The 144179-nt window shown below is 35.9% G+C and overlaps 1 protein-coding gene across 18 annotated transcripts; it reads left to right on the top strand.

Moving 5' to 3' along the window:
* Nucleotides 1–31064: 31064 nt before the first annotated feature.
* Nucleotides 31065–131079, top strand: ANO5 (anoctamin 5). Of its 18 annotated transcripts, none has more exons than XM_074012606.1 (23): nt 31065–31091; nt 42951–42997; nt 56459–56509; nt 58814–58867; nt 63382–63423; nt 66294–66407; nt 71122–71190; nt 72460–72744; nt 75809–75922; nt 79185–79300; nt 91905–92039; nt 92409–92514; nt 92619–92679; nt 97050–97201; nt 99342–99416; nt 101190–101412; nt 104071–104240; nt 104889–104986; nt 111999–112129; nt 120557–120762; nt 122312–122490; nt 123835–123940; nt 127304–131079. In XM_074012606.1, exons 5-23 carry the CDS (start codon nt 63421–63423, stop codon nt 127523–127525), a joined length of 2565 nt encoding a protein of 854 aa, XP_073868707.1. In that variant the 5' UTR covers nt 31065–31091; nt 42951–42997; nt 56459–56509; nt 58814–58867; nt 63382–63420; the 3' UTR covers nt 127526–131079. The 18 variants fall into 18 exon arrangements, with proteins under 18 accessions (XP_073868707.1, XP_073868700.1, XP_005578443.3 ...); XM_074012599.1 differs by lacking the exon at nt 58814–58867 and having other exon boundaries at nt 31065–32281; nt 56462–56509; nt 127304–127548; nt 129696–131079; XM_005578386.5 differs by lacking the exon at nt 58814–58867 and having other exon boundaries at nt 31065–32281; nt 127304–127548; nt 129696–131079.
* Nucleotides 131080–144179: the final 13100 nt, after the last annotated feature.

The raw sequence follows: 144179 nt of genomic DNA, 5'->3' as shown, positions 1-144179 counted from the left end.
TTTAAAATATTGACATCTCAAAGGAGTGGAGAAAGAATTTAGGATTATAAATATTCTAAAGTAAATAATCCAAGAAAAGAGAGGTGATGGTCTTAATGTAGATAATAAATATGTCCAATGGTTAGTCAACCTGAGGGATATTTTAGGCCTTATTGGTCAGAAGCCATTCTTTTGCATATATACAGGTATACGTGAAGAAACCATGGTAATAACGTCAGAAAGGCTAACTGCTGAACAGAAATAACATAGGTTCACTCCAGAAAGACAGCTGCTATATTGGAAAAGTATTTGACAGTTGTCATAGGAGCTGGGTAAAGCCTTGTACTTAGATTTGAAAAATGAACACAACTTTCCAAGAATGCAGAAATTTTGTGGAAGCTCTGTTATGCTGGGTTTTCCATGCTGACACCCTCCTCACCCTTCCACTCTTCATCAGAATGAATTTGTTCCATATTCCATTTGCTGTATCTGACAAATCAATTTTTGCCAGGATAATAATAAAAGGTACACTAAGAATCACAAGATGATTGACTATTTTAAAGCAACTAGTAGTCTGCTATTTAGTACCTTAAATATTGTAGTTGCTAAAATAAATGAAGCCTTAGGCACATTTCCTAACAAGGAACAGTGACTGTCCACTTCTACAATGCTGCATTTTATCAATTTATAAAATATACTTTGTTGATTTACCTTAAATGCTGTCTGCTTTACTTGGTATCCATTCTTAAAAAAACTGAGTGAACGTAAAAGCTATACTCAGTGCTTAGATCTATCTAGGAGTCTTCCTTTCAAGTAATAAAAGCAATAATACTTATATTGCTTTATATATTTTCATATAGCATACTCATATGTACTTATATGAATATATAGAACTTCATAGATTGAAGTTGCTTCTGTAGCTACCAATTCATTTCATCCTCACAACAATCCTTGAAGAATTATTACCCCAATTTTACAAAAGAGTTAAGTGAAGTTCACTGATGACAGTGGCCCAAGTCTTATGCCTAGCAAATGTCAGAGCTACTAACAGAAAAACAAGAGAAGTTGTTTATGGTGTTGGCTTCCAGAGGACTCCATCTTAACAGGGACTCCTTTGCCAACTTTGAAATAAGGAGTTTAGACCAACTGAGGTTCATGTCTCTTTCAGCTCTGAGTTTGTGGTTTTGCTTTGGTGGTTTTTATAATTACAACTTCAACTCTTTGTTCATATGATACCTTGCATGGTAATATATTTGCATTATTAAAAAGCTTTCTGAAGTCCAAGTTGTTTTTTAAAAGAAAAACTCAACTTTCATGTTCTACTTTTGTAAAAGAAACAGGCTAGATGAAAATATATCTAAGATATTTTTCAGTTCTATTAATTTATAAAGTGTTTGTTGAACTTTTTGTTTTTCTCATCTCTTTCTGCTTTATGCTTATCAATATTTTTGCATTTTTATGTAAAGTCATTAAGAAATCTGTCTGCATTCGCTAAACACACATGCACAAATAACTTCAGAGGCTCAGAATCCACCAGCCTGAGTCCACCAACTAGCAATGAGCCAGAGATTTGCTCTTCTGCTTTTACTGGACAAGAGATTTAAATATAACCAATTCTAGAATATTACAGGGTTCCCTTCCCAACCACAAGTAACATTTCATTCATTTCACTGAACATTTATTTTCTATCCAAGGACTCAAACGAAACCACATTTAAGAAGATGCTCTATGACAATGGTTGTACTTACACTGTGTGTACTCTGAAGAACTTGGCAAAGTTTCTGCATGCTTGCCTTAAGAATGGGATTGGGGGTGGCATTATAAAACTAGAGTAATTGCTCAAAATCTAAACCTTCCCCTCATCTAAATTATGTAGCTACCCAACCCTAAATTTAAACACAAAATTTATAGGCTGGGCACCAAGTGGCTCACGGCTGTAATCCCAGCACTTTGGGAGGTCAAGGAGGGTGGATCACTTGAGGTTAGGAGTTCAAAACAAGCCTGGCCAACATGGCGAAAAACCATCCCTACTAAAAATACCAAAAAAAAAAAAAAATTAGCGGGGAGACGTGGCAGGCGACTATAATACCAGCTACTCGGGAGGCAGTGGTTGCAGTGAGCCAAGATCATCCCACTGCACTCCAGCCTGGGTGACAGAGTGAGATTTGTCTCAAAAAAAAAAAAAAAAAAAAAAACCCAAACAAACAAACAAAAAACCCATAAAATTTATAGTATGTAGTTAAAGAAATAAGGCAAAAAGGAGAGAAGACACTCTACCATTCAGTTGATTTTGTGTACTGTAGGTTAAGCAAGCTCTGAAAAAGGCAAGGATGGTGCATAAAGGCCTTCTATCTCCTGCAATCCTCTTCCAGCCCTGCTCTCATTGTCTTCAGCTTCTGCTTAGCTGCCAAGTGCCAGTGTTCCCTCAACTTACACCTATCCACAACCTCTCCACCCAATAACATACTTCCCCCAGCCAGCCAACCCATGCTGGTTTATCTCTTACTTTTTAATTGTCACTCCCTACCATAATTGTCTCCTCTTTTTCTAAACCCAGGAACATTCCCATTTCTTACCTATGTAAGAAATTCTTGTAATTAAATTCTGTAAATAATAAGTATATGATTTACCTGATGTAAGGCTAAGAGCCAGGTTTTGGAACTAGGCAAACTGCTCTGCTACTTATTGTGTGACATTAAGTAAATCACTTAACCTCTCTGAGTCTTACTTTCTTTATCTGTAACATGGAGATAATATTACCGTCTTCACTGGATTTTGTGAGCACGTAGTTTCTGCCCTGAAAATATAGTCGTCGTTGTTGTTGTCACTTTAAAAAAGAAAATTGTTCGGGAAATTAACTCATTTTTTTCCTTTTTAACAGTAGTTTGAAGTTACATGATCTTCTGGTAAAAACAAACAAACAAAAAAATACTACACTGGACTGGGAGATCTCAGACCTAGTCCCTGCCCCGTTTCCTCATTGTATAGCAGAGGGCACTAGAGACACATTGTAGAAGAAGGATTTTCCTTTCCGGTTCTGATGAGCTGGCTCAGAAGCCCTCTGCAGCCCACACAACTTTTCCCATGCCCAGCTGTTTCAGTGAACTGTTTCTCTAGTGCCTGCTTCCCCAGAGTCGAGTTCCTGCAGCAGACAGGTATCAGCAGCACCCAATAGGCAGCAGCTTCCCCTGTCATCCCCTCACTCAGGCAATTTTGTATTGCAATGCCTCAGGCGAGACAACTTCTGTGAACAACTTTTTCCAGTCTCTAGAGTGTAGATTTTCTGTAAGTTTCAGAGGGCAGATTTCCAGAGGTTTCCACTGGTGAGGTGCCACAGCAATTTCTCTGCTATCCAGTGAGCCACAGCAGAGCATTCTCCCAAAAGATCTGGGTCTCAGCCCAGGAACTGGGAGTGGATCTTCCTTGGCTGCTCTATTCCAGCCTATCTCAGCCTGGGAGGTACTGGCTGCTCTTTACATTTGCTACTCCCGTATTCCTTAGAATTCTCTTTACTTCTTAAGAACCAAACCCTTATTGTGCCAATCCCTTCTTATAGTTAATAATTCTTTAAGTTTTTCCCATTCAAATTACTGTGTAATTTTTGTCTTCTGATTGGACATTGACTGATACACAGCTCTAAGATTTTGAGACTCAGAAATACTGTTATTTCCAGGATGCTATTGTTAGGAATGAGATTTTTTTTTTTTTAACATAGAGTTTTGCTCTTATTGCCCAAGCTGGAGTGCAATGGCGTGATCTTTGCTCACTGCAACCTCCACATACCGGGTTCAAGCAATTCTCCTGCCTCAGCCTCCCAAGTACTTGTGATTGTAGGCACGCACCACTACGCCCAGCTAATTTTGTATTTTTAGTAGATATGGGGTTTCACTATGTTGTTCAGGATGGTCTCGAACTCCTGATCTCAGGTGATCCACCCACTTCAGCCTCCCAAAGTGTTGGGATTACAAGTGTGAGCCACTGCTCCCAGCCTACAAACAAGATCTTGTAATTTCACTGCTAAGCCTCTCTAAGGAGCATTGTTTTGGGGGTGAGACGTCAGAAGAAAGTAACAAGGCTTTTGGAATGGCAGAACCACATGTGAAAGACACAAAAACCTTCACTTCGAATACAAAACAGATATGCATAGAGCCCAAAGTCATCTAAATAACCAAGAGGGACATTCAAAAGTTTTGATTTGGTTTTGTACCACTTGGAGTTAGCCAGACTGCAAAGTGAAGGTCACAGTCCTCTAGACTGCCAAGGCTGCTCAAGACTTTTGACACAGACAAGTTTGGGAGGCTCCCAGAATCATTCTTGGGCTCAATAATTTGCTAGAAAGACTCACAGAACTCACTGAAAGTTATTATACTCAAGGTCACATTTATTAAAAGGAAAATATACAAATTAGAATCAGACAAAGGAAGACACACAAGGCAGAGTCTTGGAAGGATCGAAACAAACATGGAGCATCTAGTCATCCTTTCCCCAAGGAGTCAGGGATAGACAGGGTTACCTCCTCCTGGCCACAAGCTATGGCACTACACATGGGTGTTGCCAACCAGGGAAGCTCAATTGAGGTTTGATGTCCAAAATTTTTATTAGGGTCCATTACTTAGGCAAAATTGATTGAATCACACTCCCTGAAGGTTAAACTGAGATCACATGATCAAAAGGGCTTACCATGAGCCACCTTTATAGCATAAACTATTAGGGGATCCAGCTCAAATAACAAAGACACTCCTATCAATAAGGAAATTTCAAAGGTTCCAAGGTTACCTCCCAGGAACCTAAGACAAAGGCCAGATCTCTTTATGACCTGGCTAAACTCCTTGCTACTCATGTACCAAATACATTGAAGAGCTGAAGCAAAAGAAGCTATAGTATTATTACCCTAAAGGTAGATTTTCTTGAAAACAAATGTAGTTGTTTCTATAGCCAGTCTCATTGGAAGGATAATAGATTGGATATAAAAAAGGAGAAGCAGCAGTCAAAAATGTCATAGGGTTTTCCTTTTCTTCTATCTTCTTTTCAACTTTTATTCTAGGTTTGGGGTACATATGCAGGTTTGTTATATATGTAAAGTGTACCCTATCCGTTTTTAATTATTTTTTCAACCTTGGGACCCCAGGTTTTATGTACTGGCATGTAAAGCTGATTTGGAAGTGAAATTTGTCAAATTAATTCCCTGTTTTCTTTCTTTTATATAACATCATTTTCATCTCTGTATACTTTCATGCTTCATCTCATTATAGATTTGCCTCTATAACCATTCTGAAAGCACAAAGAAATTATTCCATGCCTCTTTTCTCTCTCCCCAACTCCAGAAAGAGTTAGTACATCAAAACATCACTATCCCACCAGAATCTGTGGTCATGTGGTCTCTCATGTTCTCTTTCTTCTTGTTCTAAATAGTTTCATGTGTTCAATGATTAGATCACTGTTTTACATGTGTATGTATTCAATTACATTAGCAGTGATCCAGGGCATGTCAAAATGTTATTATATATAGTGAATGGGCAGGACACTATACAGGCTGTCTGAAATAGATGTAAAATGTTATTTCCATGGCTACTTTCTTATTGTATTTGGTCCAGTTAAATTGTATGTGGTAAAAAGCAAAATAAAATAAAAGTGAGGAAAGCAGATTGGATACACTATAAACGCATGGAAACCAACCCTGATATAATTGCAACACTGCTAGTTCATCCTTCTACATTTATATGGTGAACTCATTTTCTTCTATTACTTCACTTATTACTCTATCGTCAAGTCTTAACTCTCCATTTTATTCTTAAAATTAGGGAGATGATGTCACCATTTACCTTACAGGGAAAATACAAACATTACATATACATGCACACACACAAATACATCTTTTCCCTGCCAAGAAATACTCAAATTTGCCATACATACATAACTAATTTAACAGTATTTCTCCCTGGTTAAAGTAAAGTGTATCTTCTTTCTATTTAAGGGCAATGCTTTCCTACATGCTTTCAGATACATCACCTTTACTTTCTCCAGAAAACTGGATTGTTGATTAACATTCTTATTCCTCTTCCTTCTCATATATTGCAACATCTCTGTGGATTCTTCATTGGTGTTTAAACATACCCAAGTTTCTCCCAATTAAATGTAAGAGTCCTTCCCTCAATACTACATCCTATACTAGTTAGCAGACTATCTCTCTTCTCACCTTTAAGGGTAAACTTCTATAAAGAAATATTTCAACTCACTTCTAACTCATTCCTCAAACTACTCCAGCCTGGAGTTTTGCCTCCATCATGCTACTGAACCATGTCTCACGAAGATCACCCAAAACCTCCTGGTACTAAATCTGTTACTGGTGGAAGGTATCTGAGTTATCAGTGGCAAATCCGTATGAGTCTGCAGCAACTTCAATTCTTGCCCCCTCCGAATAAAGAATTCAACTGAGAGTCACAAAGCAAAAGAAGAGACCAAGGCGAGTTTCAGAGCAGGAGTGGACATTTCCTTTAAAAGGTTTTAAAACAGGAAAGAAAGGAGGCCTATCACCTGAGGTCAACACAGCGAAACCTCATCTCTACTAAAAATACAAAAATTTGCTGGGCGTGGTGGCAGGCACCTGTAATCCCAGTTACTCAGGAGGCTGACGCAGGAGAATCGCTTGAACCTGGGAGGCAGAAGTTGCAGTGAGCTGAGATTGTGCCACTGCACTCCAGCCTGGGCGACAACAACAGGAACGAGACTTCCCTCTAATAATAAATAAATAAATACATACATACATAAAGCAAAGTACACTTAGAAGAGACCAAAGCGGGCACCAAGGTCAAGTGTGGTGTTCAACTTTGATCCTAGATCTTTATAGGCTGTCACCTTTCCCATTATTCTTCTTTTAAGGTGGGCTGCCCATATGCGCAGTGCCCTGCTAACCCTTGGAAGGTGAGCATACGCAATGTGTTTAGGAAGTTGTATGTATGCCCATCTGACTCTTTCTTCTGTTTTCCGGTGGTGTGTCCCCAGAAGATTGTACTCCAGCATTTTGTCTCTTAACGTGCATGCCCAGGAATTTGCTTCTCCCTGGCGTCTGCATTCAATGAAACACTTTAGTGCAACAGGTTTAGATCATCAGGAAATGGCCTCTCCCTGGTACCGGCTTCCAATTTATCACTTTTAGAGAAGCAATGTGACCATTGCCAAACCATCATCCAGTATTTCTAGTGGGTGGCGGGGAGAGAACTCTTCTGCTCTATCCATGCCTGTCTAACTACCGGTAACAAATCCAGTGAATAATTTTGGTTCTTATCTTGCTTAAGTTCACAGCACTCTTCGACTCTTCTGACCACCCTTTCCTTCTTGAAACACTTTCTTCTCCAAGATCCCAGGATATCATAGTTTCTTGATTTAGTAACAGCTCTGCCTACTTGCTTTGAACTTTTTGGCCTTCTTTGCTTAGCCATTTAATGTGGAAGCTCCTAAAAGTTCTATTAAGACTCTACTGTACTGTCACTTTGCACTTTGTCTGTAGGAACCATCATCTATGCTTATATCTTCAATGCTATTGAAACATAAATGACTCCAAAATCTATATCTTTTCAGCTGAGATAGATCCTCTCTATTTCAAGTATGAATTTGTAAACCAGCTTGACAATTTGTCTCAAAAGTTCTCCAAAAGTAATATAGCCAAACCACACTCATGACCCTCCTTCTTTCACCAAAATTTTACCCTTCTTGGAATGGGCCACATCTTATGCATTGAATAAGACAGAAATCTAGGGTTTATCCTTAATATCTCCCCCTCTCCTACATCTTCTATCCAATCGATGCTCAAGTTAAACAGTTTTATCCCTTAAAAATGTCTTAAAGACACCTATTTTTTAAAATCTCCACTGACACATTTCAGTCTAAGACTAATATCTCTACAAAACAATAGAAGTAGTCTCCTCACATGTGTTACTGTATTCATGTTTATACATCTTCTTACCCATGCCAAACCAATGCATTCACTATCCTATAGCCAGAGTGATTTGATTACATCACCTCTGCTTAAAATATTTTGGTAGTATTACTCTTCAGCTACAGATTTTTCCACTTCTTTTAGACTACAGATCAAAATCCTTGAGTAGCTTACAAGACGGTTTGTCCTGGCCCCTATTCATCTAATTCTCCACCAGCCTCCATCCCTTGCTTGTTTTGTTTTAGCCACATTAATCATATGTCAATTAATAAAAATGCCATGCTGCTTCTTGCCCCGTGTTCTGCATAAAATATTCCTACTTCCTAACTCTACCCCGGTAACTGGTAATTTATCTTTAGATTCCACTTCATTCATCACCTCCCCTAGGAAGATTTCCTGATACTTCCATATAGATCAAATCTTCCAATCATGTGTTCTCATAGTAACACATCTCTTCTCCATTATGTGTATCACTTTGATAATGTTATAAATATTTATGCAATCATTTAGTTAATCTCCACTCTAGGACTATACACATAAGGACAAGGAGTATATCTATTTATTGCACTCCTGGAACTTAGCATAACACCTGATTATCATTAAGTATTTGTTAAGCACATGAGTAAGTGAAAAAAAAATTGCTAGTTTTTGAAATATAAAATAACTTATAGATAGCAGAGTTTATGCATGTGAGGGTAAATTTCAACAACTAATGGGAAGAGAATTTTTTTTGAATTTCTCTTTTACTGCTCTTATTTCTCAAAACACATTCCTCAAGAAACTGAGGAGTCTCAGAGGTGACCCAGGGGTCAACTAGGGATTAGACAAGAGGCGATGTTAAATGGCAGGGACCAAAACAATCCCAAACTCCCAGGTCCACTTTAGCCAGATTATTTTTGATGTCGCCTGTGTTATGCAGTAGAATTCCATGCACTGTTTTGTTTGAATAAGTGTATACTCCATCTGTGCCACCTCAAAAAGATTTGGAAGTTACTGAACTAGCCAATTTCAGTGTACAGATGAGAAAGCTGAAGCTCATATTAAGCAAGTGAAATAAGCCAAAGCTGCAGAGTTGGTTAATATCAAATCTTTATATTACATGGAAAAAATAAAAAATCCTCAAGAATGAGAAAATCCCCTGGAAAGAATATAGTACTGTTCTGATAACAAAGAAAAAATCGCTCCTTTATGTCTCCTCCTTTCTCTTCTTTGCTAGTTCCCCTTCTCTCATGCTGATTTTATTCTCACAATATTTGCTAAAGTATCATGAAATGAACTTCACAGGATCAATGTGAATATTTCATTTTCTGACTTTGTAAAGGGCGGTCACTCTGGTAACTAGGTTTCCCAAGCACTTTTCATTCTTCATGTGCCAGATAGAAACCCTATGTATATATTTGAAAGCTGAAATTCTCACAAAATAACGAATTGACTGGCACTCATTTTTATTTTTGAAGTAAATTTGAAAATACTTAAGCATTTCCTCAATCTTTATAGATACAATTCATTTATAGCAAGGAATCCTAAATAAACAGAAAACGGATTGGAAGCAAAATGTATTGTCATCCTTTCTTTGTAAACACTAGAGGGCACTAAATACTGAAGAAAAAGCTATTTTTCAAGGCATACACAAATAATACCTCACTAGAGGTACTACAAAAATTAAAATAATATACTATATATACTCTTGAGTCTCTCCCTAGGTAGAATATATACACTACTTCAAGATAGGGGAATGCATGTTTACTGTAATCTAGAAAAACATATTAGGAGAATATAATGAAAATCAACCAGAAAATGAGCTATTGTTCAGGAATTTTAAAGCGATGTAAAATCTGTATCGAAATCACGTATATCATTGCTTCCCTCTCTCTCTATCCTTGTTTCCCCCATTCTCTTTCTCCCTCCTTTCTTTCTTATCATCTCTATCCTTATCCCTTTATTTCCATATCCTTCTTCAGCTATAGCTCTAGCTTTATCACTTGATTATATATGTGATAATTTTATATGTAACATAAAATTTACATAAATAATTTTAAAATTTAAGACAATTATTTAAAACTCTAATATCCCAATATAAACATACTTTACACATGTAGCAGAATCACTAGTGGCATATATGTATATAATGTATATACCATATATGTATAAAATGTATACACTGTATACATATATAATTTTGAGCTATAGTAGCAATCAAGCAATGAAATATAGGACAAAAACAAAATTATAATATGCAATGCTGGTAAGTAGATAGCAAAATAGGCCCTCTCATATACTAATGGTATGAGTATTAAACTGATTAAAAAAAAAAACTCAGAAAGCAATGTGGAAACATGTGTGGATAGGTAGGTAAGTAGGTGGTTGGGTGGGTAGGTAGCTATGTAGCTAGCTAGCTAGCTACTAGATAGATAATAGATTTTTAAACTTGAAAATTTGTATCTCTTTAAAACTTACTTAAGAAAATAAAGAGGCATGTAAAATATAAATATACAGAGAAATGTGCCAGAGCAATAGCATAGTGAAAAAAAATGAAAATAAGCTTAATGCTCTACAGAATAAAGAACAGTCTGTAATCCCAGCACTTTGGGAAGCCAAGGCAGGCCGATCACCTGAGGTCAGGAGTTCAAGACCAGCCTGGCCAACATGGCGAAACTCCGTCTCTACTAAAAATACAAAAATTAGCCGGGCATGTTGGTGCGCGCCCAGCTTCTCGAGAGGCTGAGGCAGGAGAATCACTTGAACCCGGGAGGTGGAGGTTGCAGTGAGCTAGACCACACCACTGCACTCTAGCCTGGGCAACAGAGTTAGACTCCATCTGAAAAAAAAAAAAAAAAGTCTATTATCTTTATAGCCATAAATTATATTATGCTTTCATTAAAATTCAGGTCTTCAAAAATTAAAAAATGCCAGTATAACATTATGATGTTAAGTTTGACAAACAAAAAATAGAATGTATACAAGTATGTTCTCAATGTTTAAAAAAATCTATGCCTTTATTAATAGTAGTTAGATTCATGTTGTAAAATTATAGATGCTTTTAATTTTCTTTTAAAATTGTTCATATTTTCTAAATTTTCTAAAATGGGCAACACACCAATTTTATAGTTAGAGAAAAAAATTAACTTCTATTTCAAAAAAAGTATAAGTTCCCCTCAAAATATAAATACAGTTAAAAACAATTTTTATTAGCCTAAGTTTAAAGAGCTGGAATTTTTCAGGTTAGAAGATATATTGTTATCTATCTAAAGAGCCATCAATATACATATGTGAGTGATGAACAATAGTATCCATTTTGCTATATACTTACCTGCATTGAATGATACGATTTTAATTTTGTTTTATATTACATTGCTTACTTTTAAAATTGAAGTTTTTTTTTTTTTTTATAATTTTCTGGCCATTAGTAATTCTACTACTGCCATGAATTTTGTTATTGTTTAATTTATACTTCATATTCAAATTTCACCTCTATACCAATAAATTCCTTTATATAATTTTTTTCTTCAATCAAGAAACCAACTTAGTGTTACATATTGGATTTACTTTACATATCTTCTTAATTTCTAGTCTATAGGCTTTCTTAATCTCTAGTGACGTTGACTTTTTTTTTTTTTTTGAAGAATACAAGCCAGTATTCTATAGACTTTGTCTCAAAAATTTGTATTTGTTTTCCTGTAATTCAGTTCAAGCTATACATTTTTGTCTGGAATAAAAATGACATAATGTTTCTCTTCAGTAGATCACATCAGATGTCTAATCTACAGTGATTAATAACTAATTTCTGGGAAGATGCTTTGTGATTATGTATATACTTTTTAATCACAATTTGCACTGTAGTTTTATCATCCTTTGATGATTCATGACAGAATCAATTCTTTTCCAGGTTAAAAGATATACTGCTATGATAATCACAAGCTGGTGATTTTCTAACATCATTATTCCTCTTCATTTAATTGTTAGCCTTCTGTTATTTTTTAAATTTTCCGTTCTCCCTCAATCCTTCATTTATATTTTTATTATTGGTATGGGTACATGGACTCTTCTTTTAGGCAATGAGTTGTCATCCATTACTCTCATTATTTATTTTGGTATTCTAATCTTCTTTCCAGATTTGACCACTGAGAACCATTTTGGGTTAGCCCCATTGTACTTTTGACATGCCCTATTATTGTTATTATTATTATTATTACTAGTATTTTGACTACATCCTTATTTTGTGGCACCATAAATTGTTCCAGGCTCATCTTGTGTATCTCTTTTCTCTGGAAGACCCTGGAAAATTCCAGTCCAACACTACTGGGTTCTTTGTAGCCTTCCTCTATTCTGTATTTGTATCTCCTTTGTCTAAGAGTGAAAATTCTAGCTACATCAATGTCTTTACTCGTTCACTCAATCTCACAATACACAGAGAAATAGTTTCAGAATCAGTACACACATACTACTGTGAAATACAAACCCATCAGGCAAATAAAAAATAATTTATAATAATTAAAAGATAATTATTATAAAAATAATTTATAACTTATACATACAGTTATTTTATTTGTAGAATAAACATGCATATCAAAGTACAATGTTAAGAGCTATTTAGTTTAAAATATATTTTTAAAAGTTATTTTGTTAGTCCTTCCCTTTAGCGTGATTAGATGTTATTCAGAAAAGTTTTTTACGACAATAATTATATTTAGTTAAATTTAACTTACTTAAAGAAGTCATATTGGAGGTCCTTACAAAATGCATTATAAACTACTAATTAGCGTATTTCAATTTTGTTCCAAATTAGAAATATTTTTGTTTACTTGGTTTTTCGCACTTAATTTTTTCAGAGAATAAAAAGCATCATATAACCCAAAGTACAAAATAAATATCCCTGAGTCTATACTGATATAAATAAATGACTGAATAAATAAATCAAGAACCAAAGACAAGTTTCATATGCAAAATAATTCCAATAGTTGATGTAGTTACTTTGTCTTCAAGGATGTGAGGGCGTAACTACCTTAAGTGAGTAAGCTATGCATTGTGACTTCCTTCCAAATAATACAATATAAAAAGGAGGTTAAAAAACCATAACTTTATAGTAAAGAAATCTACAAAACACTACTTCAACCAGGTGATTAAGATAAACATCAGTAGTAATAAGTCACATTGAGAGTATTTACCCTTGATATGATGTGATAAAAATAACACTTTACCCTGTCGTCTTCTTCCCCAAAATATATCGCCCCAGTCTAATCATGAGAAAAATGTTAGGCACATCTCAATTGAGTGACAATCTACATAAAACCTGACTAGCGCTCCTCAAAACTGTCTAGGCCATCAAAAAATAAGGAAAATCAGGGACACTGTCACAGCCTGTAGGAGCATGAGACAAAACAAACTAAATGCAATGTGGTATCCTGGATGGGATCTTAGAACAGAAATAGGACGCTGGGTGAAAAGTAAAAAAAATCTGAATAAAGTGTGAACTTTAGGTAATGGTAATGTATCAGTTTGGGTTCATTAATTTTAACAAATTTACTATATAATTTAAAATGTCAATAATAGGGGAAATTCTCAGGAGGTTGAGGTGGGAGAATCACTAGAGTTCAAGGGTGTAAGTCCAGGCTGAGCAAAATAGTGAGACACTAAAATAAATAAATAGTAATAAGAAATTAGTTGTTGGGTATAAAGGAACTCTAATATTTTTGCAATTTTTCTGTAACTCTACAACTATTCTAAAATAAAAATTTCATTTTAAAAATCAATGCAAAATGTTCAAAATATGGAAAATGAATGGACAGAAAAGAAATAATCTTTTCCACCATTCCTACATTAATACTTATTTTATAAAGTTTTAATAATATTTTTGGCATATTTCTCTCTCTTCAAGCTTATTGAGGCAAAGAAGTAATTATTGAACCGTTAATGAGATTAAAATGTATATCCTGCATTTGAGAAATGCTGAGGACCACTAACTGATTTTTGCCTGAGAATGCCAATGTAGTCTATGGCAACAAAGTAAAAGGGGATGCATTGGGATAGACCTGAACTTTCAGACTTCACTGGAGCAAGAGGATGGGAGAGATTTTTCATTAACCAGACATGAAACATGCAGGAACAAAAGGCAGTGTTGGGTCATCCATGGTCCTGACCAATAAAGCTCTCTAGAAGGGCAGGGGGTTCTGACCTGCAAGGAGTTGGATAAAGGGTAGGGAAATAAGCCATAAGTAACCAATTGGAATAAGGGTACATCCACTCAGGTTAAGGATAATGCTGGAGAGAAGTGCTCATCAATGGTGATCACTAGGGTTCCATTTGCATTTGCTGAAGATGGAGAACAAAAAGATATCCGGCCTAGTTATAACATATCTTGCCTTTTCTCACCTCCACTTTCATTCTTCTGTCCTTTGCCTCTAGAAGGTCAGAAACATCACTTAGTATGTGGGTTAGGAGAAGGACAGAGATGAAGAGTTCAAACATTCCCTTCCCTGAAGGCAGGCAGCTGCCATCTACAGGAAGGTGGAGAAAAATCTTAACTTTCAATAAATATTGAATTACTTTATTAATATCTGAAAATGGGTGCATCCTAATTACTGAATTGAAACAATGTTTTGTAAATTTAAATGAGCTTTAAACTCTCTGAAAGTCTGACAATTTTTGGACTTTCCAAATATCATTCAGGATCCGGAAATTTTTACCTCCACTAAATAGATGTTTAAGAGATATTGGACGACTAATATGAATTAGTGTTTATATTGTGCTAAAAACCATGTTTGTTCATTTTACTGAGTATGTGACCATTATGGGCTGACTTGTGTTCCCCTCTCCCCAAATTTATATGTTGAACGCTTCATTCCCAAGTGTCTCAAAATGTTTGGAGATAGGGCTTTTATGGAGGTAATTAAGTTTAAATAAGGTCATAAGGATTAGGTTCTAATCACATAGGCCTGGTGTCCTTGTAAGAAGAGGAAATTTGGACACATAAAGAGATACCAGGGATGCGAGCACACAGAGGAAAGTGAAGACAGCAAAGAGGTGGCCACCTGCTAGTGAAGGAGAGAGGCCTTAGGAAAAACAAACGTGCTAAGCTTTTGATCTTGGACTTCTATCTCCAGAACTGTGAGACAATAAATTTCTGTTGTTTGAGCCACCCAGTCAGCGGTATTTTGTTATAGTAGCCCTAGCGAACGAATAAATAGCACCTATGTATATTTTATGTGTGTCTTAGGCCATTTGTACTGCTATAACAAAATACCTGAGACTGAATGTTGCGGGAAGTCAGGGACCCCGAACGGAGGGACTGGCTGAAGCCGCGGCAGAAGAACATAAATTGTGAAGATTTCATGGACATTTATTAGTTCCCCAAATTAATACTTTTATAATTTCTTACACCTGTCTTTACTGTAATCTCTGAACATAAATTGTGAAGATTTCATGGACACTTATCACTTTCCCAGTGAATATCCTTGTGATTTCCTATGCCTGTCTTTACTTTAATCTCTTAATCCCGTCATCTTCTTTGTAAGCTGAGGAGGATGAATGTCGCCTCAGGACCCTGTGATTGTATAAACTGCACCAATAGTTTGTAGAGCATATGTGTTTGAACAATATGAAATCTGTGCATCTTAAAAAAAGAACAGTATAACAGCGATGTTCAGGGAACAAGAGAGGTAACTTTGAACTGGCCGCTGGTGAGCCGGATGGAACAGAGATGTATTACTCCCTCTTTCATTTTTTTAAAGGGTTGAGAAATAAAGGGAAAGAGCACAAGAGAGAGAAATTTAAAGCTGGGTGTCGGGGCAGACATCACATGTCGGCAGGATCCGTGATGTTCCCTGAGCCGTAAAACCAGCAAGTTTTCATTAGCGATTTTCAAAAGGGGAGGGAGTGTACGAATAGGGTGTGGGTCACAGAGATCACATACTTCACAAGGTGATGAAATATAACAAAGCAAATGGAGGCAGAGCGAGATCACAGGACCACCGGAAGAAATGAAATTAAAATTGCTGATGAAGTTTCAGGCATGCATTGTCATTGATAACATCTTATCAGGAAACAGGGCTTGAGAGCAGATAACCTGTCTGACCACAATTTATTAGGTGGGAATTTTCCTCCACCTAATAAGCCTGGGAGCACTATAGGAGATCGGGGCTTATTTCATCCCTTTGGCTTCAACCATAAAAGATACCTTAAAAAGGGGCCATCTATAAGCCTACCTTCAGGGCGCATTCTCTTTCTCAGGGATGTTCTTGCTGAGAAAAAGAATTCAGAGATATTTCTCCTATTTATTTATGAAAGAGGAGAAATACAGCTCTGTTCCTTCCGGCTCACCAGTGGCCAGTTCAAAGTTACCTCTCTTGTTCCCTGAACATCACTGTTATCCTGTTCTTTTTTTAAGATGCCCAGATTTCATATTGTTCAAACACACATGCTCTACAAACTATTTGTGCAGTTTATACAATCACATGGTCCTGAGGCGACATTCATCCTCCTCAGCTTACAAAGAAGATGACGGGATTAAGAGATTAAAGTAAAGACAGGCATAGGAAATCACAAGGATATTCATTGGGAAAGTGATAAGTGTCCATGAAATCTTCACAATTTATGTTCAGAGATTACAGTAAAGACAGGTGTAAGAAATTATAAAAGTATTAATTTGGGGAACTAATAAATGTCCATGAAATCTTCACAATTTATGTTCTTCTGCTGCGGCTTCAGCCAGTCCCTCCATTTGGGGTCCCTGACTTCCCACAACTGAGTAATTTATAAAGAACAAAAATTTATTTTTCACAATTCTGGAGGCTGGGAAAGCCAACGTTAAATTGCTGGTAAATTCAGCATCTAGCGAGGGCCCATTCCTTATAGATGGCACTGTCTAGATGTCCTTACATGGAAGAAATGCAAAACAGACCAAACTCCCTTGCCAAGCTCTTTGATAAAGACACTAACCCATGCATGAGGGCAGAATCCTCATGGCCTAATCACCTCCTAAAGACTCCACCTCTTAAAACTGTTGCACTGAGGATTAAGTTTCAACATGAGCTTTGGAAGGGACACAAACATTTAAACCATAGCAACATATCACACTGAATTCCACAACATGCTCCTGTTCTCTTTCTGACCTTGAATTCATTCCTTTAACTTAATTCACTGTCCTTTTTCTCTGCTATTGTTCTTGGTTTCTTTCCTTAGTTACAGTTGGCATCCCTTCTCTTTGGCATCCCTTCTCTTTCGGCAGGACTCCTTTTATCCTCTACAGGTACAAACGACTAAATCTAAGAAGGTGTTAGGAACTCTCCTGATACCTGTTTCATGGGGATAATGCAATCACCAGATTCCATTCTTTTCCTTCTCAACCCAAATCCTGTGGCTAAAGCCCAGAAGCTATACCTTATAAACTTCTCATAAACTAATATCCCTCCAAGCCAAGAAGTGGACTTCCCCTAGGCATAAGAGATAGTGACAAGTCACACGAAAGCTGGAGTACAAGTTCAAAGCCTTTGGAGGCTCATGAGCACAATAGGACTGGCCTTGGGGAGGAGGCATTTATCTCTGACAACTTTACATTTGCTCTATGCCCACAATCCTGTCTTCATAATTTAGCAGTGCTATAACAGATTACCTGAGGCTGGGTAATTTATTTATTTTTTTTCAGAAGTTGATTTGGCTCACAATTCTGGTGGCTAGAAAGTCCAAGAGCACGGCACAGGCATCTGCTCAGTTTCTGGTGAGGGTCTCGTGCTGCTTCAACTCATGGCAGAAAAGCAGAAAGGAAAGTGGGTGTGTACAAAGAGGGACCAAAGAGTGGAGAAATTGTGCTTTACAACGCACTGTGGTGAGAATAAATCTAGTCTCAAGAAAGCAAGAACTCACTCACTCCTGAGACACAGAGACATCATTCATCTACTCATGAGGGATCTACTAGCACAAACCAAAAGCCTCGCACTAGGCCCTACCTTCCAACACTGCTGCACTGGCAATTCAACTTCAACGTGAATTTTGGCAGGGACAAAACACATCCATACCATAGCAAATTATTTTCTTTTTTAAAAAAATTTTTCCTTATGCAGTGAATACATTTCCTGGAGGGGAGCTATTTGTGGGTAGATAATATTTCTCCCTCTTTCCAAGAGTTCGCTTTATATAAATTGCTATACATAGGGCTTTTGCTTTGGCTGGAGAAACAATTATTTTATTTTATCTTTTTGTAAGAGGTGCCAAGGCAATGGAAGAGATGAGGAGAGTACAGGCAATGGGACCATGTTTGCTGCCACAAAGCCCCTTAGATTGTGTGAGAGATACTAGGGGAGAGAGGAGTTAGGGCCAGAGCATGACAGAACCTCTCACATGAGGGACTTAGTGAAAGTCTAAGAACTGGCACTGCTGCTTTGAGCCTCAGTTGCCAGAAAGCTGAGGGGAGAATCATTCTCCTCCCTTCCTTTCAATACCATGCTTTGGCCTCCAGGGACATCAGCAGCTTCAGCTTGACTGGATGTGTACATCATCACAAGTATATGGAGATTCATTCCCTTCCAGCTGTTGGATTATGAAGTGGGAGAGCTGAGCAAGTTGCAGCAGGGCCTAGATGCTGGCTGAAGCTGAACAAACAGAATACGTTTCGATAGTGTTTTATAATCTTTGAGGCATTAAATGATAAGAGGAGACACTTTCCTGGGAGAAGGGATGTGGGGGTACATAGGAAAGACTGAGTGAAAACAATGTTAAGGGGAAACTTATTTACAGGGACCTCCAACTCCAGGATGATGTCACCCCGAGATCCTTAACTTGGTTATATATGATAAAGATCCTATTTTCAAATTAGGTCACATTCACAGGTCCCAGGGAGTAGGACATGGACATATGTTTTCGAGGAGACACTATTCAAGCCACTAAATCCCCCTGTGGAAATGTTACTTCCTTTGAGAATCACTATATTTTCTGTAGTGTATATTATCTAAACTTTAGTATTATTCTGGAAAAAATATATTTACTTGAATTTCATTTTTCAAAGTACATTCTCTCTTTACCCACTCCCCATTCCTATGAGGTAAGAAGCCTCAAAATGCCTGCCAACTGCTCTGTGTTCCCCTGCCTACTTACCAAGTTAGGCAGCTCCATGCAATTCATTATTCAGGCCACGACTGAGTGAACCATTTGCCTTTCTTCCTAGGTATTATCTAGACAACATTTTCCAGTTTCCTGGGCAGTTTGGTGTGGCCATGAGACTGAACTACCCAAAGGGATGTGAGAAGTGGTGCTTATCACTTCCAGTTAGCCCATCAAACCCTTCCTTAAGATCATACACTCTCCTCTCTCCCCACAGTCCCCAGTCCCCAACCCACCTCATACAGTTTGGTTGTGTCCCCGTTCCCAAATCTCATCTTGAATTGTAGTTCCTACAATCCTCATCTGTCCTGGGAGACCCAGTGGGAGGTAATTGAATCATGGAGGTGATTACCTCCAGGCTGTTCTCCTGAGAGTCAGTGAGTTCGCACAAGATCTGATGGTTTTATAAAAGACTTTCCTCTGCCTTCACTCTGTACTTCTTGCTGCTGCCATGTGATGAAGGATGTCTTTGCTTTCCCTTCTGCCTTGATTGTAAGTTTCGTGAGGCCTCCCAAGCCATGCTGAACTGTGAGTCAATTAAACCTCTTTCCTTTATAAATTACCCTGTCTCGAGTATGTCTTTATTAGCAGTGTGAGAACAGACTAATACACCACCCCAGCCTAAATTTCTACCTTCAGGGCAAACATGAAAACCTTGTGTTGGTGATAGTAAATTTTTCATCAATCTGGGTCCCCAAGAGATTGAGTAAAATAGAACTCCCCAACACTGATCAGGAATACCATTTGGGAATTTAATGGAGTAAGAAATACACTTTTCTTCCACTCAGTATTAAATGACCAAGATTTTGAGGATTATCTGTCAAAGAAGTCAATATTCTCTTAACACAAGTAACTAAGGTGATGCACAATCTATTCAGTTAGATCTTTTCCAATTAGGAAAGTTGAAATCCAGAGATACAAAATGGGGGTAGAGTGTTCCACGAAAATTTCGAGTAAAATTTAACATTTCAAAGAGATCCATTAGACACTGTGTAAAAGGGCCCTTTCCTCTCTTCCTCTCCTGCCATTTACACTTTACTATGTTCCTCACACTGGTCCCTTTCGTGGACTTAAACATATCATGCCCATCCCTACCTCAGGACTTTTGCATGCACTACATTCTCTACCTAGATTACTTTTCTTCAATTCTTTGTAAGATTGGCTTTTTATCATTCAAGCTTCAGCTTAAACATAATCTTCCCAGAGAAGCCTTCCTAAATATCCCAGTGTAAACTCTATGTAATCACATTCATGTACCCAACCCAATAATTTTCCATATTACTGTGATATATTGTTCCTATAACTTTTTGAAATGATCATTTTAATTTTTTTTACCTGTTTATTTTCTCTCCCTAGGCACTAAAAAAGAAGTTACTTTAGAATAAAGACTTTATTTGCCTTGTTCACTGTTGTATCCCCAGAGCCAAGAACAATGCCAAGCAACAGTGAAGATGCTCAGGGATATTTAGTGAATGAATTAGTGAGGAGAGAAAAGGGAAATAAAAAGAAAAATGGCAGACACTCAAAAAGATCACTTGTTAAAAACTTACAATAAATTTTCATCAGTTAAGTTTAGAGTATATTGTTTTCTTGTACTATAAAAAGATTTTATACTATACTATACCATACTGAACTCTTAGAGAATAATATTCTTTCAAATCATTTGTCTACATTTGTAATGTACTTTCCATAGTAACTAGCACATTTTGCAAAGAAAAGTAGTCAATTCTGAATGAAGATACCAGAAGATGCTTGAGAAAAAGAAGGTTTCACAGTCTGAGAACAGAGAATAGACAATTAGCTGTTTTTGGTTGCAGCAACACAGGGGGACTTAGGAAAAGACTATCAGGGCTCAAAGATTCAATGTTTAATAAGAGGGCCAGGCTTGAGAGAGAGACAGGAATCAAAGCAGTGACAATGCGCCCAAAAACAGAAAGCACAAAAACTATCTCTTGGCAGAAATAGTCTAGCCAGGACCCCCTACTATCCTCAATATTGCTGCTGGCATTGTGACATGATTGAGCATGGCTCCTGTTAGATCCCATCTACCACCATGATGAATTAATTCTGATCTTTTATTTCTGTATCATTTGCTCAATTTCAAAGAGCTAAATGAGAACATTTAATTGGCAAACTCTAGGTCATGTGACCGATTCCCCTCAGCTGCTGGCTCATTAGCTTCTATGTTAGATGGTAGGGGAGCACCCTCAACTGAAAAAAAAAAAATCTGAAAAACTCTGCTTACCAAAATACCAAGGCATAAGTGGGCAGTGGGATGTTCCCAGACGATTGTCAGATGAGGTCACAGTGAGGAGGAGAGAATTTTGAGGGTAAAAAGAAGGCTGATTCAATTTGGAATAGCCTTGAATGCCAGTTTCAAAAATTTAGTCTGTGTCCCGGAAAACATATATAAATTATTTCTCTAGCCAGATCGTAATTTCCATTAACGATTAGAAGGATAAAGTGTTTATCCCTCTGCCCTGACCCATCTTATACTGAAACTGCAGACATAAACAGCAAAAAGTGCAGTGCTTTATACATCACAGCCAATCAATAAAATATGTTCAAGTAAAGCAGAATACAGAGGACTACAACTTGTCATCAATTTATAATAAAATAATATAAATAAAAAGTCAAAAGCAAGGCAACCTAAGAAAATTAGAAAATTTTTCTCCATACTCTCCTATTTTCCTTTTTAATATTCTAGATGTACCTCTTCACCAACTTCTCCCCACCCCTAGAAGATAACCAGAGTAATGGAAGAAATGACACTTACATATGGGGTCTGACACCCACATTTCCAATCCATACTCTGCTGCTTAGCCGCTATGTGACCATGGGAAAATCCTTAACCTTCCTGATCTTCAGCTTCATCATTCAAAAACTGGAACTCATACAAACTATCTCATTGTCGTGACTACCTAACCTGATAGGAAAGTCTGTATTTTCCCCCTCTACCTTCCCCTTAAGAAGTCATCAAATTCAGTCCTAACTGCCCAGCAATTAGCCAATGCTCCAGAATTCATTCTCCTCCTCTCCAATCCTAGCATTCTTACCTAGCCTTATATTCTCACACACCAAATGCATCTTAAAGAAGGTAACTTGTGTTTCAAAAGAATAAAAATTTAATCGTGCAATTAGTGACAGAGAAGTATCTTTGTTGGGGCACCCCCAGGGGTATTTCTATAACATTAACTATAATCGTTTATTCATAAGAACACATCTGCTAGGTAGTAAGAGTTTTCAGCTAATAATATACAAAATTAATAAATCATTAGAAGGCAGAATAGCACAGAGAGAAAAGCATGATCTCTGGAGCCTGTCTACCTCTGTGAAAACCTTACCTCCAGAACATACCAACTGTGTGATCTTCAGCAAGTTACTAAAACCCTCTGTGCCTCAGTTTCCTTATCTGAAAAGGCAAGGGAATAGTATCTATTGTAAGAGGTTGTTATAATAATTAAATGAGGGCGGGGCGCGGTGGCTCACGCCTGTAATTCCAGAACTTTGGGAGGCCGAGGCGGGCGGATCACAAGGTCAGGAGATTGAGACCATCCTGGCTTAACACGGTGAAACCCCGTCTCTACTAAAACTACAAAAAATTAGCCGGGCGTGGTGGCAGGTGCCTGTAGTCCCAGGTACTAAGGAGCCTGAGGCAGGAGAATGGCGTGAACCCAGGAGGCGGAGCTTGCAGTGAGCCGAGATCCAGCCACCGCACTCCAGCCTGGACGGACAGTGCGACACTCGGCCTCAAAAAAAAAAAAAAAAAAAAAAAGAAAAGAAAAAGAAATGAGCTAATACATTAACGTTCTTAGAACAGTATCACAGTCAGAACTGAAATCAGTTTGTTAAAATGATTAAGCAGAAGTTCCTTAAGTGGAAAAAAAGATACAAACTCTTGTACTATTACCCTTCTTTTATTTAAAATGGTCAAACTTACAGTGTGAATAGATCTGCGAACTGGGAGATAAACACCTCATGCTCCTGGCAAATGAAGGTTAGTTATGCAAAGATTTATGAAGTATGACACATACTAGCTTCTTTTTCCTGCATCGAGAAGAAAAATGGATGACGCAAGTCAGACACAGACATCTTTAGACCCTCTCAGTCTCTCTCTCTCACTCCCTCTCTCTCTCTAACATACACACACACCATGCTTTTTTCTATCTCCTATACTACCTCCATTATCTTGTTGTCTGAATGAGTATACATTTTTATACAAATTGAATTTTAACCACTATAAAACTATGGTATAATGCAGTATAGTGTAATATAATAGCTATGAGCATTAGCTATGAGTCACACTTACGTTTCCTTGTTTGTAAAATGGGAATAATAACTACCTCATAGTATTATTGAGGGGATCAAATAATATAGCAAAATGCTTTAAATTGCCTTTTTTTTTATAACAACTTATTGCATTTATTTTACCTGTTTTGTCGAGCAGATTGAGACAAGGAGACATTAAGATACTTGAACAAGATAATTGGGAAGTGAAACATCTGTAATGGGTTAGAGAACTTCAGAGTTCTCAGCTCATCTAATCTTTACAACCACCCTCCAAAATGGTCTTACGCCCTTTCCTAAACTGAAGCCCAGTAAGTATTGGAAGCTTATGCAGGATTCTAAAGCTAGTAAATGGCAGAGCTATGATGTAAACTCCAGTTTGCCTACCCTAATTGCCATGTGTTTTTGTTTTATTTGGTTTGGTTTCTCCAGTAGTTAGACGGAATCAAATGAAATTGAGAAGAAATATGCCAAAAATAGTCACGTTTGGCAATTCCATATAGTTCAATGTATATTTAGAAATATACTGTGGAAAAATCATCACAACTCTTCACTAACACTCTTCTTTCTCTATCTTTTCCTTTACTTTTTTTTTTCCAAATTAACAACCCAACATCCTACAGATATCAACACTGATTTGAACAGAAGACCATTAGAAAAGATTTTAAAGGAATATAAGATATCATTTCTGCTCTTACATGACTACTATCTAGTTGGGTAGATATGATAACCATGCAAGAAACTATCAAAGGGCAAAACAATGAAGGAGAAATTCAACTGGTCATCAATCAGTGAATATATATATGTCATGCCCTATGCTTGTCTCTGGTGGATGCAGTGGTAAGTAGAAGATACATGGTTCTTGTCCTTACAGAACAATGGCAGAGATAGTAGAAAACAAATAATTACATAATTACAGATGTAATATATTTTCAGAGTACCCATCACTTCTTTTCTCTGCTGACTAAACACCCCATCTACATACATCCTGTCATTCTGAACTTGCCTTAACATTCATCTGCAGATCTTCCTTGACTTCAGTGAAATGGGAGGTGGCTAGTAAATTTTAGAAGCAGCCTGTATTTATTTTACAGACTTTCTCTTTTTTATATTTGTAGATGACTTTTCTGGCAATTCCAGATTAGAACCATCCCTTCAATGGAAAGCAAATATGTAATTATGTAGGGTGGGCTCATTCTCTCTGGGAGAGACTACTTGCTTAAAAGAAAGCATATCTAGCGTGGGGAGGCTAAATAAAAAATGTAATTAACAACTTTCTCCTTAAAACATAAGATTACAAACCACAGAAGGCTCTGTTACAAGCATGCTCATCATTTGTGGGATGCCAAATATGGTCTTGATGCTTCTGATGCTTCTGGTGAAAATCATGTAGCCAGTGGGTGGAGAACACAAAAGATGATTTAATTCACAGGATAAAACCCCAGATGTAACCACTCAGTCAATGAAACTCTTTAATTTCACTCTCTTTGTACTTACGGTTGAAGCTGCATATGAATTAGATACTTTGAAAATAGACTTTGTTTTCTTAAACAAAGGTCTGGCTGATTTTAGTGTGCATGAATAGTATGCATTCCCGAACTTGAAGTTCCTGTATTTCCATCAAGTTTGGTTTGGTTTTCTATTAACCAGTTTTAAGGACCCTTTTAGAATTTTAGTGTTGAACATATTTCAGGGAATGTGAATTGGCCAACAGCATATTGAATCCAAGTACTAAATCATCGTTTAATGGGAACGTTCTATTTCTCAGAAGCTTTTATTTCATTGCCACAGCAGTAACAATCATCTGAATACTGCTTAATGGAGTACTTTAATCAATATGTGAGTCCATTGGCTCTTAAGAGTTCCTTTCATTGTTTCAAGCAATATTTGTATTGGCATTCTTATGCATCATGTACTTCATTTTAAAATTCAGAAATCTTTGGGTTTGTGCTATAGGTTACTAGAAGTATTATAGACTAATTAAAGTAAATATTTTCATGAAAATTAAAGGAATAAGTCTGAATTTAACAACAAAAGGCTCCATCTTCTCCAAATCTCTACTGCTTAAAATGAACCTAACAAAAAAACAACAACAAATACAATAAAATAAAAGTGGGATCCTGTAGTTTCCTATCTGAACAAACGAAGACAAGAGTTGTTACATTTAATCCACCAAAAAATATAAATTATTTTCTCCAGTGTACAAATAAGAAAACTGGGGCACAGGGAGGCTAAAAGATCCAGTATTACCAAGTTAAAAAATGAGAGAGGTAGGATTTGAAATCAATTCCATCAAGCCAACACACTTTCCACTACGCAATATTGTCTGGTTGGAAGAAATAAAAATCAACTGATGGCTATTGTATGAATCAAAGAGTGGAGGTAAAGTGACAGCAGCAGGAAAGGAGAAGCAGCAATGAATTTTGGATGTTTCCCTAAAATTACCCACTGTGGCTTTCAGCTAGATGAAGTCATTTCCAATAATTGGTGAGGGAGACAATTTAAAAGAAGAAATGACAATAAAATCTGGTAGTACAATTTGTTAAAATATTGGACAAAAATCAAAGCTGACTTGTTTCTGCCTTGAAAAGCAATATGGTGATTAAGTACATGAACTTTGTAGATGGGCTATCCTGAAACTAAGCTGTTACTCTATCTTTTAATAGCGATGCAATTCTAGACAGTTATTTAACCTCTTTTAGCCTCAGTTTCCTTAATGAATTATTTAAGGGATAATACAATAATGCTGTTTTAGTGTGGATTTCCTCTAATAGCAGAGCCTGATATGAGACTTATATACAGGAAGATTATTTTTGGAAATGATCCTTAGTAAGGAAATGGGGGCTTGGAAGACTCAAACATGAAAAGAGAGCCAATCAGGGAACATGCTATTGAGCTAGCTACCATTATGGGCAAATAAGTGTTAGTCTCTAAAGAATACCTAAAGAGCTATGCAAAATGCATCTTGGAATTGCCCCTTGAAGGAATGGAAAAAGGAAATATTTACCCATCATCACCTATTGTTCAGAGTTGCCCTGTGTTGCCCTAACTTCCTCCTACTTACAGTTTTGCACATATGTCAGGGTGGAATTGTGGACATGAATAGGCAACCCACATTATGGTGGTAGAGAGGCCCTGGGACAGAATGCACAAGGTATAAGATAGAGCTAAGGCAAGGTACTGTTATGTGTTCACAGATATTTACTATAGTAAAGATTAGAGTAAAAAGGTGAGCCAAGAAGGTACAATAAGAGCAAGGATATCAGTGGATGCGAGGGGCCAGTGGATAGAATGAGGGGATTAACTACAAAGGTGAATGGGGTGGTTTTTGAAAGTGTTCTATATAATGAATGTGTGATGTTTACATAAGCATATACTGTACATGTCAGGAAATTTCTCTAATTGTACTCTTACAATTGGCAATTTAATTATTAATACAAATATAATTACCAATATTGCTACAGTTTGGATGTGGTTTTTCCCCACCAAAACTCATGCTGAAATCTGATCCTCAATTTAACAATGTTGGAACTGGAACCTAGTGGGAAGAGTTTGGGTTATCTCATGGATAGATTAATGCCCTCCAAGGGGGGTGAGTTCTTTCTCTCACAGCAATGGATTAGCCCTCATGAGAGCAAGTTGTTAAGGACAGTCTGGCTTCCTCAGCTTTTCTCTCTGTTGATTCCTCTCTTGCTATGCGATCTCTTTGCACACATCTGTTCTTCCACTTTCTACCATGAGTTAAAGGAGCCTGAGGCCCTCACCAGATATAGCTGCTCGATCTTGAACCTTCCAGCTGCCAGAATCATGAGCCAAATGAACCTCTTTTCTTTGTCTTTGTAAGTTACCCAGCCTTGGGTTTTCTGTAACAGCAACACTAAGTGGACTAAGACAAATATAAATTATACCTCAATAAAGTTGGTTATTTTAAAAAAGGATGAGCCAAGACATGCAGTAAATACAATAAATGTCTGATAAGCATGTATTTCATATCATCTTGAGATTTAATGCAGTAGCATATGCAAAGTGTAGGAGAGAATAATGCTTTCTTGCTCCATTTCTATTGCTGAAACAGTTCTCCATGATCTCTTTAGTCTGAGGACAAATGGCAGTTTTCTGGCTATAAGACAGAGCGGATATGCCATCCTAGGCACTGAGATTGGGAAATATCAAGCATGCATGTGACTGTCAAGTATTAAACCTAATTTTCTGATGACCACTAGTGTTCCAGGTATCAGCCCGTAAAGTGAGCTTTTTCTGAGAAGAATGAAAGATGGCAGGTAGAAATGAACAAGCTAGTAAAGAGGACTGAGGCCTATTGTTAAGGCCTGGGGCCTAAAAATGTCAGGATTCAAGGTGATCAATTTGGAAAATAAAGAGATTTGGACTCTCCTCTGAAACCAAGGAGTAGTGAATATGTGGAGTCAGAAAGTCACTGCAAATTCCAGAGAAACTGTGGAAGCGGCATTTTGTAGGAGTGTGGTGGAAACAACACCCTCAACTAGTATTCCTACCTTCTGGTAACTCTATTAATTTAACTTTACCTCTGCCAGTCAATAAAACTTTTTCATATTTTGGTACATTTTAATTGTTTCCAAATTTCTTTCATGCATAGGATTTATTTGACTTTTACAACAGATTTTGTTGTATGTGAGCCATTCAATGGCTTGAACAAGTTAAGAACTTCATATCCAGAGAAGGGAGCTGGGGATGAAAGAAGCCAAGTCATCTGTCCATGATCGTTGTGCTGCCCACCTTATTAAGGGGTAAGGACAGGGATTTAATGCATGTCTTTTCACTCCTGCACAACACTCCATGTATTAGAGTATGGCATTTTATGTGAACTGCAGAGATATTCAAAATACATGGAATAAATGAATTTTAAAACCATTGCATGATAAGAAGTCCAAAAGGAGGGAACTTCCAGGAGTCAAAGCTTTGACTTGTGAAGAAATAAAAAAAAGCAAACTAATCCAGGCCACAGATGGGAGGTACCATATCCTTGCTTTAAACACCAGAAGGAAAATATATTCATTAGGTGGGTTCCTAAGGCCTTTTCTGGTCTTCGGAGTCTAGCTTGTAAAGTTATGCTCTTTAATTTGAGTTAAGTTTAGTGATTGAATCAGCCTGCTAGAATAATAAAAACTTCACATGCAGGAGTTGCTTAAGAGTATACATTTAACTTTCATACAGCTTAGGCTCTTTTTTTCACACGCTATACACTTACATTCCTGTGATGCCTTTCCTATAGGGAATTCACACTTTTACTGATCAGCAGGCATACAAATACTGTAAGGTGCCAGTTGATAATTTAGTTTCCAAAATATCACCATTTATATCTTTGTAACTATGCTTACATCATCCTTTAAAAACTTTGGCATACTACTCAGTATAAGATATAAAAGGCAAATAAGAATAAGTGTTACCAGATGCTTGTAATAATTTAAACAAAGGCTGAAATCATTTGGAGGGTTAAAAAAGACAACTTTGGGCTGAATTCAATAAAAAAGACAACTTTTGGGCTACATTCAGTACTTAACTGAATGTTCAATTACATTAAAGGAACATGTATATATTACTCAGAATGTAATTCTAGAAATGTATGGTTAAAGATTGTATTTAACAATGCAGAGTATAGTAATGGAGGAGAAAATGGGCATATCCTAAAATTATAAATGGATAAGCAATATAAAATATGTCAATGATAGGAATACAGAAAATATTTCTCAAGATATAAAGAGTTATGGTCACAACCCAGACCTTTATTAAAAGAACATAGCTGGTTTTCAACTCTTATAACAAAGTTTAAAGCATGTTAATAAAAATCTAATCAAACTGAGCCTTGAAATGTTTCATTTAATTTGGAGCCAAATCATCAACATATAATGTCTTCTTATACACATCACTTCAAATACAGAACAGAATAAAAAACATGAAGCAAGAAATTATATAAAATAATAGAAAAATAATTTTATTTTATTTATTTTAACTTAATCTATATAAAGCAAAGATTCTCCCCAGCTCTTAACTCACAATGTCCATAGCACCTAGAAAAATACCTGATATACAGGAAAAATATTAGAAAACATTCATATTGTAGAAATTTTCTTAGAAGCCCAAACAAGGATTAATAATCAAGAGATGATAACCAAACACTTCTATCACAATTAGTCTTTATAATTTAATGTGTAAGTCTATGCTTATGTATCGTCACCTTTCAAACACAATTCCAAATTACATCAAGTAAGGAATTGCCTACATATAGTATCAAATCACTTGACAAGAGCTCATGTATTCCTAGACATATAAGAAGGAAAGTAAGGTATAGGGGCAAAACTGATTTCCAGTTCTCTGGTTAATCATAACCTTTACCAAAACACTTCTCTCTAGGCCTGTTTTCTCATTTGCAAAAAGTGATTCTCAGTTCTGAAATATCAATAGAATGGTGGTGGGGAGGGGAATGCAGTAGCAGAAAAATGAAGAAAGGTCAAGACTTCTTTGGTTACCTCATCCTGACTTTCAAATCACCCCATCCTTGTCCTAAACTCAGAGTCACTGATCTGGTTCGCTGCATGGTGTGCCCAGCGAATTGTAATAATCCCCATGTGTCAAGGGCAGGGCCAGGTGGAGATAATAATGGGGGTGATTTCCCCCATACTATGCTAGTGGTAGTAAATCTCAGGAGATCTGATGGTTTTATAAATGGGAGTTCCCCTGCACAAGCTATTGCCTTCCCCCCATGTAAGACGTGCCTTTGCTTTTCCTTTGCCTTCTGCCATGATTGTGAGGCCTCCCCAGCCATGTGGAACTATGAGTCCATCAAACCTCTTTCATTTATAAATTACCCAGTCTCAGGTATGTCTTTATTAGCAGCATGAGAACAGACTAATACAGTCACTCCCTCCTCAGCACTCAAGGCTCTCAGCTGAGACCTCTACCTCACCGTTAGTTCATCATCAGTCTTATTCCCCCCACAATTAGACAGTGAATCTAGTCTCTCAATTATTGTGTAGTTGGCAGTTGATCGGGTCTCAAAAGCACAGAACCAATGCAGAGGGGCCTGTGAGGAGTAGAAGGACCCATTCTTCTTGAGGTTAAAGTTCTGGTTGGGGTGGGCAGGAAGTGGAGGGGGGAAACAAAGCAACCCTTCGAAATGGAGTAGGGATCAATGTAATATGGGTTAATTTTCTTTTCTTTTCTCTCCTTCCTTCCTCCCTCTTCTTTTCTTTTCTTTTTTCTTTTCTTCACTTTCTTTTGAGACAGGGTCTTGCTCTCCATCGCTTAGGCTGGAGTGCAGTGGGATGATTGTGGCTCCCTGTAGTCTCAATCTTCTAAGCTCAAGAGATCTTCCCACCTCAGCCTCCTAAGTAGCTGGGACCACAGGTGCCTGCCACCATGCCCGGCTAATTTTCCAATTTTTTGTAGAGACAGGGGTATCCCTGTGTTGCCCAGGCTAGTCTCGAACTCCTGAGATTTCAAGCGATATCGTCCAGCTGCGATGATGACAGGTATCATACCAGCTGGACTATAATATGGGTTAATCTTAATAGCAGTTAAATGTTTAACACATTCTGTGCCAAGGACTGTGCACCGTGCTTCTCACAACACCCTAGGAGGTAGGTACTATTATCATTCTCCTTTAAAGATGTGAAAACTGAAACTTAGAGAAACTTGACCCACACTAACAAAGGGGCAGAGGCTGACTTGGAACTCAGGCCACATGGAACGACCTTCCCTCACCTGTAGAGGGCAGAGTTCCTGCTGGGAGCCCAGGAAGCAGGCAGGGCCAGGAGAAAAGGTAATACTCCCGCTCCAGACGCTATGGGGAAGGGGCTGCTGGCATCTTGGTCTCCAGCCATGCGCCGGCCTTAAATAGGGAGGGGTTCCTTTAAGGGAAAGGGTCTTTTCCCCACGCGACAAAAAGTAACTCCCAACTGGGAGGGGGGTTCTCTCCGAGTGGCACGCAGGGTGGGCTTAGGGCCAAGCGGATCGATGAGGACCTGGCCAACCGGCTGAGGGAGCATCAGGACCCCCTGTGGGGATCGGAGGAAGAGGATTCCGACAGGAGGGAGGCGGCAGCCCTGGGGAACCAGGATTCCTGGTCGTGGGTGGACCCAGGGGAAAAGGACGTGCGAAGCCTGTAGAGAATGGAGGAGGCCGGCCAACATGCCCGGCGGGCTGCGGGTCCTCAGGAGAGACCGGAGGCCGCGGGTCCTGAGGAGGGACGGGAAGCGGCGGGTCCCAACGAGAGACCGGAGGCGACGGGTTCCGAGGAGGGACGGGAGGCTGCGAGTCCGGAGGAGGTGCGGGAGGCGGCAGAGCAGGGACCTGGGGACTGCTTGAGCGGAGAGGAGGTGGCTGGCGTGGAGCCAGCCAGGCCGGGGGGCGGGGAGATGGCGGTCTCCGAGGGTGGGGCGCCGGCCGGTCTTGCGGTCTGTAGGCGGGGAAAGAAGCGTGGAAACAACAGGAACGGAGCGAAGGGGAAAGGAAAGCTGCCAGAGGGCGGGAGTGGAAAGGACCCTGGCGAGCGCCGGGAGGAGTGGCGGCTGCGAGATCGGCTGCCGGGCAGGCACAGGGACAGGTGTCTGGAGAAGTACTGGGAGAGCGCCCAAGAGCGCTACCGGGTGAGGGTGGGGAAGCCCGGGGCCAAGCTCACGGAGCAGGTTGTCGGGGACCGGGTCGAGTGGAAGTACCCGCTGGAGAAGAAGGCCGGCTGGCTGAGGTGCCCAGAGACTGTGGAGTCCGAGGAGGAGGAGGAGGAGGAGGAAGAGGAGGAGGAGGAGGAGAAGGAGGCCTGCAGAAGGAAGAGCAGTCCCTTAGAAATCCAGCAGCAGCAACTCCGGCTGCCCACAATCAGATTCAGCACCTGGTCCAGATCTCCACGCCCGTCTCAGCTGCGCGTCTCCTGCTGCCTCTCGGGCACCAGTGTCATTAACGAGCTGGCGAAGATGGGCGACCCGAATCTCCTCGAAGTGTTGACTGAGGAAGGTAGGACCGCGCCAAGAGGCGTCAAGGGAGAGCCGGGCTGGCTTCCTGCACACCGCCACCCGCGGCGCGGGGGCCCGGGGGGACGTTGGCCGCCCTGCGGCCTGAGTCCTAGGGAGGTTCGCAGCGTGGCGTGCCCAGCGCGAAACCAGGACTGCAGGGCAGAGTCCCCCGCCTGGGGTGAGTGGGGTTGGTTTCGGCGCCCCACAGATTTCTCTGCTGCTCCTGCGCGCCAGGGACCTGCGACCCGTGACCCCTATGGTTGCGGAACACCCTCCTTGCTCCCCTGCAGGCCTGGGAACCGCCGAGTAATTCGGGGCTGCTACGTTAGCGCTGCGGTGCTTGGGCCTCCGAATTCAGCCACTGGAAACCAAGGCTTTCCCAAAGAAAGTAGCAGTATAGAGTGCAAGACAGTTATCCCACGTGTAAGGAGCTGGTCCTCGAGTCTTATTACCTCACTCTCTCTTCCCGTTACTGATCATGCTTTGAGATGCTTGTTAATTGTAGGAGTAGCAGATCCTAAAATCTGTCAGTTTGAGATACTGAGAGCAATAGGCACTTGGAAAAGCTGCTGCTGCTGCTGCTGCTGCTGCTGCTGCCGTTGCTTTTAAACAGCTTTCATTAAGCTCTTTAGTTCCGCTGAGAAATATTTACCCATTGTTTGCCAAAGCCTTTACACCACCTGTATTCCGTGGACCTATTTTAATACACGTATTTTCCCTAAAATGCACATACTATTTTGTTACTGTCTCCAGGACCCCAGTTTCTTCAATGATACTTTATTTTCGTGTCTTGTTTAGTGTTGGATTTAAACATGGAAACCGTTTTCCAAAGTGACAGAAGATCTGATCATAACTATTCAGTCTATTTCAGGCACCGGGAAATACCGTGTGTTACTGCATCCTCCTCGTTCCCTTTTTAAAGCAGCTTTTTTGAGATATAATCTATATACTGTAAAATTCACCTATTGGACGTGTAAGGTTGGATTTTTTTAGTGTATTTACAGAGGTTTTTTTTTTTTTTTTTTTTTTTTTGAGACGGAGTCTCGCTCTGTCGCCGGGCTGGAGTGCAGTGGCCGGACCTCAGCTCACTGCAAGCTCCGCCTCCCGGGTTCCCGCCATTCTCCTGCCTCAGCCTCCCGAGTAGCTGGGACTACAGGCGCCCGCCACCTCGCCCGGCTAGTTTTTTGTATTTTTAGTAGAGACGGGGTTTCACTGTATTAGCCAGGATGGTCTCGATCTCCTGACCTCGTGATCCACCCGTCTCGGCCTCCCAAAGTGCTGGGATTACAGGCTTGAGCCACCGCGCCCGGCCCAGAGTTTTTAACTATCATCATTATCTAATTTTAGAACACTTTCATCACCCCAAATAGAAACCTCTTAGGCAGTCACTTCCCATACTCCTCACTTCCTACAGTAATCTCTTTATTGCTTCTATAGATTTGCCTATTCAAGCCCATTCACATAAACAGAATTATACGACATTTGGTCTGTTGTAACTGGCTTCTTTCTCTTAATGTTTTTGAAGTTAATCCATACTGCAGCTTTTATCAGTGCATCATTCTTATTAATTGCCCAATACTATTCCATTGTAGAGATATAGCATACCTATCCATTCGTCAGTTGGTAGGATTTGTGTTATTTCCACTTTTTTGCTTCTATGAATAATGCTGCTATGAACCTTGATGTATAAGTTTTCATATGAACATATGTTTTTATTTTCCTTGGGTATATGTCTGGGAGTGGAATTGCTGGATTATGTGGTAGCTTTATATGGAACATTTTAAGAAACTGCCAAACAGTTTTCCAGGCATCTGCATGTTACCTTCCCATCAATCATGTATGAGGATTCCAATTTCTGTACATCCTCACTAACACTTGTTATTGTCTTTTTTATTATAGCCATCCTAGTGGTTGTACAGTGGTATCTCAATGTGATTTTGATTATATTTCCCTAGTGACTAATGTAGCAAGTATTTTCATTTACTTATTAGTTATTCATGTTTTTGGAGAAATGTCTATTCAGATCATTTGCCTGTTTACAAATATTGAGTTGTCTTTTTCATTATTGAGTTGCAAAAATTCTTTATGTGTTCTGAATACAAGTGCCTTATTAGATATATGATTTACAAATATTTCCTCCCATTCTGAGTGTTATCATTCTATGTTCTTGATGGTGTCAGTTGAAGCATACCCCCCTTATTTTTTATTTTATTTTATTTTATTTTCTGAGACAGGGTCTGACTCTGTTGCCCAGGCTGCAATGCAGGGGCATCATCTGTGCTTACTGAAACCTCTTGACTCCCAGGTTCAAGCGATCCTGCCACCTCAGCCTCTGGAGTACCTTGGACTATAAGTGCTGCACCACGATCTCCCCAGCTAATTATTATTATTTTTTTTATGAAGATGGAGTTTCACCCTGTTGCCCAAGTTGGTCTTGAACTCCGCAGCTCAGCTGATCCACCTGACTTGACCTCTTAAATTGCTGGGATTACAGATGTGAGCCACAATGCCCAGTCACACTCCCCCATTTTTTAAAAAAGGCCTTTGTAATCTATTTATGCTTGCATGTGATCCAAATTGTGCCTCCGATTAGGGTGGAGGTGAGAGAAAAAGATATTGATGAGGAATACCCTATATTTGATGGCTGGGACTAATTACTGCATTCTGCCCAAATTCCTGTATCTAGGTATATTCAAAGATCCAGAATCCAAGCAGCAGAGGAGTGTGGCATTGATGAGAGCAGGGCCTAAGGAGCAACATAGTTCAGGCCACTCATATGACTCGTATATTTTTAGATGTTTCTTAGCATGTCAGTTCTTTTGCTGGTTTAGTTTTACTGCCCATTATTGAGACTTGTGTTCTTATTAGGTGTCTTAGACCACTTTTTTTTTTTTTTAATTGCTATAACAGAGTACCACAGCTTGGGTAATTTATAAAGAAAATATATGGCTCTTGGTTCTGGAGTCTGGAAAGTCCAAGAGCATGGTACTGGCATCTGACATCTTTGTGCTGCCTCTTAACATGTTGGAAGGTCAAGGGAGCACATTAGACCAAGAGATAAATGTGTCCAAACTTATCCTTTCATTAGGAACCCAATTCTGATATAACTAACCCACTCCCATGAGAATGGCATGAATTCATTCAGGAGGATGGAGCTCTCATGACGTAATCACCTCTTCAAGGTTCTACCTCCTAATACCATTACAATGACAGTTAAATTCCACTATGAGTTTTGGAGGGATATTTAAACCATAGCACTAGGGCATATGAAAAGTGCATTGTTATGAGAGGTTTTTTTTTTTTATTTTTTTTTTATATATATATACATTCCAGTGAATTTTTAGAACTCTACTTCCAGATATATTTTCTCTTTGAGTTAAATGACACTGTTGGCTGGGTGTGTTGGCTCATGCCTGTAATCCCAGCACTTTGAGAGGCCGAGGCGGGTGGATCGTGAGGTCAAGAGATCAAGACCATCCTGGCCAACATGGTGAAACCCCGTCTCTACTAAAAATACAAAAATTAGCTGAGTGTGTTGCCATGCACCTGTAGTCCCAGCTACTCGGGAGGCTGAGGCAGGAGAATCCCTTGAACCTGGGAGGTGGGGGTTGCAGTGAGCCAAGATTGCACCACTGCACTCTAGCCTGGCGACAGAGTGAGACTCCATCTCAAATAAATAAATAAATAGAATAAATACAAAATAAAACAGATGACACTGTTATGAAAACAAAAGTGTTGGCTGAAGAAGGCTGAAAAATTCAAGTTCCAGAGCATTGAGTTTTAGTAGCTACTTTCATTTCTATGTTTTAAAATGTAAGCAGACTTTTTAGACTAAATTTACCCATGTCGGTAAGCATTGATTTCATATGTGCTTTCTAAATCACCTTTAAATACTGAATATGAGAGTTAATTTATAAAATTGATTATAAGAGAGACAATGTAACATTTTTCCTTTTAGATGTAATAGATCTAAGATTTATTACATCTTCTCTACTTTTTTTCACAATTAAACACATAAGGAATCAGTGATCTCCAGCTGTCTAATTTCCTACTATCTTCTAATTTTAAAAATGAAATTCTAAAGGCAGAAGGTAATAGAGCACTTAATTAGTTACATAAACAAACATTGCCAGTAAAATGTCATTGCTGGAATTTAATTTTTTTTTTTTTTTTTTGAGATCTTTCTCTGTTTTCCCAGCTGGAGTGCAGTGGTGTAATTATAGCTCACCATAGCCTCAAGAAATGTTCATTCTTTAGCTGATTTCTGATATAGTTAGTATTGGAAAAGACAATTTGAGAGTTTAATATCGGAAAAGGTAGATTAAAAGTTGAATGTTAGGTTGTTTGCATCTTTACAGCTATGTTAAGCATTGTGTTCAACTAAGCCACCTGTCTTTAGTAATGTTAATATTTGATTAGAAATATTTTATTTTATACTGCTAGTAAGAGTGTAAACTGAGAAGATCAGTTGGTAAATACAAGTGCTATTTTGGGGCTGTGGATTTGCTGGAGTGTGTATTCTTAGTAATGTGCTTTCAGTGAAAACTCAAGACTCAGTCTTTAGGCTGGCTTTACTTTTAGCACATATTTGATGATTCTCCACAGCGATTGGTACCAAATCTGTCATATCCCTGGAATCTAGCCTGTAGGGAGAGTATACTCTTATCCATTCATTTTAGAGGAAGTTGGAGGAATAGAAAGAAACTGACAGAGTTGTTGGCTTCAAATCCCGCCTCTTCAGTCAGGCCTCTGTTTTGACAGAGGTTTGGTGATTATGCATAGTTACGGCATCTTTATACTCCATGAGGGAGTGTGAAAGTGTCTGAGTCTATGGTCTGTGTAAATATCTAATTGCAAGGGTGCATGCATGTGAGAGAGCTAGCGAGCAGTAAGTGTGCAGGGGTGAGAGGGAGCATGGTGTGTATGAAAATAAATCTATCCTCTTGAATGTCCCGGTATTTCACAAAAGGATGCAGTTGACAAAATGTGTCCCTGTTGGTTCTCTGGAGCTGACAGTCTTGTGGAGGGATGTATAATTGAGCTAGGTGTCCAGAGAGGGCTGCATTCAAGGTGGTATGGGAGCCGGTGGGAGGCCAACCCAGGGGACAGTTGAGGTTTCAGGTAAGGCCTGAAAGGAAGGGGTCTAGGTTTATATAATGTGAAAAATAAGCAAGAGTTAGAAAGGGAAGAAAACAAGTGCTAGTTCTAGAGAAAGAAAACTGCAATTTTAAAGGTTACAGTGTGAAGGGAGAGCTAGTAACAATAGGAGGTGATCTGGAGGATTCATATTGTCCCTTTTCCACATTCTCAAATAAATGCATTACATCAAATTGTAATAGCAGCTTGAAAATATTTTTTCACCTACTTGTTTTATGTTAAATGGAGCAAAAATAATTAGGAAAAAGAAGGACGAGTGTTTGCAGTTTTTCAACTTTCTTGTTGTAAAAATAGAATTGTAAAGCTCTTTAAACCTAGCTTAAGGTTTGCAGTTGCTTGATTGTTCTGTGATTGGAACTATATTTTGTTTGATGCTTTGTTCTTTGGCATAATAGTGACTGTTTTTGTCCTTAAAAAAAAAAAAAAAAAACCTCTCTAAGTCAATGTCAACTATCATATCTTGAGAGACAAGGCTTGTATTTCTTAGAATCCTATTCTTTATCAATTCATTATAAAGCCATGCTAAATTGGTCTCCTTTTCATTCACAGATCTAATGAGAGATGATCAGGATCAGGATCAACTGAGTTTTGAGCTATATGTTTAGGCAGTAATTATGAGTAAAACCCATTGACGGTAATATTGTATGATGTTTAATATTTTTCAGAGCATTTCTCTTTAGATTTGTATCTTTTACATGAGAAAGCCTGCACTCAGAAAGTTAAGTGGTATAGGTATAGTTGGTTAGTTTTCATGTTTTGCTTAGAGTAAAACATTTTAAGAGCAGATTCTGCCACACAAAGATCTGAATACGAAAGGAGTTATTTCAATTTTATTCTGACATTCTGAAACTTAGCCCAAGGAATTTACAGCAGTTTTGAAGTTTAATAGTAGAATAGAATAATAACAACAATATCAACAAGAATAACATCCATTTACCTCCTATATGCCAAGTACATGCATTATCTATTTAGTGCGTACACAAACATTATGAGATAGACATACCACTTATGACAGTTGAGAGCTTTGAATTTATGTCATACTCTTGCAATGGAGGCTAGGAAATGTTTTGCTTGCTTGAGTACATTACCACACTATATAATTAGGTTCTATTAGGAAAGAAGGAGGAGGACGAGGAAAGATATTTGTCAGTAGCCTGCAGCCTTTGCTGTATTAGTCACCCACCATTAACACTCTCTCCTGTTTTCTTAAATGGCATCTTCTCAAATTTCTCATGCCTAGGAGTCTTCTATTTCATCTTAACATATTTTTATGAAAATAGGTATATTTTCTAAAACAAAATAAATTTAGTGATACGAGTGCAGTGTTCTACTTTAAAAAAAATCTCTTTAATCTCTGGCCTGATAAAATATAGATATTCTCATATCTGCATTTACATTCACTCTGTTGTGATGTGTTGTGTTTTGGTTGAAGTGTATGAAGAAATTCTGGCCTCTTACAGATCTATAGTTGAAAAAGGAGGATACTTTTAAAGAGTTTTTGAGTAATTATGGATATTCTCTGATTTGCCTCCATATTCAATGTATAATAGGTTCTTTAAAGTTAGATATAATATAGAATTTGAAACCACTGAAATGAACTTTTATTTCACTGCTACATTAAAATCTATTGGTCTTTCCTTCACTTTGAATGTATCTTTTTCTCATGCATAGTTTTGTAACATCATGTATTGCTTATTTGGAAAACAGTTATCTACTGAGTTATACAGATCTTCCAAATGTTGACATATTTCATTTTAAAACACCAAAACGTAATGCTAACATCATCACTGATTTCATCAGGAATGCCTTGGGAATCTGTTAAGCTCACAGTGACGGACACAAGTTTACAAAAATTATTTCATTTGCAACTCAAATTTTATCATTGGCAATAAATACTCTCAGGCGTTTTCCATGAAATGATAGATTCATGTCATTAATGTTTGAGGTAATATCTGACAAATAGTCAGGTCTGTATGACCCTATATGTTTTCCCATCATGCTTTCAACTAAAATGATCTTTTGTGAAAAATTTAGCTACTTTACCTTGCAATGTAAAGTACTTTTTCATGAGGCAACCATGGTACTTTGGAATGCAGCAGCAGCGCTTAATGCATTCTTCCTGTTTCTTTACAGATTATTAAAAATTTGTGTGTTCAGGGTCAAGATTTTATAAACTTCATAAGCTTTACTGTTTATCAAGGACATTTTTAAGTTAAACTACATTTTTGTTTCTTTTTATGCTGAGAGTGCATAATGGAGGAGAATATAATGACTGCTAGTATAGTCTGGTGCCATGGAGTTGATTCATATGATGGGACCAGCACTTTTATCCCATTGTTTTTGCATCATTGGTGCAAATGTCGACAGAATTGAAAAGACAAATATGGTTTTAATATTATTATAAAACTTTAAAGAAATAATAAAATATGTAAATGTGACACATACTGCAAGTAAAATAAATTGTATCTTGACAGGGATTGGCAGACAGTACTTTAAAATTGCTGATATAGGATTTGAATTATCACTTAGAGGGAGAAGTTGTGTCGGTGTGTTATGTATGTGTGTGAGTACTGTTGTCTCTCAGTATCCACAGGCATTGGTTTCAGGATATCCCACTGGTACCAAAATCCAAGGATGCTCGAGTCCCTTATATGAAATGGCATAGTATTTGCGTATAACCTATGCACATCCTTGTTCATGCTTTAATTCATTGCTAGATTACTTATAATATGTAATACAAAGGAAATGCCATGTAAATATTTGTTATACCTCTTTGCACAGTGCCTGGTGCATGGCAAGTTATGATTATATTTTCGCTTTTCATTTGCAGCCACAGTGGTAGAAAAACTTGGCTCCGTTGTTGGCTTGCTCATTCAATTTTTTAATGAATGTTTATCAGCCATCTTTCGTTTGCCAATCAGTATGCTAAAAGAACAAAATTAGAAATTGTGATCACTTTTCAGAAACTTATCTTCTTTTGGGGATAAAAAGATATTAATAAAAAAGCACACATATTCATGTAAAATTGAAACCCTGACAAGTGCCATCAAGTAGAGATATATCAGATGCTTTGAACTAGCCAGATAGGTGAGAGAAGGCTTCCCTGGGGAGAAAGTGACTTTCAAGCTGATATCTGATGGATGTGAAGAATTACCCAGGGCAAGGTCGGGAGTGAGAGAGTGTGTTATTCTCTTTTGTGCTGTTATAACAGAATACTACAGACTGGGTAATTTATAAACAATGGGAGTTTATTTTGTCCATGTTCTGGAAGCTGGGAAGTCCAAGATTGGGGAACACATCTGGTGAGCCTCTTCTTGCTGTGTCATAACATGGTGGAAGGCATCACTTGGTGAGAGAGCATGCACACATGAGATGGCCTAACTTTCTTTCATAACAAATCCATTTTTGTAGTTACACATCTATTCCTGTGATAACAGCACTAATTCATTTATGAGGGCAGAACACTCATGACCTAATCACCTCTTCAAGGTCCTACCTCTCAACATGGTTGCATTGCAGATTGTTTCCAACACACAAACTTTGGGGGACATGTTCAATCCATAGCAGAGAGCATTCCTTACAGAGGAATTGTGTGTTAAGGCCCCACAAAGAAGTAGAATGAAACTGAAAGAAGATATAAGGATCTGAAAGGAGACTAGTGGGCCAGACTTAAGAGCGCAAAAGGGTGAGGCTGGAGACATAGGTTGGTTTTAGTTAATTTTAAAGAGTTTTACTATTTGCCAAAGGCAGAAAACTTATATCAAGAATAACCCCATCTTATACCAACAAAGCTATGAACCATAAATCTGCTTTTTAAAATAAAATAAAATTATAAATAAAATAAAGCTTTCTTGCAAATCAGTGTTTATTTTCACATCCAAGCCTTGTTTTAACCAATGTACAAATCAAAAATCAAAATATTCCTCTGCAGAAAACTTTGGACCTTACTCCCTAGCCAACCTATAATAGTTGAATTTCTGTCAAGTATAAATTAATATATATAATGGGCTTAATTATTTAAGAGAATAACTGAGTGATTTGTGTGATCTATGAAAAGGAATTGGACGATTATACTTGGGTTGTGAATAAGCTATACAAATAGTAGATTTTTAAAATATTTTTTGGATTTATACAATTGCTTTATTTTATTATTTTTTACTTATAAGAACAAGCATTTATTTCTCACAGCTCTTGATGCTGTGGAGTCTAAGATCATGGTAGTGAACTCACTGTCTGGTAAGGGCTTGTTTCCTGGCTCATTAATGACATCTTCTTACTGTGTCTTCACATGATGGAAGAGGGAAGGCAGCTCTCTGGAATCTCTTTAATAAGGACTCTATTACCATTCACAAGAGCTCTGCACCATGAGCGCATTCAGACTATAGCACCTGAAATACTTGGTGTTTTTTGGCTTTGTAGACACATCATTCTGATTTCTGCTTTTATCTTCACATTGCCTTCCTCTGAGCCTCTGTTCCCTCCTCTTTTCTTAGGAGGACATCCATCATTGGATTTAAGGCCCACCTTAAATCCAGTATAACTTTATCTCTAGGTCCTTAACTAATTACATCTGTAAAGACTACATTTCCAAATTAGGTTTCAGTCTGAGATTTGAGATGGACATGAATTTGGGTGTAGGAGAGACATTAATCAACCCCTACAATGGTTCAATATCAAGTTTCCATATAATAAAGTGTCTTGTTCTGGGCTCTGTTCAGTTTCATTCACCAGTTTTTCTATCCTATTTCTAAAATTATAGTTACTAACTTGTACTTAAAGTGCTAGCATTTTATGCGGTTCCCATTGTGATATTTTCTCCTATATATATGTGTGTGTGTGTATATATATGTGTGTGTGTGTATGTGTGTGTGTGTATATATATATGTAGTTTTTGGCTTAAATATATCTTAGGGCTTTTTCAAGTTGGAACCACTAGAAAATAAGAATAAGAATTTCAGTTCTATCTTTAACTTTTTTAGTGTCATAAACTTATCTGAACATGTATTTTAGGGCAAACGACTAAATGCATAACCATTACGGGGCTATCTGTATGTCCGGAAAGTACTTTGGCCTATTTAGAAACTGATAGTGTTCTACATGCAACCTGTCTGGTTTGACATCAGGAAAACAAGCCGAGAGAATATTAAATCTCACATGATGAGAATTAAGAGATATCAATGGACGCTTTATTGGGTATTTTACTCTTAGTGGTTTTGTGGTTATAGATTGATAACTGCATTGATCAGAGTTAAGTTTATTTCTCAGTAATTGAGATTGCGTTTTACACATCAGTATTATATGCTTTTCCTTTTATAGGCAGTTTTAGGTAAGACTTCTTTTGGAGTCTGTTTTAAACAATTTAGCTCCTGAATAACCTTGCATCTTTTCTTCTAGTATGTTTCCTTTGAATTTTTTAATTCATTCAATTCATATTTTTTCCTTACACAGACTTCTGAACATATTCTGATCAGTTGGCTAATTTAACGTGTTTTTCTCTTTCTTATTTAATTTAGGGGGACACGCCAATAAACATATAGACTACTCTTTCCAAATGAGTGAGGTAAGTTAAATATATATATGTATTAGCTTCCTTATAAGTCAGAATAAAAAATCAAGATAAGGTTAAGTCTTTGTACTTACCTACTTATAATACCTTCTAGTTTGTCCTCTAATTTATTCATTTTTTAGTAGCTAAAGCAAGTTCCACGTTCAATGCAGATTTAATATTGGATCTTTTCTAAATGTTATAAGGGAACAAATAGATTTTTGATTTGTTTTGAGACTCCCTGTGAAATAAACTCAGATATGCTGATCATTGATATGCAAGATACTAGTATTTGGTTAAAATTTTGCTATAATGTAATGTTAGTGTAGTCAGTGATAGCTTATTATTTTACAGTTATTAGTATGATTGGTGCTTATCTATGACTATGCTGGGATTCAACCTGAACTGCATAAACACATTAAATAGAACAATAAATAAATTAAATACAACTTGTAAAAATACGGAATTCTTTTAACCAAAGACCTTCTTTTTTTTTTTTTTTTTTTTTTTTTTTTGAGACGGAGTCTCGCTCTGTCGCCCAGGCTGGAGTGCAGTGGCGCGATCTCGGCTCACTGCAAGCTCCGCCTCCCGGGTTCACGCCATTCTCCTGCCTCAGCCTCCCGAGTAGCTGGGACTACAGGCGTCCACAACCGCGCCCGGCTAATTTTTTGTATTTTTAGTAGAGACGGGGTTTCACCGTGGTCTCGATCTCCTGACCTTGTGATCGATCTCCTGACCTTGTGATCCGCCCGCCTCGGCCTCCCAAAGCGCTGGGATTACAGGCGTGAGCCACCGCGCCCGGCCCAAAGACCTTCTTATATAAATTTTAAGAAAGATACAGACAATTTATATTGCTTCTATATTGAATATAAGCATGTTAAAGGCATTTCAATGAAATGATTTTTCTGATGGCTCTAGGTGATACAGAATCCCATGTGTAGCTCTTACAGAGGTAGACGTCCTTGAATGGTTTCAGGATGTCCAGCCAGATATAAACAGGATTTTAAAAAAATTCCAGGAATGACTGAAATTTCTGCTTGGAAAACACATCCTTCTAGAATAGGTTGGTTATTTGATAGTTGGCTGGATAAGCTCATTAACATTCCTAGAAGTTACAGGGTTCCTTTAAAAGTTCAGTGACCCACTAGTCAGAATGGCTATTGTTAAAAAATCAAGAAATAACAGATGGTGGTGAGGCTATGGAGAAGAAAGAATGCTTATACACTGTTGGTGGGAGTGTACATTAGTTCAGGCATTGTGGAAGATAGTGTGGCAATTCCTCAAAGATGTAAAAATAGAAATACCATTCGACCCAGCAATCCCATTACTGGGCATATGTCCAAAGGAATAGAAATTATTCTTTTATAAAGACACATGCATGTATATGTTCATTGCAGCACTATTCACTGTAGCAAAGACATGGAATCAACCTAAATGCCCATCAGTGATAGATTGGATAAAGAAAATGTGATACATATATATATCATAAAATACTATGGAGCCATAAAAAATGACAAGATCATGTCCTTGGCAGAAATATGGATGAAGTTGAAGGCCCATTATGGTTAGCAAACTAATACAGGAACAGAAAACCAAATACCCCATGTTCTCACTTTTAAGTTGAAGATAAATTATCAGAACGCACAGATATATAGAGGGAAACATCACACACTGGGGCCTTTTGGAGGATGGAGGGTGGAAGGAGGGAGAGGATCAGGAAAAACAACTAGTGGATATTAGGCTTAATACCTGGATGATGAAATAATCTGTACAACAGGCCCACATTACATAAGTTTATGTATGTAACAAACCTGCACTTGTATCTCTGAACTTAACAAAGAAAAGTTCAATGACCTAAATGCTGAGAGAAAAAGAATATGAGAACCAGAGGGAACTACGAAGATTATATAGGACAGTGATTTTATAGTGTAGTTTGCAGACCAATATACAAATAAGAATGAGAGTTATATGAAGAATTTCTTAAAACTGTAGACTCTTGGGCCCAAGCTGAGACTGCTAAATCGGTATCTTTGGGAATAAACTGAGGGGTTGTGACTACAAAAAAGCATTCCAGGTGATTCCTCTTGCCACTAAAGATTGAAAACCACTGTCATAAAGCAGTGTCTCCACAACTGAAGTGACATAATATGGCACAGAGTACATATTTACTGAGTAAGTGAGTGAGTCAAGAAAATTATTTGGAAATAAAGAATATGAAACGTTAAAATTTTCATGTCTTTGGAGTGGACTGAAGAAAGATTCATTTCATAAGATTGATCCAGTTTAAGTGATAACAAATATGTTGTCATTTTCAGTTTGCTCATATTAGCATAATAATAATGTGCTCCTCACAGATCTGTATAAGTATTGTTCAAGTTAACTTTAATTACAGTTCATGTTTTTTGCTTCTGTGCACCTTTCACATTTATATATGTTCCAGGAATAAGCTTCTAAAACACAAAAAGAATTTCATCGGGACATTTGTATGCTAATTTGTATCCATTTGTACATTTCAAGAACAATGGTTAGTGCATTCTTGGTTTCAAGCTCAGGTTTTCACTTGAAACAATTTTGCTCAAATTTTTAAGGCTTTATGTTTAACTTGCCAAATTTAGAAACATATTTAATTAAATTTAAATTATAATACTGCAAAAATATAACTTCTAGATTTGTTTTGTTTGCTTATTTGCTTTTAATTTTGCTTTTATAGGAAAGCAAGTAATAGCAATGGATTCAATCTTAGGAGAATAGCAGTGTCATACCAAATTCCTATTAGACTCAACTTATAGTTAGGTTTAGCATGTTTTTTTTTTTTTTTTCAATATAAAGTATTTTGGAGTAAAACCAACATCTCTCTGAAACAAAGACAAAAATTGGCTGTTAATGTTTAGAATTATCAAATGGATATAGTATTGAATTAATCATTTCAAAAGTGAATACAGCTCTTCCTTCCAGAAAGATGGAGTAGAAAAAGTTTTCCCTATTCATTTTGCTACCTATGGTTAAAACTCTTGGAAACTCTGTATAAAACAAACATAAGGCGGCTTTGAAAGTCAAAAATAAGAAGGCAGAGCAGCTAGCAACCTCAAGACTCAAAAAGTTTGCTCTTTGCTTGACATATTGCAGAACAGGTGAGGGAGAAGCCAGCAGTCCAGAAATGCTAAGTGACACAAACAAATAAAACCTCAAAAAATGTCTACTATCTCTAGCCAATGGAACAGGAAAAGAGTCAAGTAGAAATAGAGTAAACTTTTAGTCAATAACTGCTCTATTACAGCCAAACACCACAGAAAAATACTGTGGCACTATACCAACATTTATACTATAGCTCAAGTGGGGAGACTAGACTGTCCCCCCCACCTGTTGGCAACAAAGTGCCATAACTCCCTGTTTTGTGTCAGAAGAGGCTGACTGGGGAGCCAGGACTTTCATTTCCCCTGGGGGATAACACATCCCTTCCCCCTACACCCCTGCATGGTGTTAATGGAGTCCATGGGGGAAGCCTGAACTTCTACTATCACAAGTGGTACTAAGATGCCACAACCCTTCTCTGATGGGGTGGTGACAGAGGTGGCCTGATGGAGACTCAGGAATTTCACCACCACCTGGAGGTAAAGAAGTCGCTTCCACCCCACACTCTACCATGGTGTGGAGATGATAGAGGTCACTTGGGAGCAGTAATGAGGTACTCTTGCCTTTCTCAGCAAGATTGGGATCATTGAAGGTCTAGTGATAAGTTTGAACTTCCACCCCCACCCAGCAACAATGAGAATCCTTTCATCAGTACTCATTTCATCAATACTCCTCAATACTCATTTCATCAATACTCAATACTCTACACAGAGGCAGAGAGAGGAATCTGGACTTCTACCTCCACTGTGTAGTGAGGCATCACCCTGCTTAACTCTGTAACAGAGTGGTGTCAGAGAAGCCTTGCTAAAACAGAAGATTTAAATAACATCCAGAGTCTCATCATACCTAAAAGTTCACATTTCTGGAGAAAATCACTCATAATACTAAGAACTAGAAAAATCTCTATATGAATAGGAAAAGACAGTAAACAGGGCCAATGATGAGGTGACAGCAAAAAACAGAAGTTACAAAGAAGAACAAGATGGACATTTTTAGAATTGAAAAATAGAATAACTTAAAAAAAAATCTCAGCTAAATGGAGCTGCTAGAGGTAGAATCATTGAATTTGAAGATAAAAAGGTAGAAATTACCCAATCCAAATTGCATAGAGAAATAGATTGAGAAAATAAAATGAACAGAGTCTCAGGGACCTGTGGGACTGTAACAAAAGATCCCACATTTGTCTCATTGGAGTGCTAAGAGAGGAGGAAGAGAGGGAGCTAAAAAAACCAAAAAACAATAACAAATAAACAAACAAAAAAAAAACCAGGATAACATTTATTTGTCAAAAGATATAAACTTACAGATTCAAAAAGCTGAAGGAACCGTAATCAGGATAAACTCAAAGAAATTCAGAAATTCACATGAATCAAACTAAAACTAGTTTTGAATACTAGAAAATGAACCAATCTTGAAGGTAGTGAGAGAGGCACATCACTTTAACTATAGGGGAAACATAATTAAAATGATAGCAGATTTTTTGTCATAAACTAGACTGGCTAAAGAAGTTGTACGAAATTTTTCCAATGCCCCCCAAAAATATCAATCCAGAATTCTATAGCTGTATTAGTCTGTTTTAATACTGCTAAAAGATGCTACCTAACACTGGGTAATTTATCAAGGAAAGGGGTTTAATTAACTCATGGTTCCTTAGGAAACACATAATCATGGCAGAAAGCAAAGGGGAAGGAGGCACCTTCTTCACCAGGCAGCAGGAGAGAGAGACAGTGTGCACAGGAAACTGGCACTGCCTGCATGATCTAATCACCTCCCACCAGATTCCTCCCTCAACACATGGGATTATAAAAATTTGAGATGAGATTTGGGTGGGGACACAGAGCCAAATCATATCATTCTGCCCGTGGTCCCTCTCAGATCTCATGTTCTTTTCAAATTTCAAAACCCATTGTGACTTCCCAGTAGTTCCCTAAAATCTTAACTCATTCCAACATTAACCCAAAGTCCAAGTCCAAACTCTCATCTGAGGCTAGGCAGGTCCCTTCTGCCTGTGAGCCTGTAAAAGCAAAAGCAAGTTAGTTACTTCCAAGATACAATGAGGGTACAGGCATTGGGTAAATGTTCCCATTCAAAATGGGAGAAATTGGCCAAAACAAAGGGGCCATAGGCCTTTTTCAAGTTCAAAACCAGGTAGGGCAGTCATTAAATCTTAAAGCTCCAAAATCTCCTTTGACTCGTTGTCTCATATCCAGGGGATACTGTTGCAAGGGGTGGGTTCCCACAGACCTGTGCAGCTCCGCTCCTATGGCTGTGCAGGGACAACCCCTGTGGCTCTTTTCATAGGCTGGCCTTGAGTGTCTGTGGCATTTCCAGACACGTGATGCAAGCTGTGGGTAGATTTACCTGTCTGGAATCTGGAGGGTGGTGGTCCTCTTCACACAGCACCATTAGACAGTGTCCCATTGTGGATACTGTGTGAGGGCTCCAATCCCACATTTCCCCTCTGCATTGTCCTAGTAGAGGTTCTCCATGAGGACTGTGCTCCTGCAGCAGGCTTCTGCTGGGGCATCCAGGTGTTTTTATAAATCCTCTGAAATTTAGGCAGAGGCTCCCAGAGCTTAACTCTTGTCTTCTGCACACCTGCAGGGCCAGCACCACATGAAAGCTGCCAGGCCTTGGGGCTTGCACCCCCTGATGCAATGGCCTGAGTTGTATGTTCACCCTTTTTAGCCATGGCTGGAGCTGGAGTGGCTGGGATGTAGGGCACCCAGTTTTCTAAACTGTTTTATAGTCAAATTAAAAAATTTAACTGTCTGTTGTGGTTCTCTATATATGCAGATAAATATTTAATACAAGTGTATTATAAACAAAGAAGTTTTGGGGTTGTAAAGGTAATTAAGGATTTTCTATTTCAGTTGACTAGTAAAGTATGTACACATCTAGACTGTGATAAATTTATATATATATTATGTAATATCAAGAGCAACCATTTAAAAAACTATACAATGAAATGTACTCAAATAAAATTATAAAAAATGTTCCAGTAACCCACATAAATTCCTGAAAAATAAAACAGAAACATAGACATAGGGAATAAACCAAAAACAAAAAAGATAAAATGGCACAATTAATTCCTAATACATCAGGAATGTCATGAAATGTAAATGGTCTAAGGATACCAATTAAAAGACAGATTTGCAAAGTGGAGTAAAAACATGATAATAAATGCATCAAAAAAACTACATTATCACAATAAATTTATACAAACATTAATTATAATAAAGGAGTGCTACATTAATATATGTAAAGAATACTTTAGAGAAAATAAAATTACCAGGACATAGTGGGACGTTAATTATGATAAAAGGGTCTATCCAATAAGAACCTATACCAGTACTAAAGGAGCATGCACAAAATAACAGCATCATAATATGTTAATCAAAAACTAATAAAAAAGAAAGAAGTATTACACAAAATCTGTAATTATAACTAATTATAACTGGATACCTCAGTATCCCTATAGATGGAACAACTAAATAGAAAACCAGCAAGGACATGGATAAACTCAACATCATCAACCAATAGGATATCACTTATATTTATAGACTACTCCACCTAACAACAGTAGAATATTTCAAGTGATGAAAGAATATATACTGTATTAATTTGTTTTCACACTGCTACAAAGAACTACCTGAGACTGGTTAATTTATGAATAAAAGAAGTTTAATTGACTCACAGTTCCACAGGCCTAACAGGGAGCATGATTGGAAGGCCTCAGGAAACACGATTATGGCAGATGGCGAAGGGGAAGCAACCATGTCTTTACCATGACAGAGAAGGAGAGAGAGAGAGAGCAAGGGAGGAAGTGCCACACTTTTAAACCATCAGATCTCATGAGGACTCACTCACTATCATGAGAAAAGCATGGGGGACACCATCCCCATGATCCAATTACCTCCTACCAGGTCCCTCTCCTGACACATGGGTATTACAATTCTAGATGAGATTAGGGTTGGGACACAGAATCAAACCATATTATATACCAAGATAGACTATATCCTGGGCCATAAAACAAACCTCAACAAATTTGAAAGAATTGAAATCATACAGAGTATGTTTTCTGATCACAATAGAATAAAGTTAGAAATGTAACAGGAGCATGTACAACTTCTAAATAATCTAGAGGGTCAAAGAAGTTCTCAAGGAGAGGGGTGGGGGACAAATAAAATTGAACTAAATAAAAGGGAAATTGGAACATATCATCATTTGAAAGATGTAGCCAAAGCAGTAATGAGAAGGAAATTTGTAGCAATAAATGTTTATATTAGTAAGGAGGAGAAGTCTCAAATATGTAATAAGCTTCCAACTTAAGAAAATAGAGGCTGGGAGCGGTGGCTTACACCTGTAATCCCTGCACTTCGGGAGGCCAAGGCGGGTGGATCACCTGAGGTCAGGAGTTCAAGACCAGCCTGTCCAACATGTTAAAACCCTGTCTCTACTAAAAATATAACAAATTAACCAGGCATGGTGGCAGATGCCTGTAATCAAAGCTACTCCAGAGGCTGAGGCAGGAGAATCACTTGAAACCAGGAGGCAGTGGTTGCAGTGAGCTGAGATCACGCCATTGCACTCCAGCCTGTGCAACAAGAGTGAAACTCTGTCTCTAAATAAATAAATAAATAAATAAATAGGAAAGTAGAGCAAAACAAGCCCAAAGCAAGTAGAATAAGGAAATAATAATAAAAGCAATTGAAAACCAGAAAGTATTAGAGACAATAATTGAAACCAAAAGCTGTTTCTTTGGAAAGATACATAAAATTGGCAAACCTCTAGCCAGACTGGCAGAAAAGGGGTTGGGCTGGGACATACATAACCAATATCAGGAATAAAACAGGACATATCAATATGGACTCTGTAGATACCAAAAAGATAATAAAGGAATACTACTAACAACTCTACACACATAAATTTGACAACTAAGATGAAATGGACCAATTACTCAAGAAGCACAAACTACTATAATCCACTCAACATTAAAACAATAATTTGAATAGCCCTGTAGCTACTAAGTAAACTGAATGTGTAATTTTTAAATTCTCCTAAAAGGCATCTCCAGGCTTAAATGGTCTCATTGGAGAATTCTACTAAATGTTTAAAGAAGAATTAACATTAATTTTATACAATATCTTCCAGAAAATAGAAGAAAAATAGATGCTTCTCAATTCATGTCAGAGCCCTACTTTACTTTGGTACCAAAAGAGACAGACAGTTAAAAACAAAACAAAACAAAACAAAAAAACAAAACTACAAATTTTATCTCTCATGTATGTAGAAACAAAAATCCTTAGTAAAATATTAGCAAATAAAATTCAGTAATATAAAAATAATTATGCAACATGGCCAGGTGGGGTTTACTGTATCGATGTAAGGCTCCATTCATTTGTGTGTGTGTGTGGGAAGGGACAGAGTTTTGCTCTGTCACCCAGGCTGGAGTGGAGTGGTGCGATCTTGGCTCACTGCAACCTCCACCTCCCAGGTTTAAGCGATTCTCCTTCCTCTCCCAAGAAGCTGGAACTACAGGTTCCACCACACCTGGCTAATATTTATAATTTTAGTAGAGATGGGGTTTCACCACATTAGTCAGGCTGGTCTCGAACTCCTGACCTCAAGTGATCCACCTACCTTGGCCTCCCTAAGTGCTGAGATTACAGGCGTGAGCTACTGCGCCTGGTCTCCATTCATTTTTTTGAAAAACAATTGACATAATTCACCAAATGCTAAAGAATAAAAATCATGTGATTTTATTAGAAAATTATATTGTCAAAATTTAACTTCCGTTTATTAAAAACAAACACAAACTCTCAGAAAATCAATAATAGAGAGGAACTACTTTAACCTGATAAGGGGCATCCACACAACACTTACACTAATAGTATACTTAATAGTAAAAGACTGAATACTTTCTTCCTAAGATCAGGAACAAGGCAAAATGTCCTCACTTACCCTTCTCATTAAATATAGTACTGACAGTTACTGCAATAAGACAAGAAAATAAAAGGAAAGGTATGCGGATCAGAAAGGGACAAATAAAACTCTCCCCATTTCCAGGTGACATGACAAAATACATAGAAAATCCCAAGAAATCTACAAAATTAAAGACAAAAACAAAATTTCCTACAACTGAGTTTAAGAAGGTTGTAATAAATGAGAAAATTATATAGAAATTAGTTATATTTCTATATACTAGTAATAAGAATGTGGAAACTCAAATTGGTATATAAGTTAAAATGTCTGTATGACATTTCATAGACATAGGCAAGATTATTCAGAAAATTTTATGGAAATATAAAGGAAGTAGAAGAGAAAATGATTGTGAAAAAAAGAAGAAAGTGGGAGAAAACCCTCTATCTCATTTTAAGACTTGTTTTTTAGCTGCAGTCTAATGAAGACTGTGTGATATTTGGAGAAGGATAGGCATGTAGATTAATGAAATAGAATAGAGATCCCAGAAATAGTCCCACACAAGTACAGCCAAATGATTTTGGACAAATATGCAAAAGCAATTCAATGGAACAAACAGGCTGGAACATTTGTATATTCGTAGGCAAACTTATGAACTTAACCTAATTTTATAACTTATACAAAAATTAATTCAACATTGATCATAGACTAAATGTAAAACATAAAACTATACAATTTTATGAAGAAAAAATGGATCAAACTGTTTGGAGATTAGGTCTTGGTGAAGAGTTTGTAGTCATTTCATATCTGCAAACAAAAACAGTAACGAAAAGCATTGATAAATTGGAGTTTATCAAATGTAAGAATTCTTGTTCTGTGAAAGATCCTATTATGATGATGAGCAGACAGGCTACAGACTGGGATAAATATTTGCATATCCTATATCAGACAAAGGACTTATATCTGTGATTTTTAAAGAACCCATACAATTTAAATATTTTACACAAAAAATCTGCCCAATTAGAAAGTGGGCAAAAAACATGTTGAGATCTTTCACTAAACAGGAAATATGATGGCAAATAAACATATGAAAAGAACTTCAATATCACTAGCCACTAAGAAATGCAAAATAAGATCTAAGTAGATATCAGTATATGCCTATTAGAAGAGCTAAAATATAAAATAGTGACAATACAACTTACTGGTAAGGGTGCAAAGAAACTAGATCTCTCATACATTGCTGGTGAAATATAAAGTGATACAGTCATTCTGGAAAACTGTTGGGCAGTTTCTTAAAAACCTAAATTGTAATTTTCATGTCAGTTAGGTAATCATATTCTTGGGGATTTATCTGGCAGAAATGTAAAAATATATTCACCCGCAAAACCTAAACACAGATATTCATAGCAGCTTTATTTGTAGTAGCCAAAACTGGAAATAACCTAAATGTCCTATAGCAGGTGAATAGTTAAAGTGTGGCACAATCGTATCATGTAAAACTACCCATCAGTAAAAAGGAATGAACTATTAATAAACACAACTTGGATAGATCTCCAGGACATTATGCTAAGTGGAAAAAAAATCTTAAAGGAACACATATGTTATGATTCCATTTTTATGACACTCCTGAAATGACAGTATACAGATGGAGAACAAATTAGTGATTTCTAGGGACTTGGATGTTGAGGGGAAGGAAAATGGACATAAATTTAAAAAGGTGGTATGAGGGAGATCTTTGTGGATGAAATAGCTCTATACCTTGACAGGGCTGAGTCTTACCCAAACTTACCAATGTGACAAAATTACTTTCAACTATACAGACACATTACTCGTGTCAACTTCCTGATTATTATATTTTACTATGGTTATGTAAGATGAAAATAACCATTGGAGGAGACTGGGTAGGGGTTACATGGGATCTCTGTGTATTATTTTGGCAAATTCCTGTGAAGCTATAGTTATTGCAAAATAAAAAGTTAAAAAAAGTGAATACAACTTATTTCGCTTTCCTCAATGCTAAATTATATTTTTTCTGACACTCAAATGCAATAAAAACAGGCTCTACACATTGCAGTCATTTGTTTTTCACCCCATCTATGGACAGGAGGCAGGCAATTTTCAAAAAAATAAGTATTATAGCATATTCATTCAACTATTGGATTGAGGCAGAATTGACTAGAAATCAATGGATTTTGTCCAGCAACAAATTTATAGATATTATGAATGTTTAGGCTTTTACAAGACAGAAGAATATGTAGGAATTCTAGGTTCATTATTTCAAAATTATTTTATACTTTGAAAGGGTCTTCTGTACTTTCATGATTGCTTAAATATTTAAAGAGCTATTCTAGTTTTACCTCTGATTTACAATTAGTATGAGTCCATCATTGGACATTGTTACAGTCTTTTTGGAAATCAGAAAATGCATGTGAATTAAACATGTATCACATTATTAACATACTTATTATATGATTACTCAATAGTAACAAACATTAATTTTAAAAAGCCAAAATTTATTGAGAACTTCCCTTGTATTATTTAATCTCACTGTATGGAAGTTATGGTTTGGAGAGGTTAACTTGCTCAAGTTTACAAATGTAATCAGTTTTACATACATATTTAATGGGTTTTATATAATTGAAGAAAAAAGTTATGAGGCAAACTGAAACTATATAAATTGTTTTATTGTTATATCTCCTATGTTTTGAAGCTGGGATTCTGAACACAGGTAATCTGATTCTAAAGCTCCTTATTCACTGTTTAATATTTCTTTAAGAATGCTGTTTTAAGAATTGTGTCTGAAAGTACATCAAGGATTCTCGTTTTGCTTAAGACTAAGCTTGGTAAGAAATGAGACAATGACATACTCAGCAAAATAGTTATTTTATTTTACATTCTGCAAAGTGAAGTTATAACGATGTCTTTTGATTGGAAATCAGAGCAAAGATTTTTCCTAAAGGGAGAGCTTGTAAAGTGACTAGCCTGGTTGCTTTTGAATATATGGTTTTCTTCTATCCTTCTGTAAGCAAAACAACTAACATTTCTCTAGGATAATTGGAAAAACTTATCAGGAGTCAATATAAATGAAGCTATAATAAATTTATTTATTGTCTTAGTAGAAATATAGCTGCACAGTGTATTTTTAGAGGCCACTATTTCAGAATTAAGTGATCAAGATGCTTGTTAACTTCATTTGCTATCTGTTGTATTTAAACAAGCTAGTGGAATTCATTCAAGGTCCACAAGTAGATATAATCACATATAAGTGGATTCTAATTATAACTGTATTTTAGGCCTGTATTTACTCACAGATTCTCAGTCTTCCCACTCCCTCCCCCCCCACCGTTTCAGTATTACTTTAGTACAATAGATTGCATTATCTTGTAATTTACATTAAATATAGTAGTATGAAAATTGTATGTTTTCAAAATTATCTTTCATTCTCTTTTAAAGAACACAGAGAAATTACTGCCTTTTGCCACATTCTGTTACTTTACTTTTGTAGCACTGGGTATATTTCCAAGGTTCTCTTTGAGTATGTTTTAAATATGTCTGTTGCACATTTTATCTGCTATTTTGAAAACTGATTTGCCCAGCATTATTTGGGTGTAATGAGATACTGATTGTGATTTTTCCAAGAATAAGGTAAGTGAATTCCAATCTGGACATGAATTTCCAATCATTTCTGTTAGTTGCTGTCTCTCCATATCTACCTGTCACTAGAGACTGCTGAGAAGTGATTGGGTGTTATCTCAGGTCTGTGTCCTGTGGTGTGTGGACCATCATGTAACCTGAGGAATTGGGAATCTACCCAATACACAGAGGGAGGCATCCCTATTGTGTTAATTATAAGTGGTTTATGTGTATTTTTATACATGTATGGCTTTTTTTGGAGGAGTTATAAATTCAAATTCTTAAGAATCCTGATGGTGTATTTTCCAAGGTATTCCCTTTAATGATTTCAAATAATTGTTGAAGGGCGTAAAATAGCCAATTAATTCTGCCCTTCCTGTTGGTCCTGTTCAGGATGCAGCATCATAAAAAGATTAGACCTCCTTGTTATTTCTCAGTAATGTAGTAGTTCTTAACCATTTCTTGTATCTGATTTTTTTTTATGATTTGAGAAAGCTACCTCCCAAATACTGCTTCTCTCTGAAGCTCACTGTCTGTCCTCACTGCACAGACAAACACACCCTGCCCCACAGACACATTTACAGATACATAGGACACATACATGGACACACATGCCTATGTATACATATATATATATATATGCCTACAGTTTTGCATATGATTTAACATGGTTCCAGATTAAGTGTTTCTGCATAGAGATTACAGAGTTTTTGTTACTGAAATGTAAAAGTTCCCTTTGCTCCACCTGCACTATTAATAATAACATTATATCTTCCCTGGTACTGTTAGCAGAGCCTGAGCAGCAGAGAGACCAGCTTTCTCATCAATGAAGAAACAATGGTAAGCAACAACCAGTACTATCCTTTCTTGCATGGACACAGATGGGGCATTTTTTGTAGTCTGCAATGGTGATGCTCTTTTCCAGTTCAGTTATTTGACATGCTCTCATACATGGTATTTGATAATGTATTACTTTAGGAAAAAAAAATCAGTTTCTTTGAGGGGGAAAACACATCAGACATATCAATAAGAATGACACACTAAGTATAACACTTTGCTTGGATTTTATTTTTTCTATGAGAAAATGAAGAGTCTAAGAGGTGTAATGGCTTGACCAGTGTTATCAATATGTTTAAGAGGCTGATGCTTGACTAGCACTCAAGTTTCTGAGGCTTAGTTCAGTATTCTTTCTCCATTGCATCACTCTTCTTGTCTCTAAGTACATGCCTGCAGATAATCATGAAAAATTACAATTCATTTAAAAATCAAACTTAAATGTCAATTTAAAGGCTGGTAAAGGGACCCGAACATTTTCATTAGTTGCCTAGTAAGTAAAAAATTCCATTTGGGAAGATAGGGAAATAGAGTTATATTCTTATACTGATAATTTTAGCAAGGATGATAGTTTGCTTTTCACTAGGGTACTAATCTTTAGTGTTCTGGAATGAGGATTGTGATATTGATCAAATTAAAACAATTGAAATGTTGTTGGTTTGTTTTCTTTTTTAATTTATTTTTACTTTTTTTTTTTAACTACATAAAGCATTTTTACATGATTCCAAAGTTGAAATCTACAGATCAGATAACATTTAGATGAGCCTAAAGCTTATACAATTTTGGTATCACTCTTTAAGAAACATATGGAAAAATATTTTACTTTAAAACATTGACAAAAATATTTTATCATGAGAACACATTGTTAGAGTCCTTCCTAAACCTTGGAAGGGGCAGATGCAAGTAAGATGCCCTGAAGATCATACTTTACTAGCTTGAAGGTAAATCTATCTTAGGTTAAAAATATAAAACAAAGTGTTTTCAGAGAAATCTTTCTTCTTTGTCCTCTCAGTCTTTTTATATAATAGTTACCATTTTTGTTTGGTTTATTTTTCCAATGCTATTACAAATGTTGCTAAAATGAATACTCTTGGGAATTAGTCTTATAATATTTTGGTCATTTTATTTTTCTACATGGAATTCATTTATCAGAGAATAAAGGTATATGTAATTTGTAATTTTCAAGTATGTTGCCAAATTCCCCTGCCTTTTGTGTTTGTAAAAACCTATGAGAGTGCCTGTTTCCCACAACCCTATCAGCAGTGTGTTGTTACACTTCTAGATTCTTGCCTGTCTCATGGTAGTGAGATAGATAATGGCTATTGGGAGCTATTTCACTTAGCACAGTTCTTAGTATCATTTAAAATTGCATTTCTCACAACATATGTGAGATATTCATCTTTTTCTGCATTGAGTGGTCATTTAAATTTATTTTGCTAGATCACTCTGTTCATATATCTTGTCCATTTGCTGTCAGAGTTTTCTTTTTACTCTTGATTTTTTTGGAGCTCTTTACATATTTATTGTTATCTCCTTGCCTGTGACAGAAGTTGCAGATACTTTCCCCAAATATGTTAAATACATATAATTTAATTTTTAAATTCTAAATGACTTTAAAATGATGTATGGTATTTGATTCACTAATGTTGACATTGTCTTTGATTAAATAGTAATTTGTTTAACAGTAGGCTTCTTTTTAAAAATATACTTTATTTTAATATCGTTTTATATTTTATTATAAAGAAAATATAAACAGAGTTTCTTATACCCCACACTCATTTTCTCCTATTATTAGAATCTTACATTAGTATGGTACATTTGTAACAATAAACCTATATTGGTGCATTATTATCAAATAAAGTTCATGCTTTATCCAGATTTCCTTAGTTTTCCCCTAAGATCCTTTTCCTATTCCAATATCTCATTGAGGATGCAGCATTGCATTTAGTAGTCATGTCTCCTCAGGCTCCTCTTGGTTGTGACAGTTTCATGTACTTTTGGTTTTTATATCCTTCATAGCTTTGACAAGGAGTACTGGTCAGGTGTTTTGTAGAATGTCCTTCAATTGGGACTTTCCTGATTTTTTTTTTTTTTATGATTAGACTTGGATTATGTGTTTTTGGAGGAAGATAATAGAAGTGTCGTTCTCTTCATGTCATATCAAGGGTATATTCTGTCAACATGACTTAATCACCCTTAATGTTTTAACCTTGATTACCTGGCTTGAAGTAACGTTTAACAGATTTCTTCACTGTAAAGTTACTCTTTTGTTTTTTTCTCCCTTTCCATACTGCATTCTTCGGATGAAAGTCACTATTTGCAGCCTACACAAAAAGATTGGGATTATGCTCTCACTCCTTATAGGTGAATCCATTATTTGGAATTGTTTTTTGTGTGTGGGAGATCTTTCTTCCTTTCTTTTTGTCAGTATGTACTTCTGGATATTTATTTTATGCTTTATGTTATAAACCAGTTATAAACCAAATACTACTTTATTTTCTTGCTCAAATTGTTCTAGCTTTGTCTATTGGAAGTTTTTTTTTTTTTTTTTTTGTGACAACGTCTTGCTCTGTTGCCCAGACTGGAGTCCAGTGGCATGATCATAGCTCACTGTGGCCTTAGACTCCTGGGCTCAAGTAATCCTCTCACCTTGGCCTCCCTGAGATTACAGGAGTATACCACCACACCCAGCTAATTATTATTATTATTATTATTTTGAAAATTGGATCTCACTGTGTTGGTCACGCTGCTCTCAAATTTCTGGGCTCAAGCAGTCTTCCCATCTCAGCTTTCTGAGTGGTTGGAATTACAAGACATAAGGCATATCACTTGGCCAGGAGCTTTTCAGTTGACTCCTGTATTCCCTGGGCATACCCCTATTGTTGTGCTTAGTTTTGTTTTGAGTATTTTCCTACTTTCTGACAAGATGCTCCAAGCTCATCTGGTACATTTCCTGCCTCAGTCCTAGAGTCAACTGTGTGCCCAAGGAATGTTTTTTTTTTTTTCCTTTCTATCATAGAAATATCACAAAAGAAAAATCTGTATAAATCAGGGTCCTGTTAGGCCTACTCAGTGTAGGATAATTTAAGAAGGACTTCATAAAAACTTTTATAAAAATGGAGTGTAAGGGAATCTCTGTATATATAGGTCTAGTAATCTTGAATTTATTAAAATCCATAGAACTGAAGGGAATAGTGTAAGGAGCACTTATTGGAACCCAAAAGGAAAAAGTCATATACCAAAGACATTATCAGGGGGCACAATGACCTTTAGTGAGGGGACACAGCCTTCCTGAATTCAACCTTAGGAAGGAAAACACTATCTATTCTTTCCAATCATTCGTGAGAACCAAGAGGTCAAGGGAGCTCTTTGGCACAGGACAAAAGCAGGGTGGAGAGGAGTGGAGAGCAAATGTGCTGGGATAAACCAACGGAATATCACTGGATATGTTTTTGGGTAAAAAAATAGAGTCTTGCGGTTTCTACTGTGATTATTATGACAAACTCAATATCAATTATTTTATAAATATAGAATAATTAATGTAATTTAAAATTCTATTTGAAATAAAATAGTGAAAAGTGGATGAGTACCTAAATAGTTACACAGATTGTGAGTATAGAAAGGTCAGTAAAGCCACTGAATGAAATATAGCAGGATGGAAACTATTATGCTTAAGATAACCTATCTTAAAGTGACTACTATATGGGACTGGACAGAATAGTTAGGTAAGTATTTAGAGTTTAGTAAGCAAAGAATGGGAATTGAAAAGATACACTAAAGTTTGCTTAAATAATGACAGATATGCAATTAGCAGATTTTGAAGGAGTATGGGCCTTGTTAACCTCAAGGATGATATTCCAAATATTTAATAACTGATATGGCATAGGCACAAACCAATTAGAAGGGGCCTTTGAGTAAAATGACAAGAAGCAATTAGTGTGAATATTAGCACAGTATTTATAATTGATATGTGAATATATTTAGATATTATCACCTTATGATACAGTCATTAATTCAGTCTCCTAGTGATTTCATCCAGTTTCATGGCTTTAAATACAATTGATATGCCATCTCAATTCTCAAATTTAAGTTTCGAGTGTAGTCATTTCTCCTCAACTTCAGTTTTAAATATCCAAATGCTTTCTTATTATATGCATGTGGATGTCTGAAAGATATCTCAAGATTAATATGTCCAAAATGTAATTCTTGATCTTCCCCTACCAAAAAGCCTGTTTGTCTGAAGTCTTTTCCATCGCAGCAACAACACGCAATATATTCTTTTCATTGCTCAAGTCCGAAATTAAAAAAAAAAGGTTTTACCTTCATTGGTTCTACATTAGACACAATAAAATTCACCCTTTTTAAGTGTGTAGTTTGATGAGTTTTAACAAAATTCATGTAGAAGATTTCCTTTTCCTCAAAAAGTTCCCCTTAGCAGTTTTCCTCCTACCCTATTCTAGGCAACTGCTGATTTTTTTTCTTCCTAATATAATATATAAATGGGATTTTACAGTATACACTAGTTTGTATCTGGCTTCTAGCTGCTTTTGCTCATCATAATGCTTCTAAGACTCATCCAAAACTCCAATATTACTAGTAAATTGATTCTTTTTGAATATATCTGTACTAGAGATATCATTGTTTATTTTATTTTATGGCTCAGTAATATTTCATTGTATAGATATACTGAAATTTATTTGTCTACTCACCCATTGATGGATATTTGGATAGTTTTCAGTTTGAAGACCATTATGAATAAGGCTGTTATGAACATTCATGTAAGAAGTGTTTTTAGAGATGTATGTTTTCATTAATCTTGGGTAATTTCCTAGGAGTAGAATTTCTGGGTCATGTGGAAAATATAGGTGTAACTTTATGTAAAACTGTCACACTATTTTTGAAAGTGGTTGTACCATATTTTATTCCTACCAGCAATGTATAAGAGTTCTATTTGCTGTACATCTTCACCAGCATTTGATATTGATATTGATAGCTTTTTAATTTCAGTAATTCTAGTGGATGAGTAGTAATATCTTGTGATTTCAACTCTCATTTCTTTTATAAATAATGATGTTGCCCATCTTTTCATGGGCATATTGGACATTCATAGATCTTCTTTTGTAAACCATTCAAATCTTTTCTGCATTTAAAAAAATTGAGTTGATTATCTTTGTATTGACTTGTAAGAGTTGTTTATGTATTCTGGATGCGAGACCATTGTCAATCTTACTTATTGTGAACATTTTCTTCCAATTTGTTGCTTGCCTTTTCGTTTACATGCAGTGTTCTTAGAAAAGCACATTTAGAAGTATAGAAGTTCAATTTCTCATATTTTATCTTTTATCATCCATGCTTTTTGTGTTCTATTTAAGAAATATTTGCCTACACCAAAGTGGGGGAGATTTTCTAAGATTTTCTTCAGTTTTATAGTTTTAGTTTTTATGTTTAGGTCTATGATCCATGGAAGTCATAATATGGCCCTGCATGGTCCTTTAGTGTGGGACTCTTTCATTTGTCTTAACAATTCTTTAATGAGTTTAGGGAAAGCATCTGAGAAAAATAGTAACCTGTGAATCTCGTGAAAGATGCCAAGAAAATAAAAATGCTGAAGTGAAAAATTTCAGGCTATCAAAATAATATAGTTTAAAATATATTTTATGCAATGACCAATGTTTGTCTTATATCTTTTGTATTTTTAAATAACAGCAATATTAACTCCTCTATCTACATATGGAAGGCATTAGTTTACAGGGCAGAAATTTTCACTCCAATAGTTTCACCAGTTGCTTAGACTTCTTCAGCCTATTCCAGGAAGAGACTAGGTTAAGAAATTGTATTGGATTATTTATCCATTCATTACAGTATAAAATACACTCAATTCTTGCTCATTTATGCTATAGGTTTGGTTTTCTTTCAAATATAGTTGAGTATCCCAGATATTTTTAGGTAATTGACCTTGTGTTTTAAATAATGACCATGTAATTGAAGATTGGAGACAACTCAGCATTTGAATAACTGAATGACTTTTTTTGTAATCTAGTATATTGCATGTTCATGAAATTAAAAAAAAAAACAACCCTGGGTAAACTTTCCATACTACACATCATCTCAGTATAAATGTAGTAATTTTACTTTCTTTTCCTGGTTATATACAGGCATACTTAACAAAATATCTCTTTTACTCTATATTTTTATTATTTTCATGTTTTCCTTTATTATCGTTATTTTTCTCTTCCTTAATTATGTTCTTTGCAGGGACATGAATGAAACTGGAGGCCATTATCCTTAGCAAACTAACAGAAAAACAGAAAACCAAATACTGCATGTTCTCTTACTGATAAGTGGGAGCTAAATGATGAGGACACACGGACACATAGAAGGAAGCAACACACTGGGGTCTTTCGGAGGGTGGAGGATGGGAGGTGGGAGAGAAGCAGGAAAAATCACTACTGGGTACTATGCTTAATACCTGGGTGATGAAATAATCTGTAAAACCAACCCCCGTGACACATATTTCCTTAGGTAACAAATCTACACATCCTGCACATGTACCCCTGAACTTAAAAAAAAGTTGAAATAAATATAATAAAATATAAATCCACAAATATTTGTTATGTTTAGTCTCTGTTTAAAGAATTTAGGAAAATTTACTTTGAAGTCTCCTTATTTTCTTTACATGTTAATTGCTTTCTTCCCATTTTTTTCTTCTCTTTTCCTTGCTAATTTGTATCCTCCAGTTTGAAATGTCATGCACACAAACACACACACATACATTTATAAAATGATCATATTGAGGGTTAATTTGTCTGTGTCTGTTTTTGGAATCTTTACTGTAATTCTGGGCAGGAATTGCTAATTCTTTGTTGGTTGCTTCACAGCCTGCAAAGCGATTCAATTTGTTCCTGAGGCGGCGGCTTATGGTAAAACCAGTGCTGAATGATGCTGCTTATGCTCTGAATGGCTGCAGTGGTAGCCTTAGTTATTTTTCTTCTAATAGAACACTTTGATTTAGGGGAACGTTGTCACTGATTCCTAGTCCCCAGGCAACTGAAGTTTAAGAATAGTGATTCTTAATTTGTTTTGGATTAGATTAAATCTGTAGATCCTCTTCCTAAAATGTATACACACACACACACACACACACACACACAATTCATACAGTTTCAGAGGTTTATGAACTTTCATCAGCAATGCAGGGTTTTATTTTGTTTTGTTTTCAGATAGAGTCTCACTCTGTCGCCCAGGCTGGAGTGCAGTGGTGCAATTACGGCTCACTGCAGCCTCAACCTCCCGGGCTCATGTAATCCTCCCACCTCAGCCTCCTGAGTAACTGGGACCACAGGGGCATGCCACTATGCTCAGCTAATTTTTGTATTTTTAGGAGAGATGAGTGGTTTCACCATGTTGTCCAGGCTGGTCTCGAACTCCTGAGCTCAAACAATCATCTTGCCTCAGCCTCTCAAAGTGCTGGGATTACAGGCATGAACCATCACACCCAGCCGGTAATTCAGGTTTTTGAACCACAGGATAACTACATCCTTTACAGAGAAGCCACTCAGATGTTTACATAATTACAAATAGGTATTTCTAAGGACAAGCCAAGTATAAACACAAATGCCCACACATACTACAAAATGTATTTATGTCATGTTTTGAGCAAAACAAAATCATGATGTGTTTTAGTAACATTCAGTTATATGTGACAGAATTATCAGATTTTTCTGCCTCAGCCTTAACTGATTTTTATTGGTAGTCCTGAGACATGTCCCTCATGGTGACTTACAAGGCTCCCAGTGATTTTTTTTCCCGTATTTAAAACAGATTTATAGTGTATCGTCAGGGTGTGATATAATGATAGAAATTCGGGTTTTCCTAGCTAGCCTTTGGCCTTCAGGACGACAGTATGTTTACCTATTTTTGACTGAGCACTCAGGAAAATCATTGGAGTTACTATTCTCTTAGCTACTTTGTCTATTTTCTAGTCAAATACTCTGAATATAAGTTTTGTTAATTCCTGTGTGCACATGTTCTGTCACCAGAACTGCTCTTTGTGTACCCAGATTTAGCTTGTGTAAACAATATAAGTACCTGTTAATATATTAGTTTTTGAAAACAAAACAAAACAAAAACAACAAAAAACCCCTATCATACAAAATGTGACTGTCACAGACTTAGAGCAAGAGTACTATTTTTTCTTCTAAGTTTTGAGCTTTGATTTTATTTAGTCTAAGTAGTATATTATTTCTGCCTCAGTTGCCTTCCAAGAATTTTGGTGGATTTCATAAGATGCTAACGCTGTGATGATTTACAAGAGTGCCAATGATTTGTTTTGTTTTGTTTTTTCTTTCTTTTCAATTTTTAGTGATTTATAAGCAAAGTGTAGTGTGATAGCAGTTTGATTTTTCTCAGATTCTTTTACTTTCTTTTAGGAAATAGAAGATGGTTATGCATTCTTTGGCTGAGGTGAAGAGAACTCAGACATAACATTTGAGTCACTATATCTTGGCACTTAATCTCTAGATTCCTTAGATGTTTTTTTTTTAAATTTATTTGTTCCATTTTCCACTCATTTCTTCCTGTGCATTGGGAGCTAGTTTTTTTCTGAGACACATCAGCTTTTCATTAGCTATGTAAATGCTCTTACTTTGTTCATAGACCACAGATCAAACATGAGACTTATGGCTTATTCGCATATAACTGATCCTCATCCATTCCTTTTTCTGGGAGGCCTGTCTCACCTGACTTGGGTAAAATAATCCCATAGGGTACACAATAAAAGAAACTCATAAATTAATAGAAACACTGGTTGTCAAAATTAAAACCATATAGTTACTCATTCGCAGGTGAGCTAAAGCAATTGGAAGATTATCTCATTGACAGCCACTGTATTATCTATTTGCATAATTCTAAGTATAATAATACATGTAGGCTATTATGAATATTAAATATTAGATATAAACTTTAAAAGAAAACCAAATCAGTCAAACATGAAATCTCTTTCTTCTGAAGCGCTGTCATATTTTTGCTGTTTTTAAAGTGAAGGAACTAATGAACTAACTACACAACATGTGAAAGTTGGACTTATAAGTGTAATTATTATACTGAGATAATTCTTGCAAATTTAAACAAAGAATTGATTTTTGCTCACCTGTGAAATTGAGGTTGAAGGGCGAGTTGCATGAAACTTAACTTGTGATGCCAGCTAATAAGCTACTTGCTTTCTAATATTTAACTGCACCTTGATTTTATTTTAATCCTTACAAAGTTGAATTAGGAAGTGACAATTTTATAAAAACATAGAATAAACATTAATCATACATTTGTTTTCTTATAGTGAGACTCCATTAATTGGTTTGTAATTAATTGTACCCCCAAATTTGCGTGTAGCCATGAATTATTTAGTGGACTACGTGAGATGTTGTTTAATAAAGATAACAAGTCAGTCTCTGTGCATTTTGGGATCAGTGTGTGTGTGTGTGTGTGTGTGTGTGTGTGTGTGTGTATATATCCATTTCATATTTTGGTATGTTTGCAGCATTTTTGTTGTATGTCCATGTAGTTAACATGCTTATCTTCTTCCTGAGTCATTATTGCTTAATCTTTTATATGGAATTTCACTATAAAACAAAACATAATCTGTTGCTAAAAACTCTGGTTATTTGTCTTGACTTGTCATTTCAAGACTGAAAAAAAAGTAGCTGGTGACCAAATTATAAATAATTCCTTTTGTGCTTTTGCCATTTCAGAATAAAACTATAATTTACAATTGTGTCATTTATGTCTCCGGCAGTTTCAAAAAAATCAGCAAAGCAAAGATTCTATCTTCTTCCGAGACGGGATTAGGCAAATCGATTTTGTGCTTTCCTATGCTGATGACATAAAGAAAGACGCAGAGTTAAAGGCGGTAAGTGCATTATAAGAGAAGTGGGAATAATAAAAAGAAGCACATTTTATAGTTTCACATGGATATCTGCATTGAATTATGTTGTAAAAGTGAAAAGCCCTTAAGTGTTACTGAAACCTTAAACTGAGCGAGATAACTGTAAAGTAGGCAGCTTAAGAAGAGACATGTAAAGTCAATGTTATTTTTTGGATATTTTGCATGCTAACTTCTTTTTCTTCTTCTTCCAAGTATCTGATTCTTTTTATAGCTCACTTTAGTATTAAATGTAACATCCAAAATTTGAGGTATGTGTCTGAATATGATAATTGCCTTTTGTATGATATTTTCATTTTGGAAATGTATGACTAATCTATTCCTCCAGGTATAGCCTTTATATTGTGCTCTATTCCTGATTTTGTTTTATTTGTATTACACATCACTTTATGAGCTTATTTGTTCATGTTTTTACTTGTTTGCTGTCTCCAACACTATAAATTAAGTTTATGAGGCCAAGTACTTTGTCTTATTTATCGCTATATACCCAAATCCTAGAACAGTGGTTGGATTATAATGGATGCTCGATAAATACTCAGTATTTGAAATCATAAATTAATCCATTTTTATACACACATTTACTTATATACTTACAAAATAAATGTCATATAAAATAAAAAGTAAAAATAAAGATATTATTCCCCCAAGACTCTGTACACATACAGGTCTGTCCCTTTTTTCCACCCACTGTCTAGAAAGCCTTCTACCAGGCCTCTGAAATTCATGAACCGTCATCATTTTCGTCTCTTCTCTGAACATTCCTGTAGCAGTCCTCTCAAATGATGGTTATTTTTCTTTACAGAGCATTTCCCTAGAGATGGGGTAAGTGCTGCTTGCCCTCCTTGTATCTTGTTGCTAATGTTCTCCTTCACTTGTCCCTGAAATTCCTGAGCTTTAAATCTCATCAAATTTATTATTATCCTGAATTGTTTTTGTTATTTATCTGTCTCTGCATCTTCTATTCCTCAACAATTTTAGCTCCTAGATCACTGTCAGTCTTTCCAGCAATCTTTTTAAATCATTGATAATATCAATTCATACTTGGATGATTATTTTGACACCCTGGCCTCTCTGTTCCTTGAACTCCCTTTTCCAATGATCTTAGCTTCTACTCAGCCATTCGCTCACCTAGAACTTGTCATTACTAATAACTGCAACTATTTATAATTTCATTCTATGTGTACAACTGTCTGATTACACCTCACATCTTTCTGATCCACATTCTTCCTCCTTCCACCTCACCAGGACCAGATAAGATGCAATCATCTTACTGATTTTTGCTGCTCTTATTCCCCTCTCACTCTTTATTCAGTTTATGTCTCATGGTCAACAATTGTAATTACTGTGTTACATATCTCATCAAGTCCCTTTCCCCTCTCCCAGTTGTGCTTGACAAAACAACAACTTTAGTTAAACCCAGCCCCACCTACTACATGCCAGCACACATGCAGAAAGGAAAACTTACAATTTACTGACTGACTTTACCTTACATTCGTGCCCATGGACCTTAACTGGGTCCTTATGCTTTGTGGCAATCATACTTTCCTTCCATATTCTATTGCCTCCCACTTTCTTAGATGACTGTTTTATAATGTTTTTTCTCTCTCACACCTACAACACCTCCTCCCATCTTCAAGCTTAGCTGATCACATTTTTCTGCTTCATTGAGAAAACTGAAGCAAGAAGAGAAAACCTATAAATTTCTACTACCACATCTGTCCATCCACCAGGATTTTTGCTTGTGTAAGCTATCTTACTCTCTGTTACCATAGACCAACTATTTATCCTTCTACCTAAAGGCAACTCCTCCACGTGTGCCCTGCATTCTGTTTCTTCTTGCCTACTATTCAGGAGTGCCAAAGATAGCCCTCAGGTTTGGGGGTTCATTACAAAGAATCACAGGACTCAGTTTATAGTCATGCTTATGGAGACATTTTATTACAGTGAAATGATAAAAAGCAAAACCAGCAAGGGAAAAAGCTCATGGGACAAAGTCTGGAGGAAACCAGGAGCAAGCTTGTAAGGATTCTTCTCTCAGTAGAATCACAGGATATACACTTACTTTTTCCAGCAACAATGTATGAAAACACATGTGAAATATCTATTGGGCAAGCCCATTAAAGTGCACTAGGTTTTTATTAGGGGCTGGTTACCTTGTCCCCTTCAGCTTAGCACATACCAAAATTTCATACTCCCAGAAGGAAAGCAGATATTCAGCATAAATAACACTATTTGAAAAAACAATATAGGCAAAATGAGTCACTCTTATCAGTTCTGGGAGTGGAAGGAACTCTTCAGAAAAGCAAGTCCCAGACACTAGGACCAACCTTTTGAAAGTTGCAGCCAGGCCTTTCTAAGGATAGGAGTTTAATGCCTGCTTTGTTAACTCATTTCTGTATACTTATTTTGGGATATTGCTCCTAAAATTAGTTCCTCTTTCTCCTAAATTATATTTGATATTCTTTACTAGGCCATTTTCTTCAATGAACAAATAGGCTGTTAATTTTTCTGTATTAAAAAGTTATGAATAAAAACCCTCTTTTTGTCCCAGTTTTCCTATTATCTACTATTTCTGTATTTTTTTCTGCCCAATTATATATTAATCCTGTTCTTTTCAAGCCTTCGTCCCAGCCACTCTGCCCATCTCCTTGTATAAAATCCAGTGGTCAAGCCTTAGCCCTCATCTTACTTGACCTATTAGCAATATTTGACACAGTTGATCCTTCTCTTTTCTATTGTGTATGTTCTTCATGTGGCTTCCAGGACTCCACATTATCTTAGTTTTTTTCTTATTTCACTAGTTGCTCCTTCTCAGTCTTCTCCTAAATCTCTTAGTATTGAAGTGCCTCAGGGCACAGTCCTTAATCCTCACCTTTCCTTAACTTACGCTGATGTATTTGATGATTCTGTCTTACTGTTTTAAAATAATATATTTTATGATTTTATATACATTAATCATACAATCCCTGAATTTACTTTTCCAGTCCACATTTTTCTTCCAACTGTGCATAACTAAATGACTATCCTGCATCTCATACCTTCAATAAGGTACTGGCATAACAACAGACACACAGACTAATGAAATAGAATAGAGAATCCAGATTTAAATCTATGCATTTAAAACAAGCTCATCTTTGAAAAGGGGGCCAAGTACATACAATGGAGAAAAGGTAGGCTTTTCAATAGATGATGCTGATAAGACTGGATAATTATATGGAAGAATGATACCAGACGCATAGTTCTTACCATACAAAAGATCAAATCAAAGTGGATTAAAGCTTTGACTGTAAGAACTGAAACTTTGAAACTACTAGAAGAAAACACTGGGGAAATGCTCCAGGATGTTGATCTAGACAGACTTCTTTGGTTAAGACCAGGCAATTAAAGGAAAAATAGACCACTGGGATTATATCAAGCCAAAAACCTTCTGCACAGCAAAGGAAAAGTGCCCATTATTGGATGAATAGGTAAAGAAAACGTGGCAAATACATATAATGGAATATTTTTCAGCCATTGAAAAAACGAAATATTATCATTTGCAGCCATCAATGGAACTGGAAGCCATTATGTTAAGTGAAATAAACCAAACACGGAAAGACAGATGTCATATGTTCTCACTCATGTGTGGGAGGTAAAAATGTGAATCTCAAGATAGAGTAGATTGGTGGCTACCAGAAGCCAGGAAAGGGAAGGGGAAGGAGGGAGATAAAGGGAGAAAAACAGTATAAATGTATTTATTGCTACTGAACTGTACACTTAAAAATGGTAAAGATGGTAAGTTATATATGTGTATTTTAACTCAATAAAAATGTCTTAAAAATATAAAAATACTTTTTTTTGTCATCAATACATTGCTTTAATAAAGGTGGATGGGTGGTTCACACCTGTAATACCAGTGCTTTGGCAGGCTAAGGCAGGAGGATCAGTTGAGGCCAGGAGTTCAAGGCCAGCCTGGGCAGATAATGAGACCCAGTTTCTATAAAAAAATTTTTTTTTGAAGTATCCAAGTGTGGAGATACTTGCTTGTAGTCCCAGCTACTGAGGAGGCTGGGGAGGTTCACTTGAGCCCAGGAGTTTGATGCTATAATGGGCTGTGATCACAACACTGTACTCCAGCCTGGGTGACAGAGCAAGATCCTGTCACTACAAAACAAACAAACAAACAAACAAATGAAAAACTAGGCACCCAAGTGGTTATTTTCAGTAATGACCTATAGTTAAATTTAAGTTTACTTTTTGCTAAGTGAAGCCATTTTGTCCTTCCGGATTAAAAAGTCTTGATGACATATTGGCTTAAAATTCCATTAAATATATAGTTTATTTGAAGAGTATTGATCTTTGTAATAGTGAGTCTTTTCAACTTGGAGCATGTCTCTCTGTTTATAAAGTTTTTTAATTTACGTTATTCAGTAAAGTTTTGTGCATTTCTTCAGATAGAGGCTCTGCGTATTTCCTGGTGATTATTCCTGGATATACGGCATTTTTGTAGTTGTTGCGAATTATAGCACAAGAGAAAAGCAGTACCTGACATTCAGATGGAGCACTTTTATATACAACCATGGGAGAGGCAGAGAGCTATCCAAAGTCACAGCCATTGTATATTGAATCTGTCAATACTGAGCAAATAAAACAAAAGTGTTCTACATAATTGTGTTGATTTTTTTTTTTTTTTTGGTCATAGGAAAGAAGAAAAGAGTTTGAAAAAAATCTGAGAAAAACAGGTCTTGAGTTGGAAATAGAAGACAAAAGGGTAAATGTAGTTGATAATTTATACCAGACTCTTTAAGTGTTGTTTTATCCTATTCTGGCCTTTGACTGGATAGACTCTGTGTTTGGAGGCAATACAATAGCTCTTTTGGCTACAGGTATGTGCACTGGGATGATAAGGCCTGTAGTCTTACAGGTAAGTAGATGAGTACTGTGAATATGCAGTAATAAATGGACACAGTTTGCATTCAGGATACAAAGAAAAAGAAGATGTGGACTTTTTCTCATAACAGTTTCATTTTGAAGTCTGGCTATAATCTGGTCCCCTAAATAATTAACCAGGCTGTCTTGCAGCATAACCTGCTGTTTAAGCCAAGACATTCTTTCTGTTCATGAATATACCAAGTTTTCTTTTTAAACTGATTTTTACTGTCTTTCTAGAATTCCCTTCAATATTGTTTTTAAAGTCCTATTTAATATCTTACCCTATCTATGAAATTTCTAATAGTTTCAGCCTGGGCAACATAACAAGATCCTGTCTCTACAAAAAATAAAAAATAAAAAATTAGTTGGGCATTGTGCCTGTAGTCCAGTACTTGAGAGGCTGAAGCAGGAAGATTGCTGGAGCCCAGGAGTTTCATAGTTGTGCCACTGCACTCCAGCCTTGTCAGCAGAGTGAGGCTCTATCTTAAAAAAAAAAAAAAAGAAAGAAAAGAAAAAAGAAAACCTAAAGCATTACTCTCCAGTTCTCCCATTTTCAGTGAACTAATAAATTATTATACCATACAATCCGTAGTTTTTCCTATGCAATGAACCTTTATTATCTAAAGTTCTTCCTCTTTGTGTAGGCAAAACAAAGAAGTTGGGTAAGAAGAGTGAGTACATTTTACAGTCTATATGTATCCCTTATATTATAACCTAAGTAAAATTTTGAACTTACAGCTAGTTACTAAAAACTTAAGAAATTGCCCGGAACCACATAGGTAATTGTGGATTTAGAGATGAGTATACATTGACCATGAAATATATTTTTAAAAATATTCTTTCTCTGTTTGTGTGTGTCTTTATATGTTTCTTTCTGTCTCTCACATATATACACACATTATATGTATACATATACACATGTTTATGTAACTATAACTATATGTTTTGTGAATTTTGTTTTCTCAAAGTTTTGCCTGAAAATTTCAAAAAATTGAAAATACTTCGGTGTGTTTGAGATTTTATAAAATATTATTTATTTTATTTAATCAGCTCAGTAACAAACTGATCAGTAAGCTTTCTGCTATTTTGCTTTTTTTTTTTTATGCAGGACTCTGAAGATGGAAGAACTTATTTTGTCAAGATCCATGCCCCTTGGGAGGTATTAGTTACCTATGCTGAAGTCTTGGGAATCAAAATGCCTATTAAGGAGAGTGATATTCCCCGACCTAAGCAAACTCCTATGAGCTATGTGCTTGGGCCTGTGAGCCTCCCAACGAGTGTGAAGTATCCCCATCCTGAATACTTTACTGCCCAATTCAGCAGACATCGGCAGGAGCTCTTCCTCATCGAAGATCAGGCAACCTTCTTTCCATCCTCGTCAAGAAACAGAATTGTAGGTAGAGAAGACCTTTGGGCACATCCCTTTGAATCCAAGATGTATGCTTGTGTGTGCTTTTATACATGTGCAGATGTCATACCATTTCTGCAAGGTGTTTCTGTATAGGATATAAGCATTTGGTGATATTGAGCAGTTTGAAAGTGTAATTAGACCACATAAACTCATTACCCTCCCTAACTCTCAAACTGTTGTTTAAAAATGAGTGGTTCATGGTATGGATGTAGTAAAGGAAGAGATGTTATACAGTATTGGAAAAAGCAATTAATTGAGATCTAGAGGACTTTGATTTTGTAAGATCTTTGTAAAATGGTTTTACAGTCTTAGAGTTTGGTTTTATACAGTCAGTGCATAGTAAAGGAAATATTTATCATTCCAAATGGAAATGAAATGTTTTAATTTCTTTATATATGGATAGAATTTGAGAAACCTCAAAACTTTTTTTCCTTCATTTAAAACTGTTTTCTGCCTTCTAAATAGTATTGTTTTCTCTGCATTTGAAGTCCTAGGATCTTTAAGTTTCCCATTAAAACCTCTCTCACAAAGAATCCTGGTTTTGTGCCACTATTTCTTTGTGCTTAGACAGGAATAATATCCACTTCATAGGTTACCTAGATAATTAAATTAGTTCAGACATAAAAAGCTTTGAGCAGTGCCTGGCACTATTTTCTTAAAACACTCTCATAATAAGCAGAAGCTATTGTTGTTCAGCCCACCAGAATGTCAACAAGCAAAATTCCTTGAGCATCCCCCGAAAAAACTGTTGCCATGGCCTTTGCTCTTGATTTGTCTGCTTTTGCTTTCCCTGAACCACTTCCACCTCTTGGTAGCCATTGCTTTGATTGTGCTTTATCATCAGGATAGCACTGGCAAAGCCATGTTTCATCCCTGTCATAATTCTTCAAAGAAATTCTTAAGGATCTTGATTCTACTTATTTAAAATTTCCATTGAAAACTGCTTTTGTCTACAGGTGAACTGAGTACAACAATTTTCACACCCATTGATTGGCAAGTTTGCTGAACTATAATTTTCTAGTCAGAATGGTGAAACCTGAACCAGTTGAGATATCTGTGGTGTTGGCCTATTATTTGTGCTGTTCGTCTTTGGTCCTCTTCAATTAGGGCATGAACAAGGTGGATTTTTTTCCTTGCAAATTGATGTGAACGGTCTGCGGCTGTGGGCTTCATCTTTGACATCATCTCATCCCTTCTTAAAATGAGTTATTCATTTATAAACTGTTGATCTCTTTAGGGGGATTGTCTTCATAAACTTCATAAACTTTTGGTAAAGCATCAGTGAGGTCACCATTCCTCCCCTCAAGCTTCACCATAAATTTGATATTTGTTCTTGCTTCAATTTTAGCAGAATTTATGTTGCTCTGACAGCGGCCCTTTTCAAACTGATGTGTCCTTCTTAGTCCCTCAAACTAAATCCTGTTCGGACATGTTATAACAAGTTAGTATGAGTTTAATTTTGTGCATAAAATTTGAAAACCACACATATCCATTTTTCATGAGTCTTTTGAAGACTCCCTTGTATCCTGAGAAAAAGGAGGTAGGGGAAGTCACTTTCCCTTTTGGCACCAGGGAAAATCTACTTCTTTTACATCTATCCTTCCTCCTGCAGTATCTCCCTTTTGTTGTTACTAACAGTTTATGGTAACAAAGACTAGACACACTTCACTTTCTCCAAATTCTCATTCTTCATTTTATAAATGGTTAGCTGAACTGTTTATCCTTATTGATCCATCAGAACAAGAAGCTGACCTTAACTTGATCAAACTTTAATTAAGCTTCTCTTCTCCCTATAAGAACCTGGACATTAACCTACCCTCAGCTTGAGCCAATATTGTCATGTGTAGCAGCTCCTCCTTAGCATAAAGAAAGATCATCCCTGACACTTGCTTACTTCTCCCTATTAATGAGATCACTTTTCTGCCCGACCTTTCAGATGTTTGCAGATCTCTGAATCTTTCTATTGCAATAGTCCCTCTCCACCTTTTGCAATAACTTTTTTCAAATAATGTCTTTTCAGGCCTAAATTCAGTTTTTTTTTTAATTTTACAATACTATACTTTACTTATTATCATAGCTCTATAATACATCTTAATACCTGGTAGTATAAATATTTCCACTTTGTTAACATCCCAAGACAGAGTTCTTACTTTGGTGAACCTTTCCTAAGGAAATAATCCAAAATATGTAAAACAGGTCATATTTATGACATTGTTTATAAAAATTAAAACTACCTTGCATAAATTATGATTTCTTTACCAAGATGGGATATTGAGCTGCTCTTAACATGGATGATGAGTTTAGATGATGATGATTCAAGAACTACAACCATTCCAATCAAAGAGTCTTTGAATGGTAAAATGTAAAAGAAAGGAAAGGTTGGGGACTATGTATAAAACAGTGCTGAATAAAAACAAATTTAGCAATTAGAAATACAGAAATTTTGAAGAGTTGCTGGAAGACAAAAAGCAGATGAGATTGAATTCACAGAAATATAAGAACAGAGGACACCAAAGCCCAATTATATTCAGGATAAAACTGATAGAAATATGCAAGTCATTGCAAAGTGGCTGTAGAGATAGGATCACCTTGGCTAATAAATTCAGATATCAGGTAAAAGGCCTTGTAAAAATAATTAATTGAAGAAGTATTCAAGACAGCTTGGATAAATATCAATTCTACTCCATATTCCCCCAATTGAACTGTCAGTAGTGACATTAGTCTCCTACTTGAAGCCCTAATTATAGTAGAAATTCTGGCACAAAGAACTCAAGAGGAGGTTTGGACAGGAGAAACAATAAATTATGGTCCGTTCACCTTTTCACCCCATCAAAGGAATGGGGAGCTCTCAGACTCAGAAGCTAAAATATCTGCAAACTCCATATAATCCCACACTCTGCATATTCCAGACAACCAAGAGAAGCTTCCTTCTATAATTAGAACCTGTATCTACATTCAATGTAGACATTTTAAAATTGTGATTTAAAGGAATGTGGAAAGCATAAGTTCTGAAATGTGATAGTGTCTTTTTGTACTTACCTTGTAGGTGTACTATATTCTCTCAAGATGTCCTTTCGGCATAGAAGATGGGAAGAAAAGGTTTGGGATTGAAAGGCTGCTAAACTCTAACACTTATTCATCTGCCTATCCACTCCACGATGTATGTATAGGTTTGATTGTGAAATTCTGAGCTCATTTTCCTACTGCCATGTTCATTACTGGGAGAGAGAATCTTCCTTTACTTCAAATTGCTTAGTTTTCTCTCCTGGTGGGAAAATCCCCAAAGACTTCCTGGTTCCAAGCTGAGAGCTTTACCAGCTATGCCGAGATATATACTAAATGTGTCTTTGAAGTTTCAAATGGACACGTATTTTAAAAACTTTTACATTTGCAAAAGACTTTATTAGAACCCATTTTGAAAACAGCAGTCACATTAAAAGAACATTTTAGAACATAATATTTGGAAATTTCTATCTGAGTCCATTAGTTCTTTTCTCATTTATAAAGTTTTGAAGCTGTAAGGAATTTAAATTACATGCATTCACATATTCATTCATCAAATACATGATTGGCTTCAATTATATGTAAAGCATTCTGTTAGCCATTATTGGAACACAACCATGAATCCAAGCTCATAGTCTAGGACTCTCCTAGAAATAAAGCATGCGTACAATTGCAATATAAACTAAAGCATAAGAATGCTTCAGATGTTATGACAACTGATATTCAGAAGAATTTTTTGGGGGGGCTGGCAAATCATTGTACGAAAACATTGAGTTTATAAGTTTAATAGAGAAGTGACATTTTACATGATTCGCCTGTTGAACCAAACCTGAAAACTTGGCCTTGGAACCAGTACTCAGCCTAATTTCTTAGCCTAATACAATAATTTTGTATTTTTAGTAGAGATGGGGTTTTGCTATGTTGGTCAGGCTGGAATTGAACTCCTGACCTCAGATGATGGAAACTTTTTGATGGAAACTTTCTCATTTGAATAGCCAGTGTTTAAATTTCACCACCTATTGACAGTAGAAATCCTTTGGCTCAATGTGTATATATTCTACTTTGAGATCATCCCTTGGACATCTATTTTTATTGTTTCTTTTGTTACAGTTTTACTCTTCCATACTTAAAAAGACTTTTTGATGATGTATTCTCTTTGCAAGAAATATAGTTCTCAGTAATAGAAGAAACAAATATTTTAATTGAAACAAGTGGCAGCTAAATAATTCCCCATTTTTTGAACAGTGTTGCTGTAATAGTTCCCAAAAGCCCAAAGCCAAGCTCTTCCTTTTCTAGGACTTTGTCTGTTGTGCTAGTTTTCCTCTGTTAATATTTAATTTTTGTTTTGTTTACTTTTGTTTTTTGAGATGGCGTCTTGCTCTGTCCCCCAGGCTGGTGCGCAGTAGTGCAATCTTGGCTCACTGCAGGTCCGTCTCCTGGGTTCAAGCAATTCTCCTGCCTCAGCCTCCTGAGTAGTTGGGATTACAGGCACATACCACCACACCTGGCTAATTTTTGTATTTTTTGTAGACAAAGGGTTTTGCTGTGTTGGCCAGGCTGTAATTGAACTCCTGACTTCAGATGATATGCCCGCCTCAGCCTCCCGAAGTGTTGAGATTACAGGCATGAGCCACCACAACTGGCCAATATGCAATATTTATTCAGTAGTATGAGAATTTACTCTAAGTCAGTTCGACACTGATTAGTTTTTTTTTTTTTCTTTATGTGTTTCCTGTAAAAGTAAAGGAAATTTTCCAAAATGAGTCACCATTTTCAACAGGAGTGTCAATTTAGTAACTTAGTATTAGAGAAAACAAACAGCCTCTTCTTTTATTCAACAGCCCTTGAACACATATATAGTACCTAATCACTGAGGATTGGTTCCAGAACCAATCCCCTGACCCTTGAATACCAAAATTCCAGCATGATCAAGTTTATTATATAAAATGTAGTAGTATTTGCATATAGCCTACACACATTCTTCAACATGCTTAAATTCATCTCTAGATTATTTATAATACCCAATGCAATATAAATGTAAATAGTTGTTATGCTATGTCTTTTTTTTTACTGCTGTTTAAAATTATTTACAATCTTCTGTTGGATAGATTTGAGGATTCAGAACCTGCAGATACAGAGGGCCCACTGTCACATTTTTTTTTTCCTGGGGCAAAGAAACTCTTAGGAGATTATAGATTCTAAACAATAACATGGACATTTGGTAAAGCAGAGATCTAAAGTAGGTTAATAAACACTTTGCACTGCATTCTATGCCAATCTTTCTTCACAAAAGGGCTCATTCTTTTTTCTAGAGATTTTGAGGTTTTTTTTCAATTAATTTTTAGGGCATTAATTCTATCCTTACAATGCCATATCATAAAGCCAAACTAATGTCTTCAGTCATCACCAGTTTTAAACTATACATGTAGCTTTTCAGTAGAGTCATATAGGCTCATTGGAAATGCAATGTCACTGAGCTGTCACTAGAGATAGCTATAACTTACTATTGATTTTACTTTTTAATCTTTCTTTTCTTCTGAATGCAACATTAGGTACTGGATTTTCCCTTATGTGCTTTACAGAATCATTTTTCAAAATACCCACATAGGCTGCTTTTTTGGTTGTTTAATTTCTTAAGATTCAGTTGAATTACCTACAGAAGAAGAAAAAAGTTGGAATCTTGGTAATGCAAAATTTAATGCCTTATCATATATATATTTTCACATGTGCTAAATTTTAAACTGGATATCTATTCAGTGCTGCCTTCAGCAGTTCATTTGTCTACGGTGAAAACAAAATGTCTTAAACAGCCACAGTGTACACAATACTTTGCTAGGCCATGAAAATATATAAATAATATTAGTCGGTATCTAACAATGGGAGAAGAGCTTATGCATGAAGCAATACTGAGCCCCTTAAATGCTAAAGTTTTTTGTAATATTTTAAGTTCTTTGGCAAGTGGCTATAAGAAAGGACAGAACAGGAGTCTCTTCCCATAATAGCAGTATGACCTTGGATTCATTGCTTAACGTTCCTTGAGGTTTACTTTTTTCATCTATAAAAAAAGTGTTAGCCCATTTCTAAAGTCCTATCTAGTTATATAGTGATATGGCTCTCTGGGCCTGGAATATTGCATTAGGATTTGAGCAGAGAAGAAAGGGCATTCCACGTGAAAGAATAGCTTGAGTAAAGCCAAAGTCTTACACTTTTACTTGTATTTTGAGATATCTTTGTGTGATAATTTAATAAATAAATATTATTATAGTTTGTGAAATAATTTCATATCAATTGAATATGAAATCTAAAAGTAAAAGAAAACATACCCTTGTTTACTAACCTTCTTAGAACAGCAGTGTTTATTTACTTCACCTTTGTCTTTTGCTTCATCTTTTATGTACCCTCCTCTTGAATATCTGCAGGGTCAATATTGGAAGCCATCAGAACCTCCCAATCCCACCAATGAAAGATACATACTTCACCAGAATTGGGCTCGATTTTCCTATTTCTACAAGGAGCAGCCATTAGACTTGATTAAGTAAGTTTCATACATAGGATCAGACCAATTAAAACTTGATAATGTGATTTTTATTCACAATGGCATAATATTCTGTTTTATTTAACTACTATTTTCACCCACTACATTTCACAACTTTTTGGTTTCATATCTACACTATCAATTAGCAATTCATTTAGGAAAATGTTGTTGCTAAATTGATGAAATACAACAGAGATCGTATAGTGGTTAAGAGGTTAGACCTTAGCATTTAACTAGGCTGAATTCTCATCCAAGTTCTGCCTCTTGAAAGTTATATGAATTTGGTCAAGTTACTTAACCATTATGAAAATAGGAATAACAATATTACTACTTTTTAGCATGGTAGTTATAGTATCTATACTATCTGTAAAATGGGAATAGCGATATTACTACTTTTTAGCATAGGGACTAGCACTTAGTGTTTAGTACATATTAGTTTTTGTTTCTCCTGAAGTCCAGAAATTTGGAACATAAGACAAAGGTTGTGTATTGATGTTTGTGTGTATGCTTTCAGTGAGCTGTGACGACATTTGTTCTATGACCTCAATCCTTTAGACAGTTTCATTAGCTAAGCAAGAAGACTATGGTTGCAGGTTATTGCTTTAAAGCATAGCAATACTACAAGCATACAGGATATTAGGAGACTTCTGTGATTTTATTCAATGAGCTATTAGATTAGAGATCTCTTGCTACTATAGGCAGTGTTTTTTACTTGGTGATTTATACTTGCATTGCTATGCTTACACAGCATCACAGTATCTGTTTCATGAGACTGATTTGAATGGATCCATCCAAATCAATTGAAATGTTATCTCAACAGTATGTTTAAGTGAAACTAGAGGACACATTTTGAAAAATAAATGTCAGTTAGTCAGTTTATAAACTGGGGCTTTTGATAAATCATGCTAACTCCTTCTTGAATCATTATTTTAACTGTTTTGAATAATAATCATTTAATACTTTAAGTTATGAAACTAAAATATTTATCAAAAACATTTCAAATAATTAGGAGATTAACAAAGTTTTAAGTGAAATTCTACCTTCATCAAACTCCACAAAAATAACTAGACTTGATTTGGATAATATTGATTTAGTCCTATTTTTGTTTTTATGTATAAAAAAGCAGAGAAACTTTTTTTTTTTTTTCCTGAGAGCAATGGCATCTTTCTCTTCTCTTTCGTGCTAAGATTTTTCTGTATTCACTAAATAGTATATTACTGATATCTTTCTATGAATACACAAAGATCTGTCTGATACTATTTAGTGGAACACAGAATACCTTATTGTAAATTTTTCATAATTCATTTATTGGTTTTTCTATTGAAAAACATTAGGCTGTCCCAATTTTTAAATATAATTTCAACTTTTTAATTTTAGATTCGGGGGTATACATGCATGTTTTGTATGTGGATATATTGCATGATGCTAACGTTTGGGTTACAGATCCTGCCACCCGAGTAGTGAGCATAGTAACAAATAGGGAGTTTTTTAACCCACACCCCTCTCCCATACTACCTCCTCTAGTAGTCACCAGTGTATATCGTAGTCATCCTTATGTCTATGTGTATTCAATATTTAGCTCCTACTTACAAGGGGGAACATGCAACATTTGGTTTTCTGTTCTCTTATTAATTTGCTTAGGATAATGGCCTCCAGCTGCATGCATGTTGTTGCAAAGGACATAATTTTATTCTTTTTGACAGTTGTGTAGTATTCCTTGGTTTATATATACCACATTTTATTACTCCACCATTAAAGGGCACCTAGGTTGATACCATGTCTTTGCTATTGTGAATAGTGCTGCGATGGACATATGGGTGCATGCGTCTTTTTGGTAGAACAATTTATATTGCTTTGAGTATATACTCAGTAATGAGATTGTTGGGTCAAATGATAGCTCTGTTTTAAGTTCTTTGCAGAAGCTCCAAACTGTTTTCCACGGTGGCTGAATTAATTTTCATTCACATCAACAGTGTATAAATGTTCTCTTTTCTCCACAATCTCACCAGCATCTGATATTTCTTGACTTTTTAATAATAGTCATTCTGACTGGTATGAGATGGCATCTAATTGCAGTTTTGATTTGCATTTCTCTGGATTAGTGATGATGAGCATTTTTTATATGTTTGTTGGCTGCTTGTACGTCTTTTGAGAAGTGTCTGTTCATGTCTTTTGTCAATTTTTTAATGTGGTTATTTGGATATTGCTTGTTGATTTGTTCAAGTTCCTCATAGATTCTGGATATTAGACCTTTGTTGGATGTGTAGTTTGTGAATGTTTTGTCCTATACTGTAGATTGTTTACTCTATTGATAGTTTCTTTTGTTGTGCAGAAGCTCTTCAGTTTAATTAGGTCCCACTTGTCAATTTTTTTTGTTGTTGCACTTACTTTTGGTGACTTAGCCAAAAATTATTTACCCAGGCCGATGTAGAGAAAGATATTTCTTAGGTTTTCTTCTAGGATTTTTATAGTTTGAGGTCTTACATTTAAAACTCTATTCCATCTTGAGTTATTTTTCTACATGGTGAAAGATAAGGGTCCAAGTTTTATTCTTCTGTGTATTGCTAGTCAGTTATCCCAGTACCATTTATTGAATACAGAATCCATTCCCCATTGCTTGTTTTTGCCAGCTTTGTTGAAGACCAGATGGTAGGAGGTGTGCAGCTTCATTTCCGATTTCTCTGTTTAGTTCTATTGGTCTATGTGTCTGCTTCTCTACCAGTACCACACTATTTTGCTTACTGCAGCCTTATAGCATAGTTTGAAGCCAGGTAGTGTGATGCTTCCAGCTGTGTTCTTTTTGGTTAGGATTGCTTTGGCTATTTGGCCATTTTTATGGTTCTACGTTAATGTTAGAATAGCTTTTTCTAACTCTGTGAAAAATGTCATTGGTAGTTTGATAGGAATAACATTGAATTTGTAAATTGCTTTGGGCAGTATGGCCATTTTAATTATACTGATTCTTCTAATCCATGAGCAAGGAATGTTGTTTTGTTTATTTGTTTAATCTCTGATTTCTTTCATCAGTGTTTTGTAGTTTTCCTTGTAGAGATCTTTTACCTCCTGGATTAGCTGTATTCCTAGATATTTCATTTTTGTGGCTATTGAAAATGGAATTGTGTTCTTGATTTGACTTTTCAACTTGAACATTATTGACAGATAGAAATGCTACTCACTTTTGTTCATTGCTTTTGGGTCCTGAAACTTTACTGAAGTCTCTTATCTGTCATTTATGAAGTCTAGGAGACTTTTGGTGGAGTCTTTAGGGCTTTCTAGGTATAGAATCATTTGTCAACAAAGAGAGATAGCTTTTCTTCTTCTTTTCCTATTTGGATGCCTTTAATTTTTTTTTCTCTTGTCTGATTCCTCTGGCTAGGACTTAAGTACTATGTTCAATAGGAGTGACAACAGTGGACATCTTTGTTTTATTTCATTTCTCAAGGGGAATGATTCCAGCTTTTGCCCATTCAGTATGATGTTGGTTGTGGGTTTATCATAGATGGCTCTTATTATTTTGAGGTATGTTCATTCAATACCAAGACTATTGAGGGTCTTTTTTATCATGAATGGAAAGGGATGCTGAATTTTATCAAAAGCTTTTTCTGCATTTATTGAGATGATCATATGTTAATCGTTTTTCCTCATAATTCTATTTATGTGGTGAGTCACATTTACTTATTTGCACTTGTTGAATCAGGCCCGTATCTCAGGAATAATGCCAGTTTGATCGTGATGTATTAACTTTTTGATGTGCTCCTGGATTTGGTTTACTAGTATTTTGTTGACAACTTTTGTGTCTATATTCATCAGGGATATTGGCCTGACATTGTCTCTTTTTGGTTGTTGTGTCTCTATCAGATTTTGGTATCAGGCTGGTGCTGGTTTCGTAGAATGAGTTATAGAGAAGCTTTTCCTTTTTGAGTTTTTGGAATAGTTTCAGCAGGGTTGCTACCGGTTCTTCTTTGTATGTCTGCTGGTATTTGGGTGTGAATTCATCTGGTCTAGGGAATTTTTTGGTTGGTAGATATTTAAATTAATGATTAAATTTCAAAACTTATAATGGTCTGTTCGGGTTTTTACTTTCTTCCTAGTTTAATCTTGGGAGCTTTTGTGTTTCCAGGAATTTATTCATTTCCTCAAGATTTTCTAATTTATGTGAATAGAATTTTTCATAACAGTATTGGAGGATTTTTGATTTCTATAGGATTAGTTATAATATCATCATTGTCATTTCTCATTAGACTTATTTGGATCTCCTTTTTTTCTTTGTTAATATAGCTAGTGATATATCTTGTTTATTCTTTTGAGGAACCAATTCTTGGTTTCATTGATCTTGTGTATAGATTTTTATGTCTCAACTTAGTTCAATTCTTCTATAATTTTAGTTGTTTCTTCTGCTAGCTTTGGAGTTGGTTTGTTCTTATTCTCTAGTCCCTCTAGGTGGAATTTTAGATTGTTATTTTGAAGTCTTTCTTACTACTTAATTGAGGCATATTAGAGCTGTAAACTTTCCTCTTAGCACTGCGTTAACAGCATCCCAAAGATTTTGGTAAGTTGGATCTTATTTTTATTAATTTCAAAGAATTGTTTGATTTGTGCCTTAATTTGGTTTTATACTCAGGAGTTATTCAGGAGCAAGTTGTTTAATTTCCATGTATTGGTACAGATTTGAGATATGTTGGTATTGATTTCTATTTTTAAAGCACTGTGGTCTGAGTGTGTGCTTGATATGATTTTGTCTTTTTTAATTTATTGAGATTTGCTTTATGACTAAACATGTGATCTCTGAGAAGATGAGAATATATATTATGTGATTGGTTAGTGCTCTGTAGATGCCTATTAGGTCCAATTGGTCCAGTGTTGAGTTTAATCCAGAATTATTTTGCTAGTTTTCTGCATCAGTGATCTGTCTAATGCTGTCAGTGGGATGCTGAAGTCTCCCACTACTATTATGTGGCTCTCTAAGTGTTTTTATAGGTTAAGAAGGGCTTGTTTTATAAACATGGGTGCTCCATTGTTGTGTACATATATATTTAGGATAGTTAAGTCTTCTTGTTGAATTGAGCCCTTTATAGTTATGTAATGGCCTTCTTTGCCCTTCTTAATTCTTGTTGGTTTAAAGTCTGTTTCATCTGATAGAATAGAGACTCCTGTTGTTTTTGTTTTCCATTTAGATGGTAGATCTTTCTCCATCCCTTTACTTTGAACCTGTGAGTGTCATTATACATGAGACGGGTCTCTTAAAGACAGCAGACAGTTGGGTCTTGTGTTTTTATCCAGCTTGCCACTCTATGTCTTTTACATGCAGTGTTTCGACAATTTATATCCAGTGTTAGTATTAATATGTGAGATTTTGATCTTGTCATCACGTTGTTAGCTTGTTGTTTTGTGGACTTGATTGTATAGTCTCTTTATAGTGTCTCTGGACTATGTGTTTAACTGTGTTTTGTGATGGCAGGTATTGTTCTTTCGTTCCATGTTTAGTACTCCTTAAGGACCTCTTGTAAGTCTTGTAGAGTGGTAAAAAGCTATCTCAGAATTTGCTTGTCTAAGAAGGATTTTATTTCTCCTTCACTTAGGAAGCTTAGTTTGTTGGGATATGAAATTCTTGGTTAGAATTTCTTTTCTTTAAGGATGCTACAAATAGGCTTCCAATATCTTCTGACTTGTAAGATTTCTGCTGACAGGTCTGCTGCTAGCCTGATGGGCTTCCATTTGTATGTAATGTGACCCTTCTCTCTAGCTGCCTTTAAATTTTTTTTGTTTGTGTTGAACTTGGTGAGTCTGATGACTGTGTGCCTTGGGGATATAGTGTCTCATTAGGGTTCTCCATCTTTCTTAAATTTGTGTATCAATTTCTGGTGGGATTGGGGACATTTTTATAGACTATATCCTCAAATATTTTTTCCAGATTGTTTACTTTCCTGTCTCAGGAATGCCAATAAATCATAAGTTTGGTCTCTTCATATAATTCTAAATTTCTTGGAGGTTTCGTTCTTTTTTTTTGTTTGTTTTTTCACCTTTGTCTGGCTCAGTTGATTTGAAGAACTGGTTTTTGAGCTCTAAGATTCTTCCTCAGCTTGGTCTATTCTGATATTAATACTTCCTACCATATTATGAAATCCTTGTAGTGATTGCTTCCTTTCCAGAAGTTCAGTTTTGTTTTTTCCTAAAATGGCTATTTCATCTTTCAGCTCTCAGATTGTTTTACTGGATTTCTGGATTACTGGATTGGGTTTTAACTTTTTCTTGATTCTCACTGAGTGTCATTTCCATCTAGATTCTGAATTCTATGTCTGTCATTTCTGTCGTTACCATCTAGTTAAGAACCATTGCTGAGAAGTTCATTTGGAGATAAGGGGACACTGACTTTTTGATTTTCCAGAGTTCTTGCACTGAATCTTTTTCGCCTGAGAGGGCTGGCGTTCCATTAACTGTAGTGTAAGTTAAGTATAATCAATTGGCTTCATTACTGGGTATTTTCAGAGAGCCAAGGCTCTGTACAGGGTCTTTGTGGCAGGATTCTTGCCTTGAGTTTCACAGTTTTGTATATTGGCAGTGTTTTTGGTGTTGTAATTTGGGCTATTATCCAGTAGATGGCACTTAGGAGTAAGAGCCAGCAAATAGGCTCCGCCTTGCAGCGCTTCAGTATTTCTGCCTGTTCACAGCAGTGCTCTGTGGTGGGGTGAAAAGAGAGATGACCCTCTCTCCTTCCTGGTATGCTTCGGGATCCTGGGAGAGCCCCTTCTGATCACTGGCACTCTGTCTGTATTTCCTTTGTTACTTGCTAATTTCAGTATTACTTCTGATATGATCTGATACGATTTATAATTTGCTCTACTTATCTCTGGTGTTCAATCAATTTTTGTTTTATATCTTTCCACTCTTCTCTATTCCTTTTTTTAGTTTTTATGTTTCTGGGGTTTTCTTGTATCAGCAAATATTTATTTGAGAAGAGTTCACTCCGTTTTTAGGTTTTTATTACAGTATTATTCAATTTCATGTTATTTGGGGAGAATTACCAAACTAAATAATTTACTTCACATTTTTTGACTTTGTTTTTGTTTTACATTTTTTTGTGGATGTGGTCTACATATTTCAATTTGTTTTTAATTTATGAACAGAGTTTCTAGCACTAGAATGCCCTTCTCTGTTAGTCCATCACACATTCTCAAAATATTGTCTGTAGACACATTTTCTGCAGTGTTAAAAATGTCATTTTCATCATTGTGTGCCTGTGTTTTGACTCTGGCTCATTGCATGAGGTCAGGGGTAGTATTTTTTACTTGTGGCATCATGTTGGCACTCAAAAAGTTTTAGATTTTGGAGAATTTTGTATTTTGAATTTTCAGATGAGGAATGCTCAACCTGGTGAATGGGAGTGAGGGAGAATCTGTTTCTGTGTGTGCTGGACCTGAAGCTTCCTGTGAGTCTCAGAGCTGTGGGCACCCATCTTCCCTTGCCCTGCGAAGCCTATTTCTTTCATTTCTTTTTTTTTTTTTCCTTTTAACTAGCATTTAATTTTACAGAGTTTGACCTTATAGAACCTCAAAATAAGGTACTTATTTGTTTTCACATAACATATCTTAAACCTGTGGAATCTTTAGGTTAGCACGATTAAAGCACCTGCCATCAAAAATGCATTTTACAGTCTCTCCATGGCTGTATGTTCCAAAACTTAGCTGAGTTGAAGTATCAGAAAAGTTCCATTGTAGATGGTCAGTAATCCGGGCAAGATGTTGACAGTAACCAGGAGATCCAGAAGTAAGAAGGTTCTATATAATGTCCTCAAAGCCTGGTGAGCCTCTTAATCTAGCTCTTGGCCTTTTAATTTAGCCCTTGCCTCAGGGTTTTCAATTATGCTGTTGTAGGTTTTGTTTATTTGTTTTTTTTTTTTTTTTTTTTGCACACAACCAGAGCCGGCTAATTTTTGTATTTTTAGTAAGGACAGGGTTTCACTGTATTGGTCAGGCTGATTTTGAACCCCTGACCTCGTGATTCACCCACCTCGGCCTCACAAAGTGCTGGGATTACAGGTGTGAGCCACCGCGCCTGGCCATGGGTTATTTTTTTAAAGAATTGTTTTTAATTTTACAATAAAAGAAGTTAGTGGAAAAGTAGTATTTGTTTTACAAGAAATCCCATTTACAGAAAGGAATATTGTGATAAATATTGAACAAGATTGTTTCCTGAAAAGTAATTTTCTCCCTCTGTTCCCTTCCTCATTTCTGTCCCTTCTCCTTCTTTTCCTAATTCCTTACCCTCTAGTTATGACCTTGGACAAACTACTTTTTTTTTTTTTTTGCAGGTTTTCTTTTTTCTTTTTATTATTATTATTATTATACTTTAATTCTAGGGTACATGTGCATAACGTGCAGGTTTGATACATATGTATACTTGTGCCATGTTGGTGTGCTGCACCCATTCCAACTCTCCTCTCTTATTTCCTTTTTTTCTGTTTACTGCCACTCCTCCAAGGAGTACCAGTCTTCTCTTTGTATCTGATTCTTCTCAAGAAATATTGCTTTTCTCAGGCTGCCACTTCCAGTCCTGCTCTTTTCAGATTGTTTCTTATAGATTACAAATGACCAAATCCCAACATATATTCTGCATTAGGGGATTTAGTTAAACTTTTCTCTTGGCGTTATTTTAGCTGTATTTCTTTATGTTTCCCACCCTACTTTACATTTTTCCCCTATAATTTCTTAAACATCCCCACCTCTCTCCTGTATCTTAGGTTTGTAGCAGCAGGTGTTGAAGTTGTGTTTATTTCCTTACTTACAGGTAATTTGATGATCATGATGTTCTGTGTCATGATACTGAAGGCCTGTATTGAGTTTGGATTTTTTTTCCTCTCCTTGTTGATTTCATGGGTTTTAGTAAAGGTTTTATGGGTAGACCTGATAAAAGTTAAAATATTCTTAACATAGAAAGAATTTGCCTGTAATCTCAGCACTTTGGAAGGCCAAGGCAGGCACATCAGTTTAGGTCAGGAGTTTGAGACGATCCTGGTCAACATGGTGAAACCCCGTCTCTATTTTTAAAAATAATAATAATAATACAAAAATTACCCCAGTGTGGTGGCACACATACCTGTTAGCTACTTGGGAGGCTGAGGCAGTAGAATTGCTTGAACCCGAGAAGCAGAAGTTGCAATGAGCAGAGATCACACCACTACACTCCAGCCTAGTACAACAGAGTGAGACCCTGTTTCAAGAAGAAAAAAAGAAAAGAAAGAATTTATTTATAGATGCATAATTACAATTTACACATTTATTTTAATGAGACTTTATTAAGCATCACTACATATCAAGTAAGATACTGTGCCTACAAAGATAATCAGATTGTGGTTTCCTAACATGAATTTGTTTGCAGGAACACACACAAATGCATATTGGTTACAGCACAGTAATACTCCAAACAAAATACAGAGGGAAAAGCACCTATCTTCATGACAACCTCTAGGAAAGCTTCACAGTGTTCATTCTTGAACTATGTCTTGAAAGATAAGTAGCAGGATAGTAGGTAAAGAAGTTAGGTAAGAATAGCTCAGGCAAAGAGAACACACAAGAGCACTGTGTGTTTAGTTCTTCATGTAGGAGTGTCGGCAAAGGAGATTTGAATGTTTACCAGGAACAAAATCCTGAAGAATAATGCTGAAGTAAAAAGATGAAGCTTTGAAGGAAGAAAAGGATATTGCTCAGTTTTTACTTTAGAAACATCATTTTATTGGAAACAAAAGATAATTTAGATGGATATAAGATTGAACTCAGGGAAGTAAGGAGGTTGTTAAAATTGTTCAGCAATAAATATTAGAAGTCTTTTCAAGGCATTGGCAACGGGAAGGAGAGGAGACTATGAATTAGAAAAATATTTTTATGACAGAATTCATTGGACCTAATGGATTGTTGGATACGGAGGATAAAAATAAGGAAGACAGCATGATAGGGTGTCTAGAAAGAGATACAGTTTATAGGAATCTGAGTTCCTAGATTTCACATATTTCATGTTACGTCTACATCAGACATCACTTTCGTGTCCAGATATCTGGAACTGGCTTTTCTGCCTTTTGAGCACAGATAATTTTGTCACATTAGATAATAATTTTGGGGAAGATGGCAATGCCAAGATTGAAAAAAATGGGCTGATAGAGCATATAAAATTGAAGACTGATCACTGGCACATCAGGTCTATCAGCTCATTTTTTTCCTTCCAGCTTACACTTCATGTAACGTTTTTTGATATCCATATGTTGTATGTTAACGCTTAGAAATAAAATTGAAATACTGCCACATACTAAATAGCATAGACTAAATACAGTGTGGTACGGATAATGTTATTACAATGTGAGGATAATACTGAAGCTAAGTTTCTCAGATGTTTATGGATTCATTGTAAAAATAAATCACTTTAGAAATAAAGTTTGCATTTATTGATTGATTTCTCAAGATTGTATTCAATTTAATTCTATCATCATTCTTTTGATTATTTACTATGTTTTCGACTAAGTAGTACATCTTGGAAATACAAAATGAGGGCAGTCCCCTCACACAGTATCTTGCAACCAATATTACTGAATCTCTTCTACCTATCAGATGCTATATTAGATGGTGCAGTGCCACAATCAGTTGAAAGTCTAGTAAGTAAAATGGACAGGTTAAAAAAGATCATAGATTTAAATATATGGCATATTTTTCTAAAAAATAATACTCAAAAGAAGTCTCTCCCTATATTTGAGCTTTTATAGTGTCTCATATTATTAGATTTCTCTTATTTTCTTAGTTATGACCAACAAGATAGTTTAAATTAAATATTAAATGTGATTTCAATAATGTATACATTTTAACCATATTGCAAGTCTAATAAATATCTCTTGCTTTCTGAGATCCTGAAAGATTATTTAGTGTTAATCTGTTACTGTTAGACACTCAAGTCCAAAATTTAGTAAAATAATTTGTATATTTCCACATGTAATAAATACTTGCCTGATTTCATTTAGTAAATTCTCAGCAATTTCTCTTTTTGACAGGTCTAGAGTTCTTGAGGGATTTTATTTTTTATGCTGAAGGAATAAGAATTGTGACAATCAAAAAGGAGAAAAAAGTAGTACTTTAAAACTAAGGTTGTTGAAATATCCAGTTTCCTTATGAATTATTAAAGAATGTTTAAGTCTATAGCAATAATGTTGATATTATATTTCTAATAACATTGATTCTGTAATTTTTAAAACATTAAAATAGACATGGTAAACAGTAAATTTCATAAAATATATGTTTGTACTTTTTTCTGATTTTGATGTTATGTACTATCACAGTATTTTCTACATTTTTCAGCAAAAAACTGGGAGAAACAAAGTTCATTCACTCTAAGTATGAGTAAGCTAAGGAAGTTGTGAATGGCAGATTAACAGGGGAATATTATAGCATTGTAATTTAATTTAAAGTTTATAGTGATCTGGAAAACCAAATTAGGGAAATTAACAATGCAAAAATGTTCATCATCACTGAAAAGCATGAAAAAAGACAGGATAAGCAGAAAGATATCTGCTAATTTTAAGAGTGTTGAAATATGAAGAGTGGGAGGTTCAATAAAATTAATATTGTATATGATAAATATATTTTAAAATATCATTGTGAAAAAACATTTATAACTGTTATGTTCAGATATGTGTTCTTGTTGAGCATATATATAAATTACAATTTAATATTAAGTACTTTCATAGAATCATATAGCACGCTACTAGAACACAAAAGGTATCACATCTTTTTGCCTAGGAAACTGTGGAAAGACTCACAGATTTGGTGAGCTGGGATCTATATGAACAAGGAGGAGGATTAATCAGGTTAAACAGCAACAATAACAAGAAAACCTGACTTTCTGAGGAGGAGAAAACTACTTTCTCTCATTGCTAAATGGGGTACTCGGTTAAAAACAAAATACTCGGTTGCGAGAATTAAAAGGTTGTGCCAATAAATGCTGTCACTTTTCAGTTCTTTGAAAACCAAGAGCTGAGCTCCATATTTCATAGAATTTTGCTAAAGTAGTCATGTTTAATTCCTTGGCCTGCTACCTATGTTATAATCCTGTAAACTTCCAAGATTCAGACTTGGAGAAAGATGGAAATGTGTACCTACAATGTGGTCAGAGAAATGTTTTCAGTTTTAGAAAGAGGGATAAAGCAAAAGTCCATGCAGATTTTGGATATGGTTTTGATTTGTTAAGTTCATTCCTAGAAATTACATTGTAGAATATTCTGTAGTTTATTTAAAGACCATTTAAATTATCTTTATAATACAGAGGCTTTCCAAATTATCTTATTTAAATTGTAAATTTAAATTCCATTTAATTGACTTTCTACTTATATCCGTTATCCCTTTTAATCCTTGTATCAGCCCTTTCACTATGGAATAAGTACTATCTTGTGTTAAAACATGATAATGATATGGAAACTGAAGTTTAAAGAGTTGAGTAACTTCACCAAAATTATATGTCTAGAAGCAATGGAGCCAAAATTAGAATATATGCCTGTCTGAATAAAAAATCAAGGCTCTCTGTACTATAACATTCTTCCATATTCTGATTCTGTTTTTACTCTTTTCAACAGGAATTATTATGGAGAAAAAATTGGTATCTATTTTGTCTTTCTTGGATTTTACACAGAAATGCTATTCTTTGCAGCTGTAGTTGGCTTAGCTTGTTTTATTTATGGTTTATTATCAATGGAAGATAACACAAGCAGGTAAGTGCACCTGAGTTGCCCAGATAGAGAAAACGTCTTTATCTTGTGCCAAACGAAGCTGTTGTTATTCTTTCCCTGGTGTTTCCTTCAGAATGTTTCCTTATAGCAGCAGATAATTGATGTTTTCCAAAAACTACTCAAACATAACAGTAGCCTCTCACCTGGTGCTTTATGGAAAATCTGTTTTTAATGATGGGCTCTGAAAAGTCTACTCCTCAAAGCATGACTTGACCCACTATAGAAATTGCTGCTTGATTGCCCCCTCTATTATATGTGAGAAGTTATATAAGTAGTTGTTCTAATAAGAACAGCTTGGACTTTTACCTAAACGCCTATCACTTTTCAGTAACTTGGCTGTTCCTCTTGCAGCACTGAAATCTGTGACCCTGAGATTGGTGGTCAGATGATCATGTGCCCACTCTGCGATCAAGTGTGTGATTATTGGAGACTAAATAGTACGTGTTTGGCTTCAAAGGTATGTATACATTGTAATATCTTGAAAAGGCTTTGAATTTTCCTCCTTTTCATTACATTTAGTACTAAATTATCTTTGTGTTATTGTTATTGTTATTTTTACAGTTCTCCCATTTGTTTGATAATGAGTCAACAGTGTTCTTTGCAATATTCATGGGAATTTGGGGTGAGTAAATAGTCCCATAAAGAAACAGCTTTCTTCCTATTAATGTGTTGTTTTGTCTCCATATAACATATGACAGATGAAATATCTTACATACCAAATGTGGTTTTAGATCATTGGGTCTTTGTTAGCATTAATACAGTGATGGAGTGCATATTAGTGGCCATTGGTTCTTGGTCCACAAAGGTCTCTATTAAACATCAGCTCATTTCTCATTTCTCATAATTTTTGAAACATCAAATACATTAATTTCTCACTGTCTTTCAGTGCCATGTTAAAAACAGGCTCAAAAAGTACTTAATTCAGTAGAGAGTAAACAAATATTTTGTGGCTGGAAGACATTGAGTCATGTATACAAACTGGAACAAGGATCAAAAACTTGAGGACTAATGAACATTTATTTCATCTAAATTGTCAAGTTATAGTTTCCACTTCCACATTCATTCATTAAAAACCTTCATATAAAGTGGAATTTCCCTTAATTTTGAAAATGCCCTGCCCAGGACTTCATATTTTCCGTTTCATTTGGAAAGTTAAAGTGTCATGAAGTTTTTCCTATCATTAGCAAGGAAAATATGTTCTGTAAGAATAACTTTGTTAGAAGAGACCTAAAGACTGGTCTAAAATATATCACAAAACTTGGAATTCGTGGGTGTAAATTAGACATTTTTCTCAGTTAAAAACCACCTCTAACAAACACAAATATGTGCCATTCAAAACTGGGCAAGGGTGGCCTGGTGCGGTGGCTCACGCCTATAATCCCAGCACTTTGGGAGGCCAGGTGGGCGGATCACAAGGTCAGGAGATCGAGACCATTCTGGCTAACATGGTGAAACCCCGTCTCTACTAAAAAATATCAAAAAAAATTAGCCGGGCATGGTGGCAGGCGCCTGTAGTCCTAGCTACTCGGGAGGCTGAAGCAGGAGAATGGCGTGAACTCGAGAGGTGGAGCTGCATGCAGTGAACCCAGATCACACCACTGCACTCCAGCCTGGGGGACAAAGCAAGACTCCATCTCAAAAACAAAAAACAAAAAACAAAAAATACAAAAAACTGGGCAAGGGCTGCATTATCCAGGCAAATAACATCAAAATTTTTAGGTATTTGTGCAAAGCAGAGGGATTTATGGATTTCTCTCATTTCTGCTTGGCTGCTGTGGTCTGAAGAGAGCACCCTAGATTCAAAGAGAACAAAGAATCTAGAAATCTTATTAATGGTTTAACAGCAACCCCAGTTTTTGTAAGTTGTTGTATATACATCTATTTATCATGAGGCTGCCAAATCCTACCTCTCCTTACTTGGAATCGAAAATGAATGATAGGTGCATGATTAAAACAAATGCATTGTGAGAATTTTCCATTGTTTCCATGGAGAGAAATTGTGCACCAACACCTGCCTTATATTACATCATAAATAGAAGAGTGGGTGTGTGTGGAGCACCCCACAGCACTATCACAGCACTATTTGCAGTTACTTAATCACAAGTGAGACTGCTCACGTTTTTAATATTTACTGACCATTGGCTCTCCTTGATGTTTGAAGTATTTAATTTATTTTTATAATTCACAGGTACTTTTGTGTAAGTACAGTAATCCTTTGTCTGCCACAGAAATTGCAAATATTTTTTTCAGTTTGTAATTTACATTTGATCTCATTCATAGTCAATGGACATTTTAATATATATTACTGGTCATAAAACTTTCCTTATGGTTTTTCTTGTTTTTGTGTTTCTTTAGAACACCTTTCCCACTCAGAGATAATGTAAGATGTTCACCTATGCTTTATTTCAGAAATTTAATGATTTCATTCTATTTATACTTTAATATAATTCAGCAACTAGTTTTTAAAGTTTCTACCCTGGAACAGGTACTATTCTAGGCAATAGGAATTTAAATATGCACATACATAGTCCTTGATTGTAAGACACATTTTTAGTGTACATGCCTCCATGATTGTCATTGTGTATAAGCCAGGTTCATCACTAGATTACTTGCTCCTTTGGTACAAACACCATGGCTTTCATCTCCATAGTTCCAGGGCTAGGCATATGGTATGTATTCAAATATATGTTGCATCAATGAATAATTTAAGTGCTAATTGTATTTCTTCTTAAAAATAAAAAAGGTCAATTCCTATTTAGGCATAAAATGTAAGGCCCAAACCAAGGGTCTCTTTAATTTCCTGAAATCCTTTTCAGGAAATATGTGAATCCTGTGATTCCTATATACTTATAATCACAAAAGTCCATAGAAATCATGGGAACAATTTTGGTTTTAGTCCATATCATTTCTCTTTCCTTACAGTACTCTTTTTGCTAGCTATTTTGTACCATCATTAATTTATCTCAAAATCCCTTCTATGTCAGCCAACTTTCTTATTTCTACTTCAGCATTAACAAACTTTGAGACAAAAAATTTTAAATGCTTAGTGTATTTAAAAGTTTTAGCATTATGTATATGACATCCAATCTCTTGCATAGCCATGGTAACCAAATACTGCTTCTAAAATTAATGGTAGTTGTCCTGTTGTGGTATAAACAAACAAGCAAATATTAAAATGTTTAACAGTACCAAGTTCAGGAAACTGTTCTCCCTGCTAACAATGTATTTACTGCATACAGCAGTAATGAAATTAATAGAGTAAAAGTTTCTGCCTCATGAAATTCACAACCAGTGTTAAATGATAGTATGAATAAGTGAATGAAATATAACCTATGGTTAAGAAAGTCACAATCTAATTGGGAAAGAATCTGAAGTCTACTTTCATAGAAGTGCATTGTAAATGCTGAGGGAGTACAGAGGAGGGCTGAATTACTTTTTGACTGGAGGAGTTATATGAGGTATCTAAAATAGCCAAACTCATGGAATCAAAGAGTGGAATTGTGGTTACCAGGGGTTGGAGGATTAGGAAATGAGCAGTTATTAATCAGTAAGCATACTTTAAAGTTTCAATTAAGCAAGATGAATAAGGTCTGTACAACATTGTGCTAATGGTCCACAATAATTAATTGTACACTTTAAAATTGTTAAGTAGTTAGTCTACAGTGTTCTTCCCACTTAATAAATGTTTAACTATTTCTTTAAAGTTTAAATAATGAGCAAAGGAAAACATAAGCCAATGTATACATGAGCAAATAAACAAAAAACCAACAGTCAGAAGATAGATATATTTGCACTGGAAAAATATATTTTGGAAGCTGAGACAGCAATTAAATGACTACAATGATAAAAATATAATTAGGATTTTAAAAAATGTATGGATATCCATAGTTCTTTACATTGTTTAAAAGGTAGTGAGTCAGAAAGTTGAATCTTTTATAGATGATAAAATCATAAGTTCATATTGGAGATGTTAGTATTCTCTTCCTAAGTATATCCCAATAGAAAGGCATGTATATGCACACCAGTAGATTACAAGAATGTTCACAGCAACACTATGTGTAATAGCAGGTATCTGGAAACAACTCAAATGTCTGTCAGTCCAAGAATATATAACCAGAATTGCAATTTAACCATACAGTTGAATACTATGCAGCAATGAAAATAAATGAATTTTCACTGCACACAGCAACAAAGTTGAACCAAAAAAAAAAAAAAAGCTTGACACGAAAAACTATCAGTTGTATACCATTTATGTAAATCCATTTGTAATGGAATATTTTTTATATTGGTGCTGATTATATGGGTATATTTATTTTGTAATGTTTTTTGAATTGTACTTTTATATTTTGTGTACTTTTCTGTAAATATATATTCTTCAATTGAAAGTTGATAATTCCAGCACTCGGGGGGGGCTGAGGTGGAAGGATCACTAGAGGCCAGAGGTTTGAGACCAGCCTGGTTGACAGAAGGAGACTCAAATAAAGACATGAAAAGAAAGCTGAAGTTTTGTGTGTATACATAATATATGTATTTTAAAAGAGAGAGTAATTGTGCTGGGGATTGACTTTTATGCTTCCTAGGTATATTTCCCTAAGCCTGAGAAAGCAGTACAATGACTTAAATGATTTCCATAAAAGATAAAAGATACATGCAAAAAAAAATTCAGTGTTAATAAAAAGCTAATTTTAAATATTACTTCAAATTATCTGAATGAAGAAATCTATTAATATGTCTGAAAATAATTCTTGCTTGGACCACTGACCAAGAAATTAATTTAAATTTTTGTATGAGTTTTTTTTCAGTGTGTTATCGGATACACAATATTATGCCAACATTAATAATTGATGAAGTTTTAATCAAACACAACAGTGAAACAATAGCCACCTGAAACATGTGAACCATCCTGCAACCAAAGCGATTAAAGGGAAAAGTTGAAAAAGTTTTTAACTTTTTTTTATATCTTTTTTAATATATATATTTGTTTACCTGTAGTCACCTTATTTTTGGAGTTTTGGAAACAACGACAAGCCAGACTGGAATATGAGTGGGACCTGGTGGACTTTGAAGAGGAACAGCAGCAGCTTCAGCTGAGACCAGAATTTGAAGCTATGTGTAAACACAGGAAATTGAATCCAGTGACCAAGGTAGACTAGAATACTGTGAAATGGGCAGCATATCTCAATGGACACACTGCCATAGGTTTCTTCTCATATAATCATAGTTTAATTTGCCTTTAAAGTATTCTGCAACATATAAATGACATAAACTACTTGTCTCTAATATACATACATGTATATAAATACATATATATGAATGTATATATATGAAAATTTTCAAACACTTTCAAATGTAGATAGAAATGTATAATGAACCACATGGATGAACCCATCACTCAGAATTAATCATTTTTAATTCATGGACAATCTTGTTTCATTCATACTCATACTCCTTTGTGTCACTAAATTATTTTGAAACAAATCCAAGGCATAATAACATTAAACTAAGTTCAAAAAGGAAAATAGTGTGTATGCTGTGGGTTTTGTATATAAATGTATAGACATTGAAATGATCCTAAGTGATATATAAAAATTAACATAGTGTTTATATTAAGATTGAGGTCTTATGAGTGATTGTTTTATTAGATTAACTTTTCTTCACATGGCCCCTTTTAATTAATTATATTGACAATCATGTATTGGTGTGTGGGGGAAGAAGTCTATGTATTAGAATGCTTAGCTGACAAACCAGCTGTATGTTCTTAACTGAGTTGTTTAACTTTTTGGTACCTCACTTTTTTCATGTGAAAATGGAAGTGCTTTCCTTTAAAGACCAGAATCTTGGTTACATATTTTTCGAGCCCCTATTTTTCCATAATCTACAATCACTGTGTTTCCTGCTGCTATTTAAAAGAAAATAATATGTGTCCCAAATACACTCTCTTCAGTAGAATTCCCTCTTCTCTTCAGAAAACTCTTCTTGCAATGTAACATTTAAAATTATTTTCACCATTTAGGCTTCACTAAACAATTACTAAGTTTCATTGGAAGATCACAAAAACATCTCCAAAGAGCATGAAAGCATCTCAGAAAATACATTAACAATTTGGGTGGCAGTTTGAAATTAAGAAAATATATTAAAAGATATTGACAGAATAATGACATGATGTTTATTCCTATTTCATGAGATAAAAAAATAAAACAAAAGCAGTCCCATCAGCTTTGCCAAAAATTAACAGAAAAAAAATGTATTGAATGCTTACATTTGAATCCGGTTGAAAAGCCATATGTATTGATTCATTGTGAATCATTGACTTCACTTAGCTTTCGTGGTTTAGAAATCAAGAAACAGAATTTTTTATGTATTTATTTATTTATGTATTTATTTTTAATTATTGCAGTGCTTCTTCAGTGTTTAAGGGCAACCAGAACCGTCACATTTAAGTCTGCATTGGGAACACACACGTGCACCCACACAAATATGCATACACATGCATGAGCACACATACATTGGGTGCATACATGAATATACATGTACACAGTCACATATACACATACATCCACACACATTCTGAGGTCTGTAGGACTCTTGGACAGCCTACCCTGCCTGTTGAGAGTCGTATTTTTATTCAGAACACTCTTAAAATTCTTAAAATGTGAAATATTATGTTATAGAATTACATGATTTTGATTTCTGCTGACAGCTTTTTTTTTCTTTTATTATTTTTTGCCTCTTTTAGGTAAAATCTACTTGCTTCTTGATGTGCCTAAGAATGTCAGCTGTATAATCAATATCTTTCATTAATGACTCTTAAAGATTAAAGGTGGAAGTCTTGGCTCCTGAGCTATGTGGAAGAACACAGTTTATCTGAAAAATATAAAGAAAGCATCTAATATTATGCAGAGCAATTGCAGAGCAATGCAATTCGATTCAATTAGATAAAATTATAACACCATTAAACATCATAAAGCATGTCTGCCTAAGCAGCAACCTTCATTATTTGACTTTATTTACTGAGTGCCAGGCCCTAAACATCGTAATTCAGCATTTAGGAAATTGTGTGTATCCATTTTGTCTCATATCATGTGTAAAATACCCCATCTAGGACGCCTAGAGATTTCTCCTTCAAGAGAAGGAACCATTCCTATAATGTAGCTTTCCATGGCCTATAGTAGGCCCTTTTGGGAGGTTCCTGCTTTAACCGGGCTCTATGATATTGACTAGTGCTTGGAGTCTTGACTTAGAGGGGAGATTTTGAATTTCTTTGTGATTTCTTCAACATCACAGGAGATGGAACCTTACATGCCTCTATATGCACGTATTCCATGGTACTTTCTTTCAGGAGCCACAGTGACATTATGGGTGAGCATTTCTTTAAAAATTGCTATAATTTCTTCAACAGGTGATTAAATGAGCTATCTCAACAGTGTTATCTGCAATGTCTCTTGAGTCCTTCCTTTCCCTCTCCCTCCCTGGTCTTTTTATCTTGGTTATAGCTCTTACACAAAATAAACTGTAATTTATAGGGATTTTCCATAATTAAACTTTGGGAAAAGATCTCGAGGAAGATGAGATGCTTTGTCTTAAAGCCTGTCCCTCCCTGCCTCACAACACTTCATTTAAGTGATCACTTGAAATCAGGACAGAATAACAAACTTACTCTGATTCCAGACTCTTTGGTTAGTTTAGAAAAATCATGAATGTATCTTTATTTCCACTTTATTTCCTGCTCTTCCTTTTTCCAAATGTGTTCCCTCTTAACAGTTAATGTTTAATTTTAGGAAAACAGGCAGTGTTACCTTCTAAGGGGTTAGTTAGCATGTTGAAATATAAATAATTGACAGTTGTAGATTATAGTTTAGACTCACTAGTCCATAAACCCCATATGATTTATCTTTAACAAGAAATGTTAAAGATAACAAGATAACATTTCTTGTTAAAGATAAATCAATTATTTTCATATTTTAAAACAGTAAAAATATGTTTTCTTAGATTATGTAATAATTATTAAGGAGATGTGATAAAATAAAACGGGGAGAATCATTAATTCAGGACTCTCTTTTGAGAAATCTGGAGTATATCCCCAGAAAATTTTCTGGTTTTGATTTCTAGTTTTCATTTAATTTGACTCATTTCCTCAACTTTTAGAATAAAATTTCTAATGATTGATAGAAAGCCATCTTTGTGCTTTTGCAATATTGGAAGTGTACAAAATTTATACAGAATCTATATAAATTTCTAAACTACCAGGCATATTAGAGCACTAATGGCAATATTCTGAGGGGAAGTGAAATGCAATATTGGCATGTATTTTTCTTAGGAAAATAAGTGATCTTGATTCTACATCTTCAACTTCAATGTAGAGCATGCATCAGCAAACATTTTCTGTAAAGGAGCCATATATATTTTTGGCTTTGTGCCACATATAGTCTCTGGAACATAATTGCCTTTACTTTTCTCTATAACCTTTAGAAATGCCAAAGAAGGCTGGGCACGGTTGCTCACGCTTGTAATCCCAGCACTTTGGGAGGCCGAGGTGGGCAGATCACGAGGTCAGGAAATCGAGACCATCCTGGCTAACACGGTGAAACCCCATCTCTACTAAAAATACAAAAAATTAGCCGAGTGTGGTGGCAGGCGCCTGTAGTCCCATCTACTAAGGAGGCTGAGGCAGGAGAATCGCTTGAACCCGGGAGGTGGAGCTTGCAGTGAGCCAACATTGTGCCACTGCACTCCAACTTGGGCAACAGAGTGAGACTCTGTCTAAAAAAAAAAAAATGCAAAAGAACATTCCTAACTTAAGGACCATATAAGATCAGGCAAGGCCACAGGCAGGATTTGGCCTTCTACTATAGGTTGCCACTCCCTACTAGAGAATAAGCCTAGAGGATGAACAATGAAGACATTTCTTTTAGACTTAACCAGCAGCTAGTATATGCCTTATCTTTAACCCTTTTACCTTGCCAGTGTTCACATCTTGCCATCTAGGGAAAGAGAGACTGACTTAGTTTGCTTTGCACATGAGACCTGCTAAACTTCATAAAATGAGATTAACAGAATAATCAATATGTTAGATATGTATTCCTAACAGAGATGCAGAGACCCAAATAGCAGTTCTTTGTTTTCCTTTCCCAGATGTCTCTTGTTGTCACCAGTATGGTAGCTGTAATTGTGTATCGCCTGTCAGTCTTTGCTACACTTGCTAGTTTCATGGAAAGTGATGCATCCTTAAAGCAGGTCAAAAGCTTCCTTACTCCTCAGATAACCACATCACTCACAGGATCATGCTTGAACTTTATTGTCATCTTGATCTTGAATTTCTTTTATGAAAAGATATCTGCATGGATCACAAAAATGGGTAAGCTCGCCAAATCATTAGTGTGATTCTGAAGAATGATTCTTATTGATGCTATATGTCTATTTTGGATCAGCTCCCCAGGAGTTCATTTTCAAAGGGTACCTTTTAAGGCAATTTTTCTCTATAGGTAGCTTCACATCTGCTATTTCAAAATTGCTTAAGAGCCACAATTCAAGGTCCATTATAACGGAAGCAGCAAAAAGAACTGGAAAAAAAATAAGAATTTGGACTCTATTTATCTTTCTGAGTATTCTTGTCTTAATTCTCCCTTGATGGGTCTAGCTGAATCCTAAGAAAAATAATCACTTTACTGAAGACACAGATAATTGTTATTTCATGTGTATGGTTCTTAGAAAGTATTGATTTTGGAAGTTATTCTGAAAAAATGGAAAAGTCAGCTTCTCCTAAATAAATCTAAATTTTAGTGCTTTTCTTTCTTACTGCCATCTCATAGAACTTGGATTATTTTCTTGTTAAAATATTAACATTTCTACTTAAAGCCACAAGGAAAGTAATCGAAAGGGATCACAGGTTAAGTGAGAGATTGAGTTAGGTAGAGCAGCACAGAGCACAGTCGCTTTTGCTCTTTTTCCTGGCAAGTTAGCAGTAAGATCGGAGACTCAAATCAAGGCATCAGCCTCTTCTCTGAGTTCACTCCAGGGCTCAAGCTCCTTTGAATCTGTTGTACATAGGCATCATGGCCGATGTCAAGCAAAAGACCACATTATTCAGTCAGCGCTGGAATGAGCACTGAGATGAGACTTTCATTATATACTATCTTCAAATTTGGAGTTCTCTCTCATTTTTACTTCTGCTGTTAACAGTGAGAAAATCACAGCAGATAAATTGCTTTTAAAAGCACCTAACCAAACACCGCATGTTCTCACTCATAGGTGGGAACTGAACAATAAGATCACTTGGACTCAGGAAGGGGAACATCACACACAGGGGCCTATCATGGGGAGGGGGGAGGGGGGAGGGATTGCATTGGGAGTTATACCTGATGTAGATGATGAGTTGATGGGTGCAGCACACCAACATGGCACAAGTATACATATGTAACAAACCTGCACGTTATGCACATGTACCCTACAACTTAAAGTATAATAATGATAAATAAATTTAAAAAATAAAAATAAATAAATAAAAATAAAAGCACCTAAAAACTCACTATTTTCCTCAGTGGGGAAAAAAAAATCATTCAAGTTCACATTACAAGTTTTGTAGGAATACAGCTACATTTCACTAAAATGGGGGAGTTATCTGTGTCTTTAAAATATTTTGTGATACTTTCAGTATTGCTGAAAATGTCATGATTTGGCTGGATCAGCTCATGCTACTGGGAGATCATCAGCTCAGGAAAACATACTTTTCTACATTTTTGTGCTTCATGACCCTCTATTGCAGGGTGAAGATAATTTAATAGTTTGTTATCTTTAGAATTCATTAAATGACAGATCATGCTCATGCATTTTAAATAAAGGAGAGGGAAAATGTGTACTATTTCTGCCACTATTTGCTAATCATATTATTTTCAAAATTAATATAGCCATTGAATTCATGAGAGGGCAACACAATTCTGTTGGAAATCATCCCTGCCCTTGACGTGATCTTATTTTCTTCAAACCTGATTGTAAACAGATGAGTTCTAGTGGCTTATAGGATAGCAGATAGTGTTTGGAGATGAGCATAAGTTTCTTATTTGGTGTATTATTTCGTTTTCTTATTTGGTGTATTAGTTCGTTTTCACACTGCTATAAAGATACTACCTGAGACTGGGTAGTTTGTAAAGGAAAGAGGTTTAATTGACTCACGGTTCACATGACTGGTGAGGCCTCAGGAAACTTAACAATCATGGTGGAAGGTAAAGGGGAAGCAAACACCTTCTTCATAAGGCAGCAGGAGAGAGAGAGAGTACATGGGGAAGTGCCACACCTTCAAACCATTAGCTCTCAATTGGCCGGGTGTAGTGGCTCATACCTGTAATCCCAGCCCTTTGGGAGGCCGAGGCGGGTGGATCACAAAGTCAGGAGCTTGAGACCAGCCTGGCCAACATGGTGAAACCCTGTCTCTACTAAAAATACAAAAAAATTAGCCAGACGTGGTGGCACACGTCTGTAGTCCCAGTTACTCAGGAGGATGAGGCAGGAGAATTGTTTGAACCTGGGAGGCGGAGGTTCCAGTGTGCCAAGATCGCACCACTGTACTCCACCTGGGTGACACAGTGAGATTCCATCTCAAAAATAAATAAATAAATAAAACCATGAGCTCTCTTGAGAATTCACTCAACACCAAGAGAACAGCATGGGGGAAACCACCCCCATGATTCAATGTCCTCCCACCAGGTCCCTCCCTTGACACGTGGGAATTACAATTTGACATGAGATTTTGCTTGGGACAGAGTGCCAGACCATATCATCTGGGTTTGAATTTCAAATTCTGTGTAACCCCAAGACAAGAATGCTGTCTCTCTGACTGTGGTAATAACAGCTTCCTAGGCTTTTCCAGTGGTTAGTTTAATACAAAGTGTATAACAGAAAATCTAACACAAATCTGTAGTTACTTGATGTTCACTGGTCCCAGGGAGTACGAAGTTCAAGGAAAAATAAAAAGATGCACTGAACGATTTTTTTTTTTTTTTTTTTTTTTACTTAATAGAAATTCCTCGAACATACCAGGAGTATGAGAGCAGTCTTACCTTGAAAATGTTCCTGTTTCAGTTTGTAAATTTCTACTCATCCTGCTTCTACGTAGCTTTCTTTAAAGGGAAGTTCGTAGGCTATCCCGGAAAATACACATATTTATTTGATGAGTGGAGAAGTGAAGAGGTAAGAATTTCCTTAAGAGGTGAGGTGTGTAGCTTCAATACCTCAGTATTAACCACTTTCTGTGTGCCAAGCACTGATTCACATGCAAAAAAATTACAAAAGATACCTAGACACTGACTGTACCCATAGAGAGTATTGTTCACAGATGAATCCTGTCATTTGATAAACTTCTCAGTTTATTTTTGAGCAAGAAGTTACATTTTGCCAATGGTTTGGCAGTAAAATATGAGACATAAAATGACATAAAGTCTTTATTCCTAAAAATTTCCTGCAAGGGAAGACTGATTACTTTCTGTAGAAATGGTTCTACTATAGGTAGTAGAGTTAGAACAGATCCATGGTTTCCAAATTTTGGAGAATGGAAGATATAACAACTCCCAACCCTAACCCAGATATAAAGACTTAGAATTTTCTAAGAATGAGATCCAGAAATCTGTGTTTTTTAACACAGTTCACAGATGAATCTAATGCAGCTAGCCCGGCACTGGTCTGTGATCAGGTTTGGAGCTATTGGACTAAATATCTCTTAACCCTTCCAACCAAAACCTCGAGATTCTAATCTTGTGGTTTAGCGTTTCCTTTAGATGTTGCAAATTTCCATCTTTTTGATCATTCAATTCTGTTTTCTCCCATCTTGCTTCTGACTAGTGTGATCCTGGAGGCTGTCTTATAGAATTGACAACGCAACTGACCATTATAATGACCGGAAAACAGATTTTTGGAAACATTAAAGAAGCCATTTATCCGTATGTATGACTTACAAGCTTTTTATTTGATTTAAGTAACCATGAGAGATTTCCTCTGGAACAAGATGGAATTTTTTGATTATCATGATGCCTTCGTTAGAAAATGTTTAAGCCAAAAGAAAGCTTTATTTTTAATCAACAGTGAAGGTTGCATTAAGGTAATATAAACTCTTATTTTTATTTATTTATTTATTTTGGTTCCATGGCTGGCAAGGTTTTAAAAATTTATTTCACAAATAATAATTATCTGTATTTATGAGGTACAATATAATGTTATGAATACAATCTTTTAAATGTGCATTTTTGTTACTTTTCTCTCCTGTGAAGATTTCACTGGGACATCTAAATGCTATATCCTCTGCAGTTTATTCTACACGCTGTATATTATTTCTGGATATTACTAAAAGGTGAACTTTGTAAAAATATCCATGTGTCATGCAATCTAGACATAAAAATAGATTGTAAATGAAATGATGGAGACTTTCAGGTCAATGAAAGATTGCTCTCTGATCAAAACACAGCAATAATGAATACATTATAAAAAGAGAAAACTAAACTGACAATTTATCTCAAATAGTGGATGGACATTGTCATGGATAAAAAGAGAAAGAATTATAAAATCATAAGTCTACGATCCTGCACGGCTCCTAGTTAGGAAATGACTATGTCGGGGCTTGGTATGCAATATAAAGTGGAGTAAAAGTGCTCCACTTAATACAGCGGCTCATCCAGTTTAACTGCACTTGAAGCCAGAGACTGGGTTTATTCTCACTCATAAAAGAAGATTGAAAACACCATCCCTGCACCTTCGCACCTCCAATATATACACATTTTCATAGTGCCACTCAGGGCTCTATTTCAAGTACTAACAAAAGAGGAGCACGGACTTATCCTCACAAATGGCAATAAATGTGAGCCTAACCTTCTAGTTTCATGCTTAGATATACCACATCCATAAGAGAAATAGCCAAACCTTTTTTTTTTTTGGAGACAGAGTCACACTCTGTCGCCCACACTAGAGTGCAATGGTGCAATCTCAGCTCACTGCAACCTCTGCCTCCTGGGTCCAAGCAATTTTCCTGCCTCAGCCTCCTGAGTAGCTGGGATTACAGGCACACATCACCACACCCAGCTAAGTTTTTGTAATTTTAGTATAGACAGGGTTTCACCATGTTGACCAGGCTGGTCTGGAACTCCTGGCCTCAGGTGATCCACCCGCCTCAGCCTCCCAAAGTGCTGGGATTACATGCGTGAGCCACAGTGCCTGGCCCCCAAACTTTTATTTTAAGTTCTAGCTCTAGATTGAGAACCCGGAGGACTGAATGGAGGCAATACCTAAACCAAACAGAAGATGAGGGATACATATGCACAGAGAGGGAGAGAGACAAAAGACAGGGGAGGTAAAAGAATAAAAAAAAAAAAAAATTAACAACAAAAACCCCGAGCTTTCCTAATAACCAGAATTTCAAAATGTGATAATATTTAATGCTACAAAGGCTGTGAACAAAATCAATTATTAGAAAGCGAACTTACTCCAGCTGATATTTCTAACTAGAATATTCTAGCAAAGCCCTTAAAAAATGATGTTGATAATACTAACAACATAAGGGAAGGTGATACTGTCATTAAAACAGATAAGGAAATAAATAAAAATGGACAGAAATGAAATAAGAATAAGTAAATATGAAATGGAAGCAATTGCACATATGTGAAAAATTATACTTTAAATAATGAATACAATAGATGGGAAAATTCCAGAGTACAATTCCAGCCTGGACATGTTTGAAGAATGTATTAGTGAATTGGAAAATAATAGTGAGAAATACCTACCTTATACAGTGTAACAAATACATGACATTTAATAAAAATAAAATAAGGCTATGTTAGATTAAGAGGCTTCCCCATTAATCTACTAGTAGTTCCAGAAAAAGGGAATTGAGTGAATGGTGAAGGAAAAAAATATTTGAATAGGTAATTGCTGAACATTTTTCAAAAATGAGGAAAAACACAAGTTTCAGAAATGGAAACAAATTCTGAGTATGAATCAAGATACTAGAATTCAGTTCAAGACAATATAATTCAGTTCACACCCTGATTCATTATGGTGAAACTACAGAACACCAAAGATAAACCGACAATCTTTAAAAATCTTAGATGAAAAAGATTAACTTTATTCAAATGAATGTCGTCTATACTATCATCAGCTTCTCATCAATAGCATTAGATGCCAAAAGATAGTATTTTCAAGGTTCTCAGTGAAAATAATGTTCCCTTTTCATTTCTAGAACCAGGTTAACTATTATTTACAGTGCTGGTAAAATAGACATTTTTAGACATGAAAAGACTAGGAGAGTTTGCATGTATAGATTGTCATGGAAAGAACTACTGAAAGATTTTCTTAAGCAAAAGGAGATCACAAAGTGAAAGTACAGGATGGAAGAAACATTGGTTAGCACAGAATTTGTTAGCTCCAAACAAATGAAATAATTTTGTAGCATCTAAAATCATATAGAATTTGTGTAGGGAGAACTATAAAATCTTAAATAAATTTTAAAACTATATAAATGGTGAGAAATATCATGTTGGTGGTCAATTATCCCCAAATTGATATATCGCTTTATTGTTGCTATGATCAAAATATCAGCAGAATTTTTATAGGTATAGACAAGTGGATTCTAAAATGTATATGGAAGGCCAATTAACTAAAATAACCCAAAGAAGTATGATAAAAGAAGAATAAAGCTGTAAGAAATACCCTACTCAATTTGAACGCTTACTAAAAACTACATTAATCAAGACAATGTAGGGTTGGTGAAGGGATAGTTATTTAAACCAGTGGAACGGAGTAGAGATTGTAGAAACAGCTATTGCAGAAATTTGTGCTCTAGCCAAACAGGACCATTTAATTTAAGACAGGTGCAAAAACAATTCATTGATGAAAGAGTAGGCTTTTTTGTAAATGGTGTTGGAACAATTGGACATCCCATGTGCAAAATAATAAAAAGCTATGTGAAACTTACACCTCATTCATAAATGTACTCAAAATGGATCATAGGCAAAACTAGTTTTTAAAAAAGCAAGGAAGTGATTCTTATAAAATTTAAGATAATGGCTATGGACGTGGGGATTGAAGAATTTATAAATGGAATGAAGCACATGAAAGAGCTTCCGAAATTTCTAGCCATGTTCTCTTTCTTGAACTGGATGATCTCTTTTCCACTGTGACTTCAGTTACAGTATGCTCATCTGTTTGATAGTGTCTCAGGAATCACAGGTGCTTTTTCCTCTGTACATCATTCATTTTTCCTCTTTGTGTTTTAGCTTGAGTATAAGCAATATATAAATGTTCCTCTTAATCCACATTTGCTATAGTACTTCATACTGTCTTATTAATTTTTGTCAACTGGAGGCTATAAATGATATCTCATTTTAGTATAATTTTTTCTGATTAACAACACGAATAAGCATTTTTGGCCATATTTGTTTTCTTTTCGATTAAATGCTTGTTCATGTTGTTTAACCATTTTCCTACTTGTCAATCTTTTTTTCAATTTATTTCTATGAATACTTTTAAACTTCTGGTTACTGGTTTTTGTTTATTTGCTTCTTTTTTGGTTGTATATGTTGAAAACATTTTATTCTAAGATAACTGTCATCTTTTTATTTTTTAATAGTATGTTTAGGTCACAGTGTCACAACCACAGAATTATTGATATAATTCTTAGCTGTGGGGTACGGGTTATCCTTTGCATTGTAAGATGTTTAACAGCATCTTTGGACTCTATCCACTAGATGCCAGTAACCCATCCCTCTCCAGTTGGGACAACCAAAATATCCTCAGAGAGTGCAATTGTGTCACTGTGGGCAAAATTACTCCCAGTTGACCATTGCTTTAGATGAACAAAATTACATAACTTTAATATGGTAGAATTTATCAGTCTTTTATTTTGTGGGTTAGCATTTTTAAACAATTGTTTAAGAAATATTTTCCTACCCGGGATTATAAGACATTTTCATTATTATTTCCTATATCTGTTAAAGTTATGCCAAAAGTAAGGTTCTGGGCAAAATACTGGATATACAGATGTACTGATAAAAAGTTATATGGAAACACACAGACATATACAAATACATTCTCATATACTTACTTCTAAATTTTTTATACATTCTAACATTATTGTTTTTCACTTTCAAATTCTAAATACATATGGACAGGATTTTTATGTTTGATATGAGATACAAGTCTATTTTGTACATATATGTGTATATATATCTATAAACTATATATTGTATAAACCCTTATATTACCATTTATTGAAAAGTTCCTTTTTCCTGTGCTCCATCATCTAGAATACTATTCATCTACATACAATATTATCTACAATACTTTTTATGCCATATAAACACTATCCACATGCCATATAAACACTATCTACATGCCATATAAATACTGTCTACAATTATACCAAGTGCAAGGCTATTTCAAGTTTTCCATTCTATCCCAAGATTTGTTTATCCCTGTACCAGTACAGCAATCTCTCTCTTTTTTTAACTGTTAAGTTCAGAGGTATATGTGCAGGTTTGTTACACAAGTAACTTTTGTCATGGGGGTTTGTTGTATTGATTATTTTATCATCCAGGTATTAAATCTAATACCCAATAATTATTCTTCCTGATCCTCTCCCTCTTCCCACACTCCACCTTCGGATAGGCCCCAGTGTGTGCTGTTCCCCTCTATGTGTCCATGTGTTTTCATCATTTGTCTCTCACTTATAAGTGAGAGCATGTGGTATTTGGTTTTCTGTTCTTGCATTAGTTTGCTAAGGATAATGGCCTCCAGCTCCATCCATGTTCCTGCCAAGAACATGATCTTATCTTGTTCTTTTCTATGGATGCCTAGCATTCCATGGTGTATGTGTACCACATTTTCATTATCTACTCTACCACTGATGGACATTTAGGTTGATTCCATGTCTTTGCTATTGTGAATACAGTACTACAATCTCTTAATTAATACAGTTTTCTAAGTCTTGATATCTTGTGGGGCAACATTTATCAACTTATTTTTTATCTGTAGAACTGTCTTGGCTATTCTTGGTCTTTTATCAATCTATATAAATTTTATAAACATCTTGTCAGATTTTACATGGAAAAATAATTTGGCTTTTTCATTGAAATTATACTTTAATTGTTTCAATATAAACCATTGAATTTTTAAAAATAATACCAAGCCTTCTTACTCGTGAACACTTAAAATGGACTTTAATGAATTCTAATAAATATTTTAAACTTCTACATATAGGTCTTATAAATCTTTTGTCACATCAATTTCTAGGTAGTTTTTATTTGCTATTGTAAATGATATATTTTAAAAAATATATACGTTTTCTACTTGTGTGTTGTGGGTATAGAGGAATGAAATATATTAATAAATCCTAATATTATTTCTAATTATTTTGTCTGACTTCACTTGGGTTTTCTATTCAATCACATCACTGTTAATAATCACAGATTTCTCCTTTATTTCCAATGATTTTGCCTTTCTTATTTTATTTTACGCCTAAGATCTCCAGTAATCTTGAATGTGATCATGCAAATTCTTATTTTGTTCTTGATTCTAAAGTGAATGCTTCAGACTTTTCCCTATTATGAATGATGTTTGCAGCCTGGTGCATTGGCTCATGCCTGTAATCCCAACACTTTGGGAGGTTGAGGAGGGAGGATCGCTTGAGCCCAGGAGTTCAAGACCAGCCTGGACAACAAAATGAGACCCCATCATACAGAATAAAATTTAAAAATTAGCCAGGCATGAAGGCACATGCCTTTAGTCCCAGCTACTTGAGAGGTGGAGGCAGGAGAAAAGGTCAAGGCTGCAGTGAGCTGTGATTGCACCACTGCACTCCAGCCTGAGTGGCAGAGTGAGACCCTGTCTCAAAAAAGAAAGAAATAAAGGAGACAGACATAGAGGAAGATAAAAGGAGAGAGAGAAAGAGAGAGAGTGAGAAGAAGGGAGGGAGGGAGGGAGGGAGGAAGGAAGGAAGGAAGGAAGGAAGGAAGGAAGGAAGGGAGGAAGGGAGGGAGGGAGGGAGGGAAGGGAAGGGAAGGGAAGGAAGGGGAAGGGAAGGAAAAGGAAGGAATGAAGGAAGGAAAAGAAAGAGAAAGAAAAAGAAAAGAAGGAAAAAGAAAGAGAAAGAAAGGAAGGAAGCGAGGAAGAGAAAAAGAAAAGAGGGAGGAAGGAAGGAAGGAAGGAAGGAAGGAAGGAAGGAAGGAAGGAAGGAAGGAAGGAAGGAAGGAAGGAAGGAAAAGTTTGCCCTAGGATTTTAGTAGATATTTCTGATAAGATTGAAATAATTTTTTTTTCTGTTTCTACTTTTCTTTCCTAAGTAGGTTTTAATACGTCAAATACATTTTTCTGCATCAATTGAGATGATTTTATATTTTTCACCTCAAACCAGTCAATGTAATATATTTATTGATTTGCTAATTTTATTTTCTTTTTTAAAACTCTCTTTTTTAAAAAAGTAATACATTCTCAAGATATATCATCTTTTTATATAGCATGGAATACAGTTGGTTAAAATTTTGTTTAATGTTATTGTATTTATTTTCACATTATTTAAGTCATTTCCTATTATAATCAATTTCATATTTGTTTGAATTTTCTTCCGAGCATCATGACAGCATCAGGATTAGTAAGTGGTTTTTAGTGATAACCCTCTCCTCCACTTATTCCTTAGCCATGCTGTCTCTGAGTGAATATATTTCTCTGAACAGAGTAAAGATTGTCTTATTTTCTCGATCACCCTAATAAAGAACTCTTGACTTCTGCATGTATCATGAAAAGAACACTAGATTTTGATTTGCGCTTTGGCTGGAGTCATTTCCCTTTACTCTGTGATCTTAAGTTTCTCAATTTCTAATTTCTGCTAGGTTCCAGATCTAACACTCTGATTCTCCGATCGTTTTCTTGTTAGTTACATTTCATAATATTAACTTTCATCATTTCCAACAGCTTGGCTTTGAATTGGTGGAGACGCCGAAAAGCTCGGACAAACTCTGAGAAGCTGTATAGTCGATGGGAGCAGGATCATGACCTTGAAAGTTTTGGACCCCTTGGGCTTTTCTATGAGTACTTAGAAACAGGTAATTTTTAACCACTGTTCTGAAACATAGAGTCGGCATGAATGAGTGGTTTTTCAGCTCCTGATATTTCTTTCTGCCTTGCACGTGGTAGGTGTTCAATAAATCACTGGCTGATTGGCAAAAACGATAAGTGGAGGGATATAAAGAAAATTTGTTCCCTATTTCCCTGTTCCATCAAACAGACTGTGGAATAAAGTTTAGTTTCAAAACACTAATCTCAGAGACATAATTCCTGTTAATTGAATGTTAATATTGTTGAACCAAATCAAGTAAGAGTCGTTTTTTAACACCCATCTCAAATTCGCTTTGATGGCTATTTCTCCATTTCTTTGCCTCAGTGACAGCTCAAAGACAAAATAAGTTGCTTGGAAAAATTTCCAGAGTTTGACTTGCAGTTAGTGTATGTCCTTTCTGTGAGGCTAAAAGTAAGGCTAAAAGTGATTATGTAAGGGAAATACAAGCTGAACACAAGAAACATCCAAAACATTGCAAGGTTTGAATAGAGAAGAGACTCTTGAGGAGCAACTTTCAGAGAGATTTTTCTGGGAACTGCTTATATGGTCTGCTCAGAGTGTTTTATCTCAAGCAACTTTCCCTGTTTCTCTCATAGAATTAAGGAAACTGTTTGTTTGTTTGTTTGTTTGTTTGTTTGAGACAGAGTCTCGCTCTGTCACCCAGGCTGGAGTGCAGCAGCCCGATCTCGGCTCACTGCAGCCTCTGCCTCCTGTGTTCAAGTGATTCTCCTGCTTCAGGAAATGGTCTCGATCTCCTGACCTCATGATTCGCCCACCTTGGCCTCCCAAAATGCTGGGATTACAGGTGTAAGCCCCAGTGTCCTGCCAAGAAAAAAATTTTCTTACCTTTCAAGAGCCCGTAAAACCATGGTAGAATGTATGAGATGATCCAAAATTCTTCATGCTTCTCCAGTGCAATACATTTATGTGACACATGGATTGAAAGATAAATTTAGGGCAAATAGAATCTATTTTATACAACTCTTTGTAAGCTCAGATAATCTTTGCTTTATAAGGTGATGAGGCTATAATTTTTAATTAATTGTGTAAGTTTCAAATCAATTTGCACATACCTGCATCAGAGATTATTACTGACATTAAAAAGTTGAAACAAAGGTTTCTTAAGATTGTTTACCACTTATTAAGACATAATTAATTTATTCTGAAAACTTTATATATTATCTCTGATTTTGAAACAATTTTGCAGAGTATTCATTATTCTACACATTTTATTGTTGTGGATTCTGAAACTTGCATAGTTTAATAAGATTTTTATGGACCACAAAGATTTTAGGTAGAGATATTAGATGTGAACCTAGAAAGTTCGTGTTGCTTCTACAGAATACTTCCTCTTCATTTTCTACCTCGTAGGTTAGGTAGAGAAAGCAGGGAAAAAAGGAAATGAATATGTACTTTTTTCACTTGATAACAAGACCGATTCAGTCAGATGAGAGAAACTAAATTCCAGAAACATTTGAAACATATTTAAAAATGGAAGAATAATGGAATTTTTTTTATTTTCTCCTTTAATGGAAAGCCATTTCCATTAAATGGCTTTTTATTTTTTTTCTTCAATCATTTGGGAAGCTTGGGCTGTTAGTTGCATGGGTTCTTTTACCCAAAACATTGTTGTAAACAAAAGAATAAAAGTGTGGGGATAAGCCAACTTACACAGATGTGATCCTCCATTGAGTCTTAATGAAGACAGAGAATAAAACTTATTTAGAAAGATGTCATGATAGTAAGGAGAATCAAGACCTTAACAAATTTCTTATTCTAGAAGATGTATATTTCCATTTCCAGCACACACACACACACATACACACACACACACACACACACAGATGGCTGCTGGGAATATACAAATGAATCAGTCATTATGCCTGATCTCAAAAAGTAGATTGAATCTAAGATGGCAGAATAGGAACAGCTCCAGGCTACAGCTCCCAGCATGAGTGAAGCAGAAGACAGGTGATTTCTGCATTTCCAACTGAGGTACAGGGTTCATCTCACTGGGGCGTGTTGGACAGTGGGTGCAGGACAATGAGAGCAGCCCACCGAGCGAGAGGTGAAGCAGGGCGAGACATCACCTCACCTGGGAAGTGCAAGGGGTAAGGGAATTCCCTTTCCTAGCCAAGGGAAACCATGACACACGACACCTGGAAAATCAGGTCACTCCCACCCTAATACTGTGCTTTTCCAAGGGTCTTAGCAAATGGCACACCAGGAGATTATATCCTGTGCCTGGCTCAGAGAGTCCCATGCCCACTGAGCCTCCCTCATTGCTAGCACAGCAGTCTGTGATCTAATTGCAAGATGGCAGCGAGGCTAGGGGAGGGGTGCCCACCATTGCTGAGGCTTGAGGGGTAAACAAAGTGGCCAGGAAGCTCGAACTGGGTGGAGCCCACCACAGCTCAAGGAGGCCTACCTGCCACTGTATACTCCACCACTGAGGACAAGGCATAGCCAAACAAAAGGCAGCAGAAACCTCTGCAGATTTAAATGACCCTGTCTGACAGCTTTGAAGAGAGTAGTGGTTCTCCCAGCACGGAGTTTGAGATCTGAGACAGACTGCCTCCTCAACTGGGTCCCTGACCCCCGAGTAGTCTAACTGGGAGGCACCCCTCAGTAGGGGCAGACCTCACATGGCTGGGAACCCCTCTGAGACGAAGCTTCCAGAGGAACAGTCAGGAAGCAACATTTGCTGTTCAGCAATATTCACTGTTCTGCAGCCTTCGCTACTGATACCCAGGCAAACAAGGTCTGGAATGGACCTCCGGCAAACTCCAGCAGACCTACAGCTGAGGGTACTGACTGTTAGAAGGAAAATTAACAAACAGAAAGGACATCCTTACCAGAACCCTATCTGTATGTCACCATCATCAAAGACCAAAGGTAGATAAAACCACAAAGATGGGAAAAAAACAGCAGAAAAGCCGAAAATACTAAAAATCAGAGTGCCCCCCACACCACCTGCAAAGGAACGCAGCTGCTCGCCAGCGATGAAACAAAGCTGGTCGGAGAATGACTTTGGCAAGTTGAGAGAAGAAGGCTTCAGACGATCAAACTTCTCCAAGCTAAAGGAGGAAGTTCGAACCCATCACAAAGAAGCTAAAAACTTTGAAAAAAGATTAGATGAATGGCTAACTAGAATAACCAATGTGGAAAAGTCCTTAAATGACGTGATGGAGCTGAAAACCATGGCACGAGAACTACGTGATGAATGCACAAACTTCAGTAACCAATTGTTTCAATGGGAAGAAAGGGTAACAGTGATTGAAGATCAAATGAATGAAATGAATGAGTGAAATGAAGCGAGAAGAGAAGTTTAGAGAAAAAAGAGTAATGAACAAAGCTTCCAAGAAATATGGGACTATGTGAAAAGGCCAAATCTACATCTGATTGGTGTACCTGAAAGTGATGGGGAGAATGGAACCAAGTTGGAAAACACTCTGCAGGATATTATCCAGAGAAAACTTCCCCAACCTAGTAAGGCAGGCCAACATTCAAATTCAGGAAATACAAAGAATGCCACAAAGGTACTCCTCGAGAAGAGCAACTCCAAGACATGTAACTGTCAGATTCACCAAAGTTGAAATGAAGGAAAAAACGTTAAGGGCAGCCAGGGAGAAGGATCAGGTTACCCACAAAGGGAAACCCATCAGACTAACAGTGGATCCCTCGGCAGAAACTCTACAAGCCAGAAGAGAGTGGGGGCCAATATTCAACATTCTTAAAGAAAAGAATTTTCAACCCAGAAATTCATATCCAGCCAAACGAAGTTTCATAAGTGAAGGAGAAATAAAATCCTTTACAGACAAGCAAATGCTGAGAGGCCTGCCCTACAAGACCTCCTGAAGGAAGCACTAAACATGGAAAGGAACAACTGGTACCAGCCAGTGCAAAAACATGCCAAATTGTTAAGACCATTGATGCTAGGAAGAAACTGCATCAACTAATGAGCAAAATAACCAGCTAACATCATAACGACAGGATCAAATTCAACAATATTAACCTTAAATGTAAATAGGCTAAATGCTCCAATTAAAAGACACAGACTGGCAAATTGGATAAAGAGTCAAGACCCATCAGTGTGCTGTATTCAGGAGAACCATCTCACATGCAGAGACACACATATGCTCAAAATAAAGGGATGGAGGAAGATCTACCAAGCAAATGGAAAACAAAACAAAACAAAAGGCAGAGGTTGCAATCCTACTCTCTGATAGAACAGACTTTAAACCAACAAAGATCAAAAGAGACAAAGAAGGCCACTACATAATGGTAAAGAGATCAATTCAACAAGAAGAGCTAACTATCCTAAATATATATGCACCCAATACAGGAGCACCCAGATTCATAAAGCAAGTCCTTAGAAACTTACAAAGAGACTTAGACTCCCACACATTAATAATGGGAGACTTCAACACCCCACTGTCAACATTAGACAGATCAACGAGACAAAAAGTTAACAAGGATATCCAGGAATTGAACTCAACTCTGCACCAAGTGGACCTAATAGACATCTACAGAACTCCCCTCCCCAAATCAACAGAATATACATTATTCTCAGCACCACATCGCACTTATTCCAAAATTGACCACATAGTTGGAAGTAAAGCACTCCTCAGCAAATGTACAAGAACAGAAATTATAACAAACTGTCTCTCAGAACACGGTGCAATCAAACTAGAACTCAGGATTAAGGAACTCACTCAAAACCACTCAACTACATGGAAACTGAACAACCTGCTCCTGAATGACTACTGGGTACATAATGAAATGAAGGCAGAAATAAAGATGCTCTTTGAAACCAATGAGAGCAAAGATACAACATACCAGAATCTCTGGGACATATTTAAAGCAGTGTGTAGAGGGAAATTTATAGCACTAAATGCACACAAATCAGGAAAGATCTAAAATTGACACCCTAACATCACAGTGAAAGGAACTAGAGAAGCAAGAGAAAATACATTCAAAAGCTAGCAGAAGGCAAGAAATAACTAAGATCAGAGCAGAATTGAAGGAGATCAAGACAAAAAAACTCTCCAAAAAATCAGTGAATCCAGGAGCTGGTTGTTTGAAAAGATCAACAAAATTGATCAACCACTAGCAAGACTAATAAAGAAGAAATGAGAGAAGAATCAAATAGACACAATAAAAAAATGATAAAGGGGATATCACCACTGATCCCACGGAAATACAAACTACCATCAGAGAATACTATAAACACCTCTACACAAATAAACTAGGAAACCTAGGAGAAATGGATAAATTCCTGGACACATACACTCTGCAAAGACTAAACCATGAAGAAGATGAATCCCTGAATAGACCAATAACAGGCTCTGAAATTGAGGCAATAATTAATAGCCTACCAACCAAAAAATTTCCAGGACCAGATGGATTCACAACCGAAATCTACCAGAGGTACAAGGAGGAGCTGGTACCATTCCTTCTGAAACTATTCCAATCAATAGAAAAAGAGGGAATCCTCCCTAACTCATTTTAGGAGGCCAACATCATCCTGATACCAAAGCCTGGCAGAGGCACAACAAAAAAAGAGAATTTTAGACCAATATCCCTGATGAACATCAATGCAAAAATCCTCAATAAAATACTGGCAAACCGGATCCAGCAGCACATCAAAAAGCTTATCCACCATGATCAAGTGAGCTTCATCCCTGGAATGCAAGGCTGGTTCAACATACACAAATCAATAAACGTAATCCAGCATATAAACAGAACCAAAGACAACACATGATTATCTCAATAGATGCAGAAAAGGCCTTTGACAAAATTCAACAGCCCTTCATGCTAAAAACTCTCAATAAATTCGGTATTGATGGAACATATCTCAAAATAATAAGAGATATTTATGACAAACCCACAGCCAATATCATACTGAATGGGCAAAAACTGGAAGCATTCCCTTTGAAAACTGGCACAAGACAGGGATGCCCTCTCTCACCACTCCTATTCAAGACAGTGTTCGAAGTTCTGGCCAGGGCAATCAGGCAGGAGAAAGAAATATAGGGTATTCAATTAGGAAAAGAGGAAGTCAAATTGTCCCTGTTTGCAGATGACATGATTGTATATTTAGCAAACCCCATTGTCTCAGCCCAAAATCTCCTTAAGCTGGTAAGCAACTTCAGCAAAGTCTCAGGATACAAAATGAATGTGCAAAAATCATAAGCATTCTTATACACCAATAACAAACAGAGGGTCAAATCATGAGTGAACTCCCATACACAATTGCTTCAAATAGAATAAAATACCTAGGAATCCAACTTACAAGGGATGTGAAAGACCTCTTCAAGGAGAACTACAAACCACCGCTCAACGAAATAAAAGAGGACACAAACAAATGGAAGAACATTCCATGCTCATGGATAAAAAGAATCAACATCGTGAAAATGGCCATACTGCCCAAGGTAATTTGTAGATTCAATGCCATCCTTATTAAGCTACCAATGCCTTTCTTCACAGAATTGGAAAAAACTACTTTAAAGTTCATATGGAACCAAAAAAGAGCCCACATTGCTAAGACAATCCTAAGCCAAAAAAACAAAACTGGAGGCATCACGCTACCTGACTTCAAACTATACTACGAGGCTGCAGTAACCAAACCAGCATGGTACTGGTACCAAAACAGAGATAGAGACCAATGGAACAGAACAGAGCCCTCAGAAATAATACCACACATCTACAACCATCTGATCTTTGGCAGACTTGACAAAAATGAGAAATGGGGAAAGGATTCTCTATTTAATAAATGGTGCTGGGAAAACTGGCTAGCCATATGTAGAAAGCTGAAACTGGATCCCTTCTTTACACTTTATACAAAAATTAATTCAAAATGGATTAGAGACGTAAATGTTAGACCTAAAACCATAAAAACCCTAGAATAAAACCTAGGCAATACCATTCAGGACATAGGTATGGGCAAGGACTTCATGTCTAAAACACCAAAAGCAATGGCAACAAAAGTCAAAACTGACAAATGGGATCTAATTAAACTACAGAGTTTCTGCACAGCAAAAGAAACTACCATCAGAGTGAACAGGCAATCTACAGAATGGGAGCAAATTTTTACAATCTACTCATCTGACAAAGGGCTAATATCCAGAACCTACAAAGAACTCAAACAAATTTACAAGAAAAAAACAACCCCATCAAAAAGTGAAGGATATGAACAGACACTTCTCAAAAGAAGACATTTATGCAGCCAACAGACACATAAAAACATGCTCATCATCACTCACCATCAGAGACATGCAAATCAAAACCACAATGAAATACCATACCATGCCAGTTAGAATGACGACCTTTAAAAAGTCAGGAAACAACAGGTGCTGGAGAGGGTGTAGAGAGATAGGAACACTTTTACACTGTTGGTGGGATTGTAAACTAGTTTAACCATTGTGGAAGACAGCATGACGAGTCCTCAAGGATCTAGAACTAGAAATACCATTTGACCCAGCCATCCCATTACTGGGTATATACCCAAAGGATTATAAATCATGCTGCTATAAAGACACATGCACACATATGTTTATTGCAGCAGTATTCACAATAGCAGACTTGGAACCGACCCAAATGTCCATCAGTGACAGACTGGATTAAGAAAATGTGACATATATACGCCATGGAGTACTATGCAGTCATAAAAAAGGATGAGTTCGTGTCCTTTGTAGGAACATGGATGCAGCTGGAAACCATCATTCTCAGCAAACTATCGCAAGAACAGAAAACCAAACACTGCATGTTCTCAATCATAGGTGGGAACTGAACAATGAGAACACTTGGACACAAGAAGAGGAACATCACACACTGGGGCCTGTCATGGGGTAGGGGGAGAGGGGAGGGATAGCATTAGGAGATAAACCTAATGTAAATGACGAGTTAATGGGTGCAGCACACCAACGTGGCACATGTATACATATGTAACAAACCTTCATGTTTTGCATATGTACCCTAGAACTTAAAGTATAATAAAAAAAAAATAAATACATACATACATACATACATACATAAAAGTAGATGGGCTAGCAAGATTGAAAAACTTGGTTACCTCACTAAATTGCTAATACAAATGTAAAGACTAGACAAGCATAAACCTAAACTTAGCCCATAATAAAAGGCAAAGAGAAATAGATTTTGTTCTAACAAGCATGTTTCTAATAGAAGAGCAAAGAAGGAACTCAACCATGCATGCCCAGTTTCTTTCTTCCAGTTCTAGCAAGCAGGTAAGTCCCCTGTGGAGAGGAGGAATTGGACAGACAGACAGAAGCCTGAATTGTCATATTCGTGTGGATCACTCCAAAATGAAGGAAGTAGCAGGATTTGGACAGGGTGTTCTTGTCTTTCTCCTTCACAATAATGACTTCATGCCTTTTTCTTTTCTCTACAGTTATTCAATTTGGATTTGTTACACTATTTGTGGCCTCTTTTCCTTTGGCTCCTCTTCTTGCTCTCATAAATAATATTGTAGAGATTCGAGTGGATGCCTGGAAACTTACCACTCAATACAGGAGAACTGTAGCTTCTAAAGCTCATAGCATAGGTGTTTGGCAAGACATTCTTTATGGAATGGCTGTCCTTTCTGTTGCAACTAATGTAAGTGGACCTATTTCAGTGGGGTGACTTTGTATTTCATTTTGGGGGGCACGGGGAGATGCGAATGATGCTTAATCTTTACATTGATTTTATCATGGTGATACTTTATAAAGCTAAAAGATCCCAAAATAACTGTTAAGCACTGACCAATACAGAAAAACCGATGTCATGCTAACTCTTAGAAATACAAGAACAATGACAGTTTCACAGCATGTGACAAAGTAGACAGAAAATAAGTAACAGTATAATGTGTTTGGATAAAATAATTTAAAAATGATTATATTTGTATTTGTATACTACAGAGAATGTACATTTACCTGTTATGTTTATGAAACACTTAAAATGTAAGAAAAATAAATTTCCAAAAGTATAACTTTTACAATGCATTTTAACTTACAATATACTTTACAAATTGAAGTTGATAATAAGATAATAAAAAAAGAAAATCTAATACTTTTAAGTAGGATTCATATAAGAGAAAACAAAATTGAAATCACAGAGCTTAATTTAAATGAAAGCTTATAGGAATGAGCCAAAACCACTATTACAGAAAACTCCATTGCCATACATTTTTAATTATTAAAAGAAGACTGGAAAATGAGCTGAGTATATAACTTAAGACACTATCAAAAATTGTAAATCAAATTGATAGAAAGTAGTAAAAAAGAATAAAGATGTAATCAGAAATAATCAAATTAGAAAACAAAAAGTGACATAATTGCTAAGTAAATCAAGAGCTAGACAAAGTAAGTAAAACTCTGGAAAAAAAAGTATGAGAGACTGTTGTGTACCAATTTACTCCAATATATTTTGAAATATATTTGAAATGACCACTTGTTTAGAAAGCAAAATGTCAGATCTATTCACTAAGTAATAGAAAGCCCGAATGGACCATTAGCCATAGAAATTACAATGGAATTTTTAAAGCATAGCACTAAAAATATAGGTGCCAGAGCCAGGTGGTTTTTAATTGACATATCTAACCTAAAAGAAATATGCTATTTATACTATTCCGGAACTTAGGAAAGGATGGGAAAATATCATTCCCGTGGAATCAAATACTGAAATTAATTGCACTGAACTGTGAGAAATTTGCAAACACATGATATTCAGTTTCTTCATTCCTTTCCTGTTAATCTCTTACACACACACACACACACACACACACACACCACACCCTGCAGTCCTACCTCATTGGGTTAGTCTAAGAAAGTGAATTTGGTTAAGGATAGTAGAACTGTGCTGTTAAACAATAAGAAATGTAAGAAATAGCAAGGCTTGATGGAAAGAACATGGTTCTTGGAGACAGATACATTTTGGTCTGACTCTCTACTTAGCCACTTTGTAGCTATGAAATCCTGGAATACTGATCACACACTGTAAATGAGCTGTTTTGTGTTTCAGGACAAAGACTTGCATATTACTATGATTTGTAATAGTATTTAATTATTTTGCATCTGTACAATTTAAGGTACTGAGAGATGTACAAGTCAGACATTATTAAAACTAAATTGGCAGCCCATGATTTTCCTCTTTTTTTATTCTTCAGGCCTTTATTGTTGCATTTACGTCGGACATCATTCCCCGTCTAGTTTACTACTATGCTTACTCAACAAATGCCACGCAGCCTATGAAAGGATATGTGAATAATAGCCTGTCAGTATTCCTGATAGCTGATTTTCCAAACCACACTGCACCTTCGGAAAAACGAGACTTCATCACTTGCAGGTGATTTGTTTGTTTGTTTAGGTTTTAGTTTTATCCTTTAAGTGTATTTCTTAAGTTATGTATTACCTTTATGTCTTACAATATAAAGGATTTTCTTAGGGCAACAAAAATCCTGTATAAATAAATTGTATCCATTCTAGAATTCACACATTGCATGATTCAGATTTGAAAAGGTAAAATGGCAAAAACTAAGAGATTATGGGTAAAGATAACATTAATTTAAAATTTTTTCTTTCTAATTTATCAAAAGGGTTTGTCACCAACAAGTGCCCCTTAGTCCAAAGCTGCAATAATCTATAGATCATACAACATTGTCATATTGTATATACATTTAACTTACTTGAATTTATCTGTGTCCTCAGAAAAGAGAGTGTGTGAGAGAGAAATAACGATATAATAATATGATATAATAATATGATTAGTTCACCACCTATCCTGCTAAAAGGTTTTATTCTGTATAGGGAATATAAAATTGCATATGTGAACTTACTGTTTTTACACTCAGTGTATCATGTACTATGGGATCTTTTCACCATACAATTTAAAGATACACACACACACACACACACACACACACACACACACATATGCTTATCAAGGCCCCTTAATTTAAACCAGCTGTTTCATTTGAGACTCCAAAAAAAAAAAAGAGCAAAATATTGCAAGACAAGCAGACATTATTATATTGCTATATTACATATTTGAGTATAATGAAATCATAGCCTAATGTGTTTAAGAGCATGGCCAGTGGTGTCAGATTTCTAGATGTGATTACCCACTAGCTGGACTAACTATTTCAGTAAGACCAGTATCCAGTGACTTTATAGAAGAGAATGAACACACAAAGTTGGACATTAAGAAAATTTCAGAATTGTGTTAGGAAAAACAAAGCAATACAACATCAGAACAGCCAAGAGAAAATAGAGTTTCAAGAAGATAGAAGTGGCCTATAATATTCTTATTTTTGAAAGTCAAATCAAAGGATTAATATATACCTGCAATTTAAGGATAGGAGAGAAGGAAAGGATTGGGAGTGTTAAGGAGTGGGAAAAGAGGAAGTGGAAGCAGCAAATTTTGAATAACTTATTTGAGAAGCTTGTCTTTGAAGGGCAAGAGAGAAGTTTCACTTGTGTGTTTCTTCTTAGTTCTATTTTGCATGTAAGTAGCATATACCCTGACTTTATGTGAACAAGAAAGATAAATGTTTCATAATATCAATTAACTTTGACCTGATTTTTCTGATCAGCTAGACAGGTCTGTTAAGAGAAATAATAAATTATATTAGGTCTCTCTAGTTGAAGCTATAACTTTTTTTTTTTTTTTGCATTTACTTCCACTTTTCAGGTACAGAGATTACAGATATCCTCCTGATCATGAGAATAAATATTTTCATAATATGCAATTCTGGCACGTCCTTGCTGCCAAGATGACCTTCATCATTGTTATGGAAGTAAGCTGTTCTTAACTTTCATTCCAGTTACTCTCCTCTCTTTAGGCAGGTATTTCCAAAGGTAACCTCTCATCAGAAAGTTAGCAATATCTCAATAAATTGTCTTGAAGGAAGTATTGTATTTGTTGTCATAAAAAGAACCTTAGGGATATTTTCAGTACAATGGATTGCCTATTACTCACTTATTGCTGTTGAACATGCCATGGGGACAGAAAAGGAAAGGAAAACAAATACGGTCTTTTTCCCTTGAAGTCAGGAAAAGGGGAAATAACCCACGGATTTTACGGAGTACCTATTATTTACTAGTTCCAGAGGCAGTATTAAATCGTAACAATATTGTAAATTAGACCTTATCGCTCACCTTTGAAAAAGGAATCTGAGATTCAGCAAAAATAAGTAGCTGGCTTAACGTTAACTAACTAACATTAATGCTGGGTCTCAATGCCAAATGTGCCTCACTCCCAAGTTTGTACTCTATCTATTATTTTTATGCTTCCTCTCTTGTGGAATATCTAGTGTAATTATAGAGATAAGGCATGGAAGAAAAGGTAACCAATACAGAGGCAGTATTGGACAAAATTTCAAATTGAGTGATACAAATCATATGGCAAAAAGGCCAATCAGGGAGAGAAAAGTAAAATAAAGGCACTTTTTCACCCTGGATAAAGCCCAATAAAAGAAAATCCTAACCCAAGAGCATGCCATTCCAACCAGTTTCTGTTTAATTTATTTTTATTGTTATCAAGGTTTCACATGTAATTTTAAAAATCAAATAGTTCTGCATGGCAAAAAAACAAAAGAGCAATCGTACATAATATTCCTGCCTACCCTAAAATTCTAATATCCAAAGTAAACATCTCAACTTTTTAAACTCACTCTTCTAGTAGTTACCCTTGTATGGCAAAAGAACATGATTTCGCAGTTATATATTTTTATTTTTTAGTTTTAGGTATCAATTACTGACATTCTACTTTGGCAGATCTCTCACACACACACCCACCCAGAGAGAAAGAGAGAAGGGAAAAAAAAAACTTTCTCTTTCTCCTACCGCTCAATAATTAAAGCATTTTTTTTTTTGTCTTATTCTGAAATTCAAAACCTCAGGAAAGAGGAAGTATTTTGATAACTTATTTAGCAGCAATATATGATCTAATTTAAGGCTTTTGATAGCCTTTATTTATTATTTTTAGAGTGACTCTTCATTTACTTCGCTGCAGAAATATTTAAGTCTTTGATACAGAGTGCCACCTGAGACCCTGCTGTTTATATACTAAATTACATATTTTTGATATTTAATCTCAATTCTGAAATATTTCTGTCCATCAGTTTTGAGTAAGATATTTTATATAAATACAATAGTCAGGGTTTATAAATTATGACTTTATAAATATTAGTCACATCTGTTTCCTGTCTTACATTCTGAACATATTTCTTTTATTATAATATTGCTTTTCTTTTCTCCCTCTGTCTCTTAGTTCTTTATGAATTTATCAGTCTTTCATTCCAACATTTTGCATCAGAAGTTTAGATCACCTTTCAGCCAGTAAATTAGTTCAGGAATTCTTTTGTTTTAATTTATTTATTATTTGTATTAATTTTTTGTAATAATTGCAGGCTCCAACCAAGCATCATCCTGGGACTTCTCTTCATCTTGTCTTCTATTGGAGACTATATTTTCTGCAATCTATGTTTCTCCCATTTTTGGTTTTCTAGCTTATTTTGGTAAAGCACATCTTCCAGTAATATCTGAGGAAAAATTATGGGCTGTCCATTTTTGAGGAATTGAATATTGAAAATTTCTTTTCTTTCCTTTCATGTGATTATTTGGAATAGAATTTATAATTAAAAGTTGTTTTCTTGAAAAAATTTTAATCAACATTATTTTGGTATTCCTGAAGTTTTGAAGACATTGTTTCATTTTCATTCAGCTTCCAGTATTGCTACAAAATGCAATACTATTCTGACTCCCCAGTCTTTGTGTATTAACTATTTTTAAAATCAATACGGTTTTAGGATTCTCTCATTAGCCCCATTTTTATGAAGCTTCACAAGGTGGTTCTTTGCTATTTGTCAACATTCATTGTTTTAAACACTCATTGAGCCCCTTAGATCTAAAAACGTACTTACCCATCAAGTTGAGACAATTTGCTGGCATAATTTCTTTGATAAATTTTTTTCTTTCTTTGTGCTGTCTCTCTGGAACTGCTGTTACTCAAATTTACACTTTCTAGTTTGAAATTCTAATTATTTGTTTTTTCCTCTATGAAAACCTGGATTAATATCTTTTTAAAAATTCTACTTTTTTTCTTTTACTCCTTTCCTTATATCTGGTTCTTTTTTTTTTTTTTTTTTTCCATGTCAGAGACTTTCCTACGTATTGGGTGGTTCTGCTCATGTTTAAGAGTGTGGCAGTGAAAAGCTGACTTTAAGCATTTTGTGCATACAGGAGTGGTGTCACTTGGTGGGTTTCACCGTAGGTTGATAAGGAAGTGAGCTGACATTTTCATTGGATCCTTACAAAATTTTGACATCCACAGTTCTGCTTTTACAGAGTAGTTACTTTTCCCAGAGAAAACTCTTTAAATCTGCCTATTGAGATATTTTGTGGCTGCCTGTGTTCTAAGACTTGAGCAACGCAGAGGGGACTAAGTATCTCACAGTTCATCGTGCTGAATTTCACTGTTTTTACATTTTTTTTTCCAATATGTTTTCATACATCCACTGTGTCTGGTGCCCCTGGATTCACAGCTTTCTGGTATAATTTCTGCAGAAAATAAACTCTTCAGCTGCTTCCAGGGGGTAGTATGGAGTAAAAGAATACCTGGATACAGATGGGAGAAAGGCTCCGAAAATTCAAGTGCTCCTTATGCAAATTTTTATCTAATCCTCTTGTTTTCAACTCCAACTCACACTAATACCTTCAAAAGTCCTTACTGCCTTCTTTCCTGAACTTTTCTGACAATCTAAAACAAAATTGGCTTTTGTCTTTTTGGTTTCCACTGTCAGTCACCACATCATCATTTGCAAGTTTGCTAGCCTTTTTCAATCTTTTGAGTCTAATTCCTTTATATCTAATTCCTTTATAAATATTTTATCAGCTTTTCAGGAAGGAGCAGTGATAAAGAGTATATTTAATAATCATGTTCAACTGGAATATTGCTAGTTACATATTTAAGTATATATTTATTTGTTTAATGTTGATCTTTGTATGAAAGTTCTAGGACAGGGACCATATCTTCTTGCTTGCCTTTCTACCTCATATGTTGAGCAGTTTTTTAAATAAGTGAAATGATTTTTAAAGACTTTCTGCTGAACATGCGACACTTCTAACAGCGTCTAATCTTTCCTTTATATTTCCTCTAGCATGTTGTGTTTTTAGTTAAATTTTTGCTGGCCTGGATGATACCTGATGTTCCAAAAGATGTTGTGGAGAGAATCAAGCGAGAAAAGTTAATGACTATCAAGATTCTCCATGATTTTGAGCTCAACAAATTAAAAGAGAACTTGGGAATTAATTCTAATGAATTTGCCAAGCATGTCATGATTGAGGAAAACAAAGCACAGCTGGCTAAATCAACAATCTAATCAGCATAATGAGGAAGCAGCAGGTGGTCTGCCTTACTTCACTTTTTCCTCTGGGTTTAGGGCCAGAGGTCAGAAGCCATGTGTCAATTTTACCCCCCCCCCTTTTTTTTTTAACTCAAAAGTTTTTATACACTTTTATAGAGGCCAACTTTGTGATGCTGGAAATGTACTACTTCTCTGCTTCATTGACTGGGCCCTCTTCAGATGTTTTCTGAGGTGCTGTAAATGACTGTTGAAAGTGCAGGTAGAATCAGAATACTGGGATATTATGGAGTCTTGCAGTTTAGTAAGAAACACTGGCCTTGGGCTGTCCCATCACTTTCCAGTGCATCTGTTTATTTTTATGGTCTTCTCTTGGGTTATTTGATACCTCCTTCCCCATTAAGAAAACTGTTGGGGCAAAAAGAAAGGGATCAAAGAGGCTGACTGAGCCCTGTATATCCTATCATTTTAAAATGTGCAAATGAATTGCCAAGATCGGATGACATAAGAAAACTCACACATTAAAGTGTTAATGGATCATAGCGGAGGTTTATTCCTGACACATTCAACTACAATCAGAATCCCAGATAGTTCTTCCCAGTAAATGCAGAATTCCTTTTCTCGAGACTGGAATTTTGGGTTTCAACATAAAACAACTTAGTTCTTAGAGATAATAATTTGGTCATAATAGTTTCAAGACTGATCTTATCTGGAAAACAACATTATGAAGCTGTTAGATTGCTTCAGGTTCTCAAGCAAAGATACAATAGAGAAGTAAATGTGTTTTCTTAGTAGTTAATGGATGCAAGACAATGTATATTGATTAATTTGTGGATTTTAATCTAGAATATTGCTAAATTTCTTAAAAATCACTTTTCTTCTGGAATGCCAATTTCACATCATGAAGCCTGTTTGTATAAGTTAGGTACAAGTTGTTTATGATAAACATTTCTTTGCTTTAAAATAATTGCAAATCTTTTAATAAGTTTACAATCTTTTCTATTGATGTGTCATCTTATACAATGCTCAGTGCCTTGTTCCAATACCTCTGACACAGAAGAAGTCATGTTGTTAGCTAGTGATTTGATGTGATGTAACATCTTAAATGTAAGCTTGTCTTAAAGAAATTGTCAGTATAACAGCAACCACAGACTTGAACACCAAAAGTGAATCAACCAACTAAGAATGAGTTCATAGACTTAATAATCTAAGGGGTAAAAATGTTTGTTGAATTATTCCTCTCAAATTTAGGCTTGTGTTACATGCACAAAAATCCTTGTTCTTTTTTCACTTAAAAAAAAAAAAACTAAGTATATATAAATTTGTGTATCTATACACACACATATCTATATAAATAATTATTAGCACTAGAGTGATACAGTCAAGTTATATAGTATTTGAATCTCTAGTTTCAAATTATAATTCACCTCCAAAAGAATATTGTTTTATAATCACACACATAAGAAATTTTATCACAATATTTTAAACTAACATTTCATTATCTAATGCTAATAAATTATTGTGGTACTGCCAGTATTAAATATATGGCAGATGGTATTAACTACTAATCAATAGTAAGCATATACAACTGGGGATTATGGATTTTATAAACTATGAGACGGTCACCCCAGTTTGGACTGGGACTAATGCCCGGTACTGATTTGTCATCCACTGAGTAGACTTTATGAATATTTTTGAGTAATTTGAAATGATCTCATTATTGAAAGATGATTTCATATGTGGAGTCAGAGTTACCATGATATCTGCCACCAATGCAGGATTTTTGGCATGTCAAATCAAATTCTCCATTGCTACAGTGTAGAGTGCACACAGCTCATATTGCTTCCTTCCTGGGTGCTGATAAAAATAAGAAAGAGTATGGAAACTGGTTTCTTGAATATAATAAACTTTAATTTTTAAAGCTTAAAAGTATTCATAGAGCTAGACTGTATGATAAATAAAGACAAATTTAATTCACAAAGTTATCTGTACCCTGCAATTTTAAAATATACCAACTAAATTTTGGGTTTCTGGAAGTGTATGGAGAAAACAGCAAGGAAAGAAATTGTTTTTAAGATGAGTAAATAATTCCCATGATTGATAGATATTTTCCTTTTAAAATGTTATGGACTGATATTTTTTATTCACCTTTAAATTTCTTACCAAGAAGTTTATCTTTGTTTTTCAGGTTTAAAAATGAAATACAGGTATTCCTCGCTTTCCTGAAAGCGTGCTAACCAAAATCAGGAGCCAAACCAATTCAGATAGATGTGTCTCATCCAATTAAACCATTGGTTTTTATAGGAGGGCTGCATTAAGAGAGCCCAACCACCACCTATAAGTTGATAATTACCAGCATGGCAGGTGATTATATCCGTTGACCAAGTGCATAGTTTTGTTTTGTTTTGTATTCAGAATGTTCTCGGGAACATTTGAGATTTTATGTGAAATAAACTTTTAAGTGCCAAAGCCAAAACAATACTTAACTCTTTTCAAATGCCCTCTTTCATCCTTGCCTTCAACAATTTTCCTTTGCACACAGGAAGCAAAATCTACTTCAAAACATTTATTTTAGAGGAATCCATTAAGAAGGGAATGTTTTACTTAAATGAAATGCTGTCTTACTTTTGCTGTGTCTTTTGACACTTCTTAGCTTTAATATTCTTCTTTTAACCAAGCCATTCTGCAAGTTATCAAAGAAGAGAAGGAAGAGGAGGACAGATGAAGGTGACGGGAGATGAGAAAGAGTAGGAGGGAGGAAAGAATTATTTCCTTATGAATCCTGTGTGTGTTTCTTTGGAGGAAAGAGCTGTTCCAAGGAAGCTTGGTCCAGCTGCTGTTGATAAGAGGTATATCTCTTAACAAAGACACCTAATTAAAGCGAGAGAAAAGCTAAAGAAAATTTCAATGTGACAACTATTATGTGTCAAAATAAAACTTAGATTCCAAAGTGATTTTGTAGCGTTGGGCGCTATGAGTAGGTATGGATCTCTGTTGATTGACTCCAGTTGAAGGTGAGAAATCTGTAACAATCATTCAAAAAGGGAATCTATTATTTTGAAAGAAACTCTCATATTTTTTTAAATTGTTAATAGTTGTTATATAACTAAGAATGTTATGAAGAAAAATAGCATTGCAAAAAGCACCATTGGTCAGGCTTACAAGTCAGCCACAATGAATCGGTATAACTACTGTGTTATTCTTTTTCTAGACAAATTTTGACTCCTCTACTTTTATGAGTAATAATTCCAGTATTCTATTTATTTCAGCATTATGTGAAAAATGATGAGAATGTTAAAAAGAAAATAATAATGTGGTTTAATTGGTGTGAGATACCTGCTTCCATCTTCCTCAAAGGTTTGACTAGGTGTATCTCTCCTGTGTGTGAGATTATGTCCCCTGGTGTTAACCCAGGAAATGAGTGCTCCTTTTTAACATTTCTTTCTTCCAAGTTTTTTTCTTCCAGGAAAAATAATATGCAGTTATGCAGGAAAAGCTGTCTTAAATAATGTGTACATAAATCTCAAGAGAATCAAATTTATACAGTGAATAAAGTAATACTTAATATTAAACTACATTTTGACATGAACTCAATTTGTTCTTACAGTAAAATGTTGATATTTTTGGAGTTTATTCCTTTTTGAGTCATATTTGTTTAGAAACATTAAAAATATATATATATATAAAACATGTTTAACTCATGAAATTACATGTTTTTGCACATGTACATGTTTGCATATTGACAATGCAAATTCCTTTAAGTAGAAAGCTGCATAATCTAGAAAAATTTGAGAAGGTGGTAGTTTTTGTTGTCTTGTCTTATTTTTACTACTTTGGAAGATAAGGGTGAACAGAGAGTCCCCCAAAAAGAAAAATTGCATGTTGAAAATTACAGGTAGGTAGATAGGCAATGAGCGGGGCAAGAGAGGGCTCCCGACACACTCACTAGGAATGTAGGTGATGATTACACGATTATCATACTGTTTCTCTAAAAATGATAATTCTGCAACCAGGGAGAGGCAACCTCCTGATGATCCACACCTGTTAACATTAAAAGTGTTACTTGAATGCAGGCCCCAGGGAGAAGCAACTTCCTGGGCATGCATGTTAAGAGACAAAAATGGCGAAGTATGATCTTCCAGGCACACTCCACCTGAAAAAGGAAGAAAGCCTCAGATGGGCGTGAGTTTAATTCCAAAGGGTAAGGAGAGCACTGCAGATGCAGAAAGTCCACACTAAGGGAAGAATCATGGGAAAGAGACAAGCCGATAAAGTCCCAGGATCATGGTTAAATGCCTTTTTTCTCCTTTGGAGCTTCGGGTGCCCACTTAGGTCTCCACCCAGTGAATTTTCCTTTTTTTTTTTTTTTCTATTCTAAAGCCTTTTAAAATAAAGTCCCACCACTGCTCCAAAATGCCTTGGTCTCTTTTTCTGCTTTTTGCCCCTCAATTGAATTCTTTCTTCTGAGGAGGCAAGGACTGAAGTTGCTGTGGACCCATACGGATTCGCCTCTGGTAACTCAGGGTAACTTGGATGTCTGCCACTGCTAACAGAAATAGCTCACACATATTTTTTCTAGTCCCATGTTTTTCATAAAGAAGTCCACAACCTTGTTCATCAGAATTATCTGGGTTGCTTGTTAGAAATGCATACCCCTAGGTCTCTTATTCCCAGATCTCTGGAAACAGAGTCTTTGGAAGAGACGCTTTAAAAAATCTCTTTTGGGGGATGTTTTGGGGAATAGGGGTGGGGGAGTAATAATACTGATGGTAATTTCATAAGATGCCAAATTCCCTAGCCCAAAGTATTTCTACAGTGACTCTCAAACATTAATTTATTGTTCCAGCCCATTGAAGAAGTATGTTAAGACAGGTAGTCAGGGTTTCCAAATTTGTAGAACTGTTCCAATTCTGTTGTATATGGAAGTAGTTAAAATCCTACAGCCTAAGAGCTCTAGCCCTTTAGTTTCTATTTTTTTTTTAAAAAAAGGAAGTAAATTAAATTTATTTGCTTTTACCAATATATTCAAAAAAATAAAAGTGTAGACTGGACAAAAATTATGGTGGATACATCCCATTCTAAGAACAAATAGAACAGAGTTTAACAGACAACATTTAATCAAGAAAGCAAAGCTGTTAGGAATATTATGGAATAAAGGGTTGTTTATAGAAAATAGCCCTTTTTAAATTGTGAAAGAAACGGGAAAGCAACGGTCTGGAAGAAAGATTTGGAGGATAATATGGTTTGGCTGTGTCCCCACCGAAATTTCATCTTGAAATGTAGCTCCCATAATCTCCATGTGTCCTGGGAGGGACCCAGTGGGAGGTAATTGAATCATGGGGATGGGTTTTTCCCATGCTGTTCTCATGGTAATGAATAAGTCTCACAACATGTGATGGTTTTATGAAGGGCAGTTCCCCTGCATACGCTCTCTTGGCTACTGCCATGTAAGACATGCCTTTGCTCCTCCTTCACCTTCCACCATGATTGTGAGGCCTCCCCAGTGATGTGGAACTGTGAGTCCATTAAACCTCTTTACTTTTTAATAAATTGCCCAGTCTTGGTTATTTCTTCATAGCAGTGTAAGAATGGACTAATACAGAGAGTCAGAGAAGAATAACTATTCAGCACTCCTGAAACACTGCCATAGGTAGAGAACTTGAAGCTTGTAGAGAGATCCATGTGATGTGCTGAAGTGAGATTGGGAAGGAAAGCTAATGAAGAAGTCTATGGGGAAGTGTTACATTTATCCTAGCTACTATTTCTATGAATCTGCAGCCAAGAATCATACACAAACTTGGAGCACACTGCTGGTCAGGAATAGTTGGACATGGAGTGAAAAAGAGTGAGGAGAGGGTAAAGCCCACTAGACTCCAATTTACATGTCCTTTATCACATCTGTCCTCAAAGACCAGAAAGAAATCTTTCTGTTGCTTTACTTCTGTATGCCTCTTGTACAAATCTAACCTGACACCAGATAAAGAAAAGTCTTTGAGCAGTGCAGTTCCAGCTTCACTTAGTAAGGCTACTGGCCATTTGAACAAAATGATTAATAAAATAGACACAATGTGCTTTCATTAAATGTTGTGCTCAATAACTGAGGAATAGGGATTTCTTTACAAATACTAACAAAATACTAACAAACACTAACAAAATCTGGTCAAATACCAAGCCCCACCCAAACAACAACAACAACAACAAAAACCCAGCAAATCTCAAATGACCAATATAAATCAGATAATATTCTCGGTCCACAATAGAATGAAATTATAAAAAAATTTAAAAAGATGGTAATCAAAGTTTAGAAGATAATTTTTAATTAATTATACCAAAAATACTGCACAGCTCAAATTTTGTGGGATATACTAAATATATTTTGTGGTGGTTTTAGAAGCAATGTATAGCATTTAATTAGGCTATTAAAAAAAGAACAAAGAAGTTAAGCATCTAAAGAAGTTAGAGAACAGCAGTATAAACAAAATGTACAAGGACGGGAAAATCATTTTAAGAGGAGGAGTTACTGAAAAGTATACAGAAAACAATATCCTTAATGGGAACATACTAGACTTATACCCTTTATAATTTGCAATAAGAAAGCACACTTGCAGCAATAATAGCCTACTTTTTCAGACTATCACAACCCCAAAAAACACTAGAAAAACTTGGTAACATGTTTTTAAAAATGATTGAAAGCATCAGAAAAATAAAATACAAAGGGTTTTCATAGAAATAATACCTAAGAGAGGAGAAAAAAGCAGAGAAGTAAGCCTGTTTTTTGTAACAATATTTTCCCTTGAGGAAATTGTAGATTCAAGAGGAAAAAAAAGGCTGAAAGAGAGGTTCTGCTGAGCTTTCAATTACGACTTGGGAGAAATATTAGGGTCTATCAAGGATAAAAAGCCCTGGTAAAATTTCAGTACTTTCTGTGGAGACATTAAATATAAAGACACAGAAGGGTTGAAATGAACATGAGGGGAAAAAAGATATTCCTTGGAAACACCAAAATAAAATAAAATTGATCTATACTAACATCAGGCAAAGTAGAGTGTGAGGCAAGGTGTAATAGTAGAGGTTGAGATATTGTATAATGATAAAGTGATAAATTTAAGAATAATACATAACTAAACATGTATTCATCTAATAACATACAGGAAAACTTATCAAGAAATGTTGACAGAACTGAGAGATGGTAAACCCACCATTTTATCTGGAGATGTTAACATGCTCTTAATGACTGATAGACCAACGGAAACAAATACAATAGGATATGTAATATTTAAACTGTACAATCAATCAATTTGACCACTGACAAATACATATATGTGTATATATATCATATATACACACACACACATATATATACACACACACATACAAACATGAAAAATAACATGCAACAATGGCAAAACACACATTTTTAAGTGTACATGGAAGATTTCCAGAATGATCGTATCCTGGACCTTAAGGCAGATGAAATTAATTTTGAAGGACTGAAATCATTTAGCGTATTTCTCTGACTATAGTAAATTAAACTAGAACTCAATAGCAGAGAGATAACTAGAAAATCATCAAAATGTTTGGAAACTAAGCAAGCAAAACACAGTTCTCAATATATATGGATCAGAGAAGAAATCTCAATGAATATTAGATAACATTTGAAAATAAAAATGAATATTTACATTTTCAGATTTGTTGGAATCAGTTAAATCATTGTTTTTAGAGAATCCAAGCGTGTGAAAAAAATCCATGCAGAGGGATGACTCAGCACAAGATTTCAAAGGCCAAGCAGATCAAAGAGAGTTTGCCAAAAATGGGGCACCCCAGAGTAGGGGTCTCAAAGCCCAAACATAGTGAGGTTGGTGAATTCATGGGAGAACAGCTTGGTTCGGAGAGTTAGTTCAACAATGGTGGGAATGGCGTAAGTGCATTCACACAGGATGAAGGTGGTCCTGGCTGTAGGTGTTGATCCTAAAAAAGGTGAGGAGGGCATCTATGCAATGCCAACCCAGCACAGAGAGTCAGAGCCCAAACCAGGTGATGACCACATCCCCAAAAAGGTGTAGCCTGGAGGAAGAAATAAGAGTCAGAATGTGGCAAGGAGTGTGGACACACATGGTGGTAACATGACATGGAGTTTTGAGGCCCAACTGATGTGAAGAGAGCACCCACATAGTGCTAACGCTGGGCTGAGGGAAGGGAACTTGTCCTGACCTGACATAGTATGATGGAGCTAGGTGGGGTGAGCTGGGACTCACACAGGTAGCCAAATTATCTGAAAGTGTCAGAAACTGAATGTGAGGCAGTTCGAGGATGGGATGTCATTCTTGCAGGCTGTGATGGTGGCAGCTGAGTTGAGGTTTGGGGCTCAGAGAGGAATGAGGAGGTCATGCACATTGAGAAAGGGGTGGTAGGGGCGATGGGAAAGATAGGTTATATACAAAGGCTTAATCAAGTATGTGAAAACACTAAGGATATAATCAGCTGGTGATGGGAGTTACAGATCTCTAAAGGAGAACCATAGAACGACTCCTCTAGTGTTTGATTGAAATTAGAGGTAATGGATAGAACTAAGGATTTTTCATATGTAGATATAGAAATAAATCTAAATGTGAGTACACACACTCACACACAAAATGGCAAGACGGGGGCAGGCAATGTCCAAGGTGACCCTGAAACATTTCATTATGCTAGAAAGCAAGAAAATTCTCAAAGGATGATTCAACGTGTTGTAAAAAGAATATAGGAGCCAGATTTAAAACACATAACCTAAATTTAATCATGAATAAACATTGAACAAACCGAAACCTGAAGGGCATTCTACTAAATCACTCTAATTCTCAAAGTAGCAAAGACATAAAACTAATGAAAAGACTAAAGAACTATCCCAGATCAAAGTAAACTAAAGAAATTTGACAAATTTGACAAACACAGTATGTGATTATGACCCCGATGTTTTTGCTACAAAAACCAAGATTGGTATAATTGATAATACTTGAACATTATCTGAGGATTAAATTGGAGAAATGTGTCAATGTTAATATCCTAATTTTGAAGGTTGTATTGAGTTTCTGCGGAAACTGTGTATTTACAGGAAATACACACTAAAGAATTGTGAAGGAAAAAATAAATACTGGAATTATAAACAAAAACTAATATGATAAAATTGGAGAATATATTTGCAAATCATGAGTATGATAAGAGGTTGACATCTAAAAATACATCAGGAATGCAAACAAATCAATAGTAAAGAAAGAGATAACTAGATTTTTAAAATAGAGGAATGATCTGAATAGACATTCTCAAAAAAAGAATACAAATAGAAAGTAGATATACAAAAAATGTTCAAAATCACGGATCATAAGAGAAATGCAAATTAAAATCACAATGAGATATTACCTTAAACCTGTTAAAGGGTTATTATCAAAAAAAAAAAAAAGAGAGAGAGATAAAAAGTGTTAGCAAGAATGTGGAGAAAAGGGAACACTTGCACACTGTGCGGGGTGCAGCGTAAATTAGGACAGCCATTATGGAAAACAGTATGGAGGCCCCTCAAAACATGAAAAATAGAACTATCATATGATCCAGGAATCCCACTACTGGATATGTATCCAAAGGAAATGACATCAGTATGTCAATGAGATATCTGCACTCCTATGTTCATTGTAGTACCGTTCACAATACCCAAGATATGGAGTAAATCTAAGTGTCTATCATTGGAAGAATGGATAAAGAAAGTGTAGTATATAAACACAACGTGATACTATGCATCTTTAAAATAGAAAGAAATCCTACCACCTGCTACAACATGAATGAATGTGGATGATGTTACGTCAAGAAAAGGCAGGAATAAATAGACAAATACTACATGATCTCACATATATGTGTAGCATAAAACAGTTGAACTCATAGGAACAAAAAGTAAAATGGTGGTTACCAGAGGCGGGGGCAGGTGGGGTATTGGGGAGATGTTGATCAAGGAACACCAAGTTAGACAGGAGACATAAGTTTAAGAGATCTGTTGTATGTCATCGCATGAGTTAATAAATATATAGCTGAAAATTGATAAGAGAGTAGATTGTAAGTGTTTTCACCGCAAAAGTATGTGAGATAATGTCTGTGTTAAATAGTTTGATATAGTCATTCCACAATGCATACCTATAAGAAAACATTGTATTGGACACCATAAATACATGCATGTTTTACTTGTCAACTACAAAGAAATAAAGAAATCTTTAATATAAATTGTTACCTAAGGGTGGCAGATGGAGCCATAAAAAGAAAAATGGAAATATGTCTCTTTGATAGTAATGTTTTGATTTTTGAACCCTGTAAATATTTTAAACATAAAAAAGAGAGATCAAAAAATTTTAAAAATCGCACTAAATGTTGTAAATTAAATTAAACAAACTAAACAAAAGAAAAATAATTATTTCAAGTGATTTGGTGCATAGTATTCTGTGCATTCTTAGTGTGGTATGTTCTAAATATAAAAAGAACTGCAAAGATACCTTAAACTTCACTCTGTAGTTTTATTGTTAGTCGAAATGTTGGTATTTTGAGTTTGAAACTATTTCATTTAAACAAGCACATAAATATGTTTATATTAGGAATGAAAATTATCAATTAAAAAATAAAAATATAAAATAAGTTTTTTTAAGTTTTAATATTAAATTTGAAAGAGAACTGTCCACATGAACTCATGATTATTTAATGTCTTTCGTGTATCTACTGAAAGTGTCAAGAAGAAATTAGAACCTATTATAAATAAGGACATATAGCACCCAGATCTTGGCTTCTAAATTGGTCTCCCCATTGAAAAAAAAAAAAGACTGACTCCAAGTTTATGGAAGAAAATAAGATAAACCTTAAATTCATTTTTAAGCAGAAAGGAAAATTTAAGCACTGATGGATCATGTCAAAAGAGTCTGAGACAAGCCTGTGCAATGTGGCAAAATCCTGTCTCTACAAAATACTACAAAAATTAGCCAGGTGTGGTGGCGTTCGCCTGTAGTCCCAGGTATTTGGGAGGCTGAGGTGGGAGGACCCCTTGAGACCGGATGCGGCTTGTGGAGACAGGGCGGGTAGGGGAGTTGCAGTGAGCCAAGATCATGCCATTGAACTCTAACCTGGGTGACAGAGCAAGACTGGCTCGACGCGCGCACACACACACACACACAGAGTCAGCCTGAAGGAGCACCTTATGGTCAAATTTGAGAAAATCTGAGCACCAAAAAACATACTAACTATATATGATTACAGCACATTGAATAAATATATACATTGGGTCTATAAAACACTTAAAAAGAGAAAACTTAAAGAATGTCAGCTATTAAACTTGGAAGAAGTGATTTTAAAAATCACTATTTTGACTCGGGCATGGTGGCTCATGCCTGTAATCCCAGCACTTTGGGAGGCCGAGGCAGGTAGATCACCTGAGGTTGAGAGTTCGAGACCACCCTGACCAACATGGAGAAACCCCATCTCTGCTAAAAATGCAAAACTAGCCAGGTGTGGTGGTTCACGCCTGTAATCCCAGCTACTCGGGAGGCTGAGGCAGGAGAATGACTTGAACCTGGGAGGTGGAGCTTGCGATGAGCAGGAGATCGTGCCATTGCACTCCAGCCTGGGCAACAAGAGTGAAACACCGTCCCCCCCGCCAAAAAAAAAAAAAAAAAAAAAAAATCATTATTTTGCAGTCCTCTCATGTAGTAATTTATCTGTGAAAGTATCATCATTAATTGCTAAATATATTGTATAGTAAAAGGGTTTGTAAGCCGACAATATTTACATGGTACCGAAGTATCACTTCACATACTACTTACTAATTGCAAAGAAAACTATGTATTTTTACAATGGGAAAATCTTATGGTTATCAACCTTTTCCTTATCATCAAACTTAGCATCGCTAATTGTGGAACAAGTTAATATCATATTATATAACAAGATATAAACATGTAGTACAGAGCATAACATCTGAGGTATGTTTAGACTTCTAGTTTACAGGAAATCTAGGGCATAGAAGCACAAACACGGCGAGGAACCATGAAACCAATGCACAATATAGTATACCCTTATAAGACCTATAGCCATAAAACATTAAATGTAATGAAAAATAGAGGAGGAATGCTGTTGTAGATTAAAAGAGAACATTAGCCTTGATATAATATTGATATTTAAAAGTAACACAAACTATAGACTTCAGGGTAGCTGAAGATAATAGTAGTGCCACCAGTCTGCCAATATTTTCTTCCAAAACAATACAAAACAACAAAAAGAGAAAAGTAAATGTATACCAAATCCATGCTTCAGCATATCTTGAAGAAAGAGAATGGTTGAAATTTCACATTAACTGTGAGTAAAGGTAGGTAAGTCACCAAATCCCAGTTAACGATCTTTCGTACTCCTGCTCTACACCCATCCTACAGCAAGGCTTTACTGTGAACGAAGTTAGACCAAAATCAAACAAATGGAAAAACCACAGGGAAGACAAATAGAAAATTATCAAAGGGGCCTAATGTTGATATAAAAGTGCTGCCCCCAAAATTGAGTACATCAAAGTCTAGAAATACTCGAAAAGCGTCCGGGCAGATCAGAACACAGAATGCAGGGAAGAGAGTTCAAAGAATGTGCTACTTCAAAAAAGTCTTATAATCATGACTCAAAATCCAAAGACACTGGATTGGCAAAAGATTGGTAAAGTTGATTTCATAAAAATTTTTAAAAATGCATTACAAAGGTACCATAAGGGAAATGACTAACTGGGAGAAAATATTTGCAAATTAGACAAAGAAAAAATAATTATTTTATAAAGAACCCTAAAAATTAAAGTACAGAGGACTGAGGGCCTATAGAAAAAATGGGACAAGAAATGAACAGATTATTAATGAAAACTATATAAAAATGGTCCTCAAATATATGAAAATTGTTGAACTTATAATTAGAGGAATGCAAATTGAAACAACACTGAGGCAGAATTTTTCCTATCAGATTGGTAAATATTTAAGTTTGATGATGAGTTCTTTATAAGGCTCTGAGGAAAAAGGCACTCTTTTACATTCCTAGTGAGTTATAAACTATACAACCCACCAAGAAGATAATTTATTGTTTAGGGTTTTTTTGTTTGTTTGTTTGTTTGAGATGGGGTCTCTGTCGCCCAGGATGGAGGGCAGAGGCGCGATCTCGGCTCACTGCAAGCTCCTACTGGGTTTACACCATTCTCTTGCCTCAGCCTCCTGAGCATCTGGGACCACAGGCACCCGTCACCACCCCCGGCTAATTTTTTTTGTATTTTTAGTAGAGACAGGGTAGCCAGGATGGTCTAGATCTCCTGACCTCGTGATCCGCCCGCCTCGGCCTCCCAAAGTGCTGGGATTACAGGCGTGAGCCACTGCGCCCGACCTATCGTTTAGCTTTTATTCCATTTGGGGGTTCTATCCTACATGCTGATTGATTTTAATTATTTTTTTATTTCAAGGTTTGTGAAATGTTATAATGGTTGTAACACCCAACAAAACTACATATGCATTGTTTTCACCTGACATTCCTTCTTCCAGAAATCTATTCTAAAGATGTATCTTGAACAATACAAAAATACATATGCAATAGGTTATTCTTTACAACACTGTTTATAATTGCAAAATATTAAAAACAATGTAAATGTTAATACATAGAAGAGTGAGTGCTTAAGTAAACTGTAACACATCCACACAATGGAATATTATTCAACTGTGTAAAAAAGAATAAAGAAATCTGTCTGAATGGATATGGAATGATTTGCAAGATATATAGTTATGTGAGAAAAGCAAAATCCAAAAGAGGGCCTATGGTATGCTACACTTGGTGTAAAAGTGAATTGGATAAAAAAAGTATATATATATATATGTATGTATATCTGCTAATTTTTGCAAAAGAAATAGAAGAATAAATCAGAAACTAATGATATTACTTACCTACAGGAAATGGACAAGAACAGAATATTGTGTAGAAGGGATGATGAGTAACAATGTTTCTCTAGGCATACCTTTTCAATACCTCTGACTGTTATAACTACGGTAATGTTTCACAAACCTTGAAATTAAAAAAAAAAAAACAACAGCCGGGCGCGGTGGCTCACGCCTGTAATCCCAGCACTTTGGGAGGCTGAGGCGGGCGGATCACGAGGTCAGAAGATCGAGACAGTCCTGGCTAACACAGTGAAACCCTGTCTCTGCTGAAAATACCAAAAACAACAACAACAACAACAACAACAAAGTCCATCAGGATGTAGGGTACAAACCCCAGATGGAATACAAATTTAAAAATAAATAACTATATTAAAAGTGAATAATAAATCCACTCTACAGGGCATGGGGAAGAAAAAAAAATAACCTAAGTACCTGGAAAACAATTTAATTTGACTATATGCTGTACAGCTAAATACAGAAAGAACTATACTTACATACTATACTCTAGTTAGTTAATGTGTTTCTCACAGGAATATTAACTGGCAATTCTGAAATTACTTATATATATACTAGAATTGAAAAAAAAAGTAAATACAGTGTGGATAATGAGAATAGGGTTTATCACTGTCAGAGAAAGAAGTTACAAATAACAGAAAGAGAAAAGAAGAAATGAACTGTATGGTTTTAAGTTGGAACTAAAGATAACAAAATACTCATGATAGATTAGATAGATGATAGATAGATGATAGATAGATAGATATAAAAATATAGATGTGCATATTTTAATGTACATGCTTATATTTTCTAGTTATGTTCTCTGAGAGAGCACAGGAAACAATGACACGACAGTAGTGCAGACTACAAACTAGCCTCAGTGGACTCTGGGGAAAAATACTTGATTCTAAAGACTAGAGCAGAGAGAATACAAACGGAGTCTCAAACATTTTTTGGTGACAGAAAGTAAGAGAGTGCTCAACAAATGATGGGACATGTCAAAGGACACAGAAGTCAACCTGCAGGAACTCCTAATAACTAAACTTAGAAAAATTAGAGCAACAAAATGAGTAATAATAATAATGATACCCACTAGTTAACGCTGATACAAACAAATAAATAGATGACCAAAGGAGGGAAAATATATTGAAGAATTCCAAATAATAAATTGGAAGGAATGAGAGAGACAAATCATATTAAACATAAACCACAGAAATAATTGTTAAAGGCTAAAATTAATAGGAGAAAGCATGATAAAAATAGTACATTTGAAAAGACTTAAAGAATCACTACCCACAATTTATTGATTTAATTCAAAGAGAAAAAAATAACAACTTTGCAATAGGGAAAGTTGTCATACACTACTTTAACCGAGTAATCAAGATTAACATCACCAGAATAACACGTATTACTATCATGTATCCCAGTATAATGCACTGAGGACACATCAGTACTTTGGTATTCGTGCCAAAAAGGCATTACCTCAATCTAATTATGAAAAAAAAATCAGACAAAGTCAAATTAAGATACATTCTACTAAAGGATTAAATCATCAAAACAAAGAATGAACAGGTAACTGACAGATTAGAGGAGAGTAAAAAAACTTGACAAGTACTAAGTGAAATATGAGATCTGGGGCTGGATCCTACACTTGAAAAAGGACATCAATGAGAAAACTAGTGAGATTAAAATACGCGAGTAGTGTAGCTAATCCTATTGTATCAATGTTAATTCCTTGCTTTTGAAAATTGTACTGCAGTTGTGTAAGGCACTAATATTAGAGAAAGCTGGGTAAAGGGTAGCACTATAGTTGCAATTCTTCTGTAAGTCTGAAATTATTTCAAAACATAAAGTTTAAAAAAATAACATTTTGTGGACAATTGGAGAAATGTGGACATGGATTATGAGATGATATTCATCACTGTTAATTCTGATAAAGGTATTTTGGTTAAATAGGAATAATACCGTTATTCTTAAAAGATGTACATTGAAGTAGGTAAGACAAAGTGACATGATGTCTAAAACTTAATGTCAAATGACTCATCAAATACGTATTAAATAGATAAAAGAAAATGACTCAAATTATTAAAAACTATTGAATCTAATTAGTGAGTACACTGACATTTAGTTACAGTATTTTCAAGCTTTTGTACTTTTGAAAATTTTTAAAATAAAAATTTGGTTTAAAAAAATCACACAATTACCCTTTTTATTCCACATGGACGTTGTAGTCAGAAAAATATAGGTTAAAGAAATAAAATATGTATAACTCATAAAGCAATCAACAAAACTGTTACTTGTATCTAGATCTATCAATTTGCACGGGATACAGGGGTTGGAGGAACTTATTAAACATGATGGAGCCACAAACATCTAGACTACAAAACCTCCATAGGACCAATAACTGGCTTTCTTTTGTAAGTAAATTACAAGCAAAAAGAAAAGAGGTGGAGGGAAACCTATGAAAAAAAAACAAAAAACAAAAAAAACTTAAGAAACCTATCACTCATGTATGCATCTCCTTTAGATCCTGATTTGAGCAAACTTCAACAAAGGAAGGAAGAGCAAAAGGAGGAAGAATAGGAGGTTGAGAAGCAGGAGGTGAAGGAGGAGATAAAAGAGAGGAAGAAGAAGAACGGAGGAAGAGAAAGCTGAACAGCAGCAGAAAAATTAGGAGAACATATCTGAGAAATGACTATCTAGTGTTTACCTCAAAATGAATGATGAATTATTTT

This window comes from Macaca fascicularis, chromosome 14 (assembly GCF_037993035.2).
Source record: "Macaca fascicularis isolate 582-1 chromosome 14, T2T-MFA8v1.1".
Lineage (NCBI taxonomy): Eukaryota > Metazoa > Chordata > Mammalia > Primates > Cercopithecidae > Macaca > Macaca fascicularis.
The sequence above is the reverse complement of the archived record's forward strand: the minus strand, read 5'-3'. Positions and strand labels throughout refer to the sequence as shown.

Bases quoted from the DNA above. Each gene is read 5' to 3' on its own strand.
- ANO5 (XM_005578386.5), top strand. From the start codon at position 31,441: ATGGAGGAGGCCGGCCAACATGCCCGGCGGGCTGCGGGTCCTCAGGAG. The intron at 71,191-72,459 runs GTAAATGTAGTT...TTTTTTATGCAG, and splicing joins TGGAAATAGAAGACAAAAGG to GACTCTGAAGATGGAAGAAC. The intron at 122,491-123,834 runs GTGATTTGTTTG...TCCACTTTTCAG, and splicing joins CGAGACTTCATCACTTGCAG to GTACAGAGATTACAGATATC.